The sequence below is a fragment of the Lissotriton helveticus genome, chromosome 6 (assembly GCF_964261635.1).
Source record: "Lissotriton helveticus chromosome 6, aLisHel1.1, whole genome shotgun sequence".
Taxonomy (NCBI): domain Eukaryota; kingdom Metazoa; phylum Chordata; class Amphibia; order Caudata; family Salamandridae; genus Lissotriton; species Lissotriton helveticus.
The window spans coordinates 1,515,334,545-1,515,478,723 of NC_136067.1; positions in this window are offsets into that span (position 1 = coordinate 1,515,334,545).

Here is a 144,179-nt window from a genome sequence, read left to right on the forward strand (position 1 = left end):
GACATAAATGGTGCCTCCTAAACACCATTTACAAAAATATTGGCCCATTTGTCACAGAGCTTACTATTAATCCCTTCACCATTGTGATATTTATGTAAATAAAATGTTAACACAATAGACGATTGACGATCTTTTGTCAGTGATATTCTGGTATCATACCAAAGTGCACACCATGTTTGTGCAGATTTTGTGCTTGGCAGTCCTGGGGCCCTATTATGTATAGGGTACACTTTCTCTGTTTGTGCGTGCACACCTTAAAACAGATGCACCAGGCATTAACAGGTAAAGTGCACCCTAATAAATAGAATGCGCTACCCACAGGGAAGCCGCAAAATTGCCGCTGCCCTGGGGGAAGCACATTCAGGTGAAAAAGGAAACGGCTATAAATCAGCCGATCGGTGTTTCGCTAGGCAGGCAGCAACCCATCTGCACTTTTAAAGGGGATTAGAGATCCCCTTGCAGGTAGGTGCAGGGAGCGAATTCACTGGTCTGCAAAGGGATGTCTGGGGGGTACATAGCAACCCTACCCTGCTCCAAAGGGCTCCTATATGGGAACACACTGAGAGTGCATATCCTTTCATGTGGCACACTCTCATTGCACCCCCTGACAGTGTCTTTGTCTCTGTGCCAGCAACTATGATACGGCGCGGGCACAGAGGCAAAGGGAGTTCCTCATTTGCAGGGGCCACGCCCCATGCAAATAAGGAAATGCCGTCGTGAGAAATCACTGGTGCTGTATCTGCGCCAGTGCTTTCAGTATTTCAGAAGGGGCTGCACAACCATCTGCAGCCCCTACTGTAATGCCAGAGTGGCCTGGGGGCTGGCAAAGCAGGTGAAAACAGTTGTTGCGCCCCAGGGCACTTTGTGTAATACGGCCCCTGGAGAACTTCAATGTTACCAAAAGGACAGAGCACCTCCTTGCGTTCTTTGGTTTCCATAGTAGGCCAGTCCATGAAAATTATTGGAAATTGTGCTTTCTCAAATGCATTACTTACTCACATTGTTTCAGTCTCGTTAGCTCAGTGGTTCACTTGAAAAGGGGGGGCCCTCGGCCCCCCCGCACGCATGGCGGCGCGGCGACCGTCGCCCCCCCTTTCTCTCGGGTGGCCACTCGGCGGTGGGGGCGTGCCCTAGGGGGCGCGGCCCACCGCCGATTGGCCGGCGGCCTCCCTGACCCGGATCCTAGGTAGTGGGTCCGGGTCAGGGGGGGCGGGCTACAGGAGGGGCCGCTTGGCCCCTCGGGAATAAGAGGTGGGGAGCGCCCAGGAGACCCCCTTGTCCCTGGACGCTCCCTCGCTGTAACGGTGTGCCCCGCGTGCGGGGCTTCTTTGTTTGGTAATTTCTTGCCTTTTATTTTTCAGGTGGAAGCGGATCGGGTGATTACCACCGAGGGCGAGAGGCGACGCAGCGTGGTGTTTTAATTTTCTTTCAGGAGCAAGGAGGGGGAGCTTTCGCCAGCCGCGTGTGATCCGCCGGAGAGCAGCGTGTACGCCAGCAGACTGAAGCGCCGGTAGCAGAGGCGTTCGCGGGCGGATTCTCAGACCGGGTTGTAGGCTGTGAAGCGGCGCGCACGGCGACCGCACAAGGTATTTGTGGAGCGGGGGGCGGAGACAAGCAGCGGGCCGGCTGCGAGGAATTGAGGTGAATTGAGGTGATCCGTAGCGCCAAAAGAGCGCGAAAAAGTTATTTTCATTGGTGTTAGGAGCCCAGCGAGAGCGGGCGGTTATCGAGCAGGGTTTTTTGCTCACAAAGAGGGATTGAGCAAGGCTGAGTTTTACGTAAGCGCGGGACGAGGACAAACTATTTTGCGCCCGCATCTATAACACTAAAGCGAGATACACGTGTTTTAGGAGCCCAGCGAGAGCGGGCGGTAATAGAGCAAAAAATTTTTTACTCGCTAAGGGACCCAGGGAAGCAGGGTCGACCAGGGCAGCACCTGGAGGGGAGACCCTTCGTGTAAACTGCACAGAGGCTAGGAATAGCGAGTTGGTTATTCCTCACGTCGTTTTTTCAATATATGTCTGTTCAACATTATTTGGAGGGATAAGTGGAGTGCTTATTATGTGATAAATGTTATTGGCATAAGTGGGTGTTATTGCGCAATTTACTGACAATTCAGGGAGGGTGTAAACGGAGACAGCTTCGGTAATTTAAGTGTTTAGGAACAGTGAATTGAATTTTATACTGCTTCTATGCCTGTTGTTCGTAAGAGTTGAATTCACTAGGGTGTTTTAGGCGCCCCCCCCCCCTTTTTTCGCTGGTCAAACAGAGAGCGTGTTGTGCTATTATCTACACCAGGTGTTAATACTCTTATCCATTTCAGGCACTTAACGACGTTATTCCGCCCAGATTCACTCAGTTGACCTGACATTATTGGTGCAATTCACTAGCAGGGGAGAGATACGGACGGTCAACGTGCGACGTGCTTTGGGGCGTGATTGCAGTCCGATACCACCGGGACTACGCAGGATTGACTGGTCGGTAAGAGGGGTACAGGGGGCTGGCATTCATCGCTCCTGGTGGCCGCCGGGTGGGTCTGCGTTAGGTTTACTCACCCCTTACATAAGCGGACAAGCCGCTAGTGTTGCGGTCGCCGTTGCATGGTGCTGAAAGCCCCCTGGTGACCCTCCATCTCGAAAGGTACTCATAGTTGACCGATTGTGATATTAAGAGAGTAGGCTGTGGCTGTTTGGGGTAGTATCATGCCAGGACCACGGGGTGGGAAAAGGGGGTCCAACATGGAGGCGATGATGCGGGCCATGATGCGTGAGATAAGTGAAATTAAACAGCAGGTGGGGAAAGTAGACGAGTTGGAGGCACGGTTCAATGAGAGGCATGGGGATGCCCCGGGCCCATCGGGTAGGCCTATCCGCAAGAGGGTGGCACCTGTGCCAAGGGGGGATTTTATCACCCCACCTAGGAAGTCTAAGTCCAAAAGACCCAGGGATACTACCCCCACCCCAGGGCCAGTAGAGCCGGTACCTTCCGTGCCGCCGGCGGTCGTGCCACCCCCGCATATACCTGTGCCTACACCCCTTGCCCCCGTGGTGCCGGTACCTGTAGGTCAACCAGTAGACGCTGGGCCTGCTCCCCCACCGGTGCCCACAATCCCGGGTACAGGGTTGCCACACCCGGCTCCCGCCCTGCCAGCAGCGCCACTACTGCAGGGCATAACCCCTGTGGTACCGGTTGTCCCGGGGAGTAATCTAGACTCAATGCCCCCTGAATTGGTATCCCAGATAACGGCCTTGATGCCATGGCTCCAAAAAGGGGGTGCTTTCCCGAATTCTGCAGACCATGCAGCAGAGGCGGCGAGGTTTGTGGAAAAAATCAGATCGGCGGCGGTCGCCGACAGTGTTGCCCTGCCAGTATCTTCTCCCCTCGCAGGTACAAGTGTTCCACAGCCGGACGGAGTTAGGGGGCAGCCGCCCACGGTGCCCGCAATTGGTAAGGAAGTGGCATTGCCGCTCTTGGGGGATGGGGTTCTACCTTCCAGGGGCGAGAATTTGGCTCAGCATGTGTCATTAGCTGTGAAAGAGATGATTTGGGCGGACAAATATGTTTATATTTATTCTCTGTTGCTAGATAATAGAGAAATGGAGCAGGTAAAAACACTGAAAGAGTGGATGCTCCCAAGCGAATGGCGGGTGCAGTGTGCTAGATTCAGGGTTGAGGAAACTCTCAACAATTGGATGAAAGCATGGGCTGTATTCACTGCTATTAAAGCTGAGCGTCCTCCAGATTTACAGGCAGCATTGGCATGCTACTCGAGCAGGATGGTGGGGTGGAGTGAGCAGTATTCTGGGGAGGCATGGAAAGGCTATGATGTCAATTTTAGGAAGGCATTGGAATTTAATAGAACATTAGCTTGGGACACTGTAGATTCCATGGCCTGGCACAAACAGTTCTCAGACACTGCACCTCCCCCCCAGTTCGGTTCGGTCAAGGTGTTCTCGAAACCTCAACAGCCCTTTCGGCCCCCCCAAACGAGTGAGGTACCTGGGAAATTTAGGGCCAGTGGGCCAGAGAAAAAAGGGGTGTGCTGGGATTTTAATAGGCGCACCTGCACAAGGGCCGCGTGTAAGTTTAGACATGCATGTTCCTCCTGTGGGCACCCCTCTCATCCAGAAACTGCCTGTAGGTCCAAGCAGGGAAACACAGGCCAGAGGGGTAGGGGAAAGCCACTATAAAATAGTCAGGTTGGGTCCTCCCACTCCAGTGGATGTGGTGGCAATGATTCCATGGTTGAACAGATACCCGGACCACACATCAGCCACCCTACTCCAGGAAGGTTTTTCTAAAGGCTTTAGGATCCCGGCGGCGGGATACGCAGGCAGCGCACACTGTAGAAACCAATTGTCAGTCAAGCACAATCCGGCTGTGGTGGCCGCCAAAATAGACAAGGAGCTATCGTTGGGCAGGATAGCTGGTCCTTTCTCAGAAGTGCCAGTACCCAATTTTGTGTGTTCCCCTTTAGGAGTTGTTCCCAAAAAGGAGAAGGGACAGTTCAGATTGATCCATAACCTGTCAGCACCCAGGGGGACGTCACTGAATGATGCCATTGACGAGGGTATCTGTAGTGTTAAATACGCCTCTTTTGATCAGGCTGTTAACTTATTACAGGTCACGGGACCCGGGGCGCTGATGGCGAAATCAGACATAGAATCAGCCTTTCGCCTCCTCCCGGTCCACCCAGCGGACCAGCATCTTTTAGGTTTCACTTTTGGGGATATGTTCTACATGGACAAATGCATGCCTATGGGTTGTTCTATATCTTGCGCTTACTTTGAGATGTTTAGCTCTTTTCTTGAATGGGCCATGAGACAAGTGACAGGCCATCAGCGGGTCATGCATTATTTAGATGATTTCCTCTTTCTGGGTACAGCGGGATCTCAGGAGTGTGCACGGGCATTGCAGGAATTTTGCGTGCTCATGCGGGCTTTTGGAGTCCCCCTTGCGCCCGGGAAGACGGTTGGCCCGACCACCTGCTTAGAATTCCTCGGCATTGAGATTGACTCAACGGAGGGATGTTTTAGATTACCTAGGGGCAAGGTGGACAAATTCAAGGCAGCACTACAGTTATGCCTCCGGAAGGAGAAGGTCACTTTGCAGCAATTACAGGAGGTGGTAGGGCAATTGAACTTTGCACTGAGGATCATCCCCATGGCTCGCCCATTTTCTCGCTCTATTGCACAGGCAATGAAGGGGCTGAGGGAGAAGCACCACCGCACTCGGCTGTCAGTTGAGATTCGCCAGGATATGCTTATATGGATGGCATTCCTGGAGGATTTTAACGGCAGGGTAGTCTGGCCCGGCCCGCTGACAACATCAGCAGAGTTGGGCCTGTGGACGGATGCTGCCGGGAGCGTGGGCTTCGGCGCCATTTTAGGAAACAGATGGGTCGCTCAACAGTGGCCGGGAGTGTGGAGGACATGGGGCCTGACCAGCAACATTGGCTTCCTGGAACTTTTCCCAATATGGGTGGCACTGATGGTCTGGCCCGAACACCTATGTAATCAATCAGTGGTGTTTTGGTCAGACAACATGACGGTGGTGGAATGTATCAACCAGCAGGGGGCACGGTGTCCTTTCATACTTCGTCTGATCAAAGAAATTGTGTTGCAGTGCCTTAAATTGAATGTCAACTTTAAGGCCAAACATGTCCCAGGTGTGCTGAACAATGCAGCTGACTCCCTCTCTCGCTTCAAAATGCAGGTTTTCAGGGAACATCTTCCTACAGCAGACCCCTCGCCAGCGCACTTCCCAGCAGTACTTTGGCAGATTGGTGCCCCAGATTACAGGACCTCGTGGTCGCTAGCCTAGCTCCCAGGACCAAGACGGCTTACGAAGGGGCGTTTTTGTCTTATCGTTCTTTTTTGGGTCAACAATGGGAAGTACTTTGGGCACAGGAGGATGGCTTTGCAGCCTATTTAGAATGGATGCATAAGGAAGGGCGCTCGGTGGCAGCGGCAAACAGACATAGGGCAGCGGTGTCATTCTTCACTCAGGCTAGGGGCTTCCGGGATCCCACCAATACCTTTATGGTACGTAAGGCTTTGAGGGGATGGCGCCGTATACAGGGCCATCATAAGGATAAGAGAAAGCCCATAGGATTAGCCCGGCTGACAGCTTTAATGGCCACGCTGGACACTGTTTGTAGCTCGGAGTGGGAGGTGTTCCTTTTTAGGGCAGCATTCTCTTTGGCATTTTATGGGGCGCTGAGAATTAGCGAACTTGTAGCAGGCTCTAAATCAGACCTACTGGGCGGCTTACAAAGGGCTAATGTGACGATAAGGGAGGACACCATGTGGGTAAATATTCCAAAGTCAAAGACCGACCAGGAGTCTAGGGGCCACACCATAGTTCTCCAACGGGCCCCCGCCAACCCTTGCTGCCCAGTAAGGCACGTGGAATTATTGCACGGACTGCTGGTGGGCTCAGCGGGCAGGGCATTGCTCTGTCACGCCGATGGGAGCCCCTTGACCAGATATCAATTCAGGAAGGTATTAGAGATGGGGGTTAGGAAAGCAGGTCTTGACCCTAAAGAGTTTGGCTCTCATTCCTTTAGGATTGGGGCAGCAACTGAGGCGGTGGCGGGGGGCCTCCCAGTGGAGAGAGTGAAGACAATTGGGAGATGGTCCTCAGAATGCTACAAACGTTATGTACGGATTGACATGCTATGATTACATGTCACTCACGCCTGGTTTGTTTCCGCTCTCTTACAGTTTCTCAGACCTGTTACGCAGGGGAGGAATTTGTCGTCGGGCACCGGCAACATACATCAGCACGGAGCGGCACCCAGGAAACGAGGAAGAACAGTGTTTGGATTGTAGGTCACTCATATGTAAAACGAGCAGAATGTGTCTTTAAGTCAGGTGACAGGAGGAAAAGGGCGGCACAACTAGGGTTGGACATCATGTTCTTTGGCAGAGGGGGGTTGTGTCTGCACGAGTTTAGGGGATTCTTCAAGGGGCTCTTAGCACGCCAGCAATCTCCACCGTCAGTGGTGATACTTCACCTTGGGGAGAATGATTTGGCAACACTGGGTAGGCGCATTCTGATTGAGGAGATTATCTCAACGGCGGGTTGGATGGCTAGGACCTGCCCCGGTTGCACACTAGTATGGTCACAACTCATACCTCGACTACAATGGCGGGGGGGACATTCGGTCAGGGCGTTGAATGACTCGGTAAAGAGGGTCAACACACAGTTGGATAGGTTGTTTCGAACCCCCTTGTTGCAGTCAATACCTCATGGGTGCATCTGGGGCGACAAGTATTACTTGAAGGACGGGGTTCATTTAACAGAGGAGGGTAATGTCTTGTGGTCTGACAATATCTGGGCCTGGCTAGAGGGTTTTGAAAATAGGAGGGTTTCCTTAGGTAGGGTCTAGAGGGGGGAGGCCAGATCGTCGGTTAACAATGCTGGCCTGTGGCGGTAAGGTCATTATCGGTGAGCACATATTTTGAGGTCTGAGGGGGCGGGCATCATCCTATGGAGGTTCCCGCCCAGGGGGAGGGGCCTGCGGGCCACTCCCAGAACTCCAGGGGCAAGGTAATAGGCAAAGGAGCGCGGGTAGGAGTAGTTCACGCTTTCCTTAGGCTGGTAGCCACCCCGCGCGCGTGGACTCATGACGCCACCGGCGCAGAGTAAGGGCCCTCCTTTTTGTGGGTAAATGGAGTTTAGGGCGTAGACCGGGCAATTCCCGGGGTAACACTGCGCATGCGCACATCTAGGGGAGAGGCGCAGCTTGTAGGACCTGACACCGGTAGTGACCCTGCCATATGGCCAGAAATGTACAAAAATCAAGATTAGGATGTTTAGTCTAAGTTAGGAAACAACATGTATTAGAGTTTTGTTAAGGTCAGGCTCTCAAACTTGTTGATAAGAATTGTAACTAAATGTCCTGCTGATTTTTGTATTCATTGTTGATTATGCAATTAAAACCCTTTTTTAATTTCATACTTTAATAAATACGGCCGGGCGACTAGCGCCCGCCTTCCAAAAAAGTAAAGATGTCTTGTGTCCATGTTCCTGGGTATTGGGTGCCGGATTGGGGGGGAGGCGGCAGCTAGTCGCTGACCATGTGAAAAGGGGGGGCCCTCGGCCCCCCCCGCACGCATGGCGGCGCGGCGACCGTCGCCCCCCCTTTCTCTCGGGTGGCCACTCGGCGGTGGGGGCGTGCCCTAGGGGGCGCGGCCCACCGCCGATTGGCCGGCGGCCTCCCTGACCCGGATCCTAGGTAGTGGGTCCGGGTCAGGGGGGGCGGGCTACAGGAGGGGCCGCTTGGCCCCTCGGGAATAAGAGGTGGGGAGCGCCCAGGAGACCCCCTTGTCCCTGGACGCTCCCTCGCTGTAACGGTGTGCCCCGCATGCGGGGCTTCTTTGTTTCCCACCCACCATCCCCTTGGACAAATAGTCTTGTAGCATTTCTTACGTCTGGTTGAATGGTAAGTTGGGGAGGTACACTCCACAGGTCTCACAGGGTAGTAATAATGGAACTGTTGGTATATGTTGTGATGCTTTTGTTTAGGAATTTTCTCCCTTTGTAGCAAACGATGTGTGCAGTATATTATATGTGATACAAATCTCTTTAGGCCTTTTTTCCCTTTGTAGTATACGTTGCAACTGTTATTTATTAGCCAGTGTAGCTGTCCTTTAGCCTTTTTTCCATAGGTCGTCGTATTTATTAGGTATGGGGCATGCGGTAAGGTCATTATCGGTGAGCACATATTTTGAGGTCTGAGGGGGCGGGCATCATCCTATGGAGGTTCCCGCCCAGGGGGAGGGGCCTGCGGGCCACTCCCAGAACTCCAGGGGCAAGGTAATAGGCAAAGGAGCGCGGGTAGGAGTAGTTCACGCTTTCCTTAGGCTGGTAGCCACCCCGCGCGCGTGGACTCATGACGCCACCGGCGCAGAGTAAGGGCCCTCCTTTTTGTGGGTAAATGGAGTTTAGGGCGTAGACCGGGCAATTCCCGGGGTAACACTGCGCATGCGCACATCTAGGGGAGAGGCGCAGCTTGTAGGACCTGACACCGGTAGTGACCCTGCCATATGGCCAGAAATGTACACAAATCAAGATTAGGATGTTTAGTCTAAGTTAGGAAACAACATGTATTAGAGTTTTGTTAAGGTCAGGCTCTCAAACTTGTTGATAAGAATTGTAACTAAATGTCCTGCTGATTTTTGTATTCATTGTTGATTATGCAATTAAAACCCTTTTTTAATTTCATACTTTAATAAATACGGCCGGGCGACTAGCGCCCGCCTTCCAAAAAAGTAAAGATGTCTCGTGTCCATGTTCCTGGGTATTGGGTGCCGGATTGGGGGGGAGGCGGCAGCTAGTCGCTGACCATGTCAGATTTGTAAGGGGACATGGCTCACCATCAGAAGTCACCTACCCGAAGTCAAGGGGAGGGGTTTCTGTCCTCCATCAGTAGTTTGGAAAGTGACAGTGGAATCTTTACTCCCATCACAGGCATACAGTCGATTAGTGTGCACCTGCTCCCGATTAGGTGCGTTTATTCTAAAGGGGCACCTAGAAAAATTCTGTTCTGTCAATCATTGGCTCATTTGGCCTGTAATTGGTGTTTATTGTGTCTGGTTACCTCACACCAACTATTTTTAGGTCGCGCCTAGCAATGTGCATGCGCTGCTCTGCGAGGCTTCTTGTATCTGTGTGGGTCTGACACCTCCCACACATTGGATTAGCTTTTGCGTGGGTCTTTCAATAATGAAAGCCAATAAAATGGATCAAAGCGGGTGCATGGCCCACCTATGATGTAATGTTCACTCACACGGCAGCGGCGCGCAGGGTGGCACTTGCATTCCCCAAGGGTCAGGTTACTATTTACACACAATGCGCAGTGCTTTCACTTTTTTTCTGTGTGTTCTGCTTCAATCCAGTGCAGTCTCCTCATCAAGCAGTTGTACTCCAGGTTTAGGGCTATCTTGTTCAAATACAGGTTTATTCCAGGGCGATCTGATTCTATTGTTATCTTGCTCTGTGCGTTTCATTTTTATTTTATTTTCACTCTTGACCTGGGGGCCCCTTACTCTGTTGTAGACCCCGCCAAGTGCTGTCTTTTTCAGGTGGAGCCTCAGCCCATTGCTGCAGTGGAGGCTGCACCTCAGCCTCTTCTCGCGCTTCCCCTTGTTCTGTGTATAGGTGCCCATATTGTTGTGGCAGCACTGCAGAAAGGGGGCCCTCCATCCAGCTCATACTGTCAAAGGTTTGTGTCAGATGTTGATTTCGTTTTCTATCATGCTGGCATCCTTGCTTACACATACACCCATCCCCTTCCTTTTTAAAGCTGCAGGCGTATTAACGTAATACAGCATTTCAACTCAAATATTCTTGTGCATGGAGCCAGTATTTGTATTGGGGCCATTTAAACATCTATAACCGAGTGTTAGACAACATACGATGAAAGTAATTTACCGTTGGGGTTCACTCTGTAGTTTCTTACCCCGGCAACGGAGCTGAAAGCGAATTATCATGACCACGTGTCACACAACCAAAGCAACTTATCGCAGTGCTTTCCGAAGTTCCTTAAACTTGTACAAAGTTGCCAACTAACAAAACATGAGGCGGCTCTTTTAGATAAAGAATGTGCCATTCACTGAAGCACAAATTGCACTGAGAATACTTAACCCCTTCAGTACGCAGGACAGCACTCGGACATCATACGTCATGGGTGGCATGTGCTAACGACAGCCGGGGGCCGTCCAAACCCCGCCCACTCATTAATTCTCCCACACAGGGGGAGAATTATCGCAGTGCGCAAGCGGTTTAACACCTCTGACAACGTTTTAAGCAATGGAAGTAACTTATTACTGCAGTTCATTTTGACCGAAGTTTAGTTGCCACTACTCATTTACCCAGGTCCTAGCACTGCGTTCTCCTGCCTATGGAAATGCGCTGTAATCCTCAAACAAGATGGAAGCTGTGCTGACTGTACTGACGGTCATACCATATGCATACTGATCCTCCCTCTTGACTCCATGTGTGGTCAAAAGATGTAGGTACACCAATATGCATTCTTTCCGGTGAAATGTTTAGATGTTGCCATGAGGTCACAGTTAACTATAGAACAGACCTCCAATAATAAAACCTGCTTTCTATGTAATCTCTATCTACAGTGCACAACACCGGCCTCAGGACATTCTAGGCAGCTTTTTTTAATAAAAGACAGATTGTTGTTAATTGTTCCCGCCGTTTGTAGCACCTATCATTCAGTATACGTGCATCCTTGTTGTACATAGCCCCCTCACATCACCAGTGGCACATGAAATTACAGTAGATGTTGTAACACCCAGGATAACATGCTGCATTGCTAAACACTTATAAGGTCCCACAGGTGAGACCTTTTGGCTATGCCAATGCTTGTTTATATCGTGACTGACAGTCATTGCCAAGTATGGCGTGATCAAGAGGAGAAAAAAGCTGAACTGGAAACATCCCAACTCACCTATGTATGCCACTTTATTAGAAGCGTTCACAAAATGTACCCCAATGCTATGTGCATTCCCTGTTCTACATTTTTGCAAAATTCGGAAAACACGCATTTTGTGTGCTCTTATGGTGCATCTGTCTCTAAATGTCGTGCAGCGTGTAGAAGCAGTCACGAAGGCTACAATATGTGCTGTTTACCCACTGTGGACGAGCTATGATAAAAAGACACCGACAGGCCATGGCCTAAGTTCTGGAAGCCTCACAATTATAATTATCAATTACTTTGGATTTTCCCAATTTGAGCCATGTTATCTCACATTAGGAATAGTTATAGAAAAACATTTAGCAGGCCCTGCAATTTTCACAGAAAAGTAACAACTAGACATAGACACGAGCAATGAAAAGCTTGTAATAATGTTGCAAATTATATAGTATGCAGGGCGATACCCATTTTCATTCAAGTGATTGATGGCAAAGAAGAAAACGCAGCACCCCAATAATACAAACTGTGACTATAAAATCTCAGCACGGTTATACATAGTTCTTCATACTCTTCAACACCTGCACAGATTAAGCATATCTAAAGGGTTATAGCCCCAAATCCCCATTCAACACACAGGAGGCTCCTTATGATTAGCTTTGGTAATAGGCACACATTCCTAGAAATGCTCAATTCCCGTGAATAACACTTCATGCACAAATAACATCACACATTCACCCACCGAAAAACACTGATAGATCCCTATTTCTGCCTAGAGGTTGCAGTAGCTATCCAGTGCAAACGTGATTGATGATGCAGTACCACAACACAGACATACGGGAGCAGAAAAGATACAGCTGTGGACAGGATGGCACAAGATATACTAGAAAGAAAATCATTAGCATACTCAAACAGCTATCCAAATGGCTGCATCAAGGGACATAAGGTAGCCAATTGTATCCACTGAAGGTAGGGTACCTACTATATCTCTGCCTTGGCACCTTGATTTGGAAATCAATTGGCAACACTGTCCCAGTTACAGTTGCGGCCGGCATGGCTCACGGGTGGTGAGGCAGAGGGGGCTGTCGCGAGGGGTGGAGTCACGTGGGGAGGGATGTCGCACAGAGGGGCAGGGGGGACTGAGTGCGCAATCCATTTTTTTTAACTTACTTTGCCGCAGGTCCCGCATTTCTGCTCTCCTCTTCTTGGAACAGGAAGCACAGTCAAGCCCCACTGACCAATCACAATGCTGCAATGCAGCGTTGTGATTGGTAAGCACCCAGGCTCCCCAGAACAATCATAATGATACAATGCAGTGTTGTAATTGGTCTGAGAGCGGTGACACGGCGCTCAGCCAGTGGCTGGAGGGGTAGGCATGTCCTCCAGAACAGAGAAAGTGCAAATGACAAACAGTCATTGTGCACTTAGGAGTGGGCAAACCACTCCTCCCCTGCCCTGCTCGGAGTGCAGCCCCGCCCACCCGCCTGCCTGCCCACCAAGCAGCACAAAGCATAAAAGGGTTACAACGCAAAGTTATTGTCATTTTATGTTTCGTGCATTGCACTGCTCAAAAGCAGTGGGGCGACGCTCCTCTGCCATAGCGGAGGAGCCTCCACTGCCCAGTAATACAAAAAAGTGGTGAAGTACTCTTTGTATTAATCTCAGCCTCTGGTAAACACACAGGCCCGTAATTCAGTGCATCGTCCTTTTGCCCACCAAGCACCCTCATAAACCAACCATCCACATGCAAATCAGTCTTGATTCTGCTGCAATAGAAACCGCCTAGTCCTAACTGCCAGGAAGACTTCCTCTGATTGCAAGTACAATCAACTGAAGACCAGTTTCGGTCCATTTTGGCCTCTTTAGGTGGGTGTGGCTTGAGTTCTATGGCACAGTGAACAAAGGATCCACTTTTGTTCCTATTGGGGCAGGACCAAGGCTGTTTTGCAAATAGCTAGATCTGATTTGAGATGGCACAGTGCACAAAGTGTGGCTCAATGGTTAGAGCGGCAGACCCTGATGCAGAGGTCTAGCCCCGGACCAGGGTTCAATTCCCCGCCTCGGCGGGTCTTGGGCTCAAAATTCCACGGACCTGATAATTCTCGCCTCGGTGCCTATTCCAATCATGGAGTCCCACTCTGCAACTCTGGGCAATAGCTTGCTTAATCTCCACAACGGCCCCCACAACGCTAAGGATGCCTGGCCTCCACCTTGGGGGTGCCCAGGAGTGGACACCTCACAGGAAAAGCCAGGATGGGTTCCACAGCGGTATTCGTACAAGCGCCTTGAGACCCTTGCGGGTGAGTAGTGCGCTATACAAGTATCAATTTACAATTTACAAAAAACGATGGGTTGGAATGCTACCCTGAGCCATTGCCAGTGGTTAGACTATTTGCAAGTATTCCTCACACCACTGTTTGTGTCTTTGAATACTCTTTCTAACCAACCAGGAAACACTGCTTGTCAGTGCCCAAATAATTTCTGTCACCAAATGTGGCCACTGGAAAAGTAACAAATGGAGGCAAACTTTCAGTGCTAGCATGCTTGTTTTTCTTTACAAGCCGCAGATGTGTTCCCGCATGTAGAGATACAATGCCAATCCTTCTGTGAATGACTGCTTCTCAACCGCTGACTATTTTCCCAAAGGTAACTCCACAAACAAGGAGGTCCATATGTTACTTTATATTGGACTGTAGATCCTCCACCAGTCCCAGAAAAGTTATCTGCACAGTTTACAGGAGGATATGCCACAGATACAGAAGATTCATCTGCCCCTGTCCTGACTTTAAATAGGCAGCTATGATGCCAGAGATGCTGGCATTGAATCTGCCAGTTTCATGAACGCTTCTGTGTTACTTTCCTCTTTTTAATCATCATGCAGTGTCATGTGATTAGATGCTGGAAAGGGATATGCAGAAAAACCTAACTCCACAGGAGCTTAAACTTAGGAACCTATACGCTATAATGTTTTTAAGTTGGTGAGTGCACAACACCAGTTGGCTACTAATTATTCTAACACAGAAAGGGCAGGGTAATTGGGAGTAACTCTTGGCGGGAATCAGCAAGAGAAAAGCCAATACATGTGCTGCATATTTAGCACATATAGGGTAACAAAATAAACACTGTTTTCTAATAAAAACTAACAGCTAAATATGAACAACAATTATTTCAGATAACAGAGGAGAAATATTGTTAGGCAGCTATTTTCAACTGTAGGTGGCATTGTGTAGTCCACAGTAAGGAGCTTGTCCAAATATTACAGTTCAAATGCTAGTCCACATAAAGCAGTTGGAAAATCTTTTGAGGTGTGGAGGCCATTTTGCATGTTTAATATTGGTATGCAGGTGCGAGACTCACAGCACATTGCTGAAAACAGAGAGACAGAAGTTGTTGCAATTTAGCAAGGGGAAGTGAGGATGGAGAGTGCTGCACAAATTAAGACTGTGCTATAACATAGGTCCCTTACCAGGCAAGGTGGTAAGGACGGCCAGTTACTCTGAGATATGGTGAGATGGCCTAGGGCAGGATGACTTGTGGGACAACAGCTACACCAGTTGAAATAGTCTATGTGTTGAAGATTGCCATTAACGTAGATGAAAAGCAACCAAAATATGTCAACTCCCCTGGAAAGAAAATGTGGCAGAAGATTAATCTCCCTGGCAAGATTTCTTATTCATGTGTCTCCCAAAGAAAAGTGAAGAACGGAAAAGGAAAGGTTATAATGTATTTTTTTTTTTTGGATTTTTATAAAACACTGCTTATCACCTTTTCAATATGCCCAAGTTCTGCAGGTGAACAAGAGGCTGGGCATTGAACTGATGGAAGGGCTTTGAGTCCAATAGGAATCAGGGTCCCTAGTTCGATAGTCATTGTGAACTTACCCTTTAGTGAGAAGTTCATGAGAAAGCAGTGTTGGAGCAATCGAGTTTTCAGGCTTTGTTTTGGACAACCTTCAATTACGCTTTGCTTTCAAGTTCATTTTCAGTCAGCTCTCCAGCCAGGGGCAATGCACTCCCTGGGAAAAGCCCCATGTTTCATCTTTTCATACAACGATTGGATGATGAGATTTACTGTTGGTGAGCTCTATGTTTTTGAAGGGATATAATGTGGTATGTATTTTTGAAGGTATCTTGGTCCTCCTCCCAGTATCCTTCAAGATTTAATAGAACATTTTAATCTTTATCATCTCATATACTTAGAGCCAGCTTAGCAATTTCAAAGCTAGACGTTGACAGGTTGGTAATTCTTGATAAGTATGATGAAAGCTGTTTAGGGAGGGACATTTGTAAGTAACAGCTCTGCTGGAAGGTTAGGTTGAACAATTGCAGATGCCCCACTACAAGAGAAGCAACTGTCCATTTTCAGATACCCTTTAGCCATATGGCAGGAGCCTACAACAAGGTCGGGCCTGAAGAAGACAACCACATCAGAGCTGATCCTTGTTACATGTCCTCTCACGGTAGTCCAATCCATGCAAAAAAAACGTCTTCTCTGTTCTCCTCAGAAACTGACAGGTCAATAAGCAAAGCAGTTATAGGGAAGTAAGCTCTTACAAATCAACACAATATTTTGTAAGATTGCAAGATATTTGATTTGGTGGGGTTAGGATAAACCCTGTTTCAGATATGAGGAGCTGAGCAGACAATGAGGACATTGTTGAAGCATTATATCAAGGAAAAAAAAGAAACAGCCTGGTACCAGGTAACATTACTGAACAAGATCAAAACCTACTTCCCTTGTTTGAGCTTTAGGTCCAGGACCTTAATTTATTACCTACTGAGGGAAGTAACACAGCAACTAATTGGTCTCCCAGTCTCCTCTATCTAAACGAATCTTCATGGAGAGGTTCAAATAATAAGCATACATTGGAAGTTCACAAACACCTCCTGTACGTCAAGATAACTACATTATCCTGTTCTTCATGCCGGAATCCACTTCCAAACCTGTTGTGTCAATTATAAGGCAAGGTTGTATAGTGAGTACACCCAACTAACCTGCCTTTATCACAGTGGGACAGATTCCTCAAGAATTTCCACAGCCACAAAGTCACACAGAGTGACTTAAAGTGGGGGCAAAGGTTTGCTTGGGTATTTACCAGTGCCTTTTTTAGAGCAAATAGTGATTTGTGCTGCTTTACTCTGCTTTGAGCTACTTTGTGTGATTGGGGCATCCCTGGGTGGTACTACGGTGTTTCAGTGCAACCACCCAGGTTTTTAATGCAAAGCAACATCCATTAAAGTTTCTAGACAGGCTTTCTGTCAAAAGATGATGCAGGCGCAACATTGGAGGACTCTTTTTATTTCTCCCAACATTTCATATGTTGCAAGTGTGATGAACTGTACAGCAGAGAATCCAGTATGTGAAATGGTTGAAAGATTGGCTGGCCTAGAATTTTGTACTGGAAAGATATACCTAAGCTAGAACACCTATGCTAGACAGCACACATGCACATTTGTGCTATGGTGCAAAGGTGTGTATTGCGCTAGAGCAGGGGAAGAGAGGACCAGCAGACCATAGTTAGTAAATAAGCTACTGTGGTGCTCCCTCTCCCATTGCGGTAACTTTGGTTACTGCTCTATACTGTTTTTATTAAGTCTGCCCAATGTGTCTGATTAAGTATGCAATAAAAGGAGCATATTTCTAGCCTGGCTGGTAATTCAAAATATTTACAAAGAACACACACTTGTTCTTCTTTTTTACATTGTTTGCAACTTAATTATCGTCACTTTTAAGTTTTATTACCATGCCTTCTTTTACCAATGCAGTGACTTGCAATAAAAGAATGCTGGAACTCTTTTGGTTCCTGCTGTATATCGTAGGCCTGTGACATAAACTATTGAGAGGTGACTTGAAGGCAAGCTTGTAATGTTGAGTTCTCACTTACAGGCAGTGGAATAATAATGTGTAAAACTACTCTCCGCTTGTGGCATACTTTTTGGCGAGTGCTTAGGCTGGCAGGTGGCTTCCCCACAGTAACTGTTTGTGGGCTCTTTTCTTCATGTCATTGCTCAATAAACATTGAGGGAAACCACTACAGGTTCCAGTTTTGACGGACCAGGCAAGAAACGCTTCATTTAATAGGTACTTGAAAATAAATAGGCTGACTAGGTTTAGTTTAATTTATTTTAACTGTGGTGTATTGTAATAAAATATATCAGTTAACAATATTGAGAAGAATGTTAGTGAGGTTTTAGTGTTTTAAGCAGAATGTCTATGGAGTTTGTGGCAGATTTACAAGCCCCTTGCGCCACATTTGCATCACTTTTAACATGGGAAAAGTGACGCAAAAGTGGTGCAAGGGGCTTGTAAATCTGCCCCTGAGTGTTTAATAATGAATGTGTTTATTGGGGTCTGGAATGAAGTAGAGGACTGTAGTAATAGTACATGGAAGTTGAAGTTTGTTTTGATTGTTGTGAGGAAGGGGTGGGAATATTGATTTTTTTTTTTCTTGCATATACATGCAGGTGCCATATTGTGCATTGTCATTGTTTGCTCCCGGCACACCTTTTAAAAGGTGTGCTGGGTGCAAACAATGACAATGCACCCTATTAGAATGTATGTGCTACCCCCAAGACAGCGGCGAACATGCGCTGCTCCGTGTTTTCACAGTGCCGGTGGCACCCGCCTGCACTTTTACAGTGGAATAGAAATCCCCTTGCAGGCGGGTGCAGTCAGTGACTCCATCCGCATTCAAGGGGATGTCTGTCTTAATGCCCTGCAGAGGCTGCTTTCAGGAGGCACACTGATAGTGCTCTACCTTTTAAATGGTGCACTGTCAGAACGCCTCCTGAGGGCTTCTTTGCCTCTGCGCTTGCATCTGTAATATGGCGCGGGCGCAAAGTCAAAGGAATTCCCTCATATTCATAGGGTACTTCCCTATGCAAATGAGGGAACACCCTCTGAAGGTATTAGTGAAGGGGACGCACAAGCGTTTACGCCCCCTTTTATAATAACAAAGTGCCCTGGGGACGGGCAAACAGGAGCAAATACCTGTTTCACCCCCAGGGCACTTACTGTAATACGGCACAAGGTGTCACTTTCACAGATGAGTTTCATATTTTTACTTGGTTTGTTTTAAGAAAAATGTAGTGGATTTTTTTGATTCGCGATTTTACAAATTCTCTTCTGTTTTTGAATTGCTTGTCCATTTTAAACTGATTTTTCAGGTGCTGGGTGAGGGTGGATGTGATCTGGGACTTTATTTTTGGATTACATTTTTTGGGCATTATAAAATTTGTATTTTTGGGGGAGAGGGTATATGTTTTGAATGAGCTACTTTGGAAGAGGAATTATCCTGCCACTATCTTCTACAACTGTAGAACTATAAATACGTTTTCATTTATTTGTGTCATGTTCTAAATAATGAATCGAATTTCCATTTCGAATAGCACAAACATCTGCTTCACAAGTTATTTCCCCTGCTCTTGCCAGCAAGGAAATTCAATGGAGTCCTACTTTCCAGCAAAGAGGAAGGTCTTCAACCTCTTTTTCATTAGCACTTCTGATTTGAGGATTTTAAGATCTAATGGAAGCCCATTCTACAACTTGACTGCTAAAAGTTTGAAAACGCCTCCTGGATTTGTTATATCTTGGCACTTGGAAAAATCCTTGACTCACAGAGCAAAAGGTCTTATTGGTTGATATTCACAAAACCTACTTCTGAGATTAGCAGTATCTTTTTTTCTGGACCACCCAGAAAATAATCAACTTAAATTGTTTGTTTATTGGCAACCAGTGGAGTTGCTTTAGACTGGCATGGATACATTGCATCATAGGACAGTTAAGAAATGTCGTTGCAGCTGCATTTTTGAACATCTGTAGTCTGTTGATGAAATATGCAGTAGATTGTAGATAAAGGGAGTTAGCAAAAACCTAGTCTAGAAGTGACTAGAGCTAGAACAATTGGCTTCTGGGCATGAACTAGTAGCATTTAAAAAAGCATGGTTTGAAGATTTTAGTATGCCAAAGCAAGCCCCTGAAATAGTCCTGGTTTGTGATTTGAAAGAAAGCTCTTTACAACTAGATTTCTTACCACTTTGGATGGTACTGGGGGTTCTCCAAGATCTTCACCCTCCAGTGCAGAAGATCAAAAGGGTCATGTTCCCAAAGAAAAGAAGCTCAGTTTTTTGTAGGAGTTAGGCTTCAGGCACTTTTCTTTCATCCAATATGGCCACTTCAGAGAGACAGCCCTGAAACCTATCCACCAGGGCTATATCAGTCTTCTCAAACAAAATAAATAATTGATTGTCATCTGCATAAGACACTTAATTGAAATCCATGTGTTTAACTACATTGGCCAAAGTAGACAAATAGATATTAAACAAAGTGGGGCTAGGTGCAGCAACATAATGTACCTTCTGTTTCAGTTCTTTGTAGCTTAAGGTGAAAGAGAGACAGTTGCACTTTATCTCTCATGCAAGAGGGAAACCATACCTGCTGGCTCAAGGCAAACCAACAGAAAGTCATGAGAAACGGTGTCAAAAGCCACCAAGATTCTAGAAAAATCACAACAGCTTTCATACCCTGGTTGAGATTGACCTTTATGGTCTAGGAGCTCTGAAAGAAACTTTGGTTTTGTATTTTAAATTGTTGTGTTGTCTATTTCATATGCTGCTAGCTCTTATTTTTATGTGTCTTTCTAGCTATCCTATATGTTATGATTTTAAGGCAGTCAATGACTTATTTTTTAACATATTGTTATATTTGCTTTTATGACAATAGCCGAAATAACGTCTAAGAAAATAAAGATTGACCTCTATGAAGTCTGAGACCTCCAACAGTACTGCCTCTGCAATATATAGGGCAGAAGCCAGATTGATTGGTGTGCAGGATATTAATATAGGAGGGCAGGGAAGGTTAAATTCTATTGCAAAGGAGTCAAGCTAATAAAAGTCCCCGCTTTTCCCTATTTAGGGGTTCTTTTTGATGATCAATGTTCATGGTGCACGCAGCGTGCACATAAAAAGAACGTGTTAGTAAGAGCATCAGGGGCTACCCTAGACTTTGCAAAAAGAATAGGATCAAAACCGCTCCCTGCACTTATGAAGATTTATAATGCCAATTGTGTCCCTATGGTGACCTATGGCAGTAACATTTGGGGTTACACAGATGCTAAAGAAATTCAGGGGGCGAGAATAATTTTATGCGCAAACTGCTCTCAGTCCCTGCATCCACCCCAATTTTAATATACATGAGGAATTGGGAGCGGGTTTTATTTCTGATCAGATTGCGGTTGCGCCTCTCTTACGCTGGCTGAGAATTTGGGCCCAACTGTCCCCAAATCTAAATCAACTGATCATCCAGGACTGTCTTACCTTAGATAAGGTTTTAGAGATTCCCTGGGTAAAATACATTAGGGATCAGATGGAAATTCTTGGCTGCCCGACTTATTTTCAAACCCTACAGCCCTTGGTAAATCAGCTATTAAGGCTGTTAAGTAGCAGTTCCTGGACAGAAGAAAAGGTTTAAGGAAGGGGAACAGACTGAAAAAACCTACGATCAGAAGATTTGTCACATTGAGCTTGAGCCAGCAGATGCAACCCTATCTATCTTATATAAACAAACTTTATCATCTTTTTGTTTTGACAAGATTTAGATTAAATATGGTTCCCTGGCTACTTGCATTTCCCAAAGGTTACTTTAAAGAGGGCACATTAAATCCCTGCCCCTGTGACAACTTCTCGGATCAAGATACCTTTCATATACTGTTTTTCTGCGCTTATTACAAACTAATCCGCAGAAAGTTTATCCTCCCTTTGCTTAGAGTTTGTGATTTTGTACAGGTTAGGCCTGCGTTGGTCTATTTACAAATGCTAATGTCACCTATGGTCTGCTTTGGGGTAGCCAGTTCCCTAATGGGGCGAACAGACTTAGGAACAGACTGCCCTTGAGTCAGCCTTCAGATACTGCTTCTAATCATGTTATGTAATTTTTAAGAGATCATATCCTTATCCGTTGTATGTTGCAGTCTTGCTTAATATGAATTTTCTTTATTCTTTATCTGTAAATATGAACAAGTGTATGTAGGGCAATTTTTAACTTGTTCTCCCAAGTTATGCTATGGTGGGCTGAACTCTTATTCAAGCATACCTTTTCCCTGTCATGGTTTTCATGATGTACCTTCAAATTCTGTATGATCAGCCACTTTACATGATGGTGTGTAGTTTATAGTGTTGCCTTCTGTAAAGGGGACCAAAGATTATGAATTTTGTGATTAGCAGGATTTTATGGCGACTATTAACTGTCTCATGCTTTTACTGCTTATTTATTTATTTTATATGTTTGTTCCATGTTGTTAAGACGGTGGGACCTTAACTGTTTAAGGATTGTATATCTATGTATTATAAAGTTTTGCAGAATGTCCCGCCCTTGTTTTTTCTTTTTACTTGTTGTACTTTTATGGCTTTATTTAGCCGAATAAAGTTAATTTTGACTAGCTGACTGACTGACAAGTATCCTCAGTAAACTCTGAAACCTGCTTATTTGCAAAATTTTCCAAGATTTTCCCTAATGACAAAAATAGTGAGACTGGTCTAAAATTACGGCAGGGTCCGCATTCAACTTTCTTCAGGAGGAGTAGGACCTGCGCTTTTCTAGTCTCAAGGGACAGCGTCATTTTTCAAAGACTGTTTAAACAACTTGTTGATTATAAGGTTCACCATTGAAACCACCAGTCTTAAAATATGAGGTGGACAGCAGTCTAAAGGTGAACCAGAACCCACGTTGTGAAAAGCTGTTTCGGAATCAGCGAGAAAAATCGGCTTGAAATTGAGCAACGAAAGGCCATCTATCTTTCTCCGACCATTGGAATCATAGTCAGAAATAACAACCATCATGTGACTATTGAAATGGCAGTAGAAGTTGTTCACCTTGTGGAAATAATCAGAGAGTTTATCGCAACGAGTTTAAGAGGTTGGAATTTTCTGTTGCTTGGCAGTGATGGATAGGCAGGTTTGAACAATCCTAAAAATATCCCTGGCATTAGTGTCAGATTTATCAATCTTACTAGCTAAAGTCTCAGCCTTAAAATGCTTTATCTTATTACAAAAGTCTTTCAATGCCTCTTTGTATGCCACCTTTGCTTGTTCCTCAATTTGAAGTATTGTTGTCTTTGAGGTAATCCCTGTCTCAAAGGAACCATCTTATCAATGGTGTGTAGTGGGAAAGTCTAGGCAAGTCATCCTCTTTGCCCTGATCACCCCCATTATTTTGACTGGTGCTGGCATAAATTGATCTGAAATTGCCCTGTGCACTGCTGTGGTGTCTTATGTCATTATAAAGTCAGACCTGCCTTGTAGACTGTTTTTAAAATAAGGTTGTGTCCAAATTTGACTATGGAATTAAATGTACTTGCAAAGTCCAAAACTACACTTTTATTTTATATAAGGAGCCTAATGTCTAGGTGCCCAAAGGGTAGGTTGCATTGTTATAAAAAGCAGAGACAAAATTAAAGATGTTAAATATGCCCTGGTAGGGAAAAACAGCCTACGTTATTTTTCCTTATTGTAGTGCTGCTAGCCCCATAGGCTAGCATTGGAAGATTTTATTAATTTTAATTATTTATTTAATTTTACCTATCTTTGCCTGGGAGCTAGCTAGCAATGTCATTCAAAGTATCAAAAATGATTACAATGAATGCAACAACTTTCCAGGTTCAGATTTATTATAACTTTAACAGGAAATTCGTTTTAGAACTTACAATCCTGAAGTTACCTAAACCAGCCCTGTAGCAGTCTCTTATGATTTGACAGCCTAAGCCAAGCTGCTCCCTAAGTAGGTGTGAAGAGGTCTGGGGCTGAAACAATACAGCCATTTGATGGGAGGAGACTTGCTTCCTGGAGAAACCAGGGAGAGGAAGGGGCACTGGGAGATAAGCTGGACTTCAAAGACAGGAGAACAGTTGTCACAGGGACCAGGCATCCTTGATCCCAGCCAGATAGGAGCGCCCCCCCCCCCCCGATTAGATCAGGAAGGGGAGTGTAGTGAGTTGTTAGCCACATCTTTAGGTTGGGTTACACAGACACACACACACCAAGGAGAGTGTATTCTCTGTCACAAATGTGCCACAATTTGCAGGAAGGGATCATAACAGAAGGAGGTATCTTTACCCCTGTTGTTTGAGGTGTCCCCCTTTTTGTCAGCCTAGAATGGAGGATAAATATGGGAGAGCTGTAGGAGCTGCTCAGAACACTAACCTGGACCAAATGAAGACTGCCCAGCTGAACCCTTGGACTGCACCACAGAAGTCTTTCACTCAAAAGGACTACACCTGCTGTACTTTCAGGGTTCCACAAAGAAAGAACTGTGCCTGACTCAAAGGAAAAGGAGTGGATTCACTGATCAGCAACTGGTACAACAGAGCTGGAAGAAGTCACCTGCAAGCTCATAGAGAGGATCAGCCCAGCTGACAAGTAGCAACTCAACTGGATTGTTCTTGGACTGTGAAGGTGCATTGTGCAAGATTGAGTCCTAGCCCCCAAGAGGCAATCCAGAGTCTCTAAACCCTTGGATGGTGGTATTGGACACTTCTCTCCGCAAAGGAGCAAACAAGGAAGAACATTTGAAACTTTCTACAAGGTTTTGCTGAAAAGCTCCAAGAGGAGACCGGCTTGATGTCGAGAGCAAAGCCGCCATGGTCAACTTGCGAATCGACCTGACTGCACTGTCTTGTCCTGCTGAAAGCTCTGGAGCTCTTTGCTATTGATGATGAGGACAAAGACTTCCAGAAACTCACCGAGGCCTTGCGCTGCCACAGGCCGCCTTTGTCGAACCAAACTTTGATCCAAGAAGCCTGAGGACCCACCAACGAGCTCTTCGATGAGGGAAAAGCTCCAAGAAAAAGACTAGGTACACTTTTGACCGGGACCTAGCACTCTGCCAGTCCGAACCGCGCTCCATCACGGTCAGCCTAAAACTTTGACTTTGTCCTGGTCCAGAGCAGCCGGATAGCTGTGAGTGACGATTTAAGCTGTTTAGCGCTAGAATGCACAATTGTTTTTTAAATCTTTAAAAATCATATTTCCAGTTCCCTATATTTGATTTTTGTTGTTTTGGTGTAATTTCAAAGATAAAAATACTCTCTATTTCTATAAATTGGAGTTTTATTTTTATTGTGCTTTGTCTTTTACTAATTTACTGTTTTGGTGAATTTAAATGCCTAACATATACCTGTCTACAAGGTTAAGCACGACTGCTTGTTTGCCAAGGTACCAAGGGTTCAGCAAGGATTAAGTTAATCATGTTAAATTGTTGCCTTTGTGTCCCTCCACAAGGTTTTGGATAGAACCATTTAGAAAGGCCCCAGAAAGTGATCTGAGTATGTCATTGGAAGTGAATTATTTGCTGCTTCATTTGAGCAATTTTAAAAGATCAGATCTAAAGTATGACCTCCTTTATGTATGGGACCTAAAACATTTTGTTGGAGGTTTAGATCATCCATTACTTCCATTAGTGTAAATGCTGCCTTACTGTCAGCTCAATTAGATTAAAGTCACCTAGACTGAGGCATTAAAGGTGCAACTGCATTGTCTAAAACCTAACCAAACTTTACTCTTTATCCTTGTGGACGGTAGATTAGTACACCAAAAAAAGAGAAATTATGGGACAGTTTTATGAAAAAAATAAGCCCTCTGGCTCTTCCAACCACTCTAGTTTCCACGCTGTACAGGTAAGGGATGAATGGTGAATGATAAAAACTTCTCCATTCGTCCGAGTTTCCTGATGAAGATAAAAATAGCATAGCCTTCCAATTTGGACTGTGCAATATCAGGGACAGAAGACGCTCCCAGCAAGGTTCAATAAGAAATAGTACATGTCACTTTGCCTCCGTTAGGATGCTCCAAATATCCAGCACATGCTTTGGGACGGTTCATATATTCATCAAGTCAGCCTAAACTGAATTAACCCTCTGCCTGGGTTAAGCACCTTCGGATTAATATAGACTACCTAGCTACTAATTACCCTTACCTGTCCGTTTAAAGGCGTGATTCAATCCTAACAAACAGGGCATTTAAAAATGTTGGTAGAGAGGAATACAAACTATTTGCACAAGCGGTTCCCAACCTTAGAGAAAGTAGACTTTTCCTACTAAACACCACCCATACCATATTTTCCCTGGGTATGTGGGCTTGCCTTTGGTGTGCCTTCAGCGCTCCAGCGGTACACTTACTGCGTGTGAACGCTTTGCAGAGTGTATTATATGGGAGAGGTAACAATTTTCAAACACTATAGAGCTAAAATTAAAATGGTGCCTCGAGATGGAACCAAACTAAGGATAAAAAATGTTAGCGGAATGATTTAAAAACCTTTAAGAACTCTTTCTGTTTCTATAAAATCACAATCATTTTTACCCCAACCAGCCCCTGTTCCAAACAGCATAAAAACAGTGCCAAGGGCTGAAACGTACAACACTAAGAAAGTGCCCTGCAGGCTGCTCCTCCACGCTGCAGAGGGCATTGCAAATAATTTGTCTTTGTATTGTGTTTAACTTTTTACTTTTAAGGGTGTAAGATTTTCATGTGAATATTACTTATGGTTTATATGAAGTTGGAAAAGTGTGTATGTTTTATAAACATGCCCAAAACTATTTATCATTTTGGGTAATTAATTGTATTAGATGTAATACGTTGTGAGAAATTGTTTTTTGACTGGAGTGTGAGCCCTGGTCAAGCAACAGCCACAATCCCTAACATGGTGAACCACAAAAAAGTCACTAAATTAATCATGCTTAACCCTGGGTAACTTGCCACAATAAGCAGTGAGGCTTGAATTAAAGGTAATGTTTAAAGTATTTATGCAGCACACAAACAGTAATAAAGTGAAAAACACAACACAAGGAAAATCCCGCAGCAATTTAGAAAAATAGAGAACAATTTTAATAAATTATTTGACACCAAAACAACTAAAGCCAAGTCAGTACAACCACCAGAGTTATGAATTTATAAACCTTTTAGTAAAGCTTACATCTAACAGATCAAAGCGCCAACCGCGAACATCTAGTCACACAAGACCTGGATCGAAGCCAAAAAATATGGCACATGGGTCGGATACAAAGAGCGAACTGGGCTCAATCAGCGCTTACCTTTGGACTTAGTAGAAATTTGCAAGAAAATGTTCTGAGAAGGTAAAGTTCAGCAGGATAAGGCTGCAGGCTGTGTCCAAGATCGGAGGAAGAGTTGGCATTGGAAAGCCTCTGGCAAAGTCCCGGTAAAGATTGCTAAGTTCGAACTTTGTCACTTTTTTTGAAGTTGAAAATCTCCAGCAGGACGAAGCAGGAGGCTGTAGCCACCAAGAGTTCCAAGAGGTCAGATACTCCTTTTGCGCAGGACCGCTGAACAAGATGTGCTGCTGCGGAGAAGAATGTAGCAGGAGAAGCTGCAAAGTCAATCCAACCAGCGATAAGCCTCAGACAGATAGACAAGTAAGTTGGCCTTGGCCTCCCCATGGTTCTCAGAGCAGTTTTTGGCCAAACTTCTTCAAGTTCCAAGTTTTGGATTTTGGCTATTTGGGCACCTTCAGCACCACCAGCATGGGTCCAGGACTAGAGGAGCACGACTTGGTTGGGTCCAGGTGCGGGTTTAAGTTGGTGGGAGCCTGTTATGTCCCTTTAGGTCTGAACAGGAGGCCAGCAAACTATCCCAGGAGTAACTTTGGTAGTACTGGGTTCAGGTGAAGAAACATGGCTCGAGCAGCAGGGCAGGCCTCGGAGGGTTCAAGGCAGCTCCACACACCAAGGCAGTCCCTCCAGGTGCACCAAACCAGTCTTGTGGAGTACACAGCATGCCATAGCAGCAGGCAATCCTTTGAGAGTGCTTTCACGAGTCCAGAAAGTGAACTAAAGAATAGGTATACCTGGTGTCTTCTTTGAGGTAGGAGAAGTTTCTCGATGTTCCTCTTTGAAGTGCTTGGAATTTCCTGATTCCCCTGCCCTGGCTCCAGTTTGGTTGCAGGAAACGTGCAGTGGTGACAATCCACCCATTCTGCCAGCAGATGGCCCATTGTGGCACATCTAATCTCTCTATTGTGTGAATGTATGGAAGAATTCACAAAGTCTAACTGTCAATTGCACCCAGTCATGTGATGCATGGGAGGCCACAGGTGACAAATGGCTAAGGGCAGAAACATTTCCACTTTCTAAAAGTGGCAGTTTCAAAATTTTAATTTAAAATCCGACTTTGCCATTAAAGAGGATTTTTTATTACAATATCATAGATACCAAACATGAAATTTGAATCTGTCCCCAATCAGATGTGAGTACGTATTAAATGTATTAACCCCTTGCATGCGGCCGCGATTCTGCGCCTGTGCGGCAAAATCGCAAGTGGGCCCCCAGCTGTCATCAGCTCATGAGCACCGTAGTGCATGACGGCTGGGGGCCGTCATCAGCATGCAGCATGCAAGGGATTAATGAAACCTAATATTATCCTCTGGGACAAGTAGGCCTCACAGTAGTGAAAAACGGGTTTAGGAGTTTTCACTACCAGGACATGCAAAACATTAAAGTACATGTCCAACCTTTTAATTACAATGCTCCCTGTCCTATGTGCTGCCTAGGGCCTACCTTAGGGGTGACTTATATGTAATAAAACATGAGTTTAAGGCTTGGCAGGGGGCTTATATTGCCAAGTCAAATTGGCAGTTTTAAACTGCATTCAGGCTGCATTGGTGGGCCATGCTTTAAAAGCTACTTAAGTGGGTGGCACAATAAGTACTTCAGGCCCACTAGTATAATTTAATTCACAGCCCTGGGTGTATATGGTATATCACTCTTCGAGGGACTTATAAGTAAATTAAATATGCCAATCAGGTGTAAACTAATTTTTCCATGTTTAGGGCAGTGATCAGAAACATTTAGCTCTGGTTAGCAGTGGTAAAGAGCATAGAGTCTTAAGGCCAACAAAAATGAATTTCAGCATAAAGATACAGGGAAACAGGCAAAAAGGTTTGGGGAAGACCACCCTAAGGCTGACAGTTCTAACATAGGTATTTATGTTTTTTACATAATGTATATTGGCTAGATGATAGTTCATGATTTTAATTTGTCAACTTGTAAGTACTTTATCTATTATATACTATTTTCATTGCAAGCGAGGACATGTGGATTTTAATTTAAACAAATTGTAAATTTGGAGCTGTCAGTCGCCTTTGACTAGATCTGCCACCACACACTATGAACATGCCTCCACAACGACAGGATCCAAGAGAAGGCCCTTGACTGGACCACCTCCTTCCTCTCCGGCAGGGCACAGAGCCTCCGCCTTCCCCCTTCCACTTCGAAGCCACCGAGATCATCTGCGGCGTACCCCAGGGCTCATCCCTCAGCCCAACTCTGTTTAACATCTACATGGCACCGCTTGCCCACGTCGCCTGTCGGCACAACCTCAACATCATCTCCTACGCCGATGACACCCAGGTGATCCTCTCCCTCACCAAGGACCCCCAAACCGCCAAAACTAACCTTCATGAAGGAATGAAGGCCGTCGCTGAATGGATGAGGAACAGCTGACTGGAGCTGAACTCGGACAAGACGGAAGTCCTCACTTCGAATCCACCCCTTCAGCCTGGGACGACTGCTGGTGGCTGACCACACTGGGAACCGCCCCAACACCCACCGACCATGCACGCAACCTAGGGGTCATCCTCGACTCCACCTTCTCCATGACTAAACAGGTCAACCCCGTCTCCTCCTCCTGCTTCAACACCCTCCGCATGCTCCGCAGGTTCTACAAGTGGATCCCCACTGAAACGAGAAGAACGGTCACCCAGGCCCTTGTCACCACAGGTTGGACTATGGAAACGCCCTCTACGCAGGAGCCTCGACCAAACGCCTGAGACGGCTCCAACGCATCCAGAACACCTCTGCATGCCTGATCCTTAACATCCCTCACCATAGCCACATCACACCCCACCTAAGAGACCTGCACTGGCTCCCGGTCAACAAGAGGATAACCTTCAAGCTCCTCACCCATGCACACCAGGCACTCCAGAACAGTGGACCAACGTACCTCAACAGACGACTCAGCTTCTACACCTCCACCTGCCAGCTCCGCTCCGCCGACCCCACCCTTGCCACAGTCCCCCGCTTCCGAAGAGCGACCTCCGGCAGCAGATCATTCTCCCACCTCGCCGCCAAGACCTGCAACACCCTCCCCATCCACCTACGGCAGACCCAAGACCTGCTGACCTTCAGAAAACTCCTCTAGACCTGGCTTTTTGAACAGTAGAAGCATTCCCCACCCCAGCGCCTTGAGACCCTCACGGATGAGTAGTGAGCTTTACAAATGATATGATTGATTGATAAATCTCAGAATGGAAGTAAAACACGTGTTCTTGGTGAGTTACTTAAACAAGGTTCTTAAAAATATCACAGTTCTGGTAGAAGTAGTCTTTTTTTAATATGTATGATTGGATCATTTATTGTTGTTTATTGTTCAGTTGTTTTCTTATGTCCAGGTTATAGTAGGACATAAGCTATGCATTCTAGGTATAGGTTTTGGATAGCTGTACTGTGTTAGCTAAGATACTGTGTATGTGTATAGTTTGTTTGGGGACATTAGGGCAGAGAGTTTGGCTAGGGACTGCTTTTGGGTCAGTTCTTTGAAGCTATGCTTTTTCTAGGATATTGTGGTATCTCCCTATGATTCTTGAAAAGGGTTTTGCCACCCTTCAGTGGTATTTCTTGTTGAGGCTTCTTTGTTTTTGGTAGTTCCACAGACATTCAAATGTGGGCGGGGGCAACGTCTATGCATACATTTACAATCAAAAAGCTACTATTAGTAACTTTCTGCCTGCTTGTGAAGAACGCTGCCACCAAAATGGAGATTGCAGTATAGAAAGTAATAGGAAAATGTAAGAAAGCTAATTTAGAGTTCATAAATAATAAATACATTTTTAAGTAACAAACAATCACTACCCATTCCTTAGCATAAACTACAGTTCAAAAGCACAAACATTTGTACTAAAAAGTAACACATTGTTAAGCTATAAATCAACTTTTTTATCTGTATTTAGATATATGATTAAATTAAGTAAAATTAATACAAATGTAAATTTTTCCTTTTCCAATTTCTACAGTATTAGCATTTAATGTGTCACAGTCTTAAAAGCAAGTTATATAACTTTTTGGGGTGAATATCATTTTACAATATATTGAATTAAAACGTTTTTATGTATATTAAAATGTAACCTTTAGATATTTTAATTTAAAAATAATTTAAACATAATTATAAAATTAAGATAAATTTAAATTAAATTTAATTTCAAATGTTATTCAATTTACTTTTTACGTTTTATATTTGCTTATCCCTACTTAAACCCCTCATTCAATTTCCCTTCACCTCATCCTTTTTTCAGTAGGTATTCCCCATTTCCCACTACCCCCTTTGTTCTTCCCACAATTACTATCAATCCATCAATGTAATTTATTAGTTAGTAAAAAACATAAACATAGAAATGTACACTATAATAATTTATCATACCAGTCAAATGCAATTATAAAAAGCCCAAAGGGGTGCAAGCTACACTATCAGGACAGAACTACAAATAATAGGTGATTCCGGTAATCAACAGGGGAAACATAATGTATAGGGCTAGTGCCATACCCCTAATAATAATAATAATAATAAATAGGCATTTATTAAGCGCGCAGCTACCCCAATGGGGTGTCCCAGATCTGTCACAGACAGTGAGGAGGGCAACTGACCAAGCTAGACTAGTCCTGACAACTAAATAGCAAAGTTTTAAGGGATTTGCGGAACAAGGGTTCCGAATGAATGAGGCGCAGGTACATGGGAAGTTTGTTCCAACATTGAGTGTACCCACCTCAAATGATTTACCTCCAGATCTGGCTTTTTTGAATCTGGGTGTAACCAGCCGGCATTGAGTGTTGGACCGTAGAGTTCTGGTCTGAGCATATAGGCAAAGTCTCCTTCTGAGATAGACCGGCCCATGCCCTTTACCCGCCCGAAATGCTAGTGTCAGGGCCTTGAATTTGATTCGCTTAGTGATAGGAAGTCAGTGAAGATGTCTCAAAAAGGGGGAGATATGTTGCCTGAGAGGACTAGGCGGGCTGCAGCATTTTGTACTGTCTGCGGATCAATCCAAGGGAAATGTCCAGGTATAATTCATTCATGTAGTCCAAATGAGAGGTTATTAGTGTATGGACTACCGTTTTGCGTGTAGAGTTAGGCAGGTAGTTAATACATTTTGTGATGGTTTTGATTTTTCCAAAACAGACGGCTGTGACTGTTTGCACCTGCACTCCAAGGGATAGCTGTTTGTCCCATCTGACACCCAAATTCCTGAGAAGTGGGGCCGTGCCCAGTTCCTCAGGCCACCACAGATTGGAGGAAAGAGGGGAGGGTTGATTAAAAAATAAGTCTTATCAGCGTTAAGTTTCAAGAAATTGCTGTCCATCCAGGCTGCAATGTTCTTAAGGCACGCCTTGAGGGGATCAAAAGTGGTGACAGAAACCGCCTTAAAAGTGAACAGTAGCTGGGTATCGTCAGCGTAGGATATCATTTTGATCCCAGTTTTAGAGATCATCTCCGCAAGCGGGGTTAATTAACATTCATAAGAAGTGGGCTCAGGGCAGAGCCCTGTGGCACGCCCCATTTAAGAGGTTTAACAGGGGGTGTAAAAGGCTGGGTCCAGACCAGTTGTTTGCTGTCTGAGAGAAAGGACGTTATCCAGGTCAGTACCGTGCCCTGATTCCTATTGCTTTAAGTCGATTCAGAAGGATAGGGTGTGACACAGTGTCAAATGCTGCAGACAAGTCTAACAGCACTAACACCGCCAATTAATGCTGATTCCGTGCTATAGCCGGCCCAAAAGCCGGATTGAGACTCGTGAAGAAGGTCAATAGACTCAATTTAGCCGGCCAGTTGTTGATAAGCTAGCTTCTCTAAGACTTTCTCGGGCGGGCAGTAGGGAGATGGGTCTGTAGTTACCAGGAACTTCCGGATCCGCATTAACTTTTTTTAGGATTGGCTGGAGAAAGGCATATTTCCAGGCCATCGGATAGATTCCTAATCTGAGTGATGAATTCCAGATGGGATTCAGGTGCGGGTTGAGGAACCCCGCCTGGGCTTTATATTGTTTTGCTGGCCAGGGGTCACTCTGGGAGCCAGATTTGCATTTCTGCAGTTCCAGGAGAGAGGCTTCCTCTGATACTTCTGCAAACTCCGAGAGGACTAAAATGGGGGCCTTTCCTGCGCCCTGATCAACAGAAATCTGGGATTCTTCCCCTGGTTCCAGAAATGACGCATAAATCACGGCGATTTTTTCCTAAAAAAACTCAGACAGTTTGTTGCATAGACTCTGTGAAGGGGGTGAGTGTGGCTAGGGGCTAAAGGATCGGTGAAGGATTTAACAATTTTAAAAATCTCCCTGGAAGTGCTTTCAGCATTATCAATTCTCTCTGCTAAAAAATCTCTTTTATTTTTTGTAAGCATTCTGCTGAATTCTTTAAGAGCTGCCCGATGACCTGTCTTGCTTTCTGCAGAATACGACAGCCTCCAACTGCATTCTTGTATTTTGCATTCTGCTTTTTTTTGTCTAAGCTCCTCCGAAAACGATGGTGTGGAGGGAGAGAACCTAGGTGATTTTACTACTTTCAACGGAGCAAGGGCCTCAAATGCCCCTCCGACCCACTTGTTCAAGTGCGAAATGCTGACCTCAAGATCATTGGAGGGGACGGGTTTAGAGTTCTTTGTAAATTGCGTTATTGAATCCAAGGTGATATTGTTCCAATTCCTTCTAAATGCTTTAGGAGTAGAGGTGGCTTTCTTTGGGCTGGGCAACATAAATCGAAAAGGGATGAGAAAATTATCTGACCATATTACAGGTAGAGGTGCATGTACTGTGATGTCAGGCAGATTAGAACAGATCAGGTCGAAGATATGGCCTGCTTTATGAGTTGGAGAGGAGACGGATTGAGTCATGTTATATCCTGTTAAAGTGGCAATAACATTAGAGCTGTGTGGGCATGAGATATCATCCACATGGAGATTCAGGTCCCCTAAGATAGTAAAATTAGCGTGGCGTATACTGGCTTGCGCAATGTAGTCAGCGAGTCTCGCAATTTCATTAACGCTAGAGCTCGGCGGTCTATAAAGCAAAAGACCAGAGCAGAAGGTAGTTTCAGAGAGCCTGATACAGAAAGATAGCCCCTCCATAGAGTCCACTAGCTCAAAGGGAGATGCTGTGATTTCCCATTCAGTTTTATAAATAATGGCCACCCCCTCCCAATTTCCCATTCTGCCTGTTAGCACATACAATGCCATAGCCATCCGGGATGGCAGAGACAGAGCGGGATTGGTTTCCTCCCTAAGCCACGTCTCTGTCAGAAATAACAGATCCCAGTTGGTATCTGTGGTAGCTGGCAGACATCCAATGCATGTTTGACCAAAGACCTGCAATTGATCAGCCCGGCATTAAGTCACCTTCAAAGGGGCAGGGGGGATTGTAAAGACCGGGGAAAATTGCATCTATGAGGACTAGCCCCATTTAAGGAGAACTCACAGTGAAGACATGTGTGATCTACCCTAGTGTCTCCAAGAGTCAGGATGGGCGGGAATGGGCATGGGGAGGCTAAGAGAGATCAGCTCTAAGTGGTTGTAAGTGTACCTAGTAGCAATGCTGGAACGGGCAGCATCTCTGGCCCTGGCCGGCGTCTGACCGCGGACGGGCGCAGACAGGCTTGCCTTTGGCGCGCGCGCTGCACGCATCCGCTGCATGCGTCCGCTGCACGCGTCTGCTGCGCATCGGGGCCTTGCTGCGAATAAATAGTCTGGGGCTCAACAACCACTAGAGCATCACCCTGCCACAATGACCGCTCTAGTGTGCCCCGTCAGGAAATGGTTAGGAATCGCCCTTCCTGGGTTGGACAATGACGCTCCCTCCACACAAACAGCACGAACGAGCTGCGGTGGACCGGGGAGGCAGTCAGAGCGAAGAACCCCAGGTGAGAACAGCTCACAAAATAAAATTGACAGTGAAGCAATTTAAAAACAAGTAAACTTTAAAAATGTAAGCAGCGAGGCGCTAGTGCAGCTCATGAACCTATTCAATCCTCAGGCAGTCTGTAAATACAGCAGCTTTCAAACATTGTACCACAACACTAAAAGGGGGTTAAAGTGCACTGTTCAGTAAGTCAATATGGATATCTGCAAAGAGTACAAAGCTCTAACAAGTCTCCAGCCTGAGCAACAAACACTTGCCCTTTTAAATGTCATAATCAAGACATACCACAGTTAAAACTAGAGTGGTAAAGTGCAGCATTGCACATTTACTATTAAATCATGTACCCATTGTATACCTACCTTAGTGGGGTTCTCCATCATAGTAGTAGAGATCTCCTTACAGAAAGGATAGAAGAGGCGGCGTAGATATCTTTCCAGCCAGAGACTGGTGAGCTACAGTTTGGCGAACTACCTAACATTGTATACTCCAATATACCATTTGTATGAAAAACCATGGGAGAAATTTTAATTATGCCAGAGTAATTTCAGTAATTACTCATTACTCATGTGATTTGAAAGTAGCTGAATTATGCAATTATGCTAGATTGAATAATTAAGCGTAATTTGGGTCAAAAGTCCTACCGCAGGAGCACAAGAACAATGAAGTAAAGGCTGCTGGCTACTGCTGTTCATATCCTGTAGCAGTTAGGTGTCCCATTTTGAATGTGAGGTTGCATTTTGCAATAGGAAAATAGTGCTAAATGCTGAATTACTCTTCTCATGTAATTACACATAATTGCTAGTAATTTAGCGTTAATTGTGAGTAATTACAATAGCAAGAATTATGCCAGCTATGCCTGACCCTATTGGGTATGGATTTTTATTAGTTGCAAAATGTCTTCATTACAATGTACCAGCCTTGAATTTAGATGACAACTTAGGGTGTTATGATGTTTATCATATCATATTTAAAGTTCATTATTATTATGACAGGTGGATATGTGTTGATTGTTTAAAGCTTGGTTGTTTGATGAAAGGGCATAGGCTAAGGAAACATTGTTACTGAGATACTACCTATTTACAGTGTAGATTTGGCTAAATGTGAGAGCATATTTTGAAAGCCTGTCCATTAGATACATTGGAGATATGTTTAATGTTAGTATGTTATTGTAGTATTGAAGGATAATATTTGTTTCCTATTAATAGCCTTATTGGAGGGTATAATATCTCTAGTGGCTGTTAGAGCAACTGGGGATGTCTCCTTAAACTGTTTTGGATGCTGGTGTTCCCGTTGTTCTGCTGTTCTTTTTTGCTGATAAGTCATTGTAAGGTTTTGTACCGGCAGCATTTGATCAGCTACTTGTAGTACCTGTAGAAGCTGTAGAGGTGGAAGCCTAGCTTTTGGGACACATACTATGCCTATTATTTCTGTTTGGATTAATTGAGGTCAATGACTAAGATCTCTGATATTTTCATCATTAGTAGTGATTAGTCCATAGCAACCACTGGAAAAGTATTTATTGCATTTCACGTGTGTCAATACAGTGTATTCCATGAAAGTCAGGAATTGTTTCCACTTGTGTGAACTTGTATTGGTGAGTTCACTTATTGAAAACCATAAAACAGAGAATATTAATCACAACTATACATCCTAAAAGCTTCATCCATCATCTCTGAAGGAATAAATAAGCACCATCGAAAACATACTTATAATACTTATTTTGCAGAAGGCTTAAAGGCCCTAAATTAGAACTCCAAAAATGTTGTGACAGTATCATCGGATTCCAGTAAAGTAGATTGATTACTTTAAATAAAAGATTTCATATTTAACAAATGCCCAAAAACATTTGATTCTTAATAATATTATGACACATTTAAAGGGGTTACAGGCCCTTATATACTCAGTGTTACAAAATGCGCATAGATTCGTTCACTTCTTTTTACCTGACCCATTTTCTGAATCCAATCCAATTTGGTAGGAATTAAATCCATTTGCCATTTTTGGAGAAGGAGGGATCTGGCGACTGCCATACAGATATATAAAAGTGTAATCGATATCATGGGGAGGAGTAGACCTGAATCATAACCCCCACACAATTAATCGATCATTAAACCCCATTGATAACCAGCATTCTAATTCCAAATATTTAAAAATATCATTCCAGAACTTCTGGAGCAAAGGACATAGTAATATTATATGAGACCAGTTAGCTACCGGGTGAGTAAGGCACCGGAAGCATTGTCCCGATTGATTAGGATATACTTTGACTACAAAAGAAGGGGTTCTGTATAGTAACCACTTACTGACGTATAACATCCTCCTCCAATTGGCCCCTCTGACCGAACTAAAATTCAAATTATTAATTGTGGACCTTGTATTTGAAGAAATTTCTAAATCCTCATTTTTGCCCCATTTTGTTATTGCTTTAGCTGCCAAATCAACCACTTTAATTATAGCTAGGCGCTTCTTCCAGTCCCCCGGCTTTTTCACTACACTATCTTCCAATAGATCAAAAACTAACTGTTTCTGACCAATGATACAAGGGAGATGTAAATTAGTAAAAAATGTACTAAGGAAATTATATGAGCCAAGGAGAAGGAAGTTGCCAGGGATCAATAGAGACATTTTGCTTACGGTCATCCATCTATCATTCCAGAGAAAATCATCATGTTTAAAGAAACTGGCCTTGGTCCAATGTTGTATAGTTAAAAATGGATCTTTAACACCTGCTGAAACAAAAAGATCCAAAATTGGGTTTGTGGCATTGATAACTGGAATGGAGTACTGTCTAAAAAATGCCTGATATTTATGAAAAAAACTGATTAAGCACTTATATCTGACCAATTTTGGAGATCTAACAATTGATAATAGACAGTGAGTCTGATTAATTCAGTTATCTTTTTATTAATTTTATACCTGCCGAACGACTCGTAAAGATCAAAAATCCGGAAGGCCTTTAACAGCGCTTCGTCCTCCAGCTTTATGATGCGCATGATGTCATCAGCGTATAATTTGATTTTACTCATAGTTGGAAGCAGAGGGCAAATATCAGCATTATTTCTCTTTGCTATCACAAGAGGCTCAATAAAAAAGGCAAATAGTACTGGGGATAACAGGCATCCCTGCCTAGTTCCCCTTTAACTGTCACTTGGGCAACCTGAGTAGCATTAATAAAAATATTGGCCTCCGTGTTCATATGTAGCTTTTTAACCAACTCGATAATTTTGGAAGCTCCGGGGGCAGTTACATAGCCTGATTTGTTCTAAAAACAGGGAAGAGTCTCTGGAATTTCAGAAGTTAGAGAAAGATATAGGGATACTGGAGAAAGAGAGGCTCAGTGTCCCCCAGTCATCCAATGAAGAATTGACCAGTATTAATGAAGACCTTGATCATCTCCGCCAGGGTTATAGGGGGAAACTTGAATCAAAAGTCAAAGCCCAGTGGTCTGCCCATAACATGCAGCATTTTGAATATGGGGAAAAGGCAAGGGCCCTCCTGGCCTGGAAGGCGCGGGTAGATCGCGCCAAGAATAACAAAGATGAGTTAATTATTGACGAGGATGGAGGAACTTCAAGTAAACATGAAGACATGCAAAATCGTCTTCTTTCTCTGTTCTCGGACCTATACAGGGAGGAGATTTCCCCTAGTTCGGAGAGCATTCAAGATTGGTTGAGACTTAAAAAATTACCAGTCTTAACTGAGGGCAGTCAAGCTGCTTTGGATGCCCATATTACAGAGAGTGAGGTAATAGCTCATATTAAAAAGATTAAGAATAATAAGGCCGCTGGGACTGATGCCTTACCGGGGGAAGTGTATAAAACCCTACAGGATGAACTGGTTCCAAGATTATGTGAACTATTCAATTATGTCTATAGTGTAGACAGGAGAGTTCCCAAATCATGGAAGGAAGCCACAATTGTCCTCATTCTAAGGCCAGGAAAATTTCCCCTTAGGGCTGACTCATAAAGGCCAATCTCTCTGCTCAACGCTGATTATAAAATTGTTATATCCATCTTGGCAAGGAGATTGGTCAAGCTAGTTCCACAGTTGGTAAATACAGATCCAAAGGGATTCATCCCTGGCAGGTTTATACAGGAACAGACCCTGCAGTTGATTGGTAGTATTGATCTGGCTGTGGCGCGATCGATGCCTTTGGTGGTGGCAGCATTTGACGCAGGGAAGACATTCAACCGTGTCTGTTGGGCCTTCCTGTGGGAGGTCTTAAGAGTAATGGGTTTAGGCCCAGTCTTCATACAGACATTAATTAACTGCTATCAGGGTGCATCTGCAGCGATTTTACTGAACGGTGTTTTGACATCAAGTTTCAGTATTGCAAGGGGAACAAGGCAGGGCTGTCCCATCTCGCCCTTACTCTTTGATTTATACATAGAACCCCACGCCCAAGCAATAAGACTAGACGAAATAATTGTTCCGTTCAGTGTTCATTCCTACAGCAGCAAGTTAGCCATTTATGCGGATGACTTGCTGCTGTATACCGATAATCCTGCTGAGGTTCTCCCAAGAGTGGAGGCTCTTCTTGAGGAATTCGGCTCATATTCAGGTTACCTTGCAAACTCCTCTAAGATAGATGTAATGATTTGGAATGTCAACAATTGGACGGGTCAAATAAGTAGAGAATTTAGATACTTAGGAATTACAATAGTAAACAACTTAGATGACATCCCTAGGATCAATCTAAAGAGGGTGTCTAAGGAGATTGATCATTTGTTTTTAAGATGGGCAAATTTGCCTCTTACAATATACGGTAGGGTAAATTTTGTAAGAATGGTCATCTTGCCAAAATTGACCTACCTCTTTAGTACCTTTCCCCTAGAGTTTCCACATAGAGATATAAGTAAAATACAAAGCAAAATAGGAAGTTTTATTTGGTCTAATAAAACGGGTCGGCATCATGGCAAAAATTAAGACGCAAGCTCCAGAAAGGGGGCCTGGCAATTCCTGATACACTCTGGTATTCTTTTGCTTTTCAGTTCAAAGTATTCGGGCATTACTTTGTATGGCAGGGGGATCTAATTGGGGGAGGATTTTAAGCGAAATAGCTGCTTTTTTGTTTGTTTGAAAGTTTAATAGCATCATTGAACCTGAGGTACAGGGTTAGGAAAAGATGGGGAATAGGCTACTATTCTGATTTTGCCCCCATTTGGGATTCATCGGGGTTACCTGTTTGTCTAAAGGATAGCCTAGCACTGCCCATTAAGAAAGTTGGTTTTATCTGGTCTGACATTGTATCCGCTGTTGGGATTCATCCTTGGGAGGTGTTGAGACTAAAAATAGGGGATTCTTTCTCTAGATTTATATATCTACAATAGGCCTCCTGGTATACTGCAGAGAAATCTTCCATAGGTGGAAATTGGGACATTGAGCTTCAATGCCAGAATGTACACCTCATAAAAAAGGAGGTGGGATTTTGGTATAGGAAGATGGTGGAAGTGAATGTTACAGCTGTTCCCCCACAACACGCAGTTTGGAATATGTCAGCTTTGGAGACCATGGCTGTAGAACTGTTTTAACCCTCCCTGCAGATGCTATATAAGGTGGTTAAACCCGCATCGCAAAAGAAGAACCATTTCTATGTAATTAATAGGTTATATTACACCCCCAAGAAAATTGCTAAATTTGCTCCTCTCACATCCACAAAATGCCCTAAATGTGATTCCATCCAGGCTGATGATTTACATATATTTTTTTAATACAGGGCTCTAAAGGGGTATTGGCAGAATGTGGAACGCGCGCTTGGTGCTATTTTTAAGGTCAATTTTAACCTGAATTTATCTGTGGTAATATTTGGTGTTGACAACAATTCTCCGACCATAATGTCAGTAGCCCAAAATGGCTTGCTAATGTGTCTGATAATTTTTGCCTGGAGAGAGATTTGTAGGCTATGGAAGGATCCATCGCCCCCGCTTTATGAGAACTGGTAGCGGGCTGCTCTGGCCACGGCTCATTTGGACTTGGGACATTTGAATTATGATGGGCGTAACATCTGGGTTCAGCTCCTAGACTGGGGCAAAGAAATGAGGTTGATTTAAGGTCAAAGTCCAATGATTACACCAGGTTTTGTACAAAGAAGCTGGCCTGGTTAGGCCTTCAGCCAATGCAATAGCAGAAACTCTGGGTGCTTAAGATCGAAGGTTGGTTTTTTGCTTATATTTGCAGATGTTATATGGTGAGATGAGGACTAAAACATTTTTATTTTTTTTAAATTGTGGAAGGAATGCCAAATTTTAACAAAATATAAAATAAAGTTTCCCAAATAACCAAATCAAATGCCTTTTTAGCGTCTAAAAAAAGTACTAATGCTGGTATCTGCCTGGTCTCAAAATAGTCCAGAGCCTCCACTAAAAAATGTGTGCTAGTTCCGAGCTGTCTAACGGCAATAAAACCATTCTGGTCAGGATGTATTAAATGTGAAGCAATCCCGCTAATGCGATTGGCTAAAAGTTTGGTAATTAATTTAAAAGCGTTATCCGGCAATATGAATTAGGGTCTACGCTGTTTTTACCTTTTTTTCGGAAAGTGACTACATTTCCCTTCCTAAAAGAGAGAGGTATACAACCACCTTCAAGAATTGAATTTGCCAATAAAAGAAAAAAGTCCTCAATTACCCTCGCAAATGTTTTTAAAAACTCAGCCGGAATGCCATCGGGCCCACAAGCTTTGCCATTCAGAAGATTTTTAATTACCTTCCCCAGCTCTTCTTTTGTGAATGGTCTCACCATATTCCTATTTTCTAGATCTGTTAAAACAGGTAATTAATTTTCCTGAAGAAATTTCCCCAGAGAAGGCTTATCTATAGAATGATTATGGCTATATATCCTTTCATAATGTTGTACTATAACGATGCCTACAGCATCCAAGTCCACCATCCGAGAGCCTAAAATAGGGCATCTCAGTGCGAGTATTGGCTTACTTGCAGCGCTCTCCTTAGCCTGCCATGCCAAGAATCCTCTGGTGTAATTGCTTTCCTCATACATTTTTTGCCTAGTCTGCTGGAATAGACACTCCCCTTTAGCATAATAATTATTGACCAGAAGGGACGGGAGGAAGCTATCAAGAGACCGTTGCACTTTTTGCTCAAGTAAAGACTTCTTCTCTTTCTTAGCCCTCGAATTCTCAGCGTCCTTAGAAATAACAATAGCTTTAAATGAATCCCAGACAACATCCAGTGGAGCAGAGCCATTATTTTGTTAAAAAAACTTCCCTAAATTCTATTTTAATACTAGATACCCAATTTTCTTCTGTAACATATTGAAGATTCAGCTGCCATTTTTTAAAAAGGTTTTTTATATTCGCCGAATTCCAACTCTGAAGTAATTAATGCGTGGTCAGAAAGCCCATTCTGGAGGGTTTTTGAGATTTAAAAAACAAACACCTAGAAATAAGAAAAAAATAAATAGCAGAAAAAGTGTGAAATCTCCCTGAAAAAACAGGTATAAGAAATTCCACTAGGAAATGCAGCCCACCAAGGATCCGCTATATCAAGCGTCGTACTATAGTTGTGAACCATTTTGAGAGATTTGGGCTTTAACTGTCTTTTTGCTTTGGATGAAGAATTGATTTTTGGGTTCATTAACAGATTAAAATCCCCTCCCACAATTAAATCTCCTGATACTTGAATTAGGGATTGAAAAAATTGCTCATATAGACTAGGTTTATCTTCTACCGGAGCGTATAAACTGGCAAGTGTCAAAGATCTCTGTCCTAAATTACAGGTGACCCAACACCATCTACAGCTTTGATCACTCACCTCGTTTACTACCTCCGCCTGCAGTTTTTTACTAAGAAAACTCGCTGCCCCTCTATGGGCTGCCGAGGATGAGGAAAATCCCCTATATGCTGCCCAAAATTTAAACATTGAATACTCCTCTAATTTCCCTGCTGATATATGGGTCTCTTGTAGCAGGATAGTGGATGGATTATGTCTTAATCCAGGCTTCGATTGTTCTCATTTTCCTCTTATTATTGAGGCCATTCACGTTAAACAAAACCACTTTTAAATATTCCTTACTTCCCATTTAATTTATGATAAACTAAATGAAAAAAAATCCACAGATTTAGCACACAATATGCAACCAATGGCCAACAAGATATCTAGAATCCCCCATCTAGCTCCCTTCTGCCCTCTAAAAAAAACTGAACAGATGTATCCAAATCAAGATTATAATTATGGTTTTCATTTTTTCCTCAATGCTCCCTTACCCCCCGTTTCCTAACCCACGGCCCGTTGTTGCCTGAGCAGATGGCCACCCCTGCTCAGAGTTCGACAAACTGTCCTGCCCACCCACCCATCTACAGGCACAATGATTTGGTGCCTAGTGCAGCTGAATGGGACCCCCACCTTACCCTCACTTCCCCTTCCTAAACTACAAAAGGAACAGTTAAACCAACTTTTACCATCATTAGCCATCCTTACCCTCCACCCTGCTAACCAAGGACTAACTTTTAAAACCATTAGGGTTTATCAATAGAAATCTGATGTAGCACTTCCTGCACCGGCGACATTACAAAAGATATGAAATTTGCCCTTAATTAGCACCTTCTGTTTGCTCTGCTGAGCTATCATAGCTTGTGCCTGAAAACAAATGAAGCATTTTGACAAATTCTTTCCGCATTTTTGCTGCGGAGGCTGACATATCTGAAAAGATGTGACATAATGGCACTTCTGCCGAGGAGAACTGTCTTTGCATAATCGCTCTTGATAGGATCTGCTCCTTGACCCTAAAGTCTCCAAAGTTGACCAACATAGCCCGGGGGAACTTGGCATTAGCAGGGAGATATGCAGGAACCCGACGAGCTCTCATTATTGTCAGATCCCCACTAAATTCAGGAAGGACATTTTTCTTTATAAAGGAATCCACCCACTGTAGTGTTTGCTGGCCCTCTAAGCCCTCCAGAATGCCCAAAATTCGAAGATTTGAATGTCTGGAATGGTTCTCTAACCCCTCCAACTTCAACTCCAATGAAGCTTTCTGAGACTGAAAGGTGGCCACTTTATGATTCAGAGATGACATTTGGTCTTCCAATTGGGAAATCCTGGTTTCTGCCTCCAGGAGCCGCGCCGGAATCTGAGCCATGGATTCCTCAATCTTCATCAGGCGGGTATTTATTGCTGCAATCTCAGCAGACTGGGAAGCTTTTAATTCATGGATTTCTTCCAAAATCAAATTAAGAAGGCTCTTAGCGTCCCATTGCATAGAAAAGGAGCCAAAAGGGGGATCAGACTGAGGTAAATTGGGTCTATCCTCCGCCTGGGGGCCTTGGGGTGCATCAGTAGGATCGGAGACCACTGGTGATATTGAAATAGACATAGACTCCGTTGAGACCTTCAGCATAGAAAGAGGCATGGGCCCTCCTCCTACTGATGGAATTAGAAGATCTGAAGATGGCAAAGAAGAAGAGGAAAAGGAAGAAGACTGCCAGACTTGAAGAGTAACACTTCTGGACCAACGTCCAGTACATTATTTGCTGCTAAAAGGTTGTTTCCTTCAATCTCATTCGCTGCATCTGGTTCAATCAGAGGCCCACCCTGATTAGTTTTAAAGAAGATAGGATACTTTCTAGCCTCCAAAGACTCAGCCACTGCTTTTCCAGGAGTCAAAGTCTCTTCAAACAAGGCGGCAGAGATTGACGAATCCCCCCTTGTAGAAACCAACTCACTAGGACTAATGGGACAAGCAGCATCCACCGTTACTGCCTCCGGACGATACTGTTCAGCCGCATCAGCACTTGCCATCCCCGCAATCTTAGATGAGAGAGGAAGATCCTGTCAAAATGTGGATGCATGGTTCAACTGAGCTGCGGCTTGGGCTACGCGCTTATTAACTTTCTGAGCTAGTATTGGAGATTCAACCTGACTGGTCCCCTTTGTTGCTTTAACAGGCTTTCGCATACTGCCTATCAGCACTCTTCTGCCAATAGCCGATATAGATGCTGCTAGAATACTACTCAAACACTGCAAAATCACTCTATGGGACGTACCCAGCGACCCTCAACCAAGGTGATCAATGAGAGATCCCACACTTGCCCACTCTTGGTGAGAAACCTGGTGTCCCTGGTGATGTTAATGATGCTTCCCAAGTCCACAGCAGTCCACAGCAGTCAACGTATAAAACCCAAGCCAGGCAAGGAAGAAAAAAGGAGCAAAACCGAAATGACTGCAGCTTACCTCCACAAGGGCTCAAAACAGTCCATTTCTCATTAAAGAGAAAGCACGTTGCCTCCACAGGTAAAGCCTCAAGCCATTCAATTGAGAAAAAGTCAGTGGACAGTTAATAAACCAAAAACAGCTGTCCTTCAGGGCTCCACGGCTCAGAGGGCACCGAGGGCATCAGAAATGGAGATTGCAGCTCTTCGTAGCGGCGTCTGACGTTAGAGGAAGTGAGGGAGAGTGATCGCGGCCGCTCTCTCAGCCGATTGACATCGCTTGTTCCACCAACCAAGATCAGAAATTGGTCAGTTCACTTGATGTTCTGGAATCTGAAAATGATAAAAATGTAAATGAAAACGATTTATTGGGCTATGTTTACATCTTTAAGAGATGTTTTTATACTTAGATAAAAAAATACCTTTAATTTACTAATGGTTTGTGATTGGGTCTTCCAAAGTTTGTAAGTCCCATCTGTTGAAGTTTTTTTTTTAAATAGGTAACAATTCAGTTGATGTGTCCTTAGTGTGTACATTGCAAGTACATTTTTCATTTACAAATGCAATTCCACAATAAATTAAGGATTTTCATAGCACTTTTTTGATTACAAATACTTTTATTATTATTTAAAGAAATGTAAACTTAATTCAGTTTGAATTGTAGTTCTTTTGATGTAACCTTCTTCTCAGGTATATTTAGCAATAGCTATGGGATGTTCAGTCTTTTTATGTACCCTTTATTTGCAATTGAGGTGTTTTTTTAGTTACTGTTATAATTTAGAATCTGTTTTCAGTAAAGAAAAAAGTGCTATGTTTAATTAGGTGAATGTTACTTTTCAGTTAATATTTGTTTTAAAAAAGAGAGTCAAAAGAGAAGAAGGCGAAAAAAGGATAGATGAAAAAAAGCGAGAGCAGAAAAATAAATGAGATCATTGGGAGAAGCAAATAAAATAAGGAACAAGGAGAGTAACAAAGAAGGAAGAGGAGAAAGGGAAGGAGGGTGAAAAGAAAACTGGAATAGAAAGTGAATTAGAGAGGTTGATGAAGGTGTATGACAGAAGAGTAGTGACAAAAAAGAGATAGCAAATACAGGGATGATAGAATAAAAAGGACGAGGAGAACAAATAGGAGGGTCATGAAAAGGTAGAGAGGAGAAATGAAGATAGCAAGGAGGGAGCACTGGGAAATAAATGGGAGAGAAAACGGAGCAAGAACGAAAAGCAATCAAACAAGAAAGGGAGTAATTCAAAAAGAGAGAGGGAAGATGAGAGGTACAAGAGAAGGAAAAAGGAAGGCTACAAGGCGGAGAAGGGAAAGAGAGCAGAGATGAATGCAGGAAAGCAGAGCAAAGAAAGTGGATACAGAGGAGAGCAGGAAAAAGGATGAAGATTGGAAAGAGAAAGTGGAAGTGGAAGTAAGTGAACATTGAGGAAATGTTAATTAGAAGGCAAGAATAATAATGGGAAAGTGAACAAGAAAGAAAGAAGAGAACAAGAAAGGGAAAGATAGGGGGATAAGAAGGAATGTGTAATGCTTTGGGAAGAGAACTGTGTGGTTGTGATCAAAAGTGGGTGATTCTGTGCTGAGTGCTAAAATTGAAGCTGTTTCGGAACAATTTAAGGATGACTGATACATGAGGAGGCTTGAAACTGGTAAAAATAGAGGCATGATGGATCGCTCTCTTTTTTTTTATTGACCAACATATAGCAATACCGGGTAAAAAAACAAATTACATATCAGACACAAGATAAGAACAACATTTAGGCAGATGACATTCCGTGGGAAGAAGCAAAAAAGATCATCATCCAAATAAAAAATACCTATTCATATTAGTAGGGGTAAGCTTTGTGGTACTAATAACAACCAAGGGCTATAAGCTAAACTCCCCATGTCCTGGGCAGCGACTTCATCCACCATCCAAAGCCGAATTGAGTCCTATGTCCAACTCAGCCTCCACCTCTGTGGGTCATTCTCTACTAGCACCAAGTCAAAGAAAATTCCCTTTGGGACTCCTCAATAGCGTACTAGGACACTCAAATCTCACTCACACTCCACCCATATACAAACTATTACAATTGCCAGAGGATAGTATATAAATGGTTTATTCACTAGGTGAATGCACAAAAAATCAACAGTTGATGTATATAAAAAGATGTGTCAATGAAATGCATTAAACAACAAGTAATACACAATAATACAGTAAAATACAATCTAATATTTTTTAGAAAAATCTCCTTGCTGTAATGCACATTAAACACATAAATGTCTGGCAGTTCAACAATTTACTCAACATTAGTCTTCAATTCAAAATTAAAAAGCATATTATATGCATAACGCCATTTAGAATAACATCACAAGAAAAATGACAATTTGATACAAAACGACCAAAGGCAACATGTTTTGGTGGCAGTAACTGGTCCAAACCACCTTCTTCAGGCTTTCATTACGTGAAGTCTGGGGTGATCCCTATTGGGTTGCAAATCCGCAATAAAGCGGGGGTGTTCCTTGAACACAAACATTTTTGGGAAACTTGGTCTCAGATTTCCAACCGTTGCAGCCGCCTATGGATGTTGCGTATAATTGAGACTGCTCAGGAAATTATTATTTTAGAGAGAGAAGCAATTGAGAAGTTGGAAATCGAATTAAGGGGGAAACAGCAGTAGAAGAGGCTAAAGCTAAATTAGAAGAGATTAAACGAGACATCGACGGTTATAGGGATTACTTAATAAATTAAAAAACAAATAAGCTTAAAAAGGGCATTAATGGATTTAGTTTTGAGCTGGCTTATATGTTCCTTAGGGAGAACTACTATGAGCAAAAAAACTATCAGGGATGGGACAGAGTGCCCCTAACAGATCCAGATTTGTCAGGGGTGGTAAGAAGGGAGTCACCTTTTCTGAAATCTCTAGATATAGTAGTGAGGACGACCAAGGGGCGCGAGAAGAGAACAATGGCAGAGAACAAACAGAGGATTATAGGTTTTTTTTCGAACATCAAATGAACAGGAGAGGCCGGTTCAATGGAAATCAAATACAACCCCAACAAACACGCAACCAACAACCTCCACAAGAATATATGCGGACCAGGAACAAGAAATACTGGCGATAGATAAGATCCCTGTGATTAATCTATCCGGCAGAACTCTAAGCAATGATGAAATGGAGGTCCTGGGTAGAGGTTTTAGCTTTGTTCTTACTAATAAGATTAATACATTCCAGTTAGAAAAGGACTTAAAACGCTTTTTTAGAAAAATCTGACTAAAAATATTCTTCGAGAATAGACCGATGAGAGAGTGTGTTAATGTTACTGGCCTCAGACCTAAGTCATGTTTCACTCCGTCCATTGTACAGGTTGAAAACAACATTGATGTATTTGAAAAAGCAGTGGAAATTGGAATATATGATATTCTTAATAAAGATTATCCTCAACAATACAACCTTAATAAAAGCCAAAGAATAGCAATCAGCACATTGAAGGAGGAAACTGCAATCACCATCAAACCCGCTGATAAAGGGGGTGGGGTGGTGATTTTCGACAGTGTTGATTATGACAATAGGATTTTTAAACTATTGAAGGCTCCGGAACATTATGAGAAAGTCAATGAACAGGAATTATCTAGTTTAACTAGGAGAGTTGTTGCCTTGATAGCTGAGGCTAAGGAAAATGACCTTATTAGTGATGAAGAGTTTAGGTTTTTAAATAATCAAAATCCCAAGATTCCAGCTCTATATGGACTGCCTAAAGTTCATAAAAGTAATCTTGACCCCCCGATGAGAACTATAGTGAGTTGTCTGGGTTCACTGCTCGAACCATTGAGTAAGTACATAGATTTCTTTCTCAAACCTCGAGTGAGTCAGCTCAAACCCTTTGTGAGGGATTCGTCCCATAGTATCAATTTGATTGAGAACAAGCCGTTTGTGGAAGAGACTCAGTGTCTAGTCACCCTGGACATTGAGTCTCTTTACACGAACATACTCCAGCAAGCAACTGTGGATGTTGTGGAGAGGACACTAGCAGGGTCTGATATTGAGGGAGCAGACAAAGGGTTTATTGTTCAATGCACTAATCTTGTACTGTTCAATAATATTTTTCTTTTTAAAGACCAGTTATGGCGTCAAAAGAAGGGGACAAATATAGGGGCCACTTGTGCCCCCAGTCTGGCCTGTTTGTATGTAGGTGACTTTGAAGACCGCCACATATATAATGAACTAGCCCCATTCTACGAAAATATCTTAGAATGGCATTGTTTCATTTACGATGTTTTCTTTATTTGGATCGGGTCTAGTGAACTTTTGGATGAATTTCTCAGTTGGTTAAATTTAGGTGATGACAATCTGAGACTCACTGCTCACTACCGCAAGGTAAGTGTAGACTATCTGGATCTCACAATAAAGGCTATGAGTGGTAAACTGGAGGTAGAACTATTTACTAAGCCGATGGCAAAAAACACCCTTCTTCACTACTCCAGTTTCCACCCCAAATCCAAGAGCGATAATATCCCTTTCAGTCAGTTTCTCCGGTTAAGGAGAAACTGCACTAACCTGACTGATATTTATGAACATTCCAATGTACTGAAAAACAAATTAAAGGATAGAGGCTATCCCAAAAAACTCATAAACCACTCATTCAAGAGAGCTAGGTTTTATGATCAGGATGCCATGCTTAATAAAACCACTAAAAAACATGATACGTCAAGAGTAGTTTTTGATAGTCAGTTTAACAACTTAAGCAACAAAATTAAAAATGTAGTTAACAGGAACTGGAACATTGTAAATGATCAGGAGGATGTGAGATTGGAAAAACCCCTGTTTGCTTTTAAGAGAAATGTGAATTTACGGAATCAGTTAGTCCATACATACAGGGAAGAGTCCAAAAACAGACAGAGAACACTAGACAATATGACCGTGAAAGGGAACACACGTTGTGGCAATTGCCAGATGTGTGATCAATGTATAGTGACTAAAGAAATCACCCATAATGGTAGGACAATGAGAGCACATTGTGTGAATAATTGCGGCAGCAAAAATGTCATTTATTATTTGCATTGTCCGTGTGGGTTGGCCTATATTGGGGAAACAAGTTGTGAGTTGAGAGTGAGGCTAGCCGAACACAAATCTGCAATTAAGGCGAAGAAACGTAATACTCCATTGGTGGCTCATTATATTTAACATGGCCATAGAGAAACTGAGTCTGTCTGGTTTATTCTAGAGAGAGTGACCATTAATAAGAGAGGAGGCAATTTAGAAAACAAACGTAAACAAAGAAAGCAATGGTATATATCTGTATTGAATACCATCAGACAGGGATTGAATAGTAGAGAAGAGTGGGAAAGGATGATGTCGTAGGTGAGCTCCCCTTCTGTCTCGAATTATGAGGCGTTGTTGCACCTTGTTTTATGAATATAGTTCTGAGGATGAATTTATAGTTTACTGATTGTTAACCATCTCACCATTAAATGGTGGCTATATTCTTTTCTATCAGATGAAGTCCGTTTTCTTTGTTCATTAGCGTACTGAGCATTGACGAACATGACGCTAACCTGAATAGTCCGTTATCGATGTGGGGACAATAATTAGTTTTGGTGCACATGGGGCAGCGATCCTATGGATATATAAAGGCACCGGATTATGCAGAGCTTCATTCTCGTGTTGCGCTAGAGGTGGAAGTTGCGGTCCGGTATTTCTGAATTTTTAATATCCCAGTAAGCGTCACTATGGCTGAGACCGTGCCTTTGGGAGTAGTTGCTGGTGGGGCTATATATTGGTAAACTTTTTTAAACTTTTTTAATAGTGATAGTGGTTATAGGTGGGCATGTTAATTTTGTTCTAATAATCGCACTAACATTAGCGAGTTATGCAATTAGAAGTAGTGTTTATAGTCGCGTTGCCGTATGTCGGTTTTACTAGAGAAAAGCCTAGTAAAACTTGAATGGGTGTATAGAATAAAGGCCGGGTAGCCTATTGTAGTCCATATTAATGGGGAGCCGCATTAGCCATATTGAGCTGCCAGAAAGACAATTATGATGATTTTCGTGAAACGAGTAATAAGAACTGTTTTCATGAGGCCTTTAAATAAGTAGATGATAGCGAGGTGGCTATGTAATATTACATGCCTTCACATATATCGATTCTCAGAATAAGGATATAATTTTAATGATTGGAAGAAAGAAACGCGGGCTGCATCTAAAACAACAGAATTATTTGTCTGCTCCAAATAAAGAAAAATAAAGGTAAAAATGAAAGTTTAAATGGGGAGTAGAGTAAGGAGACATAGTGGAATGAACGTAGGGTTTTACAGTATACATAAAACGTATCCGTTTTAATTTACAGAGCACATTCATGGAAGCATTTCGGCCCATGTCTTGTTTTAAACTTGTAAAGTAAGCCTTACACAGTGTAAGGTACAATCTTGTGCACTCCAATAGCGTAAAGACGCTTGAAGTAATTAATGCAATCAGGTAGACTGAACAGTTTTTTTAATGGAGAAACAAGTTCTTTTTAATTCTTGATAGTATCAATGAAGATCGTCATATCCATCATATGATTAGATATCAATCGTTCCGTACTACAGAATATATACATAAATCGTATTTAGTCCAAGGTTCTGATGAACCATGTTTCCCCCATGCCTATCTATATAGGTGGAAGTGCTGAGGTTCCGTAAGATCATTGAATGCATCTGGAACTTACTGGGCAGGTCTTCATGGCAGGGTGTCTAAAAACAATCTATGCATTTAATAACAGAATAATCTCTTTCAAAGTGGCTGTAGCCTTTAGTTAAACTAGTTGTGCCTGGGTCAGTTTAGGAACACCCGCCTCATACAGTAAATCATTTATCAGGGTAAATAAAGGTGCCAGGAATTGGCAGGAAAATTGGAAATACTTATAATTAAATGTGAGGGCTTTGGAAGGGTTTTGAGAGGGACATACACACATAAAACACCCACCCACACAAGAGTAAGCCCATTCTTATGTACAAACGGCACATTTAAAGATATTATAGCCAAAAAGGTCCCAAGGTCCCAAAACAGTTGTAAATGTTCTCTAACCCAGCCTTGGAGTAAGTCAAGCACCATACATATCCACTCACAGGTACTGCAACACATGCCTAAAGAAAGAAATTGAGGCAAAATCTTAAAACAACACCCCTGATGACATAATTTTAAAATCATTAAAATTATTTCTGTTTTAAATTAACAAATATATAAATGTTGTGGATTTTTTAAAATGTATATGAATAATAAATATTATTTGCTTTATTTATAGAAATATTATAATAATAATATATTATTATTAAAATTATTATAAATCTTTAAACGTTTGCTAGATAATTATTAGCATTTATAGTGAATTCTATACATATCTTTTAATACATTTTAAAATAGTAAAATGGTGAATAGGAAAAAATGTGTTAAGTTACTCTTAGGTGCATGTCAGTAAATCTACACGTTTAACTTTACCTTTGTGAATCAGGTAATCCATTTTTTTTCCCACACGTCATCTCTCAGTTTCTCCACAGTTTAACGAATGACCGTAGGCTTTACTCCAAGACGCTGCAGGTCCTTGATCCCATATAGTACAACATTTCAATGGTACTCCCATTGCATTTTGGGCAAATGTGCCCTTCTTCAGGGAAAACTATAATTTGACGAGAATCACATGGATCACATGAGTTCCAGAAAGCATCTAACTGATGACAAACAAATGAATACATTTAGCATAAAAAACACTGCAAACATTTCAAAAATCCAATACAACATGTATATACCACATACTGAGTATATGTGTTCTTACCAGCATGTGGTATATACACGTTGTATTGGATTTTTGGGTAAATACTTTGGTTTTCGTTAGTGTACATTGTCACGGTAGGGAGGATGGTGAATTCATAAAAATGCAACACTGATATAAAACGATGCAAAGGTGGAGGCAGCACCAGGAATGAAGTCATAAACTGGTCACTTTATTTCAAAAAGTTCTTTATTTTTCTTCATAAAAACAACTTGACAACAGCCAACGCGTTTCTTTCCTTGTTGTAAAAAAACAATATATTTAAAAATAGCTGTACGATGCCGTGATTCTGTAATAGCCGTGAAGCTTAAAGTAAACTAAACCAGGGCCCCCAGGGTAAAAGGTACATGGCCGGAGCCCCTACTTATTAACAACCTGTAGATTCACTCACCAGATCGACGGGCAGAGTCACGGCGTCATTATTTGACGTACGCACTCCTAGGGTAGACGAAAGAGATTTCCCGGCTGCATTTTAAGCTTTTTCTGGTGGGGGTATTACATATTTCCATTGTTGCATATAAACCTTTTTTTCTGTTTCATGTTTAAGGAGTCCTTTTTTCCACTAGGCCTCTTTGAACATTTGTTTACTGTGTGTATATTTTTCTAATTGTCTTCCCTTTCTCTGATTAGTTCATATGTGATGCACCGCTAGGCATTGAGAGCATTTTGTGATAGTATATGGGATTAACCATATGTTGAGAGGGGGGGGTCTATTTTTTGGTCTACCCTTGTCTTTGTCTATATAGGGATGCCTTTATGAGCATAGGTTGGATGTTAATATGTCATGTTTTAGTGCCATGTTTGAATGTACTTTTATATGTTGTAATTTTATATATTTTTGTGTATGTCTAAATGAAAAAATATATATATATATATATATGTTATTATTTATACGTTGTCTTACGTTGCAGCCCTGAGGAAGTTCCTTTCACAGGAACGAAACGGGTTGGCTGTTGTCGAGTTGTTTTTATGAAGAAAAATAAAGAACTTTTTGAAATAAAGTGACCAGTTTGTGACTTCATCCCTGGGGCTGCCTCCACTTTTGCATTGAATTTTGTCTCTGGATTTCCAGTGGGACCGAGCTGCAGCAGGTCCCGTGGTGGGCTGGCACAGGACTTCACTTAAAAAGGGACTTTATGATTGATGTGCTCAGCACAGAGTCAGCTGTAGGTTCATTTTGTTGTACTGATAAAAAACGAGTTTGAGCAATGTACAGATGGATACCGACATAGCATGACATGTATTTTGGCTCCTAACAGACTGCATTGAGCTGTGATGTAGGTGTCAGAGCGCAATGCCCTAAAAACTTGCTTCAGAATGTTGAGTTCGCAGTTACACGCAGCATATATTTATATATACATCTGCTGATTTTGTAAAAGATTTTAAAAATGTATCTATAACAGAAGTGGAGAGGTTTTTTGATGTAGTGTCTTGCAATATTTTATGACTGAACAATTTGGCTCCTAACAGAAGCTGTAGAACTATCACGTAGGTTTCAGAGCGCAATGCCATGAAATCTTGCTTTAGGATGTTGAGTTTGCAGTAACACGCAGCAGAATAAAGATGTGTAATACTAAGCTCCATGTGTGGCATAGTCATTGGCGGGTACCCAGGTTGGGAAGACGCTAATACTCACATCTTCATTGTGAAATCTCTTCCATGCTAGCTGATTTACAAACATGCAGAACCACAGGACCCTACTAGGTGCAGTATGATAGGCAACACCACAGACTTTCAAGGGTCAGAGACACATGATGTTAATAGGTGACATTTTGTAGCCTGGAATTATTGCTGCTTCACAGTAATGGTAGATCCACTGGGTTGTTAATAAGTGGCATTATGACACAGAGTGCCTTTTCTGGGTTACCATACAGCACAATAATGCTTTATTGACATTGCTATACATGCAAGTATTGGTGTCGCTCGGCTGTTTACAGTATCTCTTTTTCTTTATGTATTTTCAGGATATGATATATACATTAAAAGAAGGAATGAATGTGGTTTAATATTGTGTGGTCTCTAAAGGACTATTTGCTACTAGTATTGTCTCGTCTTCGTCTATATCTATGGGCTTTTGTGCCTTATGTTGTCACATTCAGCTAGATATTTTATAGACCTTTTGTTTTCTAGTAGATTACACTTTACAGGAATGCAATTTATGTTCATTGCTTAGTGCCTAAAATGATGGTATTTCATTGCACAATCTCTGATCAAATGTGCCTGCTGATTGCTTCGTGTGTGGCAGAGTGGGTATTTATTTTATTTTTATTTATAAAGTTTTATATAGCGCGAACATGACCCACGAGGGTATCAGAGCGCTTTACAGTATAAGAACATAAATGGTTGAGGTGGTATACATGCATTCAAACGTGTCAATTTGTACAAAGAAATAGACAATCTATGAATAACAAACATAGAGGACCATGATTCTGCAGGAAATTGTACAATAGACAGTTAATGAACATTAGGTGATTGTGCTAGCAAACATACATATAATAACTTCTATCGAGTCACAGAGACTTTAATTTTCCAAAAATGCACTGTTTACAGGTCAGTCAGAATCAATTATCCAGATATTTCTCTTTCTTTAAATAGTGGTTACTTACTCTGTATTTGCTCATTAATGATCAGAGTTGTTTTACTTTATTTTCTTATTTTATTTATCATCATTAGGAAACCTGTAGGATTATTCTGTGGCTCTCATAAATGTAGTGCTCACACATCAATTACCCATGCACTCTGTAACTCATGTATTCACCCTCTATTCACTCAATCATCTATACAGTCATTGAATAATTCTCACACTGTCGCTAACCCTTCCACAAAACCAAATACGGAAACTCACCAATAAATAAACACAATACCTTTAAAAACAGTGAGAAGTATTGTCTTTTTCAACTCTTTTTTAGAATGTTTTAACTCGTATTTGACATGTGGCTTAGTCTCAAAAGCAACATTTAGGGACTGATTTATAGATGGGAGAAAATGGAAGATCCTCTGAATATGGATAAAGTACTTAATCTCCCCGAGAGTCCAGTAATGAGTTTTTATCCACCAGGGGGTTAGTACAGTGAAGACTTTTATAATGGTGCATTCTGCTGTGAGAGTACCACGTCCTCTCCTAGACATGTTGATTTTCCATTACTTCCAAACTCTAAATCAGCCCCATAGAGTAATTTTCCTTTTCCTCCTTGTGGAATTGCTGCTCTTGTGGTCCAGCGCAGTCCCGCAATGCAATGTATGCCCTTTTTAGTAAACTAAGAGTATAATACGCTAATATGGCAATAAATGCACCTAGAATGCTTTATTTGGCGTTACTAGACTACAACTGATTGTATCTGAAAGTGAACACCGTAAAAACGTTGCTATGGTTCTACTACAGACTGCAGCAAAATGTTTTAGTACTTCATAATGTTTATTCTCAGCATCTATTTATTTTTTATCTTCACAAAATTCAACAAATAATTCGTATGTTTCTTTTTTAATGTTAACCAACAGCCTTCACAATGTTATTCAACGAAAACAGTGCATGTTACATGCCTGAAAATGTTTAAAAAGACAAAGATTGTTTCGATTTTCACCAAGTATGCTTTTCAATGGATTCACAAAAATAGCAAGTACTGTACAAAGGGCGAGAATAGCAATGTTTATGGCAAAGTACTGCATACCAGGTACCTAAAATGAATACATAACTGTATTTTTTGTTTTTAAAGCAAAGTCTAACAGTTCAAGTGTTATTAGGTAATGGTCACAGTTGTATGTTCTCACGCTGCTCGCCATCACATCCTAGTTGCTGTAAACTGGTCTCAACTCTGTCCCTCACACTGTACTCTTCTGCAATAAGCATCACGTTTACAACTCTTCTGCTAAAATAAAGAAAGATTTTTGTAAGGTGCCCAAGTGCCCCTTGGAGACAGGCCAGCGCTATGTCACATTTCTCCCAAGAAATATATATTTTAAAAAAAAGACTGATTTCATGGCCCATTTATTATTTTCCAATTTAATTCTTATGGAAATTATCTTTTTTATTGCAAATATTTTTGATGTCTTTGGTGTGCGATATAAAACCAATGTGACTGTCAGACATTTTTAAGAAAACAATGCGTTTTCCAAGTCCAGAATGCAATCTATCACTGCCTGCACAGGTTGTGTTTCAGAATATTGTAACTAGAAATATTGTCTCACCTAAATATTGTGTCCTAAATATTGTTTTCATACAATTTTGTCGCTTTGGGAGTAGATTTATTAGTAATAATACCAATAAGGCAATGCTTTTGTAGACAATATTTAAGATATGATGTTCATGTCAGACGATATTCTGACAAGGGAATTCTGGAAACACACCCCTGCATGTGGACTACGTCTTTTAGAGTGGATCATTTTAAGCTTTTTAGGAAGTGCTGCTTTTTTTCAAAAAATGTTTGTCAGTTTATGTCAGAACAAGTCAGGATACCTCTATATGTTAACTGTTAAGGAGACAATAGTATACGAAGTAATTCATGTAAGTGTGTAGGGCCCTATAGAATGCTAATCTAGCACCGGAGTGCTGTTGATGAAGAGGGGAGGGGTTATTTTTTGCACCTACTCATTCTAGACAACCTTCCTCTAACCAGAAACTAGATTGGACCTTAATGGAATGGTATTGATTGTCTGTTTCTGACATTTCAATATGTCTGCTATTGATTAAAAGTCAATACAGCCCTTCCTCTCTTCTTCATTTCATCTCCTTCACTTTCACTCAGTGCAAGAGTTATTTACCATAGAAAATGCCTTCCCCTTCATTTCCTTACTCACTTTGTAGGGCGATGATAGCACCGTGGTCTTATTAGTACAATTCATCGGTTGCCATAACCCTTGTGTATACCAGCGATCCTGCCTCACTTCTACTTGGGATAACTTCAGATTTATTTGTAATTGTTCGCAAATGTTTTATCACTTGTGCTGTCTTTAGCAGTATTTGATATGAGCTGGCAAATTGAATCCAGCCTTAAGCCCCACTTAGGCATGCAGAGAGCATTGTGGAAAATAATCAACCATGTGTTCTGCTTTACAAAGCACAATGGAGACAATGCTGTGCTTATTCTTTTCATCAGAAGCATTTGATGAAATGCATAATTCAGAGGCTATGTTCCGCAAGAAACCCCCAAATTAAAGCACCAAGGCGCTGCGCCTTTAAATACAGCCTCAGCCTCATCACGTGCAACCCCTGTAAGGAGATCTTTGTTTGGCAATCTCTGCGAGTACATCATGTCAACTCTGGAAAAACTAGAAACGCTGTTGAAAAAATATTATCCCAAGAACATACATAAAATTATAAATATTCAGCACATCAAGCTCTCGATATACTTTGGTGCACATGAACTGAGTAGCTGTCAAAATTACAACAGGCAACTCAAGTAATTATGCAGATTTATGCAAAACATTAACAAGAAGAATTAAATGCACAAATGAGGTGGCTACACTTGAATTGTTAAGATTATGAATAATTACCATGAATCTTTTTGCTCTTAATATAACTTGTTTTTGATAAACAAAGCCTTAATTATCAGAATACTTTTGAGAATTTTTGTGACCTTCATTAATCTTACAAAACAAGTCTCCTGCGTTCTGCATTGTAAGAGGCACATGCTCTGAATACGTACCTAACCCTTAGAAAAGCATACGTGGAGGGCTGCTACGGAAGCCGCCAGTGATACCTGGGGTTTTCAAGCGCACTCTGTTTTGCACACATCAACAAAACGAGGGCTGTAAATGCCAGGCAGCAACTTCAAGCCGCAATGCTACATGGCAAAGGGTGAAAGCGAATTCCTTGGAAAAATTCTTGTGAATGTGCAGTTTATCTTAGAAATTAATCGGGGTTACCGAGGGAGTTCAATTTCAGGATCCAGGGTGTCAAATTCGAGAAGCGAAAACAATAGTTCACAACCCACGCTGTATGAGGCAGCAAAGAAAACGTTTACAGAGAAATCTGTTTTGCGCGCGTCCTTTTTTTCTGCGTTTCCTCAGATGACTAGGGCTTGAAAAGATGGCGTCGATGTAATACCTGCCCCCAGCTGCTAAGGAGAGTTTACTGAACAATAACTACTGCGCTGCACTATTTGTACACTGCCCTCTTTCTCTCAGATAAACAGCGGGACCTCCTCGTGTCCCCACAGTTAATTTCAAAAGTAATTTGCTGCACTGTCATCAGCAGTGTAACAATTCACTGATCAACAGTTGCGATTCGTCATAACACTGTCAAACTCCCAGCTGGCACCACGGCTGCCTGCTTTGCCCAGGCCCGGAGACTCTGCCTTGGGACTGGTGGCAAGAAAGGACTTTGGAAGCATTAAGTCTTTAATGCTTCGAACAATATCTCTTCCCCAGAGAGCAAGCTGTCAAATCAATGCTGCCTCTGTCATAAAATCTCTCGCTGGGATTTTATTTTGTTTTTCTAAATGTCAAATCGCTTCATTGCATACAAGGAATACTTAAGGGGGTCCGTTGTAGACAAAAATGCAGAAATCTATATTTGGTGGGCGATTGGATCGGGTTGCATTTTTGCATGAGAAGTGGTGCGGACGTAATGATCATCTGGACAGAAAAACCTTCCGTGCATGGAGGAGGCGTTATCCCTTCCCTGACTGCGAATTGTATGTACAAATAGAGAACAGATATTTGTGTGTGAGAGAGAGTGGAATTTGTGAAAAGTTGTGAGTTCAGAGCTGTCTTTACCTACGTATCTATTCTTCAATAAGTCAGCTCACCCAACTAGCTGTCTAGCTGCCCATCTATTAACGATTCCATCTTTCTAACCAAATAGCGTCATAGTACAAGTGATTTTTGGTGCGGGGATACTGGTGGGCCTTATACTCCGATTCCGGCCCATTTACCTCCATCAAAATCCAGTTGCTCAGAAATAACGAGCCAGGAATAGGAAATAACGTTCACGCCTGGTTGTATCCAGTGCTTATATGCAGATACATCCAGTTTAGGCCCATGACTTTTTTGTTGCACTTTACCGTCTATCTATCTATCTATCTATCTATCTATCTATCTATCTATCTATCTATCTATCTATCTATCTATCTATCTATCTATCTATCTATCTATCTATCTATCTATCTATCTATCTATCTATCTATCTATCTATCTGTCCGTCCGTCCGTCCGTCCGTCCGTCCGTCCGTCCGTCCGCCCGCCCGCCCGCCCGCCCGCTATTTATTTATTTCGAAAGTTTTATAGAGCGCGAACAAGATCCTTGCGAATATCAGAGCGCTTTACACACATAGAGGTTATACATACAACAAAGAGATTACTTATAAAAAAAAACAATAGAGCATATAGATCATGTAAACCTGACATCTTGTGCAACATTGAGCAAAACGGTGTAAGACAATGAAGACCCATTAAGTCAAGGCAAATGCAACAAAAGTGCCTAGGTGATTTAGCTGACCCTTGTCATAAAAGGAATACTGGTGAAGGTGCGAGTGTTCTCGGGATTTCCTTAGCCTATGTTCATGTGAATTTTGCCAAGAGAATCGATTTTACTTCTTTTTTGAAGGATGCCGTGGATGAGATAAGTCTGGTTTCTGGAGGGAGTGCATTCCAGATCCTGGGCGCCATCCCTGTGAAGGACCGTTTATATGTTTTTTTTTGTTGAATCTTTGTGGTTTCAGTAGTAGATTTTCTGCGCATCCTGTGGATCTAGAGCCACCAGAGATTGTCAGTTTCTGAGTGAGGTATCTGGGTGTGTTGTGATGTATGGCCTTATGTATGCAATTTTCAGGTGAATTTTAGCTTCGTATGGCAGCCAGTTCAAGGATTTTAAGTCTGGAGAGATGTGGGAGCTTCTTGTCGAGCCCGTGATGAGTCTGAAAAGGGGGGGCCCTTGGCCCCCCCGCCCGCATGGCGGCGCGGCGACCCCCCTCTCACCTTGTCTCCCGGTGGTGGGGGCGTGACCTCCCGGCGTCCAGTGATGACGCGGGGGGTGCGCGCCGCACCACCGGCTGGCTGGCGCCTGACCCCTGACCCGGAAGGCGTTGTGCAGGCTTCCGGGTCGGGGGGGCGGGGGGAGGGGGCATACCGCCCCCTCCCCACGATCCTAGGTTAAAGGAGGTGGGAGCGCGCAGGCGGCCCCTTGTCGCCTGGACGCTCCCCCACACTGGTCGTGCCCCGCGCTCGGGGCCTAATTATGGCAGCACATCATTTCTTGTCCCTAAAGTTTGTGTTTCCATAGAGGACAGGTCTCGTGTACACATAAACAGTGTGCTTCCTTGGGTAGGGACAGAGTTATACCTCTCTGAGGGCGTTAATGAGGGCAGCACATGAAAGGGGTTGTCCTTTAATTATGTCGGGTTGGCTAGGAGGGTATTTTACCAAAAGCCAAAGCTTAATGTCTCAACAATTTTCTTCAACATGGGGGGGAGGCCGGGCCTACGTGGAACGGCCTCTACGAAGGTTCACCCAGGTACACTCTCACCATGAACTACGAAACACGCAGTTGCGGAGGTGCATCGGAATACGGGGCCTGTGTCTAAAACCCTAGGCACCAAAGGGTGGTACACGTAAGCTTTGTGGGGATGCCGTGTCGCACAGACACCCGCATACACGTTTGTGTGGACAGATTTCGGAAATGCAATAGCAGTGGCCTGGAAAGGAATGTGCTGGGCTGCAGCATACCTTGTTAGTAACTATGAAAGCGCTATTTCACGGCATTTCACACTATGTACTGTCCTTAAGTAATGATGGATGGGTTATTGCATTCACTGTTGACTACAGGTCTGTTCTTTCATGTAGGTCATACTACCAGGCACCCTCATTGTAGCACTAAGTTAAATGCTCTGCATGTGACTCAAACTGATGCTATGTTAGACACTTGCAGTTGCAGGCTTGATGGAAATGTACCTAGTGCTGATCATAGCTAAAGCTTAGCATGTGATTGCACCGAATAAGGGGATGTGTACTGGATCTTTTGTCAGGAAACAAGAAACACTAATCGTTTGTGTTTGTTTTCATTTATGTATGACCGGACCCATGGTTGATACCCGGGAAGCGCTCCACACCACAACTGCAAGAAGGGGACCAGTACACCTGGATCAGGAGCTGCAACCAAAGGCCTCAGCTGCCCAAAGGCTTCAACTGTGATGGGCGGTCAATTCAACAGCTCAAGCGGTGCCGGCGGGAAAAGGTGCTACCCATATATTATGGTTGAATTTCTCAAACCTGTTACGCGGGGGAGGAACTTGTTGTCGGGGCGTCAAGGTAATTTCAGCAGCTCAACACAAGCGACAGGAGGAGCAACGGACATTGGTGATTGGAATTGTGGGCCACTCTTATGTGAGGCGCGCTGAAAGTGTCTGTCTTGCAGGTGGCAGGAAGTAAAGGGCTGAGCAAAAGTGGTTTTTCAGTCTCCTTCGTTGGGAGGGGGGTTTATGTCTCAGTCAGTTCAGAGATTATTTTCGGAATATCCTATCCCAGCAGCCTGCCCCCCCCTCCCCCACCCCCCCCCAGTCAGTGGTGATACTTCACCTGGGGGAGAATGAGCTGGCCAAACTAGGTGGGCACATCCTTATAGAGGACATCATCCCATGGCAGGGTGGGTGTCCATGCCGGGTGGCACAATAGTTTGGTCGCAACTTAAACCTCGGTGGCAGTGGCGAGGGGGGGACTCGGCCGAGGCGTTGAATCACTCGGTAAAGAGGATCGACGCGCAATTGGACAAATTACTTCGAGCCCCCCGGTTGCAGACGATCCCTCATGGGTGCATTTGGGGGTGAACATTCCTAGCTACGAGACTGGGTATACTTAACCGAGGCAGGGAACGTCCTGTGATCTAATAATATAGTGCCATGGCTAGAGGGATTTGCGAGGCGATCATGACCTTTCTAGGAGTAGGAAGGGGGAGGCCAGATCGTCGGTCAACAATTCTGGCCTGTGGCCGTAAGGTCTTGACCGTTGAGCAGCTATTTTAAGGTCTTAGGGGGCGGCATCATCCTTTGGAGGTGTCCGCCCAGGGAGAGGGGTCACTGGCCCCTCCCAGAACTTCAGGGGCAGGTATAACTGGTGCTGCAAAGGGGCGCGGGTAGGAGAGTCACGCTGTCCTTATGGCTGGTAGCCACCCCGCGCGTACTCATGACGTCAGCGAATGGCGCGAGTAAGGGCCCTCCTTCAGTGGGTAAATGGAGTTCACGGTGTGGACCGAGTAATTAACGGGCTCGGCTGCGCATGCGCACCTGCGGTAAGGGCGCAGCTAGTAGGACCTGACACCGGTTAGGACCTCGCCATATGGCCAGTAAAGTTAGTATGCAAAAAATTTCAGAGGAGGATGTTAGATTCGGTTAGGAAACAAGCTGTATTAGAATCTTGTTAAGGTTAGCATATCATACTTGTGGATATGGTTGTATCTAATGTCCCTGAATAATTTTGCATAAAATGGTATCTTTTGTTTTGTTTAAGGCGGGGGTCTTGTGATCCCCCGCCTTCCAAAGACAGTCATGTTTCGTGTCAATGTGTCCTGGGTTGATGTGGGTCCACAGGGAGGGGGGCGGTAGCCGTCGCTGACCACGTGAAAAGGGGGGGCCCTTGGCCCCCCCGCCAACATGGCGGCGCGGCGACCCCCCTCTCACCTTGTCTCCCGGTGGTGGGGGCGTGACCTCCCGGCGTCCAGTGATGACGCGGGGGGTGCGCGCCGCACCACCGGCTGGCTGGCGCCTGACCCGGAAGGCGGTGTGCAGGCTTCCGGGTCGGGGGGGCGGGCGGCTGGGGGGGGGGAGCGCGCAGGTGGCCCCTTGTCGCCTGGACGCTCCCCCACACTGGTCGTGCCCCGCACTCGGGGCCTCCTAATTTTCCCCACCCACCATCCCTGGAACATTGCAGTGTTTTTGTGCATATGGTATACCTGTCTTATTGTGTGTATTGACGTGTATTAATTACTTATTTCCCGTTTAGGAAGTGGTATTGAAACATAAATGTCGGTTGCAATGGTGTCTCATGTATATTGTATACCTGTTTTGCGTGTATTGACGTGTATTAACTATTTATTTCCCATTTAGGAAGTAGTGTTGACACATAAAATGTCGGTTGCAATTTTGTTTAGGCCCTTTTTCCCTAGTAGCTTGACGATGGTATGTCATGTTGTGTTGATTTAGTTAGTGTAGTTATCCTTTAGATCTTTTTCCACAGGTCGTCGTATTTATTAGGGTATGGACATGCGGTAAGGTCATGACCGGTGAGCAGCTATTTTAAGGTCTGAGGGGGCGGCATCATCCTTTGGAGGTGTCCGCCCAGGGGGAGGGGTCACTGGCCCCTCCCAGAACTTCAGGGGCAGGTATAACTGGTGCTGGAAAGGGGCGCGGGTAGGAGAGTCACGCTGTCCTTATGGCTGGTAGCCACCCCGCGCGTACTCATGACGTCAACGAATGGCGCGAGTAAGGGCCCTCCTTCAGTGGGTAAATGGAGTTCACGACGTGCACCGAGTAATTAACGGGCTCGGCTGCGCATGCGCACCTGCGGTAAGGGCGCAGCTAGTAGGACCTGACACCGGTTAGGACCTCGCCATATGGCCAGTAATGTTAGTATGCAAAAAATTTCAGAGGAGGATGTTAGATTCGGTTAGGAAACAAGCTGTATTAGAATCTTGTTAAGGTTAGCATATCATACTTGTTGATATGGTTGTATCTAATGTCCCTGAATAATTTTGCATAAAACGGTATCTTTTGTTTAATAATTTTATTATTTTGTATCTTAATAAATACGGCCGGGGGGTCTTGTGATCCCCCGCCTTCCATAGACAGTCATGTTTCGTGTCAATGTGTCCTGGGTTGATGTGGGTCCACAGGGAGGGGGGCGGTAGCCGTCGCTGACCATGTCGCTGCAGCATTAATGGAGGCTCTTAGGGGTGCAGTTGTCGATTTAGGGAGGCCACAGAGAGCGACACTTCCATAATCCACTTGCGGGATAACTAGAGCTTGGACTGCCATCTTGAAGTCATTGGCGAGCAGAAAGGGTTTCAGCTTACTCAATGTATTAATCTGGAAGTTTACTCCCTTAGTTGCATTACTAATATGTTTCTGCATTTTGAGGTTGCAGTCCAGGGTTATACCTATTGATTTTACTGAGTACACAATGGTTGGTTGAATGTTGAATGCAGTAAGATGTTTGAGCCAATCATGTATAATGGGTACTTTGGCCGATGGTGCTATTAGGAGGAATTCCGTTTTTAAAGCGTTCAGTTTGAGATGATTCTCTGCCAGCCATGTCTGTGTGTTCCTAAGCGTTGAGCAGTTTAACGTCTTCAGGGGTGTGTATCTTAAGGTAAAGTTGGGTATTGTCTGCGTACATGTGAAATTGCACGTTAGATGCTTGCAGCAGTGCGGTGAGTGGTTCCATGAATACATTGAACAATGTCGGGGATAGGGAGGATCCTTGTGGGACTCCTAATGTTACTGGAACGGGTGTGGACAGGGTGTTGTTGACCTTGAATTTTTGTGTCCGGTTTTGAAGAAAAAAGGTAAACCAATTAAGCACTGACCCTGATAGACCCATTCTGTGATTCAACAGATCTAATAAGTTCTCGTGTGTGACTGTATCGAAGGCTGAAGAGAGGTCTAGTAGGATGAGGAGGCATGTACCATTCTGATCAAGTATTTGAAGCGCATCATCAATTATGTGTGTCATAGCTGATTCTGTGCTATGGCCTGCTCAGAAGCCTGATTGGTGTGTGTTAAGAAGGTCGAAGTGTTCGATGTGTTTTGTCAATATCTATCTGTCTGTCTGTCTATCTGTCTGTCTATCTATCTATCTATCTATCTATCTATCTATCTATCTATCTATCTATCTATCTATCTATCTAGAGAAATCTGAGTTTTTTTGGTACTAAATAAAACAGTAAACACAAAAAATATTGCATAGGGTTAGCAAAATACATAGGTTTTCAGGGCATTTCTAAATGCTACATTCTTCTCTCGTGCTCTAATATTAAAGGATACAGCGGTCCAGAGTCTGGGGGCTAAATAGTGAAAAGAACAACCTCCAACTTGAGTTTTCTTCACTTGTGGAGCAAAGAATAGCAAAAAGCGAGGAGAGCAAAGGGAGCAAAAATGGCATGTGGATGGTCAATGTTTTTTAATATTGAATTTCAAGGGCATAAAATACCCCGTGGGCAATGCAGAGGGTATCAGCTAGTATACATTTCTCTATTGGAAGGTATTGCTGAGAATGGGAAGCATCTGTGATGGGATCACATTTGCAAAGCTTACAAACCATACTGGTGAAAAAGTGTTGGGTGAGATGGAGTTTTGCAAAAAGGTCTCCCTGGAGACCCAGGAATATATATTATTAAAATAGTCTAAATGTGAAATTATCAAGGTAAAGATTACTGTTGAGTGTGTATTCACTGGTAAAAAAGAAGAGAAACAAATCAAAAACCAGGATGATGTAACCCCATTAATGTGTGCAAAATGGAATATTTCAATATAACTGTGAGGACTTTGGCTTTCTTCTAATCAGTAGATTTAAGGTTTCCTACCTCTGAGGACCATAGGATGCAACCCCAGCAGGATGGGTTGCTTCTTAAGATAAAGAGTAATGTTTTATTTTTATTTAATTTTATGGCGTTGACGTTCATCCTCCAGTTTATAATCCTTCAGATGCAGAAAGGAATTGCTATTTATTTGATTCTCTGTCAACTGGTCAACTTATCTATGTCCCTGAGTGATCTGTCTGTATAGAGTCCATGAACATTTACAGCAGCAGATGAAAGTTGCAATGGTGAAAACCGAACAAATCTTCTGGACTCAAACCTATAGTAAACAAGTGCTTCCAGTACAGACTCAAGATGATTGCCTTTGAAAATGTCTGAGACACATACAAATGTACAACCCTTTGGGGATTCTCATAAAATCTTTAAAGTATTTTACACAGTAAATTAGGAGTGTATTAAGTTAAGCCTATTCAAAATTTACCATGGCAATCTAATTAACGAGGCTTTGGATTAAAAAAAGAAATCATGATTTGTGTGTGGGATTCTAAGGTTAGCATTATGTGATGTCCTGGAAGTCCTTATGAAGGCTCATTTGAAGTTTTCTCACAGCCAGGGCACCTTGAGGTCGGTTGCCTCCACTTAGAAGCCCCTCCTTTCCTTTCACCCTGGCTACTCTGATTGCAAGAAAGCCTAGTCATCTTGCTCTAGTTATTAATGGAGAAAAGGGGACAGCTCCTCGGACGAGAGCCTTCTTCCAGTCAAAAGGGTGTGACTAGGCTTCATGGGGACTGCCAGAATCCTCCGTGGCAGCAAGCTCTGAAGATCAATGTTTAAAACCTCCAGGCATGTTCAGCTCCTCTCCTTTATATGCCTCATCCATTGGCCAAAGGGTAAATGATAACAGTACACATTTTTAAAAACTTGCGAAGCAACAATATGATGTGAAAAATCTTGTCAAGTCAAAAATATAGTGGGACAGAACATAGAAGATAAGAATATCGTTTTTCTAATTATATATTATGGTTTTTGTTTTGAATATCATTGAACATAATATTTTTACTTTTAATATTTTTATATATAAAGCACTATTTCTTTTTAGTTATTAGTATTTTTTATAATAATTGTTCTTAGTGCAGTTTGAAAGATTTAATGTGCAGTTATTTTTTTTTCATTTAATACGTAATTTAATATCTAGTAGATGGTTGTTGGGTTTCTGGGGGATGAAGGCAGGAATCAATTATAAAATATTGCTTGTATTTAAATAATTTTTTGTATACATTATTTATTTAATATTGTAAATAATTCTGTGAATTATTTAATTGATTGTTATTTTAAATACTTAAGTGTATTCTGTGATTTTTGTTGTGTAATTTAAATGTTCTACGGTTTAATTTAGATTTCTCAAAATGTTATAACTAATTCATAATTTACTAATGGGTTGGTGGGTTTGTAGTAGATTGGAGTGGAAGCCTATTAAAAATATTAATTATCATTTTTTATTTGAAATACGTTTTATTAGGTCGGTGTAAAGGTTACTTGATAATTAATTATGTAAATGATTTCATTGTTGGTTTACAACAGTTTTTTAATAAATTGTTAATTTGTTGATCAGCGCATTTTATAATCAAACTTCTAATATTAATGTACATTTATTATTGTTGTAATTATATTCATTTAATCTAATTAATATATAATCTGATTCATGTTTTATTAATAATTTATTTGAATATTTTTGTTGGCAGTTGTTTGGGTAGTACGGGGGGAGTTGTATTTATTTTACATTTATTACTTTGTTTTTAATTTGTTAAATAATTTGTATTATCTTTATATTACATTTATTTTTTATTTATAATGCATTTTTTTATGTTTGTTAGGTATTTAAATGCATTTTAAATCATTAGGAATCTAAAGGTATATCTAACCCTTCCAAAGCTCAACACTTACCCTGTAGTTTTAGGTCTGAATTAGCCAAGACATTTTGACTTTAATGAAATTACATGGATAATATACCTCCTTAAAGGGGCGTTCAGACAGGTCCCTTCATCCATTAGTCTATTGTTGTGTCATTTCCATTTTGCTTTTGCCCACTACAGCATACAGAATGGGGCAATTGGGCAGCCTACTTCAGCCTCTGGCTAACTTTATTTTGAGTGAGTGCATTTAGGCCTTTCACAAAGAGCACAACCATGCAGATACTTACCTTCAGCGACAGTTTTTATTTTTTTTATTTTATCACCTTAGTGTTGCCTTTGTGGGTACAAACTGGTGTGGTTGCAGGCCTTTTTATTTTCTTCCGAATATGATCACAGGGCATATTCCAGCTTTATCCTTCCCTGTCTCATGCTAATACTGTTTTTGATTCCTTTTGAGGTGGTCTTTGTTTTTCTTACTGCTGCTAAATGCCAGCACCCCAGATCCTGTCCATTTGAAGCCGTTCTTTATAAAGTTTTCCTTTTTTTACCAAGCACACAATGAAGTGTATGTACTCCTGCATGTCATGTGGGTGTGTAGTTTAATTGAGGAGTGCAGAGTACCGTTAAACTTTAAACCAATTTAACCTCCATGTCCCACTTGTAGGTCTTTCTACTTTGCTGTTATTGCATGTGTATATCATGCTTATATAAACATTTAGCTATTATATCACTAATTAAAGATGTGCTGTTAATTCCAGTTACCTCATTTATCTATCTAACTATGCAACTCTACCTATCTCTCTTTCTAGTTTGTCTATTTATTTACCTATCTGTCTATCTAACTATTTTGTTAGAAATAATTAGTCACAGAGGAGGCGGACTAGCTGTTATTTTTAAAGAGGGGTGGCACTTCGCCTCTGAGCAACCCGCTGTTGGGGTTGATGGTGAAGTTCTCCACTTCTCCCTCGCTATTACGCCTCACTTTACCTTGGGGGGCTCACTGATTTATAGGCCACCTGGCCTTGCCAATCACTTTATTGACACCCTGGAGGAATGCATAGTGCCTCGAGCCTTAAGCTTTCCAAAATTCCTTCTGCTCGGCGACCTAAACATTCATGCTGATGTCTCTGATTCTCGTGAAGCCCGTCGGCTGGGGGAAGTCTTGGACCTTGCTCAGCTTAAACAATGGGTGACCTTGCCTACTCATGCTGGAGGTCACCTGTTAGATGTAGTTTGCTCCAACTTTCCTTTCGAGACTCTAAGCGTAGAAAAGGTAACGTGGTCTGATCATGTTCTTGTTAGGTTCTCGTGGATGGTGGAGGGTGTAAGTCGACTCGCATCCACCTCTCCCTCGAGTCATACCCAGAAGATTAATCTGGCCGCGTTCGGCCATGCTCTTTCTAGAGCTCGCCCTAAGCTTACTCCTGCGGTGGGTGAGGCGCTTAGTGCTTTTAATGGGTGGGTGCTGCAGGCGGCTAATGTTTCTACGAAACGTACCACGGTGTCCAGGTTCCGACATACCCCCTCCCAGCCCTGGTTTTCCCCTGAATTAAGGGAGTTGAAAAAAAGGTGTAAAAAGCTGGAGCGGGCCTGGAGACTTGGGTATAGCTCGGAGTCAAAGTCCGCCCTACGCAAAGCCCCAAAAAACTACTATGCCACTATTAAGATAGCTAAAGGGAATTAATATGCAGGGAGAATTGCCAAAGCGGAAAACAACAGCAGAGAGATCTTCTCTATTGTAAAAAGTGTCCCCTGTTGCGGACATCGCCGACCTCCCTTCCTCGGCACAATGGTGCGAGGACCTGTCTGATTTTTTTTATCAACAAAATAACCAAGATCCAACAGGATTTACTCTCAGCGTTACCAGCCGACTGTTCTATGGCCGGCCCTTCCTTTGCGCCTCGCCCTTGTGACTTGCAACAGTTCACTGACTTTTCGCTGGTCACGGACTGTGATGTACTGCCTCTCCTCCAATCTCTTAAGTCGGGCTCCCCCTCTGACCCTTGCCCTGCCCGGGTGCTTTCGGAGGTGGCAGAGATTGTCTGCAGTGAGGTTACCCAGATTGTGAATTGTTCCCTATCTTCTGCTGAGGTCCCTCGTGACTGGAAGCAGGCAAAACTTCTGCCGCTTCTGAAAAAAACGGGGCTGGATGCTACTGTCCCTGGGAATTATCGTCCCATATCTCTTCTGCCTGCTTTGGCAAAAATGTGTGAGAAAGTGGCTTTCCATCAATTGGAGAGCTTTGTTGAGTCCTCTAATGCTCTCCATCCAGCACAATCGGGCTTTCGGGCGGCCTATAGCACGGAGACAGCTCTGGTGGAGATGGCGGAATCGATCCGGGAGTGTTTTGACGGAGGCGGCAGAGCGGTCCTGATTTTATTGGACCTCTCTGCCGCGTTCGATACCGTTCCCCATAAGCACCTTCTTGCCAGGCTGTCTGCGATAGGCATCGGTGGGGGTGTCCTTGCCTGGTTGTCCTCATTTCTATCTGACAGGTCGCAACAAGTCTGGATGCCCCCCCACGCCTCGGAACCTAAGCCACTTCTCACTGGGGTCCCCAAGGATCCACCCTTAGCCCCCTTCTGTTCAACATTTACATCACCCCCCTGGTGTATCTAGCAGAGCAGTATGGGGCTAAGGTTATAGGGTATGCCGACAACACACAGCTGTTGTTTACCTGGCCAGACGATCACTTAGACACCTCATCTGTTCAGCTGTGTTTGTCCCCAGTTTTTCGCTGGCTAACTTTGGCTCAGCTGAAATGCAATGAGGACAAATCCGAGGTGCTTTTTTATGGTTCTTTCCCCCCTAATTTTAGGAATTTGTTGTGGCCCTCGAACATTCCTAGCCCCAAGGTAATGGGTGGTCCTGCGAAAAATCTGGGCATTTGGTTTGGCGAGGACCTTCGATTTGAGGATCATATAAAGAAGCTTTCCGGGACTTGCTTTGCCACGCTGAAAATGTTGCGCAGATTCTTCCCATTGCTTCCTAGAGAAGCTAAAGAGACGGTCGCTCGCGCACTCATTCTAGCAAGGCTGGACTACGCGAACGCTTTGTTTAGCGGTATCCCGGCCTACCTGGTAAAACGCTTGCAGGTCATTCAGAATGCCGCGGTCCGTCTCATATTTAATGTCCCGAGATGGAAGAGTGTTCGTTCCCATCTGTGTAATCTCCACTGGCTACCAGTTTCTCAACGCATTCTGTTTAAAGCCTTAGTGCTCTCGTTTAGAGCAACCCACGATCAAGGACCTGCTTACCTGAAAAAGAGATTCACTTTTTATGCCCCCTCACGAGCTCTTAGATCATCCACCATGTTCAGAATGGCTCTTCCTCGCTTTAAGAGAACTGGACTTGGGGGCCAGTCTATAACTATAGTGGCTGCTCGTGCCTGGAATGCACTTCCTCTTGTCTTATGATCCACGCAAGGTGTGGCCCAGTTTAAGAAAAATCTCAAGACTCATCTGTTTAGGAGTGTGATTTAAGTTGATTCTTTTCTGTCTTCTTCTGCCTTTGCCCTATCGCGCCAGGATACTCCTAAGTAGCAGAGCGCGTTACAAAATGGTTTATACATACATATACTTACATACTTCACCCATTAATGTAATTTCAGGAAACAAAGTATCTGTCACTTGCTTTCATTTGGCATTTCTCTCTAATGCCATTGTATACATATGAAAGTATGTTCACCCAAATCGGCAAACCACTGCATAGGGAAGGTGGTTAACAGTGTATGAGGGCACTGTTGGTATTGGCCATCTTTTATGGTGACACTCTGTACACTTTAAAAAGTAATTCTTACTGGTCTCTCCCTATCCATGAACAGGCACGGCCCGTGCAGGGCGTTATACCGGGCGGTGACGTCAGGCGGGGGAGGGTCAGGGTAAGGGGTTGTAAAATGCGGGATAAAAGTGATATCAATTGCCCAAAGGTGTCCTTTAAAAGCATTTCCAGACCTACCCCAGTCAAAGTGCCTAGGTCATTGCCATCACAGTGCACAATTATGAGGTCAGGGTGTGGGAGATGCAAAAAGGATTTTACAAATGGCATCAATTGGTGACATCGCAATCCTCTCTGGCCAATCCACATAATATCCATATTTGGTAAATCAAGGTTGAGAAAGCATCTATTTGCTGCATACCTTTCACTCCAGAAAATATAGCTGTGTCCTACAATCCACACTCTAAGCATCTAGAAGGGAGAACTGGTTGTACTCAGATGGGCTCTGCGAACATCGAACATTTTCACTGTATTTTACACATAAGGGGTTTCTGAAACACTCCTATATTGCAAACAGGCTTTCAGGCTGCAGCCATCCTGACCCCTTATACCACTTTTCATGATTATGATGCCTTGAAATGGCAGCCAACAAATTTCTGCATACGTTGCGGCCAGCCAATCACTGCATTTCTGTTGGCGTGCGCATTCATGATTGTTGCAAAATAGTCACAAATTATTCATGCATCTAGATATACAAATTTGTTTTCACAATAATATCTCAAATACTACTGTATGGATTTACAAGCATTTGCAATGCAATAGAGCTCCAATGTACGCGAGACGTATTGCATTGCAAATGCTTGGCAACTTGGCATCACAGACAACTGGAGGGAAGGCGGGGAGAAGGCACGGACAATGGGAGGGCAGGAGGGGATGGGGGAGGAGAGGAGAACTGCAATATAGAGGCCTAGTGTAAACCAGGTCTGGAATCGGGAGCTCTCCACATGTCCCTAAGGTTTCCAATGTGTAAACGCGTATTATGAAACTTATTCAAGTATTATACAATAAAATACTGCAATCACTTTGATTTATGCAATTTATGAACTTATTTCATAACCATAATTTCAAAACATGTCAACAAACATTATTTACAAACATAAATCCAAAATCATATCAATTTTTCAATCAAATTGTTGTCCACATCCATAGTAGTCATATAAATGAAAATGAAAATTCTAACATATCCCAATGCATTTCGAGTCAGGACGACTCTTCTTCAGGGGAATTTCTTAATTAGATGTGAATCTGTACTTTGATAATCAGTATTGCGCACCTCAGTCCGAAGTCAGGCACTGTAAAATTAATGGGAAACACTTGTATTCCTACAGCACTCATGGTCATGTACATTTGTGGCTTTAGAATTGACATTCATACCCAGAAGAGGTGTGCAGTTTAAAACGATTTGTGCAAGTGATGAAAATATGCCATGAAGCACAGATATATGATGTGTGCACGAGGTGAAAAAATGATGATGAAACAGTGCTACCACGGCCTCATAACACCCGGGTGCCTGAGGAGAAATACACAAAATAATTATAGATATCACGACTACCTGGAGTGTACCTATCGCGGTTCTATACAGGTAAAGATAATGAGTAAAGTGCCAGACTATAAGTGACAATCCGTTTACATGAGACGGACAATAAACGTGAACCTTACTCAGAGAGATGAAATATAAGTAAACTCGCTTACCGACAACTAATACTGCCAGTTGTTAAATTAAGGGGTCGGTAGAGTTTTGCAGTTGAGCATCTGGTGTTGTTCGAGTAAAACCACTGAAAGCACTAAAAAATGAATGAGGGACGTTACCAAGGTACCGCTGTGGCAGGAAAGGTATGTGACCTAAGAGATCCTTAATTAGTTGTCTTACCGGTCTAGCGCGCTATCACCAGTGTCCGCTGTACCCTCACTCGGTTCTGGATAAGCCTGAATACAGGCAACCTAGTTCAAAAGAAAACGAGAATGGGAGAATAAAACCTCCCTGCTTTGCCTTAAGTTGTACTTGATGTCAGCCAACCGCCATTAGTGCGCGAACGCCTACCTTCCTCACTGTCTGATGACGACCTTAGACCTCCCAATCACTTCCGGTATCAACATCCGGTACGGGACTCGGTTCCTTAAATACTCATGTTAGGCGGTAAAACTAGTGTTATGTTTTTACAGATAGTGCGTGTATACCGTAATGAATGTAAAAAAACACTCAAAGTTCAAGTGAAAATGAAGTATAAAAATAAATAAAGTGCAACGTGAATGAAACTTACAAGTAGAAAAGTGCAAAAATAATCGAGAAAACGTATTAGAGCGTGAATTAGCGTGTTAGTGTGGAAATAATAAAGGGTTGCAACGTCAATCCTGTTAAATTTTAACTCAATAGTAATGTAATGGAAAACACCCGTCAAGTCAGAAAAAAAGTTGATATGGTAGCCACGAATCGATGTGGGGATAATAAAGGGTTGCAATGTCAATCCTGTACAATCTGTGTATCAACAACAATGTAAATGGAACACACACGTCAAATCAAACAAGTTAAAAAAGGAGTTGCAATGTCAATCCTATGCAATTTGGGAATCAACAACCATGTAATGGAAAACACACGTCAGATCAAAAGAAGCTACCATGGTAACCACATTCTTCAATATGTTGCTCTCACATTCATATAGTGTATGTTTTATGGTTAGGTCACATTTATAAAAAACATACCATCTCATACTGATCATTAAGCCCACCCGGTGTCAGTGTGCCCAACTTCTTTATCCAGAATGTCTCTCTCCGTGCCAAAGCTACATTATGGTCTACGCCCTTATGTTTCTCTACCACCTCTAAGATGGTGAATCTGAGTTGAGGAATTGAGTGACTGGACGTAGTCCAGTGTGTGGCTAAACTGGAAGTTGTTGATCTGTTGCGTATAGTGCTTTTATGTTCGATAATTCTGGTTTTCACTTTACGTGAAGTCCTTCCCACATAAGTGAGTCCACATGGGCATAATATGGCGTAAATGACGCCTGTGGTATTGCAGTCTCCACTATATTTCAAACTGATGGCTTTACCAGTGTGTGGATGCATAAATTCCTTGCTCACTATTGCGTTGTTGCATTGTCCGCAATTGTAGCATTTCCTCATCCCTTTATAAGCAGCTTTAGGACTGTGTTGAGGTTTCTTCGGAATTTCCCTGATGTTTTTTGCTCTTGTATGTGCTATAATTGGAAAAGTCTTAAATAAGTGGGCAAAGTCAGGCTCATTAGCTATCATCTCCCATCGCTTTTTCAAAATCTGTTTAATCCTTTGTGATTGTGTTGAGTGTTTCATCACAAATACTATTCGATCGTTGATAGATTTTGCAGTTTTCCTCAATAAGGTGTTTCTGTCCAGCATGGCAACCTTCTGCACTGATGTTTCCAGTATTTCCGTTGGATACCCTCGTGCAATGTATTTTTCCACCTGTTCATCAATCATGATTTTGCAGTTAGTTGGTTCTGAGGATATGCGTTTGATCCTTATTAGCTGTGAGGTGGGTAGATGATCTTTCAGATTTTTTGGATGGGCACTTGTGTAGTGTAGTGCATTATTTACATCCGTTGGTTTACGGTAAATGGTAGTCGAAATACCTTCATGTGATTTGTTGATTTCAATATCCAGAAATTGGAGGAGAGGAGAAGGCACGGACAATGCAGCGTGAGGCTATATGTGCAGGCCATCCACCTAATGGAGAAACAGTAAAGGAAATAGGACACACCCCGTGTAACAACCAAGTAAAGGGGCCAGTAACCATGGGAGGATACAAATGACAACATGGCTGTACTAAGGAGAGACTAACAAGCCTCATAATGAATCAGACGCCAGCATTTAAAAGGGACAAACACACAAGCCAATGAAAAATAAGGTTGGGGAGTGAGCGATGCTTCTATCTGTACTGAACTACCACAGCTCTTTGCAGAGCAGCGCTTGCACGCTGGCTCACGCTCGACCAAAAAAGGGCACCTTCTAGACCAAGAGCTACCTTTCTGCCAAATTTGGTGTAATTCTATCTAGCTGTTTGGGCTGTAGTCGTGCCTACGAATTCTTATGGAAATTAACATGGGAATTGCACATTTTTTTACCCCCCTTTTTCTCAGCCCTTGCTTGAGAAATTGCCCTGAAACTTTCCATGCACAAGAATCACCGGCGCACTTTTATTGGAAAATTTGGTGAAGATTTGTCAACTGACAAATAGGCAAGTCAAAAAGTGCTTTCATGTTTTTGTAACTTTTCGGGAAGATTTGTCATCCAGCGCCAAAGGTATAAACAGGTCAATAAATGCTATTCCTATGGAAACTAGGTCCTAACTATAACTACCTTCTCAGTGACAGCTATTAGGTAATATATATACCCTCCCCCATTGATTTGTGGCCGGGCCGCAGGGGATGGGTCACACATGCTTAAACCCCTAGTAATATTAACAAAATAAAACCATCCCCTCACCCTAAAGACTGCCCTGCTCTTGAGGTTGTGCATTGCAGATCCCCTCCCACCTTTAACTTTCCACATCTTAACGAATTCATCTAAGAAATCCTATTTACTCCTCTGTTTCCTTAAATCTCGATGGTTTCTTTTTTTGCCTACCCATGCTAAACCCAGGCTGCCTCTTGCAAATTCTACAATCAGACCATTTCATGTAAATCTCTTCTCTGGCCCTTCCTGTCTCTTCCCCATCAATTCCCCTGCCTTATCCTCAGCTATCTCTTTTCTGTCACCAGAGAAACCATCAGTAGAAGTATTCTTTCTGTTCCCTCAAACCCCTTTCCATCTTCCCCCAAACTTCCATTGTCTTGTTGAATGAAATTGTGTTCCCCACCAGAAGCGGTGCACTCGGAACACTAGAAATAACCTCAGCCATAGCCATACAATATTCCTGGCAATAACTATGCCCATGTTGGTTGCTTTGCAAAAAGCCCATCACTCCTTTCGCTCATTCCCCAGCATGTCATGTACATAGTAGCTGGCTTCCTTGCACCCCTTCATATCTGTTTAGTCCAATAAAGCCCCCTAAGGTACATGCTGTCACACCTCGTATGTATCCCTGCCCCATCTTTATCATCCTCTTTCATAAGTCCCGGTAGTTAGGCTTAACTAAATCCTTTGGGCTTGTCAAAGGCAAAGCAAGTGTGTTTTCCCTGCAAGTCCACTTTGAAAAACCATCTGAAATGCTGGATGGAGGTGAATGTATCGGTAATGTATCAGGGCGCAATCTCTTCTGTAGTGACTGTGTTGAATGGTTTCTTTCATGTCATCTCTTGGTGAGAGCAGAGTTCATGGTTCTCCCTTTTTAGTGCCCTAAGTATGCAAATGCTCAAAATCTATACCAAACATAGTTGCTCACATACCCACTCACAGACCCACACAGCCTCTCATACACCCACTCACAGACCCATAGTGCCACTCACAGGCCCAGTAACAGACCCACCCACAGACCCAGTAATAGACCCACTCACAGACCGACACATGCACTCACAGACCCACACAGACACTCACAGACCCACACAGGCACTCACACACCCACTCACAGATTCACACACACTCACATATCCTTTCACAGACCCACACGGTTACACACACACCCACTCTCAAAGGTTACAGGTTACAGTTAGGAAATACAATTAAAAAACCTTAGTAATTCACTGAAAAAAACAAAGGTTATAGGTATGTTATAGTTAGGAAATAGAACATCAAAATACCTTTGAAATTCACCAAAAAAACAAAGGTCAGAGCAATATTTTACTTAGGGAATAGAACATTAAAAACCTTAGTAATTCACTGAAAAGAAATAAAGTTACAGGGACGTTATAGTTAGGAAATTGAATTTTAAAAACCTTGAAAATTTACTGCAATAACACAGCCACTCGCTTAGCCACTCAGATATCTACTCACACATGGATACACACAGTCACACAGCCACTCGCATAAAATGTGTTACAAATTTTATCACTCATTAGTTTATAAATGCAGTGATTGATTGACTGATTGAGTTGTATACAAGGAATACTCATTTATCTTTTGTAGTATCTTAGTTTATATATTTAACACTAAGAAACCTTTAGAAAATGCTTACAATCACTGTATGATGTCACCAGTGATGTCATTTGAGATGTCATCAGTTAAGCTTCAGGAGGCTGAAGAGAGGATATCAGCCTTGGAGGACCAGTTATCATCGGTCTTGCAGGAGGTAAAAGCAGTAGCCAAAAGCAAGGATGCTTTGGAAAACAACGTGGAGGAGTTGGAGAGCCACTCCCGAAGATCGAATCTCTGAATAGTAGGTGTACCAGGAGACTGGAAGAGTCCCAAATTCTGCAATGGGTGAACACTTTTTTGAAACAAAAAGTCATCCCCGAATCCCAAGGTGATCTCACGATCACAAGGGCTCACCGTGTACCAGCCCACCCATTTCCCAACTCTACACTTCCACGTACTATATTGGTAAACTTTACTGACTTCCGGATAAAAGAATCAATCCTAACAAAAGCGATTCAACAGCGGCAATTTGCAGTGAATGTGACAACCAATGACTAGATGTAGCTAATTCACAAATACCGAATTGTTATTACCAATTTTTACCGAATCTGTAATAAGGAATCGGTATTTGCGATGTAGGTAATAAATTGGTAAAAATTACCGATTCGGTAAAATTCTGTAATAGTTACCGAATTGTTAGAATTCGGTAAAAATATTACCGAAAACCCATTACCGATTCGGTAAAATTCCGAATCTGTAATACTGATTCGGTAAATACCGAATCGGTAATTCAAAATAGGGGAATCTTAGAATCAGCCAATCTAGAACAAGCACATGTCTCCCAACCAGGCAGTGCCCACACTCATGCAGGTGCACTGAATCAGTTGGTTTTTGGAGAGACTGGGAGCAGCAGCAACAGCAGAGGAGCACAACAGCCAATACCCAGTTCACAGAGACAAACTGCAACATGGCCACATCCGAGAAAAGCAAGCATTCAGCAGCTGGGAGAAAAAGAAAAATGAAATTCAGTGAGAGGGAGTTGGAGGTCCTCATTGAGGAAGTAGTAAACGAAAAAATAAATGCCGTTGGGGTCACAACACGGACAATTGAGGACCTTAAAAAGCGTTGGTACGACCTGAGAGCACGTGCCAAGGAGAGGATGTCTGAGCGCCAGAAACAATCTGCAAAAACTGGTGGTGGAAGCTCCACAGCGCCTGCTGCTACTGCCCTGGACCAACTGGTGGAATCCAACCTCCTGCCAGAGAGTGTCCGTGGAATTGGGGATGTGGATAGCTTTGCTAGACCTTCCAACAAACAAGGTAAGTTGCATTACATCATACTGTATCCCCCCCCTAACCCCAATTCCCCTGCAACAATCCCACTCCAGGCCACGTTTCATGTAAGCGGTGCAATGCATCATGGGAAATGTAGTCCATATCAATGGGTAGCAAAACAGCCACTCCCCAATTAGTTTAGGCAATTGTTACACATCTATAGATGAGATAGCAGGGGTCATACAGCAAGGATGTCATTTGTGAAATTTATTAGCACACATTTGCTGCAAGAAAAGTAAGTAATGATACATTCTGTATCCACAGGCGGAACAGCGCCACAAGCTTCAGAGGGGGAGACTGCTGATGCTCCCAGGGATGAAACAAGAAGTGATGAGCAAGTTCTGACACCTCCACCCATTGCACCAACTAATCGAACACCACCACCACCTACAAAGTCAAAGGGATACACAGTTGCTCCACTTCCAGAGATAGATGCCACATACTCCACCAGGCGCAGACACACAGTCATCTGTGGCGCAGTCCCCCATGCGTGAACGCAGCACAGGTGTCAGTAGACGACGCCCAAGGTCACAGAGTCCGGAATTTGGAGTCTCAAGTGTCTTTGCAGGTCTGGAGGGCCAAATGCTGATAGTGCAGAGCCTGCAGGGGAAGACAATGCGGACCATTCAGAGGCAGATGGTGGCAAACAACCGCAAGGTGGATGAAATGAAGGAGGCCATATACTGCCTCAACAATACAGTGGCAGAGGGACTGAAGGAGGTATCTGAGGCAGTGAACAAATTAAGTGACAAAATGGAGGGGGAGCGCGCTGCAAGGCGGAGAGACAGACAGGTGATTGCAGGCTTCACGAAGTCTGTAAACAGACTTTGTAATGCCACCCACGTGCTGGGTAGAAGATCTGTGGCCATGCAAATGGCGATGGCCAAGTGCAGTCGTGAGGTTACTCACCCTGGGCGAAGCACTACGCTAGCGTAGTTTGCGAAGTTTGCGCAACTTCGCACTACGCGAGCTGCACGTAGCACAGTGCGAAGATGCGTAGCGCAGCGGTCATTTTTTGCTTGTTCGCGGTCCTCAACGTCGTGTTCGCGACCGCAAGCAAGCAAAATGACATCCCGGCGAGACTCTCAACGCGGGGAGGTCAGGTTTCTCATTGCGAGTGGTCGTGCATGCTCGCGACCGCTCGCAATGAGAAACTACCTGTTCGCGTTGAGAAAGCTGCCACTCGAGTAAAACTCTACTCGAGCGGCAGAAAACTACAGCTCGCACTGTGCAAGATGCCGTTTTCAATGATTACACAGTGCCGGATGCTTGTTCACACTGTGCAATCATTGAAAATGCATCTTGCACAGTGCGAACGTGCTACTACGCAGCTCGCGTAGTGCTACGTGAAGTTCGCGTAGTGCGAAGTGCACTTCGCGTAGCTTTGCGTAGCGCTACTTCGCGAACTACGCCCAGGGTTAGAGGTTACCCAGGGCCTGGTCACAGTCACCAGTGCCGTGGAAATCATGCAGATCAGCCAGATTGCTACCACTGGTTCCGGGGACGTTGAGGAAAATGAGGAGGCAAGCAGTCTTAGCACTGAACCCCCCCCCCTTGCTAGAGAGTAGGAGGCACAGTATGAGGCATGACTCTCCTGCAGGACACAGCACTGACAATGTGCAAACCAGACACGGCAGTGGTGTGCGGGGGCGCAGGAGATAGGCACGGACCTATAATTCAGATCTGTAGTGGGTGAAGTAACCCTTTTGAACACATAGCTGGTGTCATGGTGTGCTGATCATTTGCCTGAAGAAAAGTTTAATAAACACCCTGACATAAAAGCATTACCTGGCTCTGTCTCATTACTTACTTAAAAATAATTATTTGTGATCTCTGACCGTCTCTGTCTCCCATCTGCTACAGCTGCGCCGCCTGCTGCACTGTGCTGTGGCTGTGTACCTTCCTCATCCTCATCCTCCTCTTCAGAATCACACATTTCTACATGTTTACCCATCTTAGTGGCCAGGTTATGCAGCATGGCACATACAGCTATGATTTCGCAACGCACCATGGGCTAGTATTGCTGTGCACCTCCATTTTTGTGCAGGCAGCGGAAGCGGCTTTTGAGGAGGCCAAATGTTCGCTCAACCGCACTGCGTGTTGATCTATGTGCCTCATTATATCTCCTTTCACTTGGGGTGGTTGGGTGCAGGTACGGAGTCAGGATGAAAGAGCGCACCGCATAGGCCCTGTCACCTGTGAATGAGATGTAAGTAATTATTACACAGCGTTCAATCTCATCAACAGTTGTGTAATTCAGGGGAAGTCACATGTACTTACCTAGCAGGCAGCCTTCACCAAATTCACCTGCAAGGAGCCTGGTATAGATCCCATTATTCCGGAATATGTATGAATCGTGGGTGCTCCCTGGAAACTTCGCATCACATATAACCTGTACATTGATGGAATGTGTGGACTTGCGATTGCGGGAGATGTACTCAGACGCAGCAGAGGGGCAAATTGGTATATGTGTCCCATCAATGCAACCTATGACGTGGGGGAAGTGGGCCTTCTGATAAAAGTCCAACTTGGTCTTCAGCAGTTCTGCCTGTGTGCTGGGGAATTTGATGTAGTGTGCCATCCTTTGCCACATGGCATCCAGGAATTTGCGAAAAAAAACGCGACAGGCAACTTTGTGATACTCCACCTGCCACAGCTATTACCCCTTGGTAACTGCTAGATGCCAGGAGGTCCAGGCAGCAGAGTACCTGTACATGAGTTGGTATTGCATGCGCCCTTGGTGTCTGGTGCTCCAGGAGTGGGTGCAGGTCCTGTATGAGGTTCAAGATGGTGTTTGGGTGTTGCCTGTAGCGCTCATGGATTTCAGCCTCAGTCAGTTGTAACAGTGTTATTCGCACTCTGTAGACGCGCTCCTCCCGTCTCCAGATCCTCAGTCCTGCTGCACGCAAACGTAGCCGCCTTGCTATTACGTACAGAGCTGCCATTGTGTTCACACGGATGCATTTTGGGGCTGTTTTAATGCAGTGCACCTGATTATCACCTGCTTTCACTGAGTGTTAAATACCGAATCTTGATTACCGATTTTTGTCATAATCAGTATTACCGATTTTTGGTACATCGCATTAACTAATTTTTACTGATTCCTTATTTCCGATTCTGTATTTTTTTTCCAATTCGGTATTTCATTTCCGAATCGGTATTTTTTATTCTCTGAATTGGTAAATAAGGAATTGTTAACTGTTTTTCCTTATTTTCACCGATTCCTTATTACCGAGGCCAATCGGTAATACCTACATCCCACATGGCTAAATACTGGTCGGTAACGGTGAAATTTACCGATTTTCACCGTTACCGACCAGTATTTAGCCACCTACATCTAGCCCCAAGTGTCAATTTTTTTTAGACATGTCCGCGGCAGCAGCCCGTCGTAGGAAGGAGTTTGTGAAAATTCTTCACTTGTTCAAGGCAAATGGGGCGCAAGCTTCAATTGCTCAGCAATCGAAGTTGAGAGCCCTGGTGAAGGGGAAATGTTTTATGTTTACCGATGTAGACAAATCCCAGGAATTCTTAAAAGAGATTTCTCAAGCTCCGAAGGACTAAGGAAAAATTATATATATATTTTTGTTTGATTACCTTTATTTCTTGATTATGACTGTTTATATGATCGAAGACGGGGCTAAACAGAATGTCAGTATAGGCGTCTGAAGCCTTACGAAAGGTTACATTGCTGGGTGGGGGCGGGGGTAGGATCATTAGGGTGTAAATACATGACACCCGTGTTTAATAAGGGGAGGGGAAAATGGTGGGTGTGGTGGAGGGAGGAAGGTCCACTTTTCCGGGGGGTAGGGCACGGTATGAAAATGGGAAAAGGGAAGCCAGTTATTTTTCAGGTTTATTTTGATTATTTGCATCTTCAATTAAATGATGCTCGACATGATTGTGGGTTGGTAGACATTTTAGCTCTGTTTGTCATATGGCTAATAGGCTAATGTTAAAAGTTATTTCGTTCAATGTCAATGGTCTGAATAATCGTAGAAAAATGCGGGCAATTGAAATGTGGCTAAAAACTGAAAGTCCGGGGTTATTCTATAAAAAGAAAACCACATCCCAATTATGAAACTTCCAGAATTTTCCATGTTTACATCTTGGGCAGCCTATAGGGGGTTTCCATCGTCCTCAGCCTCCCATAGAGGGACTGTCATATTTTTGAGTAAAAACCTACATGCTGACAATGTCAATTATGGTAAAGACTAACAGGGGCGATGGTGTTGGGTGACCTATTAATTTAGAGAAAGACACAGACCATTGACTTTTTTATGCACCTGTGGAAGACTGCCCTAAAGCATATGAGGAGTTGTGTCAATTATTGATGCAGGTTCCGGGTGACAAAATAGTAGGGGGGATTTTAATATGTTAATGAACCCCCAATTAGACTCCTCAGTGCGGGGGAAAAAACAGACAAAATCTAAGTCTTTTAAGGTCCTGCAAAATTATGCTGCGATATTAGATCTAGGAGACCCTTGGCGAGCAGCATTCCCCTCAAAAATTAAATACACATGTTTATTTATTTATTTATTTATGGTATTTGTAGAGCGCAACTCTCATCCCGGGGATATCAAGGCGCTTATACCAGTACTGAGACTACTGCGCGCTGTACTGAAGTGAACATTAGAGTTTGGGGAAGAGGTGGGTCTTTAATTTCTTTCGGAACAGGAGGTAATTAGTGGTAAGCCTTAAGTCAGGGGGGAGCTCATTCCATTTCTTTGCAGCCAAGTGGGAGAATGAGCGTCCACCAGTCCTAGCTTTATATATGCGCTTGGTTCTTACTAGGGCGGACTGAAGAGAGCGTAGGTTCCTAGTAGGGACGTAGAATTCAATCTTACCCTGGAGGATGAGAGGGCCGGTTTTATAGAGAGCCCTGTGTGCATGGCAGAGCAGCTTAAAAAACGATCTTTGGCGCATGGGTAACCAATGAAATTTTCTCAGGCAGTCCGAGGCAGAATCAAACTTGCCTTTATTGCATATAAGTTTAGCTGCAGAGTTTTGCAGTACTTGCAGACGTGTAAACAGGTGCTCATTCATCCCCACAAAGAGCGCATTACCATAGTCCAGGCGACTGACCAGCAAAGCCTGTGTGACAGCACGTCTGCAGTCTAGGGGGATCCAAGGACACAGGCTGGCTAAAAGTTTCAGGATTACGAAACCTTTCCCGCAGAGAACTCGCACATGATCTTTCATAGATAGGGCATCATCCATAATGACGCCTAAGTTCCTAGCGTGTTGTTTCGGGGTGGGGGCCATTCCTAATGAGGGTGGTCACCACGAGATATCCCACACACGTTTGGCACCACCAAACAGTAAGATCTCGAATTTCCCGGCATTCAACTTTAGGCAGTGCGAGTGCATCCACTGGGCCTGCAACATTTGTTGTGCCACCTACATGGATAGCTCTGTAAACTTGTCTCAGGTCTGCCATTGCACTGTCTAAGTACAGTTTTAAACTGCTGTCTCGACCTGGCAAGTGCAGCCATTTGTCAGGCCTTAGCCTTCCATTTTTCTATATGTAAGGCACCCATAAGGTAGGCTCAAGGTACCTCCATGGGCAGTTTTTTGTGGTCGCACGGCCTGTCTCTCCCATAGGTTATCATTGGAGCTGTCTTATAACATTTTACAAGTGTAACTTTCAATTGGGAAGAGATAGAGATTTGGAGTTTGATCTCAGAATTTAAAAATACATCTTTTAGTGAAGTTGGTTTTTTAAACTGTGTTTTTGAAATGCCACTTTTAGAAAGTGGGCTTTTTCTTGTTTAACCATCCTGTGCCTCTGCCTACCTGTGGAATCAATGTCTGGTTTAGACTGACAGGGGCCTGGTCGTTCATTCAATCTCATTCTCGACAGTCTCACAAAGGGAGCTGAAGTGTGCCCCGCATATCCTGATAACTCATTACCAAGATGATGGGTCTTCCTGAGCTAGAGTGGTGGGAGTTGTCACTGACACCTGAATAGGGCTGTGCTAGTCCTCTCACAATGCTGTTTCCACATCCACTGGGGTATACCTAGAGCCTAGGCAGGATAAGGCAGGAACATGTGAAATACAAAGACATTCTTTTGAAGTAAGCTTCTAGATTGAGAGGAACTTCTGCCAAGGAGAAGAGCTGAAGAGCTTTAAGGAGGATTACTGCCTCTTTGCTGTCTGTTGCTTTTCTGGGTTGACCTGCAGTTGCTGCTACTGCTTTGGAGAGGAAAAGGACTGGACGTTGCTGTGTATCCTGCGTGTGAAGTTTCACCAAGTGCTTGTCTGTACTTACCTCCTGCTAAGAATTCTGAGGGCCGTCATAGACTTCCTTTGCCACATCCTTGAACTCCACTGCTGGGATTTCTGACCTGCCTTGGGTGGCCAGTTCCAGTTCCGGGCTCTTGGAGGTTGTTCTTGCTGAAAAAAGCATTAAGAAATTTTAATGCACCACTACGGTGCGGCTGAAGAAATTGACTCAGCACCTGCCCATGGCCCACAAATCACTGCAGCCTGCGTTCAGCACACCATGTCTCTGAAGTTTGAGACCACCACACTGACTCCTATGCAGGCCATGCCGTACAGACCCAGCAAGGGGATTTTAGAGCACTGGATATGCCTGTAGGAACATCATCCACGAGTGGCATTTGTGTGTCATCCAGCAACCAGTCCCCAGAGGAGCTCGAGGACAGGCCAGAGAGCATGAGTGGGAGCTTGAAAAGCTCAAGTGGGAAGTACAAAACAGAAAGTGGATTTAGAAAGCAAAAAGTTTGAAATGGAACAGAAGCAACAGGAGAAAGTGAAGGGGAAATCCCTTGCTCTGGAAGAAAGAAATTGTTTTTGACTCATGAATTAAGTTTGAAGGAGCTGGACATTAACACCAAGCAGGCAGAGTCCAGTTCAAATGGTGGCAGTGTACAGCCAGTGCAGTCTAGGTGGAAGGTGCACAATCTTAAGGATTTGGTAAAGGATTACAGGAGGGAGGATGACATACACAGGTGGTTTTTGGCATATGAGTCAGCTCTCTACATGCATGAGCTCCCTGACATACACCAGGGAGGATCTGTGGAAGCATTTTGAGATAGAGGGGAGGAACACTGACATGAAGGATGCCTTGATTACCCAGTACAGTCTCACCCAAGAGAAGTATAAGGAAAAGTTTAGATCTTTTAAGAAAACTGATTCTCATACTTAGTTGGAATGTGTTGATCATTTTTGTAGAGCACCGGATGGGTGGATAAACGGTAGCCAGGTAACTGACTATCAGGGGTTGTATAATATGATTTATTGGGAGCACTAGTGTAGTCTTTGTTTTCCAGAGCTGCACCAGCATCTCATTGACAGCAAGCTGACTGACCCCAGAAAGCTTGCTCAGGAGGCGGACAGCTGGATGAGTACTAGGGTCCACAAGGAGTATGTGGGAGACTCTGTCAGGGGCGGGCAGGGTCCTTAGCAGAAGAGTGGGGGGACAAGGGTAAACAGAGAGAGTTCCCTAAAGGGCCCCAATCTAGTTCCAAGGGTAAAGATTCCTGCGCTCAAGTAAGAAGACTTGGGTCTCTACAGGGAAGCCTGCAGAGAGAGTTCCCTGCAAGTGTTATGCATGTGGTCAGGAGGGTCACATGAGAGGGAACCCCAAGTGTCCCAAGTGGACACAGGCACCCAATGGTCAGTGTAGCGATTGGGAAGGAGCTGAATCTGAGAGAAGGGTGGGAGCAGCTGAGATGACCCTGTCTCACTAGGAGACAGTGAGATTGTCCAGAGACCCCTCCTGACTAAGAACACTAAGAAGTACAGGCAGTGGATGACCATTAATGGACAGAGGGTATAGGCTCTGAGAGATAAGGGAGACAGTGTGACTTAGGTAAGATCTCATCTGATGTCTGAAGAGCAGGTGGTCCCCAATGTATTTTACTAGGTAGTTGCTGTGGACAACTCTGAGTGCCAGTAAAAGGTGACGCAGGTTCCCTTTGAATGGGGAGGGTGGTCTCAGGTCACTTGAGGGTGGCTGGGAGTCCAATCATGCATGCTGACTGTCTTCTAGGGAACAACCTGGAGGATTCCCTTTGGGATAAGGTGAAATGCTAGGCACACTTGGAGATGATGGGTCTGCCTGAGTGGGCTTGTGTGACCACTTGGTGATCAAGCAGATCTTTAACCTGAAAGAGTGTCTGAGGTGCCTACCAGAAAGAGGAGGGACAGGAAGCATGGTAAATCACAGTCTGGGAGGAGGCTGATCTTGAGGGGGACTCCCCGGAAGTTACACAGGAGTGATGGAGCATGATTTTCGCAAAAAGAAACCTGTTCAAATTAACAGCCCCATAATACATACTAACAGTGTGTAGTGAAAACTAACATACAAAAACACAATGAAACACACAGGAAGTAGCTTTGCGCATGTGTGCAGTAATGTGAACTAATGCATTAAAGAACTAAATCACATTTTACATTGCGCTTTGTAAGGAGCAAGAAATAATGTGTGACCAGGCCGCATTTCACATTTTGCATGTTGCTTTAAAAAGTAATAATAAATAATGCCACTTTTACCTGAAGCTTTGCTAAGAATATATTAACATAGGATAGTGCAAAGGTGGATGGTAAACAGTGAAAAGTGCATTCCTGTGTAATTAATAAATGCTTGTGTTTAGCCATCCATGGGGGCAACATGTCACGACGCACCGCGCCACTTTGAATTTACAGGTTCGGAGGGACAGACAACAACATGATATAATATACGCAGTTCCCGTTTACTACAGTCACCCCTACCCGTGGACAAACATAGTGAAGATATTAATCCCGGCTTGTTACTGCAAGCGCACGCCTTGGACGCTTTACCCTAGATAGTCACTAGCAAAAAAATACATATTTTCTGAGGTTGTTGATTGATAGGTATACAACCTAGTGCATTTCCTGTGCACCTCTAAGACGCCGATCATTGCCTATGGATGTTCTGGGCTGGATTGTCAGAAGCACATGATCATTGTAACAAGGACTCAAGCTAGAGATTCTCTACTGTTGTTGCATACTGCAGGAACCTTATCTGGCCGCTGATTAACTCCAAGGACCCTTTGTATTACAACAGGCCTTAATACTACTGATCTCGTTGCCTAGGACCGAAATAGCAATCTCAACTCACGTGCTAACACTTTTTTTTAAACTGACAGAGTGCAGATATATTTTGTGCCCTGAGGAAGCTCTCAATGTGGGAGCGAAACGCATTGGCTGATATTCTGTTTCTACTGGTTTTAAAAATTTGAAATATTCTGATCTAATAAAGAAGTGACTTTTTTCATACATCTCTGGTCTGCTGGACTTTGTAAAGCTGTGCACCCCTATCACCGTTCAACTAAATGCTTGTGTTTTATTCGCCATAGTGAGCCGAATAGGCCTGAAGTTGCTTAAAGTTAACATGATAGATAGGGGTTGAAGAGTGCATGAATATTCAACAAAAAAAAAGAAATGCTGAGCACTGCAGAAAAAGAGCAAAAGTCCAAGGTTGTTCAGCTCAAAGAACATTGTTTGTCTGCCAAAATGATGAGACTGGCCGTGGGACCCAAGACTTCTTCCGTGGACGTAGCTGTGAAATACATGTGAAATAATGTGAAAGTATCAAGTATTAGAAAAATGAATGAACAAGTCAGAAATTACGTTATGTGAACAACGAATAAACAAAGGACAGTAGAAATTGTGAATGGGAACCTGGTGGTGTGACAGACCACCTCCCAAATCAGCCAATAAGAAGTCAAATTTTCTGAATTGTTTCATCTAATGTGGGACGGACATGTAAGTGTTAGGGTATAACTGGGGTGCCTTTGGGGGTGTGATTTAGAGCATCAGTAGGAGAGAAACACGCGTGAGGAGAGAGGGGTGATGCATCGCTGTCTGTCCAGCGCTGTCCGTCTGTTTGCAGAGAGGCCTAGCTGTTCCTGTCCCTGTCCTGTTCCTGGGTTCTGACGTTGTTGTTTCCTGACTCTATTCAGGGGAGCCCCACTACCTCCTTGGCCCGGGGGATGGTATTTCACTGGTCAGTATATTCCTTACGACTCGTACTTTGCATAATACATTTACAAATGTATTTTGATCTCCGAAACGTATGTCTCTTCAGCTATCCCCTCCATCATATGTATATCGTTTCACATTATTTTGCTGAAACTTGTATCTCTTAATCTATCCACTCCTTCATGTGCATATCGTATATTGATGATGAGTATGACACTGTTTGCATTTTGCTGATGTTTTTCTCTCCCTCTTGTGAATGTCATTGTGTGCATTTGTAACCGTATGCGATGAGCATTTATCATTCACATTTATTTTAGGATAAACTTTATTAATCTTACCAAGAGTCTGTGATTATTTAGCTAACTAAATAGTTGGATAGATAATACCATTATTACCATCAACTACTCAACCAATTGGTCCATTGACCAGAGGAAAGAGAATTTAGTTATGTATTTAGAAATTTTAAACATGAACCTTTGAAGAAAATTAATTTTAACGTCATTAAAACTTGACCCCTAGCACACCAGGGATATGGGTGAATGTGTATGGGCCACTGTATGTGATATATTATCGAATACTGATCCCTGATGAGATGTCGTGCTGGATCAGGAGCAAGTGGCCGAACTGGGAGACTTGCCTAAGCAGACCCATTGGCAGCAGGAAGGGGTCCATCTAGGGAGGAACTCTACAAAGAACAGCAGGAATGTCCTTCTCTTGTGGGTTTGTGTCAGCAGGGTGCAAACCAGGCAGCTGGTGGTCAGTCTGGATCACATTGGATCTACTGGGAGAATGGTCTCCTGTACAGCATGCCTATGTTTGCTAAGTCTGGGGCAGCCCACGTGCTGGTGGTACCCCAGAGCTTCAGAGCCTTCCTACTGCGTTTGGTTTATGATGTGCCTTTGGCAGAACAAGGCCTTTGAAAGGCTGGCCACCCACTTCTGGTGGCCCAAATACGCACGAGGTCTGATACTCATTGGAGGACGTCCCAGATTTGACACGCAAGTGGCAAGAGTAGAGGGAGATGTAAGGCTCTGCTCTATCCATTTTCCGTCATGACCACGCCTTTTGAGCAGGTGGGGATCAACATTGTGTGGCCTCGGAACCCCAAGACAGCCATGGACAACAGGTTAATCCTGGTCTGGGTGTACCATGCCACCCAGTACTTAGAGGCTCTACCTCTGAGAGCAGTGATTGCGCAAATGGTGGACTGGGCACTGATGGGGACCTTTTCCTGTGTGGGTTTCTCCAAGGAGGTGGTATTCAACCGGGATACCAACTTCATAGCCAAGTATATGAAGTTTCCGTGGGACGGTGTGGTGTAACCTACAAGTTCACCACTCATTACCACCCCAAGGTAATGGGTTGACTTAGGGTTCAACTGAACCATGAAAAGCATGATTGTGGGTCTGTCAGACTCCATGAGGCATGAGCAGGATTTCCTCTTGCCATGCCTTCTCTTTGCTTATAGGGAAGTGCTGCAGAAGGCACTGGAGTTCAGCCCCTTTGAACTGCTGTATGGGCACCCTGTGAAAGGACCTCTTAGTCTGGTGAAAGAAGGTTGGAAGAAAGCTCCCAGTAAGCCGCCCAGGATGCATTTAGCCACATGCTGGCCTTCAGGAACCAGATTGCCCGCTTCAGGAAACTCACTTAGGTGAATCTGGAAACAAGCCAGGAGGATATGAAGCACTAGTATGACCAGAATGCCACTATGGTTTTAGCCTTACACCAAGCTCAAGGACAAGAACACCCTGTTACCGTATGCCAGCAACCACCCCCACTCGCAGAAGGACAATATCCCTTTTGGGGAATTCCTAAGATTGCGCAGAAACTGTACGACGGTAACAGATTTCTACCATCATGCGCAATGCCTCAAAAGAAATTGAAAGCTAGGAGCTATTCGAACAAACTGATGAAGAATTCTCTGAAAAGAGCGAGATTTTATGATAGAGATAGTTTATTGGATTTGAACAAAAAACTAAAAAAGAAGGCTGCGACTGGAAGAGTAGTATTTGTGGCACAATATTCCCAAATAAGCAATCAAATCAAGAACATAGTAAATAGGAATTGGAAAATCCAAAACTATGGTATGGATGTACAATTGCAGAACCCCCTGTTTTCGTTTAGACGAAATAAAATCATTCGGAACTCATTGGTAAGAACTTATAAAGCAACAGGAGAAAGACAGAGCACCCTAAGAGGGGATGTAGCAAAAGGTAATAACAGATGTGGGACATGTTCTATTGGCCCACAATGTTTGGAAGGTAAGAGTGTGACCTTTGCAGGGAATAAGCTAATTGCGTCAACTTTAAACAATTGCCGCAGCAAAAATGTGGTATATCTTCTGATCTGCCCATGTGGAAAGGGGTATGTAGGGAAGACAAGCAGAGTGCTCCGTATCTGTCTCCTAGAGCATAGATCAGCGATTAAAACCAACAAAGAAAACGCCCCCCCCTTACAGATCACTTCAGAGAAAAGAACCATGACTGTAAAGATTTCAAATGGTTCATTCTCGAGAAGATCGTAATAAATAGAAGAGGGGGAGATTTGGACCAAAAAAGAAAGAGAAGGCAACAATGGTTTATGTGCCACTTAAATAAAGTGGAGGAAGCGTTAAATTCTAGAGAAGACTGGATGAAGATCTTACAAACCTAGGAATCTACTAATGCAATCCAATATGGCCCTGTTTAATATCCCATGTATAATAAGTTGAATAGAGAGGCAAGTAGAACATACAATGCATCCGATCACATATATAAGATCCATGTTGTGTACCTAACAGTCTGGAATGAGTGTATAAGTTAGGTTTGCGTTTCCATGGGAGACCTAACAAATAAGTATTGATATAACAGCCAGTATAAGAGCAATACAGATTAGTGTATAATAAATCCACATAGGTTTGACATCCTAAGAAACACGTACATTAGTGAAAACAATACATTATTTTGATGTTATTATATACATATGAGGCGAGGGGAGATAAATGAGGAAATTTGGAATAGAGATATCTCCCAGAGAAGGACTGTAAGTGAAAGCAGTATAAGGGAAATGTGGGGACTTACGGAAGTAATTGATGACAGCAGAGTAAAAAACGGTAGAGTAACAGCAAGAATAGCAAGATGTCCCATCTTGACCTATAATAAAATAGAATTCAGACGTGCAAGGACATAGATAGAGTGCCGTTCTTCGGTTTGAGGGACCTAGAATATATCGCTAAAAATGCACTGTAACTTTGTTGTTCGAGTAGGAACAATAAAGTTAGACAGCAGGCCAGGGGAAAATAGACCAACAAAGATTCAGAACAGTCAGGGGGAAGAAAGAACCATGTGAAAATAAGAACCAATCAGGGGGCGCATAACAAAGTTCAAATAGTACTCTCTAAGACGAGTGCCACTGGAAATTCTTGAAACCCGATTCTCGGAAGCAAGTACGAGGAAATTCTGCTGGACAAAAGGTAAGAGAGCCATGCTACATATTAAGAATGTGAGCGCTTAATGGGGAGAGGTACTACAGTATAAATCCCCGGGGAGCCTTTAATAATACTATACTCTTGCCGTTTGCAGCCAACAAGCTGAAAGACAAGAAAAATAAAACCATAGCCAGGTAGCGGAGTGGCTTCCTCGTTTAAAGCCCACCAAATTAAACACGTGGGAAACGACTTTTAGAGGTAAGGCATATCGCGTAGCCTCATGGAGGTTGGGGTGTAGGGACTATCAGTCCAGCCTCATGACAACGATAACGTAGCTTTGTAATGCGTTATGTTTCGTGTTCCCCTTAAGAACGGCTCGGAAGACGAAATATATCCATCAGCGTAGCAACCGAATAACAATGACAGCCAGACTGCTATTTCAGATACGTGGAGGAGACAAGCGCACAGGACAAACAGTTAAAATATAGAAGAATAGTGTTTAAATCTTAACCAAAAGAAGGTGGCATGTTTAATAATAGGGAACCACATCTCTCTCTTAGACTTGCTCAGTGAGAGAAGCTACGAAGGAATTAAAAGCAGCTTTTCGGCATCGACCGACGAAGGCGTAGCCTTCTCAAATAGTTTTCAGTCACAGATACGCCCTGTAAAAGGCATAGAAACAAGGTGAGATAATCGAATGGAAAACCAGTTTTATGGGATCAAATCCATCAGTTGCGGATTTAGACTTGAGCGAGGATATTGCACCATATGAATATAATCATAGGGTGTCAACATATATAAAGGCATGTTGAATTAGTATTACTCTTTGTTGGAGCTTAGGCATAAAGCCAACAGGAGTATTTAAGAGAGATATGGTCCACTCTGGGGGAAAGGGAAAACTGGAGCTATATAAAAGGATGATGGGAACTGTATGGGATCCTCTCCTATCCTCTTATAATAATAATGTACCATGCTACCTAGAGAAGGTTGAAATTAGATAGGTGGCCAACAACAGTGGGACACATAGGATGGTGTTAAGGTGCAAAGATGTTTTGGAGAAAGGAAATGTGCATAGCCCGGACCATTGACTATAACTATTTGTCTTATTCAGGGGCGAAAGAATTGCAACTGACATAACTACAGAGACAGAAAATTATTGTGTCTTGATAAAGATGGTGTGAAACTACCGGAGCCATTGAAACGTGTGGACGCTGATAACTAAGCACAATTTAAGGACTGACACGAACAGGCATAATATCGATTGAGTCAATGTATGAACTGTGTGTCTTTTAGTCCAATTGAATGTGCAAACTGTAACTGACAAGGTTTGGATCTTACATTGTGTCTGTCTCTGTTATGCTGGTCATAATTACAAACTGTCCTATCACTTTTCTGTAAAGTAAATGTGATATATGTTTTTAAATAGTTAAAAAGGATAAATTTTACTATGTCTCATTTGTATGTTTTCATATGTTTTTATACTTTGTATAATGGAATATGAACAAATAATCTCTTTTTAATAAAAATTACGATAAAGTATTTGACATAACATTCAATTTTTCATATTGGCAATTAGTGCACTTAGAGTAATTGAGTCACGGGAATCTTTTTCTGTTTTGAGTTTTAGCCTGGCCAGAAAGTGTGGCTCATGGCCCCAGTGGAGCTGCGTGCTCTCCAGAACAAGCGAACTGGGTCTTTTGAGGTGGGGGAGCACAAGAGTGATGTCACTTATCTGGTGAACTAGCAGATTCCAAGGAACCCTTTGAGGGCCCTGCATGTGAACCGCCTCCAACCTCACTTTGAGATGTCTGAAGTGACTATGCTCTTGGCAAAAGATGATGGAATGGAAGAGGAGACTGAGCTTCTTCCTTATCTCCTGTCTGCCAAGGAGCTGGATGGGTCTATGGAGGGCGTGAACCTCTCCCCAACACTGACCCTGGAGCAGCAGAGGGACTGTCACCAGTTGCTGGGACAGTTTGCCTCTCTGTTTTCCTTGACCCCTCGAATCACCCACTGGTGTACCCATGATGTGGACAAAAGGGGTAGTCCAACTGTAAAACACAAACTGTACAGGCTGACTGACAAGGTCAAATCCAGCATGAAGGAAGAGGTTTCCAAGATGCTAGCTTTAGGGGTGATAGAGCACTCAACAGTCCTTAGGCCACTCAGTGGTCTTGGTCCTAAAAGGCTGCTGCACTCAGCATCACACCTGAACTGCGGTTCTGTGTGGACTACTGTGGGCTCATCACCATCACTAAGACCGACTCGCACCCCTCCCCAGAGCTAATGAGCTCATAGATCGTCTGGGAGCTGCCAAGTTTCTCAGTACATTTGATTGAACATCTGGGTACTTGCAGATTGCCTTGACCGATGGGGCCAAAGAGAGGTCTGCATTCTCAATGCCAGAGGGGCACTACCAGTTCCGGGTTATGACCTTTTGGTTAAAGAATGCCCCTGCCTCCTTTCAGAGGTTGGTCAACCATGTGTTGGCTGGTCTGGAAGATTTCAGTGCCACCTACCTGAATGAAATTGCAGTTTTCAGTCCCAGTTGGGAAGATCACTTGCACCACTACTGAGAAGTGTTGAAGGCCCTGCAGAAGGCAAGCCTCACTGTCAAGGCAAGTAAGTGCCAGATAGGGCAGGGTCTGTGATGTACTTAAGGCACCAGATAGGAAGCAGCCAGGTGGAGCCCCTACAACCTAAGATTGACACCATTCTGGCTTGGGAATCCCCCAAGACACAGACCGAGGTGAGAGCCTTCTTAAGTCCCACCAGTTATTACGGGAGATTTGTCAAGGGCTATGGGACCATTTTTGCCCCCTTGATTGAGCTGACTTCTCGGAAGCAGCCAAGGAAAGTGCTTTAGACTGATGCATGTTAGCCACTTTGATGCCCTGACGGCAGCATGTGCACAGCGCCCGTATTCAAGGCACCAGACTTCTCCCAATAATTCATTGTTCAGCCAGATGCTTTGGAGCATGGTGTGGAGGCGGTACTCTCACAGCTGAATGAAGAGGGCCTAGACCAACCTGTTACCTTCATTAGCAGGATGTTACCCCCCAAGGAACCGAGGTGGAGCACAATTGAGTTAGAAACTTTTGCTGTTGTCTGGGCACTGAAGAATCTAAGACCCTACTTGTTTGGGACTCACTTCCGGGGTCAGACAGACCACAGGCCCCTCAGATGGTTGATGAAGATGAGGGGGGAAAACCCCTAACTGTTGAGGTAGTCCATCTCCCTAAATTAAATGGAGTTTACGGTGGAACACTGCCATGGTACAGAACACGCCAATGCTGATGATCTGCCCAGATTATTTCACCTTAGTGATAAGAACTCCCAGGAGGTTGAGGAATCCTCCCTACTTTCAGCTGGCAGGGGCACGTATTAGACCTGGCATCGTTGGTGCAGTTTCCCATGTCCTTTTGCCTCTACCTCCTGTTTTTTTGACTGTGTGCTAGACTTCATTTTTGCTAGTTTATGTACTCTGGGCACTTTACCACTGCTGACCATTGCTAAAGTGTCAGTGTTCCCTGTGTAAATTGTGCTTTTGATTGGATATCCAATGTTGGCATATTCAATTCACTAGTAAGCCCTTAGTAAAGTGCACTTTGGGTGCCTCGGGCCTGTGAATCAAATGCTACTAGTGTACCTGCAGCAATGATTGTGTCCCCCACATGAGTAGCCTTGTAAACTTGTCTCAGGCCTGCCATTGCAGTGTCTGAGTGCAGTGTTAAACTGCCATGTCGACCACCCAAGTGCACCCACTTACCAGGCCATAACCTTCCATTTTTCTATATGTAAGGCACCTCTAAGGTAGGGTAGTCCCAAGGTACCCCTATGGGCATGGTGCAGTGTATATGAAAGGTAGGTCATGTACTGGTGTTATTTACATGTCCTGATAGTAAAATACTGCCAATTTAGTTTTTCATTATTGCAAGGCCTGTCTCTCCCATAGTTTATTGTTGGTGCTGCCTTGTGGCGTTATACAAGTGTAACTTTCAATTGGAAAGACATACAGATTTGGAATATGGGTTCCCTGAGCTCAGGTTTCAAAAATACATCTTTTAGTGAAGTTGGTTTTTAAACTGTGTGTTTAAAACTGACACTTTTGGAAAGTGGGAATTTTCGTGTCTAAACATGCTGTGCCTCTGCCTGGCTGTGGAATCAACATCTGGTTTAGATTATCAGGGGCCTGTCTGTGCATTCACTCTAGACAGACACACAAAGGGAGCTGAGATGCGTCCTGTACATCCTGATGGCTCATCACCAGGATGATGGGTCCTCCTGAGCTAGAGTGGTAAGAGGAGTTGTCTCTAACACCTGAATAGGGCTGTGCTTGTCCTTTCATAATGCTGTCTCCACCCCCAAGTATGTCTGGAGCCAAGGCAGGAACTTGTGAACTACAAAGACTTTCTTACGAGGTATGCCTACATGAAAGGCCTAAAGGGGTATACGTTTTGGACTTAAAACCCCAGACTTTTAGACCACTTCCAGATCAGGAGGAACTTCTGCCAGAGAGAAGAGCTGAAGAGCTGTGAGGAGGAGTACTGTCCCTTTGCTTTGTGTTGCTTAGCTGGGTTGGCTGAGAGGGACATGGGCGGGGCCCCGGAGAGGTCACTTCCGCTTTCCCCCGGCCAGGGGAAGGCGACCCCGAAGTCCGGCCATGGATCCTGTGGGGCTCCCGTTGCGAGGAGGGAGCCCCGTGTGCCGCACTTGAGGAGGAGGGAGGAGGTCGGCGTCGCCAGGCAGGGCTCCCGTGTCCCGGTGAGAGCCCTGTGCATGCCCATAAAGCCCCGGGTCCTAGGAGGGGGCCCGGGTGAAGAGAAGCCGCCCTGGTAAAGACGCTGGCGCCTGCTGGTGCGGGCCTCCCATGTATGAGGGAGAGCCTCGCGGGCGCCAATGTATCGAGGAGATGGCGGCCGGAGTAGAGAAAAGCCCCGGGTCCCAGGAGGGAGCCCGGGTGAAGAGTACTGCAGAGCGGGGTTCCCAGGAGCCCAGGGGAGCCCCGCAAGAGGAGTGCAGCCGCCGCGAGAAGCCCCCGCCAGAAGAGAGCAGCCCTGGTACCATAAGAGTGGCCTTCTTTTTTCTATGTGACGTTATAGAGTCACCATGTATGTAGCCTATTTTGTGACGCATTTTATAGTAGAATGCATTTCAAAAACTAGTTGTGGTAGGGTGCTTTTAAATTAAACTGTGTACTCTGCTTACGAGTTCGTTGAGTGTAGAAGTATATATATATTTTTTCTATTTTGTATTCTATCATAATTGTGCTGACTTTTCTGCTTTAGCGTGCAGTACTATATTATTTTATAAAACGTATAACAAACTGTTGAAATCATGTTTAAAAATAGAATGTAAGCATGTAAGCTGCTCTCTGTGAGGAATAGCAATGCTGGCTCCCGCAGGAAGTGGAGAGCCGGCTGGGATCAAGGAGGCCTTGGGGCTGTTCCCACGGTCCGCAATGTTAGATTAGAGCCCAGGGGGATGGGGTCCTCGGGAATTATAGAAAATTAGTGATAAAGGCTATTTTATTACATGGTAGATTTATCGTACGCGTACCAAGCACGTATGGACGACGTACAGCTGGAATATGGGAAGTCGTCCTGTAAGCGTAACTAAGCAATAAAAATAAAAATTATTTTAGATATTTATGAAATGTATTTGTTTATGTGTTGTGTGGCTCTAAAAAGAGCCCTTGTGTTTATTGGGAGATTTTAGTACCTACAAGTAAGTACCGATGCAGAGTCTTAAGTTTATGAGGAAGACTCTGTTCCCCTCATCTGTAAAATGTACACAATTTCTCCTATAGATTCCATGCATATTGAAACGCAGATTGTTGTTGTAAATGGACCCCATTCGATAGTCTCGGAGAAAGGCAGAAACAGATTTATTCACATGTTTCCTAGCTTTTTCAATCTGTTGACAATAGTGGTTGGACCAGTTCCATATTTGCCTTTGGCATATATTAGAATAGACAAAGGCAGTGTGGGGGGAAAGTGCCATCAATTCTCTAAAGGTGTCCTTCATAAGCATTTCCAGACCTACCCCAGTCAAAGTGCCTAGGTCATTCCCACCACAGTGCACAATAATGAGGTCAGGGTGTTGGAGATGTAAAAAGGATTCAAGGATTCAATTGGTGCCACTTTAATCCTCTCTGTCCAATCCATTTAATGTCTACATTTGGTAAACCTAGGTCCTTGTGAATTCTTTTCTTGTGTGCGTACCTTTGGCTCCAGAAAATGTAGCTGTGTCCCACAATCCACACTCTTAGCATGTTGAAGAGAGGACTGGATGCACTCTGCTGGTCTCTGTAAATGAAATGGCAGTTTGAAAAGTAAGATTTTTCTGAAATGGTGGACAACATGCAGTTTTGAAAAAAGAACAGAAATGATTGGTTGTTTGACAACATTTTATAGAAAACTAGGATGCATGTTTCTGTTTTTTTAAAAGCCTTATTTTTATTGGTTAAGAAACACTGATAGAAAAGAACGTTACATAAGATAAGCTGGTATATTCTCAAGTCAAGCATACTTGCTGTTTTAATTTGCAACAATGTATGCTGTGTGCTGAGATAGGTTTTTCCCTGAAGTGTTTCTATGGTAACTGGCAGAGTGTGGAATGAGGGAAGGGTTGAAAGTTATGTCAGTTGGAAATGTTTGGAATGTTAAACCAATAGAAATGTGTGTTTTCTTTGGAATTAATGTGTACAGGATTTTAAATGGTTAATTATATGTATGTATGTGTAAAATGAGAGGGAAAATGTTCAATTTCACGGTTCTGCTAGGAACACTGAACTAGAGAGATTCTGCATAAGAATATCCACTGTGTGAGTGGTATTCTTCTTAATCTACAAATCAATTTGAAAGGTGAGATGATAAGTTGTATGGGAATGTGTGCAGTGCATCTTTGTACATTAAGGAATTATGGGGTATATTAAGACAGGCGATAATGAGAGGCCACCCCCGCTGCTAGGGGAGGGGTGCCTTTAGTGGGATTTCCGGGCCTGGATAGTGAGTTTTGAGATGCCAGGGTGGGCGACTAAGAGCCCTCCCACAAGTTGATAAAATTACGGCTCCACAGGGAGCAGCCCTCTTTCGTCTCTCGCCTCGGGGGGATTGCAGGAAAGGCTAGCCGGATCAACAGTTGCCCACCCACCCATTCCTAAGTTCAATAGTGAGTGGCGGGGTCTCGGATAAGAGAAAAGGCCGGGGGACTCTCTTTGGGCGGAAAATGGATGACCCTGCAGCAGGGGAGGCAGTTATGGCGGCTCTGGGCTGGCGGGAGAGGGGGCTGTCCTGCTGGTGGTCCTGGACTCTCTGGCCGTACCCTAGTAGCTGGTGCTTGGAAAAGGGGGTGGTGTTGTGTCCTGCTGGTACAACACACCTCTAGAGATGACGAATTGTAAATACATGTTAACCTGTGGCGCATAAGTATGGAGCGCATCATTGACGTGTGAATTTAATAAAATGGTCAATGTGGGAGGTTATACCCACAAATAAAATGGTGTTTTGGTATAATAATAAAGCTATGCAGTGGACAACAGTCACATGTAAGCGTTTCACTGGGGGAGGGGTGATCAAAGGGTGATGAGCGAATGGAATGAGATATCCCCACTATAATATTATTGCCGCTTTATGGGTAGAAAACTGCAGATAAAGCGACGATAATGTTATCGCCTGTCTTGATAATATGCCCCTGTATTCATCCATTGTTAAACGTTTTATAGTAGTAAATGTGTTTTGCTATAATGCATGCTGCTATGCTCTTTTGTTTAATATCAGTTTGTGCGTCTATGTACATTAAGGGATTATGGGCCATATTATCAATAAAGGGCGATACATTATCGCCGCTTTTATCGGCAGGAAACTACCGGTAAATCGGTGATAATGGGCTTGATATTATGTCCTTGTGAATTCCCTTAGAAGCCCAGGTTATGGTGTTAACCTGGGCTTCTATGGGAAATCACAAGGATATATTATCAAGACCATTATCGCCGCTTTAGCGGCAGTTTCCTGTCGATAAAAAACGGCGATAATGTATCGCCCTTTACTGATAAAATGGCACTGACGGGCATATTATCAAGGACCGGTGTTAAAATTATCGTCGTTTTATCGTCAGGCAGCCGCGGTCTGTGGAGTGCATTTCGGTTGGGCAGGCAGGTGGGGCGGGGGAGGGGCAGGGTGGGGGGTGATAAAGAGCGGAATCTGGATGATTGCAGGTAAGTAAACAATTAAATTAATAAAACGAATTTCGTAGTGCGCCCTGCATCGCAAAATGCGATGCAGGGGGCGGAACGAAATTCTGTAGTCGAAAGTACAAATCTAAGAACAAATTCTACACCAAATGCTGTTTTGCATTTCCACGACCTGTAATATCGAAAGGAAGAGTGAACAGTTTTATGTCATCTTTGCGACATACTATCACAAGAAAGTCTCCCAAAAATACCTACAACTTAAAAAGAAATGAAGAGTCAAAATACATAAATGACTATTACCCAGTCATTTTGTCCATGTGGAATGCTAATATGGATATTTAATATTTTGCAGACAATTCCATTGCTATTGCTCGATATGTGACATCGTACATAACAAAGTCAGAAAAGACGGAATTGAAGGAAATGTGGGAAGAGATTTCCCACGAGAAGAGTCTAAGTAAGTAATTATACTGTTACAGTTTGAAGATGTTATCTCATCGAGAAATTGGAGCCTATGAATGCTTGGATCGCTTATCATCTGCAAGTCTATACTCCAAATCTAGAAGAATCATTTGGGTGAGTCTAGGTCTTGCTGCAACACGAAACCAAGTACTTAAATCTGTACAAGAAATTGAATATTTAGCTGAAAAAGAGCCAGAAAGTACCGATATTGTGAAAACAAATATGTTGGATACATATTATCCAAATAGAAGTCATCATTTTGAGAACATTTGTCTCTATGAAGTGCTGCAAAACAATATTTTTAAACAGAATATTACAGAAAACATCAATAATGGTATATATGCCGTGATTGTTTCTGAAGGATGGCTGGTGAAAGAAAGAAAAGGACATTTGATTAATCACCGTAAACTGGGTTGCGAAACACCTGACAAAAGGGAATTTTACTATTTAGCTCTTTTGCAACTTTTCAAGCCATGGCATTCAGAATTGGAATTACTTGGAGATTTTGAGAGCTATGAAGATTCCTTCAATGCAACTAAAGATACTATAGAATGTCCTATTTTTGCTAATTATATGAAAATGTTGAACGACGAAATTGAGCAAGAAGCTACAATTGCAGCTGAGATTGCTAGAGATAGTTCTCAAGACAGTGAAACTTCTGCTCCATTGAGTCAGGACCCACTAGGAGAACCAATTGTTCAAAATGGTGCAGCAACTGCTATGGAAGAGGTGGAAACAGCAAAGTATCAAGCTCAAGAAGATGTAACAAAGTTAGGAAACTTGGAAGAACAACTAAATCTTGAGCAGAAAGAAATATATGAGCAAGTGAGAGAACAGATTCAGCATGGATTACTTCATGAGAAGAAAGAGTGCTCTTGCTCATCATTTGAACCTATCCGTACGTATGTGAGTGGACAAGCTGGAACAGGAAAAAGTTTTTTAATTAAGTAATCACAACTTTTCTACAGAAAAGAACTGAGTTGCATTTGTCTTGTGGTTGTCACTGTTCCAACTGGATTAGCAGCCCACAATATTAAAGGAATTACTTTACATCGTTTATTAATGCTATCAGTAGAGCATGAAAACAAATTAGAATACCACAAGCTATCTGGAGAAGCTTCTTGTGAAGTTTCGAGAGGGTTGAGGAAAATGAAACTTCTCATTATTGATGAGGTAAGCATGGTATCAAACTTAATGCTTGCCTTTGTGCATTTAAGAATGCAGCAAATTCTTAAAACAGAGTATGACGTTTTATTTGGAGGAAAACACGTCATAGTTTTTGGAGATCCTCTACAACTTACTCCTGTAAAAGGACAACCAGTGTTTAAAACACTGGTGCATGAAGATACTAGAAAGTCTTTGGGGAGCATTGCAAATGTAAACATTTGGTCATATTTTCAGTATAAGGAACTTATTACAAATATGCGACAGGCAAATGATGCTGATTATGGAAGTATTCTTCAAGATATAAGAATTGGAAAAATGACCGAACTTGGCAAACAAGCTTTACAGAGACGATTACTTTCCAATTTGTTTCCAAATGAAAATATTGTCCCAGAGAAAATATACATGAGAATTGCAGAAAACAAATCTGTAATCTGCTTAATGCCAACACTGTGTGAATGTTCTATATTCAATGAAGAAATGTTAAAGTTGGAAAATGAAGAAATTATTAAATTGGAGGCAATTGATAAAATAGAACATGAAAGAATCACTATTATTTTGAGTGAAAAGTTGAAGAGGACATTGGATTCTTTAGAGAAATCGATAAGTAAAACTGCTGGTTTAGAAAAGAATTTGTATTCATGTGTAAACTGTAGGGTCATTTTACGACATAATTTGAATGTGGAAAAAGGTTTAGTAAATGGAGCAATGGGTAAAATTGTTGATTTTGTTAATTATGTAAATAGAGATAGGATTGAATTTTTGAAAATTGAATTTGATGAAATTGCTGAAGTACAACAACTTAGTCGTTGTCCAGCTCAATTTTTGCTTGTAAAAGATTTGTATGTCTGCAGAAAACAGTTTCCTGTTTCTTTGGCATATGCAGTGACCATTCATAAATCTCAAGGTTTAAGTGTAGATAGTGCTTTAGTGAATATTGGAAGTACCGGGTTTAAAGAAGGTATGGCATATGTTACTTTGTCTCGAGTGAGGACTTTATCAGGATTGTACTTGATTGATTTTGATGAGACAAAGGTTAGTGGAGATGCAAATTGTGTGAAAAAGTATAATAGGTTAAGAAGAGAATACGCACCCAATTTAGGTCAATATCCAGTATTTGAAAAGCGTGTTGTATGTAGAAGAAGAAGATTTGAGAATATCTCTAGTGAAACTGTAGAGAAAGAAAAAAAACAAGATGAAGTTGCACCTGCAAGCAAAAAGAGAAAGGACAGTGTTGAAGAGAATGTTGGTTATCGGTTTGAAAATAGTTGTGGTGTCAACTGCTATGCTAATGTAGTTGTTAATGTTGTTTTTTTTCTTTAAAGTTTGCAACAGCAAATTGTAGAAAATCGGGACAAAAGATTCTGTTCATTGTTGAATTCTGATTATGTGAAATGTAGTAGTGATAAAAGTAAAATACGACATGTTTCTGATATTCAAAATGTTTTGGACATATGTTCTGGTGGTACTCAATTTACGCAGAATATTCAGCAAGATTGTCAGGAATTTTTAATGTTTATGCTTGGTGTACCGGAAGATGAATGTATAGATGTTGAAAACCTTTTTAGCCTTTCTTGGCCTTGTTTGTTTACATGTAGCACTAACATAGACACTGAAAGATTCATATATTTGACTTTACCTGACTGTGAATCAGTGTCTTTTAACAATCTAATTAGAGGAGCAAGTCAAAACATGGAGTGTAGCCAATGTAAGTCAGAAATGTCATCAACATTACTTACACAAAGATGTGGACAGTATGTTATTTTCATGCTGCAACGTTGTAGAGCTGATGGAAGAAAATTGGAAACTTTAATTAAAATTTTTGTAGCTGGTCAATGTTCAATATCAGGAAGAACTTTTGTAGCTGTTGCAATTATTTTTCATGATGGACCTTCTACCACATCTGGGGCCAGATGTAGGTAATTCCGATTTACCTACTCTTAAATACCGAATCATACCGATTCGGTATTTAAGAGTAGGTAAATTTGAAGTAGGCAGATGTAGGTAATTTTTATTTTACAATTACCGATTCTGTAAGATTTGGATTTTACCGATGCGGTAAATACCGAATCGGTATTTCCCATTGATTCCTATGGGCCTTGAAGCCCATAGGAATCAATGGGAAATACCGATTCGGTATTTACCGAATTCGTAAATACCAAATCCTGGCAGGGGGAACGGGGTGTCACTTTGACACCCTGTAGCACCCCAATTACAGGCTTGTGTGCCATGTGGCACACATACATGCCCTAAGGGCATGTCTGTGTGTCACATGGCATAGGTGTACATGCACAGATGTGCATGTACACTGGAATTCGGTATTTTACCACCCAATAGGATTGGGTGGTAAAATAAGAAATCCTATGGGCCTGTGGCACTACAAACTGTGCCACCTACATATGGATTAACAGAATCGGTATATTTACCGATTCAGAAAAATACCGAAGTGGTAAATTTACCGAATCGGTGAATATACCGATTCTGTAAATTCAGAGCCACCTACATGTCAAAAGCCAAATACCGGTCGGTAACGGCCGAAATCGGCCGTTACCGACCGGTATTTGACCGGTATTTGGCTACCTACATCTGGCCCTTGGACATTATATTGTTTATTTAAAATATCTGAAAGGTTGGACACATTGTAATGATAGTCAATTAGTTTTTAACCCCTTCTATGCTGATGACAGCCCCGTCCGTCATGCATCACGGTGGGCGTGTGCTGATGACGGCTGGGGGCTGTCATGATCCCGCTCACTATTAAAAACGGCCGCACATGCACAGAATCGCAGCCGCGCCCAAGGGGTTAAGCAACGTTTGCCCAAAGATTTACTAAATTCTTACCTAATATTTTTAAAGGCAAAATTTTAAAATCAAAATTTGCCCTTTAGGATTACTGCTGTTAAGGTAGATTAGTCTGGTGTTGTAGAGTATTTTGTAAGTGAGGGTGAGGAGCTTGAAGGTGATGCTTTTGTTGATATTGTGTGAACACCAAATGGGGGTTTGGCCCAAGCGACAGGACCCAGGCAGGGCCTTAAATAATACGTGAAAAAGATATACCTGGAATCCCACTGATTTAATTTTTAAGGAACCACACTAAGGGGGTCATTATGATGGCAGATTTTCCGCATACTCCGGGCCGGCGGAAGCCACCGCCGGCCCGGAGTATGCGGGAAATCCGCTGAGGAGGCCTGAAAGACCCACCGCCAAATCAGGATGGCTGGTGGGTCTCACAATGTGTCCGCCGCTTTTCCACCGCAGTCGGAAGGCGACCACGGCGGAAAAGCACTAACATGGCTGGCGATCTCTATCAGACACCGCCAGCCATATTAGGATGTAGGGAAAGTAATGCATTTCCGCGGCGGCTTTTCCGCCGTGGAAAAGCATACAGACAATCACTTGCGGGCCCCCTGGGTGAAGGTTGCGTGGGGGGTGCACATGGGGGGTACCTATGGTACCCCCCTGCCTTTGCGTGCACGAAGCGGCAGGCACCGCGCGGTGCCTGCCGCTTTGTGCATGCAAATGCACAGCTTTCATTTTTTACATTGCGGCGGGTGCTGCTTCAAGCAGCACCCGCCGCAATGTAAAACATACAGGATGTGACCGCCAGGGTGGCGGTCACATCCTAATTGCCATGGAGGGACCGCTGTTGCCCATGCGGACGGTCCCTCCTACTCAGGGGTGGCGGACGGACGCAAGTCCGTCCTCCATCCTAATCGGCCCCTATATACTTTTGGCCGTTTGGGTTATTTATTTTGCCCATCAATTTATATTTTCTTTTTCAGCAACGCAATTTTTTATAAAAGAATGGTCTCTTTTTTTCAGAGAAGCACACTATACAATTTAACATTCCATATTTAGACATAAATGTATTCAGACACTGTACAACATGAATGAAATGATTATTCTACAACATATATAGAAAATGTATGACAAATTGAAAAAAATCAAAAAAATGCTTTTGACGCTATATACATCACATATAAACACAACCTGCACAACAATTTATCACATGCATAAACACTACCATGAATTCAATCCTGGTTTGGAAAAACAATTCGTCAATTTGGCTCAAAAAGGCATAAATTAATTCTATCTGCCTTTTGTCTTGGAGATTGAAGGCATACATGAATTATGACTGCCGACGCGTTTTGTTGATATTGAGGCAGTGTAGGTGTATCAGGTGGTGGGTGTTGTGGCTGCAGCAGGGGACATTGATGATCACTCAGGTGGAGGTTTTTTGGATTTGTTGTAGTTGTTGTAGGTGTTTAGCTGGAATTCCTGTGTAGAGTGTTTTGCCACAGTGTAGTCTGCTGCTGATGAGGGCCTGTGTCACTGTTCTTTTTCTTTTGGTTAGGATCCACTTGTAAATGTTGCGGAGCATGTGGAGGGTGTTATAGCAGTACGAGGAGACAGTGTAGACTTGGTTACACGTGGAGAGGGAGGATTTGAGGTTAATCCTAAGTTGTGGACATGGTTGGTAGGTGTTGGTACTGTTCACAGTGTAGTCAGGTAGCAGGAGTTGTCCGAGGCTGAGGTGATGGGTGTGAGGATGAGTACCTTCATCTTGTGCGAGTTTATGTTTACAGTGCTGCTCTTTATGTAGTTGGTGACGTCCTTCATTGTGTTGTGGACGTTGCTTTTGGTGGTATGTGGCTTCTTGCTGATGAAAAGGATAAGCTGGGTGTTGTTTGTGTAGGAGATGTTGTTGAAGTTGTGATGGTGGGCTATTTGTGTGAGGGTGGCCATGTAGATGTTGAACAGCGTCGGACTGATGGATGAGTCCTGGGGGACCCGTAGAGGATGTCGGTGGTTTGGGATCAGAAGACTGGGAGGCAGACGCTCAGGATTACTTTTGAACAATTTCCAAACTAAGGATTTGATGCATACTATTTGGCCGTGTGGAAAAGTAAATGAAACCATAAAGGACTTGTTGTTGTGTATTTCGTCAGCATATATTTGTAAGTAACATTATTTACAGTGTATGAAAATTAATCATAATGTTTTGTTATTTTATGATTGTTTGAGATGTGTCATATTTACGTAACAAATTGCTCTTAGAAAAAACATTTCAGATATGTTTTATTTCGGAGATGCGTGAGCGCGTCAACCAAGATGGCCACCGCCACCGGAGCTCCGTGAATCCTTCAGCCCGATTTATCGTTTTACAATGATTCTGTGTCAGAAATTCGGAGAAAATAGCAGCGCTTGCTTGCTGTTGCTATTACCTACTTATTTGGTGAATTTGGGATGATTTTGTGTGGCCAAATTTTTCTCTCTGGCTCTATGGTTCCTGCTCCCAGCCTCTTCTACAGGTACTGCCGGCTCTGAATGCTTAGGGGACGGAGTAATATTTATGACAGGGCCTGGCTTGGGCCTAGCCACGCCTCCAGTTCACTGTAGCTGCTGCACCTGTAGTTTTGAGGAGATTTCTGTTGATTTCTTCAGTAATCACCACATTTTGAGGTTGTCTTTTGATTTTATTGATTATTCACATTTAATTGTGACTTTTTTCACCTCAAAATGGATTCAAAGAATTCCACTACTAATAAACGGAAGCAGCAAGTTTCTCCTCCTCCAACCAAATCTAAAATGGTAGAATCTTCAGAACCTTCCCTTGCCTTGATTTTGGAGGAAATTAAAGCACTGCGTCTAAATACTGATACTATTGCCTCAGAAGTCAAGAATGTTTGTAAAGATATGGCCTCTATATCAATGAAGGTCTCGGATAACTCTATCAAAATCCAAGATAACAAAAACAAAATTGACGCTTTCACGCCTCTAATGACTAAAATAGTCCCAATGCATGCTCAGCTGTTGGACATGGAAAATCGTAATAGGCAATACAACCTTCGTATTTTTAATCTGCCTGAAGATGTTGAGGGATCAAACTGTCGTTTATATCTGGAATCTCTCCTTCCTGGTCTTTTGAACATCAAATTTCCAGAAAAATTTGAGGTGGATAAAGCCCATAGAGTCCCCTCACATCGAAATCCTCGACATACTAAACCCAGGCAAATGATATTTAAGGTCCTGCGTCACCATCATCTGGTTCTCATCAGGAAAGCTGCGAGAGAAATTCCATCATTATTAGTGAATGGTACCAAAATCTTTATTCATCAGGACTTTGCTAAAGAAACAGTTGCTATTCGTAAAGAGTTTTCTACCTTTCGCCCGCAGCTGAGGAGCCTTGGATTCAAATATGGTCTTTTGGATCCTTCAACGATGCGAGTCTGGAACGACAATTTTTCCAAATCTTTTCAGCGACCTGAAGATCTGCGGTTATTTCTTGATCAGCAAGCCTCGCCTTCAATGTACACTCATGATCCTAACACTTGAGTTCTTCTCGAATGACTTCACTTGACACATATCTGCATAATCGTATATTCACGGGCTTCAACGGTTCCTGGCCATGCTTGTAGTACGGGTGTGCGTTTCCTTGTCTTTATTTATGTTTATTGTTTGTTCCTTCTTCTCTCTTTTCTGTTTTTCCTTTTCATATATCATATATAGAGTTGCTATCTTATCTTGGCGGTTTCTTCCTTCTTCTTGTTCTGATTCCTTCTTCTCCTTTCTTCTAATTTCTTATGGCTAATATTCATAATATCAAAATTGTTTCTCTTAACGTGAAAGGTTTGAGACATCCAATTAAACGCACCAAAATTTTAGATTACCTGGGTAGTTGTAAGGCTGATATTTGTTTTGTTCAGGAAACACATGTTGAGGATAAGGTGCTACAATATATGAATAAAAAATGGGTTGATACTATCGTTTCCTCACCTGCTAAAGGTAAGAAAAATGGGGTCGCTATCTTCTTTGCTAAGAGATTACATTGTCAAATCCTCAGTAAGGTTTCAGATTCTGAAGGCAGATACGTTATAGTCAAAATCAAACTTCATGATTCTATTTTCTTTTTGTTTAATATTTATGGCCCTACGGCAGATGATCTAGTATTTTGGTCTACTATTACTACTGAAGTTTTAAAGTTGGGTAATGTTCCAATGATCGTTGGGGGGGATTTTAATGTTATTGCTGACCCATTGTTGGATAGGTTATCTGCTACCAGATTCCGACCTCCCAAGGTTTTCCATGCTTTTAAGGCTTTTACTAATACCACCAAATTAGCTGATATTTGGAGGTTACACTTTCCCACTGACAAATGTTTTTCTTTTTTCTCCAACGCTCAAAATTCCCATTCCAGGATTGATTATTTTTTGCTTTCTCCTTCTCTTATTCAATTTGCAATTAACCCTGTCATTGGTAACATTGATGTATCAGACCATGCCTTAATATCCTTTGTTTTGAATGTTACTTCCACTTTTACTAAAAAATCTAGATGGCGTATGAACACTGGCATTGTCCTCAAAGACACTCACAAACCTAAATTATTACAAGCTATTCAAGATTATTTTTTGTTTAGTCCGGAACATTCTACTTCTATAGTCAACAGATGGGATGCATTTAAGCTTATATTAGAGGCACTACTATCTCTATTATGGCTCATGAGAATAAGCAATTTAACTCTAATATTTAACTCCTCGAGAAACAAATAGCTAAATTTGAGCGTTTATTCATTACTTCCAATGATCCTCAATACAAACTTAAACTACAAAAACTTAGATATTAATTTAATGCTATCCTTAGTACTAGGGCTGGAGTTCAACTCTCTAAATCCAACGCTAGATTCCGTTTCAACTCCAATAGGTCTGGAAAACTCCTCGCAAACTATTTGCGCATTAAAAGGGATAAAACACAAATAACTTCTATTCATGGTCCTCATAGTAAAGTTGCACTTTCCCATAATGATATTGTCCAAGAATTTTTGCATTTTTACTCCAACTTATACAACAAGCCAGATTTTTGTGATGATTCCTTACTTGATACTTTTCTAAACACTTGTGATTTACCCCACATTTCTCCTTCAGATCACCTTGGATTAGATTTACCAATTACTAATGATGAGATCCTGAATGCCATTAAATCACTTCCAAAGAATAAATCTCCAGGTCCTGATGGCATTCCTGCTGAATTTTATAAAGAATTCCAACCTCATCTTTTACCCTACTTATCCCAACTTTTTTCACATTTTGGGTCCTCGGGAACCATTTCAGGCTCTTTTTCGGAAGCTTTAATTATTGTGCTCCCTAAGCCTGATAAAGATCCTACCCTTGTCTCTAATTACCGACCCATTTCCCTAATAAACCAAGACTGTAAACTCTATGCTAAAATCCTTGCCTCCAGATTGGCTCCTGTCCTTCATTCTATTATTCATCCAGACCAATCTGGTTTTATGAAAAATAGATACTCTGCTAACAACACTAGAACTTACATGTTATTGAACAGAGCCCTTCCCTTCTTGTCCCTGCTGGCGTCATGGCTTTGGATGCAGAAAAAGCCTTTGATAAAATTCATTGGCAGGTTTTTATTTAAAACGTTATTGTCATTCAATTTTGGTCCCTCTTTTATTCGTATGGTTTCTGCCTTATATTATGCTCCCACTGCTCGATTGTTTATTAATGGTCAAATTTCTACTCAATTCTCCCTTTTTAGAGGTACACGACAGGGATGTCCCCTTTCCCCTCTCCTATTCCTATTAGGAATAGAGCCTTTTCTTAATTACATACGTCATTGTAAAGACATCCAGGGTATCACAATTAAAGATGTTACTGTTAAAACTTTAGCTTATGCGGATGATGTTTTATTGTTTATTAGTAATCCGATTTCTTGTGTTCCGTCCTTATTAGATAATATTGCCAAATATTCTGCTGTCTCTGGGTATAAATTAAATGTTACTAAAACTGAATTTTTCCCTTTAAATGTGCTTTGTACCCCTGACATGTTACCTTCACCTGATATTATTTGGCAAAACAGCTAATTGAAATAACTTGGCATTTTATTCTCATCTTCATTACATGCAACGTTAAAATTAAATTGTGATTTTATATATGAGTATGTCAAAAAGAAAACTTCTAAATGGTCTTCCCTTCATCTCTCCTGGTGGGGGCGAATGGAATCTATAAAAATGAATCTTGCCCCTAAAATATTTTACTCCCTTGCTATGATCCCCACTCAATTTCCGCTAAAATTTTACAAAGATATTGATAAAATATTGTCCAAATTTCTTTGGAACGATAAACCTCCTCGTATTGCTTATAAAAAATTGAAAATCCCTAAATGTCAAGCAGGATTTGCCCTCCCTGACTTTTATCTGTACCATAAGGCTTTCATATTAAAACTGAGTTCGTTATGGTTTAATGCTTCTCCTGTTGTTAAGCCTCCTATTTGGTTTCATATTGAAAAATCACTAGTAGATCCTTTCCCATTACCCTCCCTGTTAACCATGTCTCATTCCTCTAAGGTTGTTCATTGTTCAGCTATAATCAAATCATCCAGATTATTATTTAATAATTTGGATTCTAATTTTGACTCTCCTTTACTTTCCACGGTACATTTATCCCTATGGCACAATGCTCTAATAAAATTGAACAGGGATGTCACTTTCTGGTCCTCCTGGTTTACGAAAGGCATTTTCTATCTTAGAGATATATTTTCTGATGGTGCCTTTATTCCCTTTGCTCAGCTCCAATTGCAATTCAATTTACCAGAGTCTGATTTGCGTAAGTACCAATTTTTATGTAACTCTATTTTATATTCCTTTCCGAATGGTATTCCATCTATGACAACAACTGATTTTATGATTTACCTCAATGTTGTTTCTGTATCCTCTAAAGCAGTTTCTGTCTTTTATAAAAAATTCCCCACTTCATTAGGCACTAACATTGATGCAATTTCAACCTTTTGGAATACTGAACTTTCCATTTCTCTCTCTGTTGACTCCTGATCCTCAATTTGGACCAATAGTGTTTCTGGATGGTTACCAGTGTCTCTTTATCAAACAAATGTATACATTTTGTTCAATTCCTTATGGACTCCATCAAGACTGTTTAGTGCTAAATTTCTTCCCTCAGATCTCTGTTGGCACTGTAAAGTATCTCCTGGGATACTACGTCACATGTTATTTGATTGCCCTGTTATTCTGAAATTTTGGACTGAAGTTTGGGATATAATATTGAAAATTTTGCCTATTAGTGATGTGCTTTCTTATAAATTGTTAATTTGTAAATCAACTGTTTTAACGCACCTTCTCGATGATGCTGAAGCAAAGTTATTTAATTTCCTGTTCTCAGCTGCGTTAAAATCAATCACTTTTTGTTGGAAGGATGCTACTTCTCTTTCAGTTCATGCTTGGTGGTCTTGGATTATACTTACAAGAAGAGGTGCTCAATTGTCTCTACAAGGTGTTCATCATAATTCAGTTTCTTATCAATCTTTTTGGTCTCCTATTGATTCATATTTATTGTTGTGATTCAAGCTGTTCATTTTTATTGTTTTATTCATTAATTGTTCTATTTAATGCTGTTACATTATTGGTAACTCTATTTTTCAAGTTTACGGTACTATGATAAGTTGTTTCCACCCCTTTCCTCCTTCCCCTCCCTCCCTCTTCCATGACTTTAGTTTTTCCTATGATAGACTATTTCTTATTGTATTTCATTCATTACTGACTATCATTTGTAATTTTGCTTATTCAATTTACTTGTAATTTTACTGACACATCATGTACTTTTCTGTTTTTGTCTATTTGTAAAACCTTTTGAAAACTTCAATAAAAATATTTTGAACATAAAAAAGATATGTTTTATTTCTATTTTTTAGATTGTTATGAGAACGTTGAATGGTATTTTTTTAAGATAATCTTATTGATTGTCTATTTTTTGCCCGATGTTATGTGATGAGTACTAGTGAAATTCAATATATTCTGAGAACAGCAAAAAAAGCAAATGAAATTGTTTACAAATTATTTTGTGTTGTAAAATATGCATTGTAACTGTATTTTTTGTGTCTTCCACAGGTGATAATTTTAAAATATATAATTTTTTTATTATTGATATGCTTAAGGTAAGTAACAAGTAACTGTCAGCCGCGGTCCGTGGAGGGAGTTGCGGTAGGGCAGGCAGGCGGGCGGGCGGATGGGGTGATAAAGAGCGGAATCTGGATAATTGCAGGTAAGTAAACAATTAAATTAATAAAATGAATTTCTTAGTGCGCCCTGCATCGCAAAATGCGATGCAGGGCACGGATCTAAATTCCTTTTATTAATTTAAGTGTTTACTTACCTGCAATCATCCAGATTCAGCTCTTTATCACCCCCCACCCTGCCCCTCCCCCACCCCACCTGCCTGCCCCACCGCAACTCCCTCCACGGACCGCTGCTGGTTGTGGGGAATCCTTGTTGAGGCGCGCGCTCACTAATGATTGCGCACTTCACCGAAGACGTTCCGAAGTTCAGACCCGTTTTCAATTGCTCCTTCGACATTCCTGAAGAGAAAGTGCAAATATTTCTGTGAGAGTTAAAGAACATTGTATGACAAGTTAGTGAGTAAGTAAACTTACCTGACATTATAGACAATATTGAATGTACTCAGTCGATGTATTTTCTCTAACTTAAAACAAGAAACGATAACATTCGTGTTAAGCAAGGTGTTAAGGGAAAAGAACACATTGAGTAAGGAATAATAGAAAGACTTTTGAATTAAGAAGGAACATTAGTGAAAAACACAAGATCTTCAAGGATTGACAGAATATATAAATATGTGGTGGTGATTTGTTAGGAAGGGTAAATTCAGGGAAATTCAGGCCAAAGCTGTTTGCTGATCAACGTTTTTACACTTTGACTACTGTGTTCAGTTACATTGTTTATTTTGTTATTGTGAAACAGTGTCCTCTAAAGGTTGACTTTGTAATGTGTCTATTATGTTATTTTTGATTGGTATTCTTTTTTGATTTGATCTGTTTAGGCTCCTTCACCATGTCAACTTAATTTGGCCATTTCAGAGTTGTGACCTTTGCAGGTAAATGGTGCTGTTTCAAAGTACAAAAGGGTCATGGGTTGATCCTGGGAAACAGATTTTGTAGCAAGGCAACTTGCAACGTGATTGAGTGGAATATTTGAAGATTAAATTGGACTCGTTCTCTGTCACATGTTGGCACTAAAGCAATATATGTGCCATCATTAGGACAAACCAAATGTGGCAGTGGAGCCAGATCATCCTAATCTCCCATCACATTGGCAAAATCCACATTGTGGGTAAAATGTATGTAGCTGTTGATATTTTCCATCATTGAAGGATATATTTAATGTGTGTCACACCACTAAAACTTGATTTTGACATTCCACCAGATACTGGAACAGCAGATTGGAATGATCCTGTGTCTACAAAATGTACTACTGCCATGTTTTTGTCCATTGGTGTTATTGATGTGGGCTTCCTTATATGAGCCAGAAGATCTGGCTTCAGCTGATGGCATGAGTCAATTCTAGTTAGCCTATTCAGATTGATTGTTTTGGATATATGCCTTTCTTCCATAATGTCTAGGTCTGGAACTGGAAATGTGAAAACTGGCAATGAGCATTAGTGTCATGTATGGATTGTTATGTTAGTGAAAACGTTGACAGACAATAATTGGTCAAATGGAATAAACATAGCAGTAGATGATCTAATGGCATATTATTTTGATCTGAAAGCCTCAACTTCGGTTGAGCACTGTGTCACTGTGCCACTAATAATATCAAACTGTAGGCGAAGGGTTAAATGGCCTGATTTACAAGCGTCACTCACTAAACTTGCTGAATTATACGAGACCATTATCCCGCTCATTGAAGAGATGGGGAAATCTTGCCATTTGGGCAGGGCAACTGAGATACATAACCAACTGGTTGCCATACTAAAAGATATCCTGTACCCTGTTACAAGGGCAAACAATCCCCTGACTACGATTTCCCGATGGTTTAATACTCCCTGTCGGAAGGCCAAAAAGGCCTTGCTTAAAGCACTACAAACTAATGATAGTGAGGCCATTAAGGTGCATCGCACTACATATAAAAAGGCAATCTGTGAGGCTAAAAGGGAATGGGAATCTGCATTTAGGTGTAAAGATTCCAAACTATTCTGGTCCATTGTTGCAACTGGACTTAGTGGGCATACACAGGCGCTCGCTCTTTAAATATCCCTCAGACCCTTCACTAACGTATTTTTATTTGCAACTCACTGATGAACCCAGTCAGAGGCCGTGGGCAGTGAAGTTTTGGCTACCCCCGGGAGGTGGTGAGCAGGGCCTAGCAGCAGGCCAGGCCCTGTGTTCAACCTCCTTGGCCATGCGTGGCCAAAGGCATTGCTCTGTTGAGACTTGGTCACCTACAGGGGCCTGGCTGCAGGCTGTTTGTGGCAGTGATTGACCACCCTCAGAAGGGTGGCTGCCAGTGGGAGCTTGGGCACAAGGCCTGCCATCTATGCACAATGGGGGGGGAGGGGTCTCTCACTTATGAGGGTTTACTACCAACAGGGATTTTGCGCAGGGCCTGGCAGTAGACCAGGTCCTGCAGCAATCCATGGACAGACCCTACACCCAATCCCCTGCTGCACACAGCCATAGTCTATGCACAGCATGGGGGATGGCTGGCCACAGAGGGTTGGATATAGTGCTGGCTGCAGGCCGGGACTTATGGCCCACTCGTCCACCATGCATGGCAAAGAACATACATGGTTGGGAGTCACACAGCCAAAAATTGTGCTCAGCAAGGGAGTTGAGTAATTATGATCAAGAAATCCAAAAGATTAGCTGAAAAAGGTTAATATGATGTTATGGCTAGGTATGATAATGAGATCTTACTTTACATTAAAAAAACACTCTATTAAATTTACTGAAAAAAACAACGGCTAAAGGGATCTTATTGTTAGGATAAAATGATGTTTACAATACAGCATTTTAAACTAATAAAACAACTGAAATTCAATAGTTATGGTTATCTCAAGTATCTATAACTCGTGCCTGTGCCATGCACAGTGTTGTTATCAAAATTGTCATTTCAGATATCATAAAGGATGTTATCATTGCTGTTATTGAACATATCATGAGTGATGCAATATGTGAGATTAAAAGCTGTGCATGACGAGGGCATGAGTTATAGTTACTTTAGGGTTTTAGCTAACATTTTTACCTAACTATAATGTCCTTTTAACCGTTATTTTTTTAGTGAATTTCTATGTTTTTAAAAAACAAATAAAGTAAGATATCCATAGCTGTGTGTGACATGAGGTTGGCCTGCGCATGCCCCCGTGGACACCCAACTACATACTGCACAAGGCCTTTGGCCACTGAGATTCTTCAGAGGCAGCCAAGATTCTCCAGGGCCAGGGTTTGGCATCATGGTGGATCTGCAGGCCCACAGAATCCTCAAAACCCTTTTTTCAATATGGCCCCAGAAACCCCCACACATGACCCAGGGGGACTGGGTACCCCTACCCTCCACCAATGTCTTATTTTTGTTTATTTATCTCTTTCTTGTATTGCAGCAAGTATTATGTGCTGATGGTTGTTATTTCTTATTTTGTATATTTAGATGAAGAAGGATTGACCCTGTTCCTTTCTTCTTTTTGCAATTTTGCAATTCAAGTCTAGTGATATCTTGATCTCAGGTACTGAGCTAGCAACCAAAGATTTTCGGGTTGTTTTCCAGGTGGGAAGACCACTGTTCAACAATTGTTTGCATGTGATATAACAGATCTTTAAGATGGTTTGAGCTTGGAACATCTGTCAATATAGGTCTATTCTGATGTGAATGATATGTCTCAGTCCACTTTTATGATGAAATGGCATCCTTTGATCTGAGTACGTTTTTGGAGACATTGGTAATGAAGATTAACTGTGTTTTATTTGAGTTCAGCTTTAGGCATGTATCTGACATAAAGTTCAGATGATGGAGTCGCAGTCTTTGTTGTAATCAGTGTCCTTGTAGCCTTTTTGGGGCAGTTCAGATACATTGGCCTATTGATAAATCTTGAATCAATGTTTGGCAAAATTGACTCCTATTGGCTCCATAAACAAGGTTAAGATTACTGCAGAGAGAATGGATCCTTACAGAATACTTCAGGCAACTGATCCTCAATGAGATGTGGAGGGTCCTCAAGTTTAGAGTAATTGAAGTGGCAGGATGAAATTCAGTGAAATTCATGTTAAATCCCATTATTCCACGAAGCCTGATCTTCAGTGGTGTCAAATAGTGAATAGATCAGGCAGAAGTAGAAGGCACAGGTCTGCCTTGCCGGAATGCAAAGAGTGTTGTCCACCCTTGGATGGTAGCTATCACAATACTTTAGTGTGATCTGTTGACTGACTGATAGCTGATGTTGATCTACTTTTGTAACTGGAAGGCAGGTATTGTTCTATACTATTATTTAGTTGAGTGGGAAATTAGTATTTGGTCAATAGTTGCTAGATTAGTGGAGTCAGTATCACATTGTTCACAAATGGCACAACTGCCCAGTATTTATGATAATTCATTGACTTTTCATATGCACATTGCAGTGGGTATCTAGGGTGCTCAAATATCTCAATTTCTGAGTAAAAGCTCACATTTTCTGTATGCAAAACATGATTTTAGACTTATAAGTACATTTGCTCACATATAGGATTACACTTGACTTGTGTAATATTAGGTATTGGGAAAACTAGAACAGTGGTGGGTTGTGGCCACTCCTATGTAAGGGTGGGCAGAGTTTGCATAGTTACACTATGCAGAATTCCGTAGAGTTGAATAAAAACTCAATGGAATTCTGGCGGGGTCCACTTCGCCCCACTTGAGGTGCAATATGACCCTCCCTCCATCCTCGCCTTATTCAGAGTGTCACCCCCCTGCCCTCTAGGGATGGGGTCACCGCTCCATACATTGAGCCCAGTTCTGTGCTGACCTCGGTCCTCACTTCCTTCCTCAGTGCCAGAATCTGGGAGCGGAAGGGCTGCTGCGGAAAGGAAGAGACAATATGCGACATTGCCAAGTCTGTGAGGGGCAGACACAGCACTCACTACGCGCAGCTCCTGGCTCAGCTGAGAGTGGGTAAGCCAAAGTATTTGGAGGTATTTTTATCTTCTTTCTTTTAGAGCTGGTGTTTTCTATTGCTTGGGCACAGGTTTAGAATGATTTTATAGCTTGCCTTTTACTATCAGCGCTGGCCTCAGAGTGGGCACCGGGACCAAACTCCACTCCACTCCGAGGCGGAGCCGGTGTTTTTGGCCAAACTACGCAATCCCCCCGGAGTTCACCACTCGCCCTTACTCCTATGTAGCAATTCCATTTTAATGGCCTAATTGTGAGAAAGGTACAGAAGAATTCCTGGTGGAATGCCAGTCTACCTGATCACGAATGGCCCAATGTACACACCCCTGGTTTTCCATAGTGCAGGAATGCCAGACCTGATTTTACTAGTGGGAAAGTATGCTGGTAAAATTGCATCACTATTTGGCCCTCCCCTATCCTCCCAGGAGCCCTCTCTCCACGCCACCCCCACAGAGAATCCCCTTTTCCATTTGCCACCTGCTAAGAAAATGTCGTAAGTGAGAGAGGTAAATCCCCTCGGAATAGCAAATACTATGAGGAATTCCAGATAGTAATTCTGTGGCTATAGAGCTTTTCCCCATTCTGATGGGTCTAACTCTTAATAGGGAAATTCCATGCAGAGATACCAGCTAGTAATAGTAATTACAGCCACTGGGAATTTCTGAAATTGAATTCCACCAAGCTCGTAATCAAAGCCAAAGAAGGTGATCATCCACAAAGATGGTCAGGAATGTACTACTGTCAGGAGCAGGAGTAAATCCTTATTGAGATTAGGGTGGCTGAGGAAATATACCTTAACATTTGTGGTGGTATAGGGGAAAAGTTTTCTCCATGAGGAAAATATTTTCCTGTGGAAATAATAAAACCATATTAGCAGATGCAATAGCATTTGGGCATCATATTTACACAGGCACATATGTACATTTGCTACATTAACACATGCAACATGTACTGGTGTGTAAGTTACGATTTTGGCGTAACTCTACAAGGGGTGTTTTCCCACCCATGAGTGACATGGGTGAACTTGGTTCCAATCACCAGTGATGAATGTGAAAGACAATCTATTGTAGCCCGTCAAATCACAGTATCACACACACATATGGTACTAAGAAGAATGAACACTTTTAAGTTAAAAGCATTTATTGCTACAGGGACAATCTGTTTCTCAGTACATCTACAACAACTTTTGCAGGTTTCTGCATTCAGGGAAGTGAGGATGGCTGTAAGATCAGTGAGCCTATCCTAGGGCCTTTGTGATACATGCAAAAGCTATGCATGCATAATCCACATTTTTAAGGCATTCTGTGACAAATTGGGTTGTTGGTTCGTTGGAGAGTGAGCCATGGTTAAGCAACAGCCACCCTAACTAGCAGGGTAAACAACAAAAAGTCACTAAATTAACCTCTGCTTAACCCAGTGTATCTTGGCACAAGAAGCAGTCAGGCTTAACTTAGAGACAATGTTTAAAGTATTTATGCACCATACAAACAGCGATAAAGAGGGAACACAACACAAGAAAACTCCCACACCAATTTTGAAAAATGTGTAAATATCAATTAATAATTTTACCTCAAAGGGACAAAAATCCAATCAGTACAACTAGAGTTATGAATTCTTAATGATCTTATTAAAAATTGAGCCAAATGCCCAAAGCACTAACAATGGATATCTGGTCACGCAAGACCCGAACAAAGTTATAAAAAGTTCAGGCCGACCGGGATAAAGAACGGGTCAGCTACAGGGACCCAATTATGCCCACTGAATTAAGTATCTTAGGTCCTGGTTGCAGAGCGTTGAGAACTTCTGCCTCAAGGATGCATCAAGCAGTCAAGGAGATGCATCTATTCTGAGGAGCTGTTAGGCTGCAATGTGCGAACCTGTGTTGTCATCTAGGCTGCCATCAATGATGGATACAAGGACCTGCGTTATGAAAAGTTTGCACAGGTGAAACTTCCTATATGGCTGCCAGATCGATACAGAGCCCTTTCTGTCAGGAGGACCCTTGCAGCAGATGTGATGCATTGGTTCTGCTCAGGTCTGCTCTGCAGAGCAGAGGAGATTCATCGGTTCTGCTAGATTTAGAGATGGGTTGGCAGAGCACTTCAGGCCCGCTTCCAAGGTCCAGTACTAGGGTGGCAATATTTGGCTGGGTAGGACTCAGAAATGGCAAAGTTCAGTTGCTCGGTCCAAAGTTGTTAGAGCCTTCTGTTCCTGAGGCTCTAGTCAGGAGGCCAGCCAACTAGCCCTTGGAGATACTTTGGGGTCCTGGATGCAACAGATGAAGTTCAAGCCCTTCTCACCCAGGCGAAAGAGCATGTAAATGTAAAATGTAAATTGATACTTGTATAGCGCACTACTCACCCGCAAGGGTCTCAAGGCGCTTGTACGAATACCGCTGTGGAACCCATCATGGCTTTCCCTGTGAGGTGTCAACTCCTGGGCACCCCCAAGGTGGAGGCCAGGCATCCTTAGCGTTGTGGGGGCCGTTGTGGAGATTAAGCAAGCTATTGCCCAGAGTTGCAGAGTGGGACTCCATGATTGGAATAGGCACCGAGGCGAGAATTATCAAGTCCGTGGAATTTTTTTTGAGCTCAAGACCCGCCGAGGCGGGGAATTGAACCCTGGTCCCGGGCTAGACCTCTGCATCAGGGTCTGCCGTTCTAACCATTGAGCCACACTTCTCAGGTCCACATACCAGGGCAGCAGTCTTTCACAGCTCCGGTCCAGCAGGGTGGCAGTCCTTTCAGAAGAATTGCAGTCCTTCTTCCTGGCAGAGTATCCACAGGTCCAGAAGTGTACTGAAGAGTGACCCAGTCATGTGACCCGAGACATGCTGCAGGCACAAAAGAACTAAGCACAGAATGCCAATTTTTTAAAAGTGTAATTTTCCAAATTATCATCAAAAACTCGATTTGGTCATTAAATAGGGGTTTTTTTTACAATTTGAAAGACATCATGCACCAAACATAATATAGCTACCTCCTCTCAATTGGAAATTACAGTTTAATAAATGTAATAATGACTTTCCAATGTTATCCTGTGAGAGTGGTAGGCCTTGCAGTAGTGAAATACGAATTTAGGAGATTTTCACTACCACGACATGCAAAACGTAAAAGTAATGTCCAACCTATCAATTATAATGCACCCTGACCTACGGGCTATCTTGGGACATACTTAGGGTTGAATTATATGTAATAAAAGATGAGTTGAAGGTTTGGCAAGAGGGTTTTCTTGCTGACTCAACATAGCAGTTTAACACTTAATTCAGACTGCAGTGGCAGGCCTGGGTCATGTTTTAAAATGCTACATAAGTGGGTGGCACAACAAGTGCTGCATGTCCACTAGCAGCATTTAATGTACAGGCCATGGGTACATGGTATACCGCTCTACAAGGTACTTATAAATACATTAAATATGGCAATTTGGGTATAAGCTAATTTACCCATGTTTTAAGGGAGTCAGCACAAACACTTTAGCACTGATTAGAGCCCTAAGTCCAACAGAAATAAGCACAGCAAACAGAGGACAAGCAAAACGTTAGGGGAAGACCACTCTAAGGCTGACAGGTCGAACACATTAATTTTGACTTATATCCAGAAGAAACATTTTTAATTTGGGCCCACACTGTTTTCAGTTCTTTGAAACAAGTCAGTCATAAAAGTAAAATCAAGTTACATTTCTATATATAGATTGCGCTTATTTCTAAACGTTTTAGCAGGATAATATTTTAGTATCTCTTTCTTCAGCACAATGGCCAGACATGACAAGGAACAAAGCAGTGACTGTCATATAGCGGGCTAAACAATTAAGGGCTCAGGGGTATGCTTCTATTCCTAAGCAACTTTTGCAAAAAGTGTAGCACGTATAACATTGTGGTCTAATGCCCTGATTCCTTCCTTTTGTTCATGTGAAATCTATAATGGAAATGCACCAAAATGATGGAGTAGGAAAATATGGATTATAATCTTCAAGAAGCTTTACAATGCCAATATCACTGGGAAATGTTGTGTGTGTTGCCACTACCTGTCCTAAGAAGAGAACCCCATAATGAAGCACTATCTTGAGCTGCAACCAACAATAATAAAGTTGGGTATAGGCCCCTTTGCTGAACAGGCCCCATTATAAGGGGAATGTTCTGGAAGGGAGTCAGAAGATGCAATTTGTATTGTAAGTGACTAACGTACAAAGCAAAATGTCACACAGTAGATATTAAGTAATTTTTTAAGAGGGGGCGCTAGAGGGCGTGAGACAAGATGGCCGCACTTTAGTGAGGCTCCATCAGATCAAGCCACAATCCGTTAATAATCCTGCACATCCTGCTTTGTAAACTGCACCTCTGAGGCGTGAAGGCATCCCGACCCCGGAGATCATTTTGTGGACGGCTCTGAGGATCCCGCCGCCCGCGGAGCTCTTGATATACTGTGTACTGGGACGGGCCTGGTGACGGGCCTGGCGAACCCGCAAACATCCGAGCGGAGCCTGCCATCGAGGTTTCCCCACTGGCGGTTGCACTGCGGCGGATGGAGGCGAGAGGAAGCCCCGCGGCTCGGTGTCCGTCGAGCTTCTCCTGTTCCCCAAACTGAGCCCAAGTGTGTAAGAGAGGCCGGAGGGAGCGGCTCACCCCGGGCCAGAGAGCAATGCAGGAGACGAGCCTTGAGGGGGCGGCTGCCAAATGGATCGGGGCTCTGCCGACTGCCGGAGGAACGAGCGAGGAGGAGGCTGCCGACGCCCGGACGTCTCCGGTGCCGACTGCGGTGAGTGGGGTAGGGGTCAGGCACGGCCCGGGACTGCGGAGGTGGTGCCAGGCCTTGTGGAGAAGTGTGGCTCACTGGTTAGAGGAGGCAGACCCTGATGCAGAGGTCAGACCCGGGACCAGGGTTCAATTCCCGACGCGGCAGGGTCTTGAGATCAAAATGTCCACGGACTCGATAATTCTCGCCTCGGTGCCTACTGGAATCATGGGTTCACACTCTGCAACTCTGGGCTTAATCTCCCCTATGGCCCCACTGCGATGGGATGCCTGGTCTTCACCTTGGGGATGCCCAGTAGGGGTTATCTCGCAGGGAAAGCCAGGACGGGTTCCCAAAGCAAGCGCTAAGAGACCTGTCGGTGATTTGGCGCTATATAAATCGAAATTAACATAACATAACATAACATTGTGCGCGGCCTCCCCTCTGCGAGCTGTGGTCGCGGCTGGGTGGGACGGGTAGCGGGTCCTGCTGCCGCACACCAGGCTGACTAGAGAGGGCTCGAACGAGGCTGAGGGTCCTGACTGCACCCGGACTGTACCTGCAAGATTTGCCGGCAATCAGTGAGCAGGCCGATAATCCCCGTCCTCAGCTATTCCTCAAGCCGGGGCAAGCGGGCAATTGCATATTGCCGTTCGGCTGGAGCTTTAAGGCGTCTGCAGTTTTCAACCACGACCTTGTCTCTGCGGACAGACTTTACTGTGCATAACCCCTTGAGAATTGCATGCCAACTGAAACTCTGTGTCTGGCTAGAGCGTGGGGGAGCTGCTTGGGGTGATTGGACTCTGGATATTTCGCAGGTGCCACAGGTCCCCTGGACATCGGCGAAGTTGCGGTTGGGGCTGCAGAAAGTCCACAGCCATGGGCAAGCCGGACAGGGGTCAATCCATGACAAACTTCGAGTCCCGCAGGCCGCCCAAGACGCCGCAAAAGGCCACCTCTGACTCAGACTCTGAAATTGCATCTGGGGGAACACCTAAATTGGAGGCGACGCTGGCGGCCATGCAAAAATCTCTGCAATCTATTGAAGGAGCCATGTCTGCGGTCAATCACCGGCTAGATCATATGTCAACGCAGCTGGAAAAACATAACGCCCGCATGGGGGAAGTTGAGCAGAGGGTTTCGGCCACTGAGGACGGATTAACAGCAGTCGCAGATAAGGCCTTAGATATGGATAAGATTCTGGCAGTTATTAAAGCAAAGAATGAGGATTTAGAGGCGCGCTTGCGACGCAACAACATCCGCGTCACGGGCCTGCCTGAATCAACAAATGTGGGGAGAATGCATGTATCTATGGAGCGCCTCATTGCTGACATATTCGGAACTGAGCAACTGTTGGCCATGTTCATTATTGAGCGTGCGCATCGGTCACTGGCGGTCAGGCCACCACCGGGCGCCCCTCCGCGTACTGTAATTGCACGAGTTCTAAACTATAGAGACTGGGACGCCATTTTGAGAATGGCGAGGGAGAAAGGCGCAATAGAACACCAAGGGAACAAGCTAGAGTTCTTCCCAGACTTCACTGCAGCGGTTCAGGCGGCCAGAAAAAAGTTCAGCGCGGTTAAACAATTCTTACGAAAAGAGGAAGTGCCCTATGCCATGTTCTATCCCGCTAGGCTTCGAATTGGAGCCCCTGCTGACAATAAAATATTTACCACTCCAAAAACGGCTATGGAATATGCTACAAAGCTGAAACGCAAAAAGCGGGACTCTTCCACGACACCTGAGGAGGGGGAGATGGCTGAGGAGGAGCTCTGAACTGCCGATAAAGGCACTCTGTGGCTTGCAGTCGTTGGTTATATAGCCTGGGGGGCTGCGGCTTCTCATTATGTGAACATACCTGTCTTAATATGGGTTGAGGTTTGCACTCCCAGGCCACATATGATTTAGGTGGGAGACATGAGCGCTTCGAAGCTGCTCTAATGGTTGGACTACTCATAGGGGTGTGTGTTTCAGATGATGCGAGCATAGGATGGAGGGGACGATAACGTCTGGCTTTGAGATTATTCGTGTTCACTATGGAGTATAGATGTTGCTACCATGCTCTGCTGTTATATGGATGCTTAACCATAAACGCTTGATCACCTCCCGTTGTGTCTGTTAAGGGAGGGATATGCACCCTGGCGCCTTCCACTTGGGCGTACCCCAATTGTTGTATGAACAGGGGGGGGACGAGTTGGGAAGTGGGTTGGGATGGCTTTGGCTAGATTGGATGGCTGAAGTGGGAGGGGGGATGATGGGGGAGGGGGATGGGGTGAGGTACTGTTCCTGGATCTTCCCCTGTTGGGAGGGTTTGTTGGGCGTGTACAGTCAGGGCGTGGTTCTTTCTACTCTACGTTGACTCCCTCTTGAATGGCGGGGTCAGTCTCACGAGCACAGCCTAGACATGAATGCTTCACTTCTTTTTCAGGCACGCTAAGACTTGCCTTTTAACTCCGCTTCTTCCAGGTATATGATGGTTTTGGTGGATGCCCCGTAGCAGTAAACTCAATTGGATCACGTGGAATGTGAGAGGTCTCAATAGTCCCAAAAAGATTAGACAGGTATTAGGGTATTTAACTCGTCATAATGCACATGTCGTTTTCCTCCAAGAAACACACTTATCGGCACATGCAGCGGCATCTGTAGCTAAACAGAGGGCGGGGTTCCGGTTGGCCTCGACGTACTCAACATATGACCGAGGCGTTATGGTTCTGACCAAAAGGGGTATACAGTTTGAGAGTATACGAGAGGAGGTTGACAGAGAAGGGAGGTACATTTTTTTGCATGGTAAACTGTGTAGAACATTACTTACAATGGTCAATGTCTATGGACCTAACATAGACGACCCGGATTTCTATAGGGTGCTGTGGAACAGGGTGTATTAATTGCCACCGTCTGCTATTGTATGTGGGGGTGATTACAATGTGGTTTTGGACGCTGGTGTGGATAGGAAGATTTCTCACCCGCTGCCGGAGAAGAAAGCTGCGAAAGCGGTGCATGATGGTATGACAGATCTGGGATTGGTGGACGCGTGGAGACTGCGTCATCCTGAGGACACAGTGGGTACATGTTATAAGTATGCGCGAGACACGTGGTCCCGATTGGATTCCTGGTTAGTGACTCGGGATGTGAATACGTGGGTTTCTAGTGTTGAACACTTAACGCGTACATTGTCAGCTCACGCACCGGTTGCACTAGTTATGGAACTTCCGGCTTACTCCTCTGCTCCGTACACTTGGAAATTGCAACCCACAGCCCTGCTGGATCTAGTGTTTAAGGAAGAAGTGCAAGAAGCGATAGAACATTACTTTTCGGAAAATGTTGGATCAGTACAAGGCATGAGCACTATTTGGGAGGCCTTTAAGGTGACTATTAGGGGTGTGTGTATAGGGAAGCAGGCAGGGGTTCTCAGATCACTGTGTGACTCTCTTGCATAGCTATAGTGTGATCTAAAGAGCCTGGAACACCGTTATGACACTTCTCCTACTGAGGCACTGCTGGCGGACATTAGGTCTAAAGTAGATGAGTATAACGAGCTAGCAGAACAAGAAGCTCGCCACTTGTCCAAAAGGCGTAGAGCAAGATATTATGGGGAAGGTGGACGACCCGGTCGCGCACTGGCGGAGCGCATTGCTGAGCCGTGGGCGAAATACTGCAATGTGCAGGGGATTTCCGTGGATGACCGCTCCGTGACAGACGCCGCAGGGATTTTGAATCAGTTTGTTCAGTATTACAAGGGCATGTACGAACATAGGGAAACGGCTAGTGAGGACGAGGTGGGAAAATATCTAGAGGAGGTGGCATTGGTTTGGCTTTCTAAAGCTCAACAAGACTTTTTAATGCATCATATCACGGCGGACGAACTGAGGGACGCCATCGCTGCATTGCCAAACAGTAAGGCAGCGGGCACGGACGGTCTCCCTGCCGAATTTCATAAGGAATATGCAGATATGCTTCTTCGGCACCTGGCCGAAATGTATGAGGAATCGCTTGAGCAGGCACGATTGCCTGACACGCTCAGAGAGGACCTCATTGTTGCGCTGCCTAAGCCCGGAAAGCCGCATGACCAGTGCAAATCTTACCGGCCGCTCTCCTTAATGAATACAGACGTGAAAATCCTAGCTAAGGTGTTTGCAACACGGTTACGTCTGCTCCTTCCCGTTATGGTCTTACCGGACCAATCGGGGTTTATTCCGTCCCGTTCTACCGCACACAATTTACGAGCTATGTTTGCTGTTCTCCATTTGATCAAGCCAGAATTACCCGCTGTGGCTGTTCTTTTAGACGCTGCAAAAGCGTTTGACTCTATAGCGTGGAACTTTCTATTTGCAGTGTTGCACCGTTCGGGGGTTCCTCTGTTTTTTGTCAACTGGGTGAAGCTGCTGTACACAGACCCAGTGGCACGGGTTCGGATTAATGGGCATGTTTCGGACTTTTTTCCCATACATCGCGGGACCAGGCAGGGCTGCCCGCTCTCGCCTTTATTATTTGCTTTGATCATGGAGCCGTTGGCCTGCATGCTGCGCCAGCGACATATGTATTCGGCTCTGCACTTTGAGCAGAGGCTGCTGGCTGTGTCCATGTATGCAGACGACATGGTTTTATATGTTAGGGAACCAGAGAGCCACCTCGAAGGGGTAATCCGGGAATACATTCGCTCTGAGTGGTTCGCGGGACTGTCCATCAACTGGGCAAAGTCGATTATCTTGCCTCTTACTGAGAGCACAGCGGGTTCTCTCTGAATTTTCCCCTGGAATGGACCACGGAACCTGTCCGCTATCTAGGCGTCTGGATACACCGGGACCCAGACGAAATGCTCAGGGCTAATTATGGGACGGCGGTCTCTAGGCTTGAGGATCAAGTGGACAGATGGAAGCGTTTGCCACTGTCCTTTGCTGATCGGGTAGCACTGATAAAGATGGTGGTCCTTCCAAAAGTCTTGTACTTATTTGTGAACGTCCCGCTAGAGCTGAAGAGCCATTTTTTTGCCACACTTCGCTCTCTTCTGCTCACATTGACTTGGGGAGGTAAGAAGCCCCGTCTGGGCTGGGACACCTTGACGAAACCATATGAGTTTGGCGGCTTTTCGGTCCCGGATATGCACCTCTACTACTTGTGTGCTCAGGCACACTTTGCCACATATTGGCTGTCGGTCCCACCTTACACGCCACATGTGGCGATAGAGGCTGGGGCGGTCAAACCGTTGCCATTACAAGCCATGATAGTGAGCTCCCACTCGGTGTATGAGAAGAACGAGGTGGATACGGTTCGGTGCACGACTGCGGCCTGGAATGCACTTGGGAGGCGTGCAGGTAAGCTTCCCCTATATACACCGGCAATGCCTCTCTTGCATCATCAGAATATCTCGGTGTTGGGTGAGGCCGGAGCGCTCCGCCTCCTGCAGACTGCGGGCCTGCAGGTCATGGGGGACATCTTCCCCAGGCGGCACATTTATCTCGTTGCAGGCTTTCTTGGCAAAGGGCGGTAATGTAGGCATGGCCACGTTCATATACGTCAGACTTAGAGCTGCATTGCGAAGCATATTCCCGACTTTCCCCTCGGAACCACCGACACTGGAGGCATTGCAGCTCCTATACATGTCGAAAGACAGGACGAAGCTGGTGTCCCGGTTATATAGCGCGGCGCAACAGGACGAGGGTACGGTGAAGAACCGCCCGAAACGCAAATGGGACGATAAACTTCAGCAACCACTAACGGATGAAGAATGGGAGGAGTGCTGCTCTATGACGGGTAACTTTGCTGCAAACAGAAACTTTAAACTTATACACTATAAATATTTACATCAATTATATTACATAAATATGGGCTGCGAGAATCTGACAAATGTGTACGCTGTGGGGCAGAGGCTGCTGACTTTGTGCATTTGGCTTGGGAATGTCCTAAAGTTTGCGAGTTCTGGTCAGATGTGGTTGCGACATTGACTGCTATGACTGAAGTCACGATTGAATGTGCTCCCCGAATGTGTTTGCTGGGCTTGGTCTCTACCATACCGAAGGGACTGCGTAGGCTTGTGTCTCTGTCACTTCAAATGGCTAAGCGTAGGGTTGGTGTGTGCGGGGGGGGGTAGGAGGGCACCGGCTCTGACAGATTGGCTGTTGGACTTGGCGCACTGTCGGGACCAACTCAACTGCTACTACGAGGCATTGCCATCTAAATCTAGGCCAAATGACATTTGGGGGCCATACACTGCATATATGCTTGCTAGGGCAGACTCTGATTAAGGAACTGACTGAATCGGGCTGCACGCAAAGCTCAGTTAGGCTGGGATTTCATACATGAGAACTGGCGGGGCATCTGAGACATTATTGGTGTCTGTATTGGGTTACTGAGTGGCATCACACCTGCAGATATTAAATCATTACGTGACTATTGTGGAACACCTGATTTGGGAGTCTTGGGCTATGTGATTGTCTGTATTACATATCATAGGCTGGTTTAACTACCATGCACTGGCTGTGTTGTGTTTTTGTATAAAGTTCTCTAGGGAAATAATACAAGAAGGATTGGTTTTATGAAGCTCACTATTAACCTGATGGGTTGTGTCCATGTGTTCTTGCAGTCACCAACTGGCTGGAAATACACCAGCTTTGCAATAGGCGTCACCTAGTCAAGATCCGCCAATATCCAACACCTCTGTTATTACAGGAAAGTAGGCACTAGGGACTGTAAGCGCGGCCGGCCCTGAGAGGTTGTAGGCGGCATGCTGTGTTAGTCTGAAGAATATCTATGACTGTCTCTTGCTGTTTATGTGTTGCGAACGTGGAGCTGCCGGCCAGTTGATGGTTGTAGGCTACCAGCTGTGTTACTTACTTTATTGGTCAATAAAGGTTTTTGAAAATCAAAAAAAAAAGTAATTTTTTAAGAAGGTGTTTAAAACAGGAACAGATTGTATTGAAATCAATGGGTGTATCAAATAACTCTGTTGACATGGCCAACAGGTATACAGACATAATATCGATGACAAAAATATTGAGGTAGCATAATATCGAGTTAAAAATATCGAGTAGACAGAATATAGATAAGACAGAATATAGACTACAAAAATATCGAATAGAATAGCAATAATACCGACTCAAAAATATAGAATGGACAGAATATCGAATGGACAGAATATAGACAACAAATATATCGAGGGCCAGAATATAGACAACAAAAATATAGATGGATAGAATATAGACAACAAAAATATTGAATTTTTAGGTAAGTAAGTTAATATTTATGTTTTAATAATATGTAAGTGTTTTTTGTGTTAGTATATATGTTAAAAGTGTATTTTTATTTTATTAATGTATTTTAATTAATTAATTTATGGTATTTAATTTTTGTGTAGTATAATTCTGGAGCGGATTGTGGGTTTATAGGGGAATAGGGTGGGAAGTAATTTAATTATAATTAATTAAATATTTTAATTTATTGGTATTTATTTAGAATTAATTGTTAATTCATTCTTAATTGGCAATTAATTAAATTATATTTGGCAATTCATTTTAAATAATTGATTAACTAATAATTATGTTAATTTTATTTATTGATTTTCTGGAGCGGGTTGTGGGTTTATACGGGAATAGGGTGGGAAGTTAATTTAATTATAATTAATTAAATATGTTAAATTATTTATTGCTATTTATTTACAATTAATTGTTATTTAATTTTTTAATTGGTAATTAATTAATATATATTTGGTAATTATTTTTATTAATTGATTAATTAATAATTATGTTAATTTTATGTATTTAATTTTTGTAGTGGGTTGTGGGTTTATAGGGGAATTGGGTGGGAAGTCATTTAATTATGATTAATTACATTTTTTATTATATAAATTGGTATTTATTTTGAATTAATTGTTAATTTTTTTAATTTCTTTAAATATTTTCTTGTTATTGGTAATTAATTTGTATTAATAAGTAATTATTTTTCAGTAATTAAAATTATTTCATTATTTTTAATTGATTAATTATTATCATATCTTAAATTGGGAATTTATTTTAATTAATTTGTAATTGGTATTAATATTGAATTTATTTTTATTCATACATGAAGTATTTACTTTCCCTACTGTTGCTCTATTTGGCGTGGGAATAGTACGTTTTACCTTCCCTCTATCCAACTCTTTCCCTACTGTTGCACTCACTGGAGTGGGAATAGTAATTTGTACCTTCCCACTATCCAACGCTTTCCCTACTGTTGCACTCATTGGAGTGGGAATAGTAATTTTTACCCCTACGCTATCCAATGCTTTCCCTACTGTTGCACTTTCTGGAGTGGGAATAGTAATTTTTACCCCTACGCTATCCAATGCTTTCCCTACTGTTGCACTCTCTGGAGTGGGAATAGTAATTTTTACCCCTACGCTATCCAACGCTTACCCTACTGTTGCATTCTCTGGAGTGGGAAGAGTAATTGTTACCTTCCCGCTATCCAACGCTTTCCCTACTGTTGCACTTACTGGAGTGGGGCTAGTAATTTTGACCTCTATGCTATCCAACGCTTACCCTACTATTGCACTCTCTGGAGTGGGAATAGTAATTTTCACCCCTACGCTATCCAACGCTTTCCCTACTGTTGCACTCTCTGGAGTGGGAATAGTAATTTTTATCCTCCCACTATCCAACGCTTTCCTTACTGTTGCACTCTCTGGAGTGGGAATAGTAATTTTTATCACTACGCTATCCAACGCTTTCCCTACTGTTGCACTCTCTGGAGTGGGAATAGTACTTTTTACCACTACGCTATCCAATGCTTTCCCTAGTGTTGCACTCCCTGGAGTGGGGATAGTAATTTTTACCTCTACGCTATCCAACGCTTTCCCTACTGTTGCACCTACTGGAGTGGGAATAGTAATTTTTACCCCTACACTATCCAATGCTTTCTCTACTGATGCACTCTGTGAAGTAGTAATAGTAAATTTTACTGTCTTGCTAACCTATGGTAAAAATATGATGTATCTTTTATTAATATTATGTTTATATATGTGTATGTTTTTAAAAATAAGATTGTATGTTTATTTATTTTTAACTAAAATTAATTTTTTTTTTATTTTTAAGTTTATTTAAGTATTTTAAGTATGTTTAAATTATTTATATTTAATATTTTATTATTTCTCAATTACTTTTAAGATACTTAAAAAATTCGATATTTTTACTATTTATATTTTTTACAACTATATTTTTGATTCGATATTTTTGCACTTACCTGTTTGGAGATAGGAGGTCGATATTTTTGTAGTCGATATGTTTAACTCGATATTTTGCTACCTCGATATTTGTGTAATCGATATTATGTCAGTGATCCGGCCAACATATCCAAGAGACTGGGCATTTTTGATACTTTACCAATACACAGCAAGACTAAATTAGTCAGGTTAACAGTTTTGTATCATGCGTAGTTCGAATTGTAGGTTGAATGAATCTTTGCTTAGCAGAACACAATTCAAATTCAAGATGAGCAGCTTGGATGGAGATAGAATTCCTTCAGCAAAAAGCCTCCTTATGAAAGTGACCTTCAGTTTATTCCTTCCAGTGATCCATCCATTGATCTTCAACGTAAGCCTAAATGATCACTCTGTAATCAGATATGGTCCACTTTTGAACTGTTCATTGGTTGAGCAGAAAGATATCAAATGCAGTTGCTGAATTTAATCCAATGCCCCATGATGCTTTTGATCATTGTTCTCCAGATAAGCCAATAATTAATTAGCAGAATCAGGTAGCAATAGTCCCTAACAATCTCTAAAGCATGTCCTTTGTTCCATCAAACAGAATTATAGTTGCACTTAAGAAAGTACATAACTTTGCTTTTTTCTTAGTTAATACAGCAAGTATAATTATCACAGTCTTCCTTTAATCCTCTAGGCAGGCACTGGGGTTGTGTGAATATACCCTCTGGGTATGAGTGACCAGGGCTATATTATATATGGATAAATAGTGCTGGTGTATTGGTGTTACCTGTTTTAGGAAAAATGCCATTACGTTCAGAAGCACAGAAAATGTATTCAATATAAGCAAATTAAATAAAAATGGTCAATAAACAACCTTGTTTCACTCCCTTATAAGTAGATACTGCCTCAGTCTTTCATGATATAATAAAGCAATTTTACTCACAATCAATTTAAAGATCTGATAAAATAGTAGGAATTCATCAAAAGTATCAAGTAGCGTTTTCTAAATCCACCCACAGTATAACAGAGGGTTATTTTTCATATGTGGAAAGAAAATCAAATAATAAGCACAAATTACATAAAATAAAATAATTATTGCTTTTAAAAAACAGTTTACTCCACTCAATATTGGAGTGTCAGAAGCAAACCTTTTGTACGCAGATCATCGCATCATATCACGGCGGACGAACTGAGGGACGCCATCGCTGCATTGCCAAACAGTAAGGCAGCGGGCACGGACGGTCTCCCCGCCGAATTTCATAAGGAATATGCAGATATGCTTCTTCCGCACCTCGCCGAAATGTATGAGGAATCGTTTGAGCAGGCACGATTGCCTGACACGCTCAGAGAGGACCTCATTGTTGCGCTGCCTAAGCCCGGAAAGCCGCATGACCAGTGCGAATCTTACTGGCCGCTCTCCTTAATGAATACAGACGTGAAAATCCTAGCTAAGGTGTTTGCAACACGGTTACGTCTGCTTCTTCCAGTTATGGTCTTACCGGACCAATCGGGGTTTATTCCGTCCCGTTCTACCGCACACAATTTACGAGCTATGTTTGCTGTTCTCCATTTGATCAAGCCAGAATTACCCGCTGTGGCTGTTCTTTTAGACGCTGCAAAAGCGTTTGACTCTATAGCGTGGAACTTTCTATTTGCAGTGTTGCACCGTACGGGGGTTCCTCTGTTTTTTGTCAACTGGGTGAAGCTGCTGTACACAGACCCAGTGGCACGGGTTCGGATTAATGGGCATGTTTCGGACGTTTTTCCCATACATCGCGGGACCAGGCAGGGCTGCCCGCTCTCGCCTTTATTATTTGCTTTGATCATGGAGCCGTTGGCCTGCATGCTGCGCCAGCGACATATGTATTCGGCTCTGCGCTTTGAGCAGAGGCTGCTGGCTGTGTCCATGTATGCAGACGACATGGTTTTATGTGTTAGGGAACCAGAGAGCCACCTCGAAGGGGTAATCCGGGAATACATTCGCTCTGAGTGGTTCGCGGGACTGTCCATCAACTGGGCAAAGTCGGTTATCTTGCCTCTTACTGAGAGCACAGCGGGTTCTCTCTGAATTTTCCCCTGGAATGGGCCACGGAACCTGTCCGCTATCTAGGCGTCTGGATACACCGGGACCCAGACGAAATCCTCAGGGCTAATTATGGGACGGCGGTCTCTAGGCTTGAGGATCAAGTGGACAGATGGAAGCGTTTGCCACTGTCCTTTGCTGATCGGGTAGCACTGATAAAGATGGTGGTCCTTCCAAAAGTCTTGTACTTATTTGTGAACGTCCCGCTAGAGCTCAAGAGCCATTTTTTTGCCACACTTCGCTCTCTTCTGCTCACATTGACTTGGGGAGGTAAGAAGCCCCGTCTGGGCTGGGACACCTTGACGAAACCATATGAGTTTGGCGGCTTTTCGGTCCCGGATATGCACCTCTACTACTTGTGTGCTCAGGCACACTTTGCCACATATTGGCTGTCGGTCCCACCTTACACGCCACATGTGGCGATAGAGGCTGGGGCGGTCAAACCGTTGCCATTACAAGCCATGATAGTGAGCTCCCACTCGGTGTATGAGAAGAACGAGGTGGATACGGTTCGGTGCACGACTGCGGCCTGGAATGCGATTGGGAGGCGTGCAGGTAAGCCTCCCCTATATACACCGGCAATGCCTCTCTTGCATCATGAGAATATCTCGGTGTTGGGTGAGGCCGGAGCGCTCCGCCTCCTGCAGACCGCGGGCCTGCAGGTCATGGGGGACATCTTCCCCAGGCGGCACATTTATCTCGTTGCAGGCTTTCTTGGCAAAGGGCGGTAATGTAGGCATGGCCACGTTCATATACGTCAGACTTAGAGCCGCATTGCGAAGCATATTCCCGACTTTCCCCTCGGAACCACCGACACTGGAGGCATTGCAGCTCCTATACATGTCGAAAGACAGGACGAAGCTGGTGTCCCGGTTATATAGCGCGGCGCAACAGGACGAGGGTACGGTGAAGAACCGCCCGAAACGCAAATGGGACGATAAACTTCAGCAACCACTAACGGATGAAGAATGGGAGGAGTGCTGCTCTATGACGGGTAACTTTGCTGCAAACGGAAACTTTAAACTTATACACTATAAATATTTACATCAATTATATTACATAAATATGGGCTGCGAGAATCTGACAATTGTGTACGCTGTGGGGCAGAGGCTGCTGACTTTGTGCATTTGGCTTGGGAATGTCCTAAAGTTTGCGAGTTCTGGTCAGATGTGGTTGCGACATTGACTGCTATGACTGAAGTCACGATTGAATGTGCTCCCCGAATGTGTTTGCTGGGCTTGGTCTCTACCATACCGAAGGGACTGCGTAGGCTTGTGTCTCTGTCACTTCAAATGGCTAAGCGTAGGGTTGCTGTGTGCTGGGGGGGTAGGAGGGCACCGGCTCTGAAAGATTGGCTGTTGGACTTGGCGCACTGTCGAGACCAACTCACCTGCTACTACGAGGCATTGCCATCTAAATCTAGGCCAACTGACATTTGGGGGCCATACACTGCATATATGCTTGCTAGGGCAGACTCTGATTAAGGAACTGACTGAATCGGGCTGCACGCAAAGCTCAGTTAGGCTGGGATTTCATACATGAGAACTGGCGGGGCATCTGAGACATTATTGGTGTCTGTATTGGGTTACTGAGTGGCATCACACCTGCATATATTAAATCATTACGTGACTATTGTGGAATACCTGATTTGGGAGTCTTGGGCTACGTGATTGTCTGTATTACATATCATAGGCTGGTTTAACTACCATGCACTGGCTGTGTTGTGTTTTTGTATAAAGTTCTCTAGGGAAATAATACAAGAAGGATTGGTTTTATGAAGCTCACTATTAATCTGATGGGTTGTGTCCATGTGTTCTTGCAGTCACCAACTGGCAGGAAATACACCAGCTTTGCAATAGGCGTCACCTAGTCAAGATCCGCCAATATCCAACACCTCTGTTATTACAGGAAAGTAGGCACTAGGGACCGTATTCGCGGCCGGCCCTGAGAGGTTGTAGGCGGCATGCTGTGTTAGTCTGAAGAATATCTATGACTGTCTCTTGCTGTTTATGTGTTGCGAACGTGGAGCTGCCGGCCAGTTGATGGTTGTAGGGTACCAGCTGTGTTACTTACTTTATTGGTCAATAAAGGTTTTTGAAAATAAAAATAAAAAGTTATTTTTTAAGAAGGTGTTTAAAACAGGATCAGATTGTATTGAAATCAATGGGTGTATCAAATAACTCTGTTGACATGGCCAACAGGTATACAGACATAATATCGATGACAAAAATATTGAGGTAGCATAATATCGAGTTAAAAATATCGAGTAGACAGAATATAGATGAGACAGAATATAGACTACAAAAATATCGAATAGAATAGCAATAATACCGACTCAAAAATATAGAATGGACAGAATATCGAATGGACAGAATATAGACAACAAATATATCGAGGGACAGAATATAGACAACAAAAATATAGATGGATAGAATATAGACAACAAAAATATTGAATTTTTAGGTAAGTAAGTTAATATTTGTTTTAATAATATGTAAGTGTTTTTTGTGTTAGTATATATGTTAAAAGTGTATTTTTATTTTATTAATGTATTTTAATTAATTAATTTATGGTATTTAATTGTTGTGTAGTATAATTCTGGAGCGGATTGTGGGTTTATAGGGGAATAGGGTGGGAAGTAATTTAATTATAATTAATTAAATATTTTAATTTATTGGTATTTATTTAGAATTAATTGTTAATTCATTCTTAATTGGCAATTAATTAAATTATATTTGGCAATTCATTTTTATTAATTGATTAATTAATAATTATGTTAATTTTATTTATTGATTTTCTGGAGCGGGTTGTGTGTTTATACGGGAATAGGGTGGGAAGTTAATTTAATTATAATTAATTAAATATGTTAAATTATTTATTGCTATTTATTTACAATTAATTGTTATTGAATTTTTTAATTGGTAATTAATTAATATATATTTGGTAATTATTTTATTAATTGATTAATTAATAATTATGTTAATTTTATGTATTTAATTTTTGTAGTGGGTTGTGGGTTTATAGGGGAATTGGGTGGGAAGTCATTTAATTATGATTAATTACATTTTTTTATTATATAAATTGGTATTTATTTTGAATTAATTGTTAATTTTTTTAATTTCTTTAAATAATTTCTTGTTATTGGTAAATAATTTGTATTAATAAGTAATTATTTTTCAGTAATTAAAATTATTTTATTATTTTTAATTGATTAATTATTATCATATCTTAAATTGGGAATTTATTTTAATTAATTTGTAATTGGTATTAATATTGAATTTATTTTTATTCATACATGAAGTATTTACTTTCCCTACTGTTGCTCTATTTGGAGTGGGAATAGTACGTTTTACCTTCGCTCTATCCAACTCTTTCCCTACTGTTGCACTCACTGGAGTGGGAATAGTAATTTGTACCTTCCCACTATCCAACGCTTTCCCTACTGTTGCACTCATTGGAGTGGGAATAGTAATTTTTACCCCTACGCTATCCAATGCTTTCCCTACTGTTGCACTTTCTGGAGTGGGAATAGTAATATTTACCCCTACGCTATCCAATGCTTTCCCTACTGTTGCACTCTCTGGAGTGGGAATAGTAATTTTTACCCCTACGCTATCCAACGCTTACCCTACTGTTGCATTCTCTGGAGTGGGAAGAGTAATTGTTACCTTCCCGCTATCCAACGCTTTCCCTACTGTTGCACTTACTGGATTGGGAATAGTAATTTTTACCCCTATGCTATCCAACGCTTACCCTACTGTTGCATTCTCTGGAGTGGGAATAGTAATTTTTACCTTCCAGCTATCCACCGCTTTCCCTACTGTTGCACTTACTGGAGTGGGGCTAGTAATTTTGACCTCTATGCTATCCAACGCTTACCCTACTATTGCACTCTCTGGAGTGGGAATAGTAATTTTCACCCCTACGCTATCCAACGCTTTCCCTACTGTTGCACTCTCTGGAGTGGGAATAGTAATTTTTATCCTCCCACTATCCAACGCTTTCCTTACTGTTGCACTCTCTGGAGTGGGAATAGTAATTTTTATCACTACGCTATCCAACGCTTTCCCTACTGTTGCACTCTCTGGAGTGGGAATAGTAATTTTTACCACTACGCTATCCAACGCTTTCCCTAGTGTTGCACTCTCTGGAGTGGGGATAGTAATTTTTACCTCTACGCTATCCAACGCTTTCCCTACTGTTGCACCTACTGGAGTGGGAATAGTAATTTTTACCCCTACACTATCCAATGCTTTCTGTACTGATGCACTCTGTGAAGTAGTAATAGTAAATTTTACTGTCTTGCTAACCTATGGTAAAAATATGATGTATCTTTTATTAATATTGTGTTTATATATATGTATGTTTTTAAAAATAAGATTGTAGTTTTATTTATTTTTAACTAAAATTAATTATTTTTTTATTTTTAAGTTTATTTAAGTATTTTAAGTATGTTTAAATTATTTATATTTAATATTTTATTATTTCTCAATTACTTTTAAGATACTTGAAAAATTCGATATTTTTACTATCTATATTTTTTACAACTATATTTTTGATTCGATATTTTTGCACTTACCTGTTTGGAGATAGGAGGTCGATATTTTTGTAGTCGATATGTTTAACTCGATATTTTGCTACCTCGATATTTGTGTAATCGATATTATGTCAGTGATCCGGCCAACATATCCAAGAGACTGGGCATTTTTGATACTTTACCAATACACAGCAAGACTACATTAGTCAGGTTAACAGTTTTGTATCATGCGTAGTTCGAATTGTAGGTTGAATTAATCTTTCCTTAGCAGAACACAATTCAAATTCAAGATGAGCAGCTTGGATGGAGATAGAATTCCTTCAGCAAAAAGCCTCCTTATGAAAGTGACCTTCAGTTTATTCCTTCCAGTGATCCATCCATTGATCTTCAACGTAAGCCTAAATGATCACTCTGTAATCAGATATGGTCCACTTTTGAACTGTTCATTGGTTGAGCAGAAAGATATCAAATGCAGTTGCTGAATTTAATCCAATGCCCCATGATGCTTTTGATCATTGTTCTCCAGATAAGCCAATAATTAATTAGCAGAATCAGGTAGCAATAGTCCCTAACAATCTCTAAAGCATGTCCTTTGTTCCATCAAACAGAATTATAGTTGCACTTAAGAAAGTACATAACTTTGCTTTTTTCTTAGTTAATACAGCAAGTATAATTATCACAGTCTTCCTTTAATCCTCTAGGCAGGCACTGGGGTTGTGTGAATATACCCTCTGGGTATGAGTGACCAGGGCTATATTATATATGGATAAATAGTGCTGGTGTATTGGTGTTACCTGTTTTAGGAAAAATGCCATTACGTTCAGAAGCACAGAAAATGTATTCAATATAAGCAAATTAAATAAAAATGGTCAATAAACAACCTTGTTTCACTCCCCTATAAGTAGATACTGCCTCAGTCTTTCATGATATAATAAAGCAATTTTACTCACAATCAATTTAAAGATCTGATAAAATAGTAGGAATTCATCAAAAGAATCAAGTAGCGTTTTCTAAATCCACCCACAGTATAACAGAGGGTTATTTTTCATATGTGGAAAGAAAATCAAATAATAAGCACAAATTACACAAAATAAAATAATTATTGCTTTTAAAAAACAGTTTACTCCACTCAATATTGGAGTGTCAGAAGCAAACCTTTTGTACGCAGATCATCGCTGGCAGATGACAATTCAGTGGACAAAGCTCCTCACAATTTGTACAATTGGAACTATTAGGGATCTCTCTCAGTCTGGTGAAATCTCCCTAGTCACCAGACAGAATCACATTTGCTAATAAGATTTATCAGCAGTTTTCTGATAACATTTTTTTTTTAACAAATAAGCTTTTTAAGGACTGCTCTAATCATGTTACAGAATGTTCTCAATGTTTACTGATGAGTGATAGCCCTCACGCATTTGCTATAACTGGGTGACAATATCACATCTTTTAAAACTTATGGGGCTATTCACAAAAGGAGGTTACACTTGTTAGTAATTTACTCATGTTACTTTACTCTTAGAGTTTTGAGTATGTTTACTACTTTAGGCTATTCACAATATCTGAGTGTAATATTATTCAAAAGTGTAGACTTACATGTCTCCATCCACTGAAAATGCAGAAGGAGCTTAGCTTTTGAGTGTAAGGTACTACTACTAAAACATAAGTAGATCTAGCATCATGCAGGGACAAACCCTTGTCCTCAACAACCTCCCATAGAAAATAACGGAGGCAGAGACTTAACATTAAAACCCGTAGGAAGTAATGATAATTTAAATTAAATTACTCAAAATACTTAAACATATACATAATTATGATTTAAGGCTAAACAGATATATAACATTAGTACATATTTTTATTTAATCAAAAAGTATGTTAATAACTTGATTTGCAGTTTAAAATTAATGTACCAATTTTTTAAATTAAAATATAATAGATTATTTTTCATTTATCCTCTACATCACTGTTCATAATTATTATTGCAAACTAAAATATATGGTTCTATTTTATATGGGAATCTCTTTATTATTTTAACTTTGAGAAAAATATTATCAATGTAGTTTACTGCATTTACATTAATTAAAGATTAATTTTGAAATGTAGGTATTAGTGCTATACCATTTTTACTTTTGGTCACAGGCTATGGATGCCAACATACTAGGTGGTTCCACGAGTTATCCATGTTCCATGGATGCATTACCTGAAACTTTAAAGTCCTCCATTATCAACCCCTTAATCAGGGCAATCATGGTATTGAGTTCTGTTAAACATTCACTTTCAGTGAATAAAAAAGTACTATCAGAATCCAAACTACCTAAGCAGTACTATCGCCATATTTCTCAGAAAAAGGACTCAGCATATCTCAATTATGCTTTGGAATTCTCAATGTCATCCCTAGTGCACTGCAAGTTATGGATATAACAACTAGTTTAATACAAAGGGAAATATATTGGTTCAATGGACTGAACTCTATGAGCCCCAAAGGAATAAATGACAAAATAGACATGATATGTTTGTGTAACAGAACTTAGTGACTATGCAAATGTGAAGGGATAAGGATAATACGGTATTCATGAGATTTGAGAAAAAATGTGCATCTAGACACTAATAGCTTCACCAATGAGAAGATATTCTATTCTGTTGTTTTTCTATAACGCACAGCTACACAGAGGCCTCCCAGCGCTGCAACAGACATCACAATCATCAAGCCTGTGAGGAATTAGTTATGGAACAGTCAGGTCTTCAAGGCTTTGCGAAAAGGAGTTTGTGCTCAAGTGTGTGTAGTTCCAAAGGGAATTGTCCTCAAAACTCGAGAGGTACCCTTACAACAGTAGGGGACAATATAATTACAAAAATATCCCCCACGTGACAATGTCAGAAACCTTATTTCACTCCTCATATCTCAAACATTCTGTAAACTCATAATACTGAACTCAAATATATGCGATAATGTTGTTGTTTAATATATTATACCAATATACAAAAAAAACTATTCAAAAATATTAAAACACACTATTTTCCAAATAGACAAAGGTGTTTTTCCTTTTTTTTTTAGGGCACTGTGCTTTCCTCTCTATGTCAGTATGTTTCATGCATCAAAATGCCATAGGTTAAAAAAACTTTTTTTAAAGACTATTTGAAAATGTCATACACAGTATACAAGTTTAAAAACAGCACAAATATCACAAATGTCAAAAACGATGCTTGGAGAGCGCGCGACGCGGCAAACAAAATGACCACTCCCACTTGAGCTCCGCGATTTCATGCGGCGCTTTTCTATGAAGGACTCGTTTCCTGCCAGCGTTCCTCTACCTAAACGGCGGAATATCTAATCGGAAATGCCCCTCTGCTGCTGGGTATGCTTTTCCAATCTCAAAATGCATTTTTTTTTATGTAGAAAAATGCAAAAACGCTCCTTCCTCGATAACGGCCGCCATTTTGTTTTGTTTTTCCACTCGTTTTTTTTTTAAACAATTTTTTTCTCTTTTACGTAAATATGACCCTCCAGTTATCTTTATTTCACATCTGCTGCTGCAACCTCAGGACATTTATCCTATTTGACTAATTCATGGATGTTTCCTGGATCTATTTTTACCTCAGCATTATTCCTTTGAATGTGAGTCACTGGTATATGAGGTACTTTCCATGATCCACATATCTGCGCTACCATTCTTTCGCAGCTTGCTGTATTTTTGGGTGCCTACTCCTTTTTTGTGTGCTTTTCACTTCGCTGTTGTGGCTTTTTGGGTCAGTTTATTACTTATGCACTCAGGTGGTCCGCTTCCTCTTTACTTCTACGCTGGTCCTCTCAGAGTTCGCCACAATGGAGCTCGCACACAACTCAAAAGCTTCAAATACCGCCGCCACTACACGCAAGGACCCTGCTTCCTCTGGTAAGCGCCTCAAAAAAGACCCTCCTTCTCCCTCTAAGTCTCCGCATCCTGTCACTCTTGAAGATATAATGGAGGAGCTACACCTCATTCGCCCCTTTATGGCTGATACCACTACTACCTTACAGAGACTGGATGAAAAATAGTCCAACCTGGATAAGGGGTATCAGATGTTGAGCAACAAATCAGTGATGCCCATGATGTTGTTGACAAGGTTGCTAGCCTCACTAAAGAAGTTGAAATGCTCAAGAAAACTTCTGAGGATTTGGAGAATCGTAATAGGCGCAACAATCTGCGCATTTATGGTATTCCGGAGAATTCGGAGGGGTCCGACATCATCCAATTCTTAAAGGTACAAGTCTTACCTATCACTGGACTGCCTAAGCAACTTGATGTAAATATTCAAAGGGCACATCGTCTTGGACCAAAAAACTCTTCTGCTTCTTCTAAACCCAGAGGCATCATCGCTTATTTTCTTCTCTACTCTGACCTTATGCCTATTATTCACTCTGCTAAACAGCACAAGCAGTTACCATGGTCTAGTCACAAAATCTTTCTTACTCAGGATGTTTCAAAGCTGACTGCTGCGCGTCACAAGGAGTTTCTGGACTTACGACCTACGCTACGATCCATGAATGCTAGATATGGCCTCATTCTCCCTTACTTTTTCAAAGTGACTTATAAAGAAAGAACTTTCAGCTTCGATGACCCAGCGGACCTTCGGAAGTTCATCAACACCCATAAAGAAGACTCCATGGATCACAGCAGTTCTTAATGTTTCTGTGTTTTTGTTTGCTGTTTTATAACTTCTTGTTATGTTGTTCTTCATTGTAATATGTTCTTGTTCTTCTCACCTTGTTTTTAGGTCTTCTCTCCAATTGTTTTGGTTCTATCTTCCCCTCATTGTGCTGTTCCGTTGTATGTTATATACATCTCAGTACACTGCCTTCCTTTCACAATTGTTTGGTAAGTCTCCTTCATTTGTTTTACATTGTCGTGTTTGGTCTCCAGACCCAACTGTATTTTTTTTATCTTCCCTTCTGTATCCAATGTTTTTGAGACCATGCATTTGACACTCTCTTTTGTTGTGCGGTCGTTTGTCCTTTGATGCTCCCGCTCTCACTTTATTGTCCTACACGCTTTTGTCCTGCATGGCTGAAGCCTTTTGGTTTTTCACCATCATTTTTTGTTTACTTTTTCTCAGGGGAGTTTCGAACTCCCACTCCTTTTGTTTTCCCTCCATCTTCTCTCTTCCTCTTTTTCTTTCTTCATGGCATTCTTTACTTACTTCTGCTCTCCTCTTTATATTTCCCTTTGTCTTTCATACTCAGACTCTCCTTCACCCTTTTAATTTTCTTCCTAATTCACCTATTCTCTTTCTCTATATTGTGGTATTGGTGTATTATATCTTTTCAGGATTATTACCTTCCTTTCATCAATTTTTCCTTCCTTTCCTATGCTGTTCATCTTCTGTTTGTGTCTATCTCATCTCTTCTCATTTTTTCTATCTTCATGCCTATCTTTCTTTTTTCTCTTAAATGAATGGTCTTCGTGTGATATCTTGGAATGTTAAAGGTCTTCGTAACCCGGTTAAAAACAACGGGTTTTGTCTCGTTTAGCAAGATTGAAATGCCAAGTTGCTTTGTTACAAGCAACTCACCTCTCTCAAAAAGACCTCTCCTCTCTACGCAAGCAGTGGGTGGGTGATGTATTCTGTTTGTCTTCCGTTAATAATAAGAATGGAGTTCTCATCTTGTTTCACAAATCACTGTCAATTCAGCTTAAAAATGAGATTTCA